Raw genomic sequence first — 117,896 nt, forward strand, 5'->3', positions numbered from 1 at the left:
TTCCATCAATTATACAAGTTGTCATAATAACTACATTGTAGAATATATATGATTAAGTGTACAATACAATCATCTACGTGCTATTTGTATGGTTTACGGTAACAGTAATGACTGGTTTCTTATTGTCGAAAAAACAAACAACAATTCACTGCTATACTTCTGTTTTTTAAAATACATGTTTGTTATTTGTTATACATTATTTTGGATCTTTAAGTATATATAATATTTATTTTAACATAACATAACGTAAGATACTGTACCTTGTGAAGAAAATAGCTTTTTTTATTCTGCATTTTGGTTGGTTGAGTGTTTCTGAGAATGGAATTGAAGCTTGCCAGTTCATGTGAAATTTTAAATGGCAGAATTGCACTGAGATGTTGATCGTAGTGGTTCAAACTGAACTTAGTTCTCTTTGTTGGAGTGTAGAGTGAGTGTTGGCTGAGTGTTATTTAACTGAGGAAAGTGGCCACTGGGTGCGTGTTTGATCCAGTTTGGACTTACCATAGAGCAGCTGGCACTATACTAATTTCTTCATCCCGTGATTGCCAGTTTTGCCCGTGTTGTGACAAATGGGCACTTTGCAGCCCACCTTTCCTGTACACCTGCTGCTGGGGATGTGAGAGGAAATCAGTTGTGAGTTTTTCCCATAGAGATAGTAGAGAGCCAATCTCCAATCTATACAATGGACTCTTCTGTAACGGCATGTGGGGTGCCTATGTGGCACAAGAGCCCTCTATCCATCTTTATGGTTTTCCCCCAGCATCAGCTCTAATGTCCTGGGTCAAGCTTGTTCACAGTTGTCTTCTGGGTTCTCAGGGTGGCCTTCTTCATCCTGGAAAGTACTTTCAGTGCGCCTGTAGAGAGAACTCCTGTCTGGGTGATGTAACTCACGCTGGCAGACACTCTCCTTGGACCATTGTTACCCCACTTGTGGCACACACTGATTGAGCCGGTCTCTTGGAAAACAAGAGCGTCTCATTGGATGAGAATAGAATCCTGGAGAAAGACAGACATATGTATGAAGCTGAAGTTCTGTATCTAAGAAAGTCTGTCTGAGATAAAAAAAAAAAAGTGTGTTGTAGACCAGGCCTGTAAGTAGATTTGCTCCGGGCTAAAACTAAGCATGATAATGAAAATCAAGAAAAGGGAAACACTTTCTTGTCCAAAGATTGTGGAGAAGAAGCAACAAGAAGTAAGCAAGACGAATCCTTCATATGGCCCTCCTGTCATGTCCTGATCTGTTCAGGAGAGAGCAGCGTAGAGGGAGTCAGATAAGCAACGCACACGAAGTGCCCAGCTTTATCTTGTATGCCCTGCCAAAGACTCTGTTGAGTACTATACCTAAAGGAACATTGTTCGAAGAATGATAGCCATGCACCAGTGGCCTAAATCCAGCTAATTTCCCTCTGAGGAGTCTTCCTTCCTCCTCTTATAGGTGAATGATGACACCAGTGTTGAGAGTGTGCCCTATAATATATACCAAGAGACCCCGCTGACCATCTGGCAAGGACCCCTGATAGTTAAGGCCAAACTTCCCCTGCAACTTGGGCCCATCAAACTTACCCTTGAGCTTTGAGGATTGGTGGTTGTTGCTGCTCTCTCTCTCTCTCTCTCTATCTCTGATTGGTTGTTGCTGCTATGTCAGTACTCTCTCTCTCTCTCTCTCTCTCTGATTGGTTGTTGCTGCTATGTCAGTACTCTCTCTCTCTCTCACTTTCTCATCAGGATTGGTTGTTGCTGCTATGTCAGTACTCTCTCTCTCTCTCTGATTGGTTGTTGCTGCTATGTCAGTACTCTCTCTTTCTCGTCAGGATTGGTTGTTGCTGCTATGTCAGTACTCTCTCTCTCTTTTCAGGATTGGTTGTTGCTGCTATGTCAGTACTCTCTCTCTCTCTCTTCAGAATTGGTTGTTGCTGCTATGTCAGTTCTCTGTCTCTCTCTTCAGGATTGGTTGTTGCTGCTATGTCAGTTCTTTCTCTCTCTCTTCAGGATTGGTTGTTGCTGCTATATCAGTTATTTCTCTCTCTCTTCAGGATTGGTTGTTGCTGCTATGTCAGTTCTTTCTCTCTCTCTTCAGGATTGGTTGTTGATGCTATGTCAGTTCTTTCTCTCTCTCTTCAGGATTGGTTGTTGCTGCTATGTCAGTACTCTCTCTCTTGTTCTATTTCTTGCTTCCTCTCTTTTGTCCACTGAAGAGCCCTTCTCGTTCTCTCGTCTCTTGCCGTGACGTCAATCGCCCACGTCACCAAGGCAACATTAACTTGCAACACAGGCATCACAGCCGAGTCTCGTCTCCTGCTCTCGCCACGGAGCACTTAACGCTGCAGTGCTTCCATCATTACACCCGTTTAGCAAAATTAACACATCACATCTGTGCTGTAAGCATTATAAAGCCTGAACAGAACCGACCATGATTTTTCTATTCTTAAATCTACCCATTCCACCTTTTTCCACAAAAACAAAGGATGTTGATGGTAGCTCTTGGTGGTGTATTTACCAAGTTGGTTATGTAAGAGTGGCTCTCGGTGGTGGCCCATTACAGCTTGGCTGAGTGCCTTAGAGCCAGAGAGAAAAAGCACTTTCCTCTCCTCCTCTTCCTTCACCTACACAAATACAACAAGGCTTACTATGCTAGTTCACCGTGGGTCGCTACAGGCCAATTCCGCCCTCAATGGAACACGATGACCTCACTCAGAAAAATCAGATAGAGATTACTATTCAGACCATAATACAAGGATTATTGAGCACACTACCTACCATATCAGTGGTCAGTTGTCATCACATCAATGACATGGGTCTGATGATACTTGGCTTCAATTAACCCCCTTTTAAGAAGTAGATGAGTGGCTGGAATCTGACAATGTGATGACAACATGTCCATTAGAATATGTTCAGGCTGGTTCTACATGGGAAATGTTAATAACAGCAGGGTCAGGGGTGAATTGGTGCTTGGAGAAATAGGCATTGGCCAGAAGATACATCCACCAGCTATAGGGTTAGAAGGTACCCAAAAATACTGTAATTACATGTTGGGAATCATTCATAAAGGCTGCCATCTTGTACAGGTCTCCCTTGTAAAAGTGCTTTATCTCAACGAGATTAACCTGTATAAATAAAGGTGAAATGAATGCATAAATTAAAGAAATCATCCCCTCAGTGGCTACTCTGACATGATAAGTAGGCTACTACGTGGTAGATCACTTCCCAACCTGGTGACCCTGCTTTATTCGGACGAGGGACGCATTCTATTCCCTATGCAGCGCAGGACCTTTCACCAGAGCCTGACCAAAAGTAGTGCACTATAAAGGGATTATGCCGCCATTTGGGACTCGTGATACACTGGCAACGTGATACACTGGCAAAAGAGACGAGAGACTGAACCCCGCTGTGAAGTGGGTAGAATATATCAACACATGGCCCTTGTGATTGGTCTCAAGTGCACCGAGTGGAACATCTTCCTTCCACTTGTTTGAGTTCCGCCGGGTTGCCATAATGAAACCCCTTCCTCCATATTCGTCTGGGACTCCCCAATGCGCCGCTTTGAGGCAATTTCACAGATACATTTACAGGCTGGGTGATGAAAAAGTCCTTTTTGAAGACCTGAAAATCACAGAGGGGAGAAGTGAGGATGAGAGAGGGAGAGAGAGGGAGGAAGATAATGTAGAGGAAATAATGACAGCTAGAAGGAGAGAGACATGGAGAGAGAGAGAGAGAGAAATAGTCCTGCATTCACACGCTTTTTAGGAGAGAAGTTTGAAAATAAATTGCGTCTCGGCACTCGAAAGGAGGTGTTGGGGTGTGAAATCACAATACGCCTCATTTAATTCCAATCAACTCTCTTGTCTCCTCTATCTCTCATCTCAGACTAAACTGACTCCTCTAAAGGAAACTAAATACCCACTTGATGATTACCTGTGCACAACCTGCCCTACATTGTCCGACAGCTTGATCACCTGTTGGGTTTTTTGATCAGCTCAGCTGTGCAATCACCTCCCGGTTGAGGACTCTCGCCACATTCACCAACAGGTGTCACCATTACTGGTTTGAGAAATTGAGAGAGACATTTCAACCTATTCTCTTTCCATAGTCCCTAGAAGATCTTTACAATAAGTGTATGCATTGTAACTGAAGTCGACTACCCAGATAACGTGCAGCGTTTAATACATGACAAGCATCACAGTGTCATGTGTTTCACCATCATACATGCCCTCCCATAAGGTACATCATAAACACACCATGCACTTACACACAATTGAAGAGAACAAATGAGCACACGTGTGTCAGAATCAAACATTTGCAAAAGTGTATTGTGTAATGTTTTGTTTATGTGGTGCTGCAGGTAGCCTCGAGGTTAGAGCGTTGGACTGCCTGAGCTGACAAGGTTAAAACTTTATTTTTTAAAAAATAAAAAACGATGTAATTTAAAAAAAAAATCTGTCGTTCTGCCCCTGAACAAGGCAGTTAACTCACTGTTCCCAGGCCGTCAATGAAAATAAGAATTTGTTCTTAACTGACTTGTCTAGTTAAATAAAGGTCAAATTAAAAAAAATTGCGCCGAATACAACAGTGAAATACTGTGAAATGCTTACTTACAAGCCCTTAACCAACAAGGCAGTTTTAAGAAAAATAAGTGTTAGGTAAAAAATAGATAAGTTAAAAATTTAAAAATTTTAGCATGCCCAATTTTTCAGTTTTTGATTTGTTAAAAAAAGTTTGAAATATCCAATAAATGTCGGTCCACTTCATGATTGTGTCCCACTTGGTGTTGATTCTTCACAAAAAAATACAGTTTTATATCTTTATGTTTGAAGCCTGAAATGTGGCAAGAGGTCGCAAAGTTCAAGGGGGCCGAATACTTTCGCAAGGCACTGTACAAATTGGTTTAATTATTTATTTACTAACTAACTAATCAAATCACAGAATTACATAAACACACACACAATTAGTTAAACATTGGGTACTAACATGACACAAGGAAAAGTCCTTAGTGGACAAAACCGATATGACAGCTTGGTAGACAAAGGAAAAGGGTGGAGACCGCTCAAGAGCAGGAAACTCATAGAGGATTACTACACTCGTAGATATGGCTAATCCTTTGAACATGAACAACCTGTCATTCGAAAAGAAATTGCAATTTACGGATGTATGTCTTGCTGTTTCTCTCTGTGGTCGCCGGTCTATCTGCTGAAGAGAGTCGACAGAAAAGTCTCTGGTTGCATTCCCCAGAAGTCACAGTCTGTCGTAGTTGTTATATTGGGTACTTCAGAGTACCATTTGAAAATCTTCTTCGATCGGCTGCGTTTACCAGACTAAAGTATTTAAACAGCTGCAGTCTGAATAATTGTTCTTTAGTTTATAGAGTTGTAACCATTTCAACGTGGGGACTCCGTCCCGATGTTCTCTGACTTGTCCTTTGGTAGAATCGTAGTCCCAAAAGGGCCACGTCGTGACAGTAAGTTATCAGGTATTTCACCTAAATACAGATACTTTTATGTTTGTTCTTTGTCAAAACACATATTTCCAACGTAAGATATTATTTATCCCCAGTAGGATTCAATTGCAGGGCAGTACCAAAAGAGTGATCCGCCATTGATAGTCCACATTCTCCCCAACAAGGGTGTTGGGAGTCGGTCTGTCTTCATTTCAGTTTAGGTGTTATGAAGAAACGTGTCAAATTCTTCCAACAAAACCTTGAGTTAGTAGTGCTTGAGTCATATGTTCAACCATGTTTCATCAGTTATTTCAATGTTAAGTTCCTCCTCCCATTTCTGTTTTATATAGTGTTTCTTCGAGGATAGAATACCCAGATTTGAAGTTTATTTCTATTATTTTGATACTCCCCAAGCTGTATGCGTTAGTTCATTCTTGGATCAATTTCTGAAGTCCTCGAGGGTCAATCACTTTTATTTATTTTAAAAAGTAGGGTCAAAAATCTTGTTCATCCAAGCCATGTTTTTACTTAGGTCCTGGAAACTCTCTAGATCCCCATTCCTTATAATTGTGCGTCCACTGTTTACATCTGTTATACTGAGTTGCAGGGATGAAGCTGACAATTCAGCAGTTTGACCACTCTGTCTAAATGAAGTAGCTTAACTATCCTAAAAATCCACTGTTATATTATATTGTATATTTTTATTAGCATGTCCTTATTACCCAAAACTGGTTGTATGGGGTCTCTCTGTCAAAGTAGTCTCAATGGCTTTCCATTTAGATTTGGATTCTGAATTGCGTCAACACAGCAGAGGACTCAATTGGGCTGACAAAAAAAAAATGTTAGGCTTGGTAAATCCATACCACCCCCTCTTGTCTTTTGGTAACTGTAGTGTTGTATATCTAGTTCTTGGTCTCTTACTCTTCCAGATGAACCTTGATGTCTGTTTGTCCCTAAACTGTTGGGACTTCTATGGGCAGTGATTGGAACAAATACAGTAACCTCAGCAGTATATGCATCTGGATTACATCAATTCTACTACTAAGATCAAAAGGAGGTGAATTCCACCTGTCCAGGTCATCATATATTTTCTTGTTGATGTAATTCATGTCATAAAGTTTGGGCGTATCTTTTGATAGATTTACGACAATATATTTCATGGATAAAGAGGTCCAGGTGAAGTTATAACTCCTCTTCAGCTCTTCCTGTTGGATATGATTCTATACTAGGGCTTGGGTCTTGTGTACGTTAAGCACCTACCCTGAATATCTTTCAAATGTTGGTAAAACATTCATCAAAACATCCTTGTCTTGCCCCTCGTTATAAACGTATTGTTTGTGACAAATGACCATCCATCTTTATTCTGGCAGTCGGACGTGAATACAGTATTGTGATGCACTGTATCACTTCTTTGTTGAAACCAAATCCATCCATCTTTTGGAATGCATAATCCCATCCCACTGAATCAAATGCTTTTTCTGCATCTAGACTGATTAATATAGAGCCTGTCTTCTCCAGAATGATATGGTCCATGTAGTGTTCTCCTTATGTTGTCCCGTGTCTGTCTATTTCCTATGAAACCAGTTTGATCCCCGTCAATCAATTATGGGAATATGTCCTCCATTCTTTTGGCCATTATGGATGCACACAGTTAATCATCCATGGTAAGAATTGGTCTATAGGAACTGCTTTCATTCTTATCTTTACCCTCTTTTGGAATTACAGATATTATGGCTTCTCGCCATGATGGTGCTAGACCCCCCACCCCCTCCTCCTTCAAGGTCCAGTTAAAAAAAGGCCTGTTCTCTGAAGGCGTTGACCATTTCTGAAAGGAAGACATCAGTTCCTGGAGATTTGTTTACTTTTAGATTACCTACTGCATAAACCTTTTTTTTGTTTTTGATAACTTGAGGTTACCTAAAATATATGGTGGTAACCCACGGAGTCGCAAGACTGGTGATGGCACGTCTATTTAGGCTAGTTTGAATGAAGCATTAACACAGTACCAGCATTTTATTCCACCTGCCCGGGAGATTGAAAACAGGGGGAGACTACACGTTCGCCTCGTAGGGGACTGTTCCGGATACTACCAAGGTGTGGTAGCCTTTTCTGGAGCTTTTACAGACGCCAGAGCACCACCCAGGTGGGTGCTACACGTTCGGGAGTTGACGATCCAGCCTACCTACAGAGAGGAGCTGAATAGTACAGACGTCAAAGTGCCTGATGAAGAGCTCGTGGCCCTATTGACATTTATCCCCGGCTGTACTATGCCCCCCCGCTCAAGCGACTGCCTAGATCCAAACGGTCTATACGCCCTATCATCTAAAGCTGCAGAAACAAATCGCCCAACAATCTGCCAGATACTTAAAATAGTTTTTTTGTGTTTGTTTTTAAAGCTATTGAGATTGTTTGTAATTAAAAAGCGCTATATAAAATACATGTATTATTATTAATACATGTTTAATGATGAGTATTTGTGAGGACATTTGGTTCTAATAAACAGCAAGGCAAAAATATTTGTGAATTGTTAAGACTGCAGGGACAGCCACAAACCAACTACCCATTTCCTTTCCAATGTGAAACACGAGTTGGGGAGTGCCGGGAGCTAAGCAGAACTAACGTTGGAGGATTTTAGGAAGTAAATAGACAAAAAAGAAGAGCCACAGGTAGAAAATAGGTGTTCACACGGAAATCAGCTTTTTATGTATAGCTGTACATTTCTGTCCAACGTCTTTGCCAAGTCGGACATGCGTGGAGCCGAATATTCACATCTCAGTTTGAGATTTACAATATTATTACCATAGATGGAGTGAGTGTACAAAACATTAGGAACACCTTTACCTGATATTGAGTTGCACCCCTGTTCAACCTCAGAATAGCCTCAATTTGTCGGGGCATGGACTCCACAAGGTGTCAAAAGCGTTCCACAGAGATGCCGGACGTTACGAACCCCTTTGGCCCTGCAGTCTAGGGGGGATGGAAACAAGACCCGTAACATATCTCGTGCAAATCATAACAGTGAAAAGAAGCAGTGAGAACGAATGACAACTTAAATCCACCGTCAAACACTAATGGTTTATATTTGTTAAACACACGATAAAGGGGGGGGGGGGGGGGCTGAGCTGGACCCAAGGAAAGAAGTAATAAATATCCAAAAACCCCTAAGCTAGCCTTACTTGCTTCAATAACCGCTAGCTAACTAACCAATAAAACCCTAGTTCTAACTAGGGTTGTTAGACAATGTTTTCCTACGGGTAGTATATGCCCATGGGCGACTTGTCTTGGTACCCCCTTTTCCCACCAACAAACAAACATTAATACACCACAACAATACATATTCACACACTAAAGATCACCTGTGCCATGTAGCTGCAAAAAAAAACAAAAGAGAGATCTGTAGCAACAACTGATGGGGATTCTTTTAAACCAAGGGAAAGGGGCTGTGATTGGGTAAGGGGAAAGGAGCAGGTGTGTCTTCTGATTGGCGACTGATGAGTGACACCTGTGACTAGGGCAGAAGGAAAGAAAACAAATACACACACAGGATACTTGTATCCGTAACACCGGCCCAATGCTTCCCACTGTTGGCTGGATGTCCTTTGGGTGGCGGACACTTCTTGATACACACAGGAAACTGTTGAGTGTGAAAAACCCAGCAGCATTGCAGTGCTTGACACACTCAAACCAGAGTGCTTGACACCTACTATCATACCCGTTCAAAGGCACTTAAATCTTTTGTCTTGCCCATTCACCCTTCTGAATGGCACACATACACAATCCATGTCTCAAGGCTTAAAAATCCTCCTTTAACCTGTCTCCTACCCTTCATCTACACTGATTGAATTCCACAGGTGACATCAATAAGGGATCATAGACTTCACCTGGATTCACCTGGTCAGTCTATATCAGAAAAAAGTCCCAAGAAGGCAACACCCTTGGACAGCTCTTCATCCAAAGCCATAGACTACAGCCATGTAAGCACGAACATCCCACATGAAAAAATACTATAGTATACTATGGTATACAGTGTCTTCATGGCTGTAAGAGGGTTGTAGAACTACCTTGGACAGCTCCTCATCCCGAGTCATAGACTACAGCCATGTTAGCACCAACATCCCACATGAAAAAATACTATAGTATACTATGGTATATAGTGCCTTCAGAAAGTATTCACACCCATTGACTTACTTTACATTTTGTTGCATTACAATCTGAATTCAAAATTCACTGCAAATATCCATATACACACAGTACTCATAATGACAAAGTGGAAAATATGTTTTTAGAAATGTTTGCACATTTATTGAAAATGAAATACAGAAATACCTCATTTACGTAAGTATTCACACCCCTGGGTCAATACTTTGTAGAAGCACCTTTGACAGTGATTACAGCTTTCTGGGTAAGTCTCCAAGAGCTTTATTCACCTGGATTGTGCAACATTGCCCATTCTTCTTGTCAAAAGTCTTACTCCTGAACTCATAGGCTTGCCATAACAAAGCGGTTGAATAGTTATTGACTCAAGTCATTTCAGCTTTTCATTTGAATTCATTTGTAAAAAATTTGAGAAACATAATTCCCCTTTGACATTTTTTTTTTTTTTACAAACATTCTATAGTAAGTACTACACATGATCCCGGGATACTACAGTGTGTAGTGTAGTATTCTACAGTGTACTACATTTTACAATAGAATTCTATGGTAAGTATTGTAGTATTCTATCGTAAACTGGACTATTTTTCCATGTGGGATAGAGAATATGACACTACTACCACTCTCATTTGCATTATAACTTCTTAATTCTGCCTGGTTGATTCAACACCAAAGATCAAAGAAACCAAACAAAAAGGCCAGCAGGCTAGATCTATTTCCAGCACAACATGGGTCTCCGGCCTCCACATCAGTCCAAGGGAACAGCGTGCCGGTGCCTTTCACAATCAAAGAGACCTTCCAGCAAAGACCAATGTGTGGGTTTGTCATAGAACGTCTAGATAGAAAATCAAAGGCTGTGCGAAGGCCAGGGCCGAGGGACCATTTTGGTGAGAATGTGGGGGGCGAGAGCGTTGTAGCAGAGTCATAGAGTTTGGACAACAGAGTTCGATGCCATGTTGTTGGCACTGAGCATGGCAGGGGTTCTAGCGCATTTAGAGCATTGTGCTAGCAACTGGAAGGTTGCTGGTTTAAATGCCCCAGCCGACTCGGTGAAAAATCTATTGATGTGCCGTTGAGCAAGGCACTTAACCCTAGTTGCTCTGGGTAAGAGCAACTGCTAAATGACTTACATGTTGCAGTCATTCATTCATAATGTGTCATAGATGAACCAAGGCACTCGTTTTGTTCTTACATTCCTTCCTAAAATACATACAAAGTGTAGTGCAGAAATAATTATACAGACACACATACAGAAACAACCTTACCCCCACAGGTGCTCCATTTCATCCCTCTTCACTCCTATCTCTCCTTTGGGTGTACATTTTTTGCACCAGTGCCGGAAGCCCCTCTGGCGTGATGTGTGTGTGTGTCTGACCCATGGGATGAGAACACACACACTGAGTCAAAGTTCACCAGGCTCCCCTGCCAGGCTGGCAGCTGTCACACAGGGGTAGCGGCTGATATTTGCAGTGAAAATGTCAGACTCAGTGGTTTCTGCCAGCTGAGCACAGACCAAGATGGGTCACTGTCTGTAGCTTATGGAGGGAGCTGGGGCCTATGTATAGCTTCTGCAGCAAGTGTGTTCAGGTGTTCTTACATTGGAGCTGTGTGTGTGTGTGTGTGTGTGTGTGTGTGTGTGTGTGTGTGTGTGTGTGTGTGTGTGTGTGTGTGTGTGTGTGTGTGTGTGTGTGTGTGTGTGTGTGTGTGTGTGTGTGTGTGTGTGTGTGTGTGTGAGCTGTGGTATATGTGAGTATCTGTGTTTTGTGTGTGTGACTTCTCCATCATGTATAGCAGGAGATTGGGCCAAATATGGGTCAGTACTGGTGACCTTTTAAAGCAGCAGGCAGCCCACGGTCCAAAACTGGCCCGCAAGTGATTTTTTTGGTCCCCTAAAAGTTTTTTCTATTTCTATTGTAGTTTTTGACTGTAAAATCACCAGGCATTCAGCCCCCCCCCCCCCCCCCCACAAATGTGTCTTTTGAAAATCTGTTCCCAAGTATTTCCACGACTAAAGAAAATATATACTGTATGTGATCAAGGTATTACATGTTATTTTAAATCACAATCTCTTTATGGGCTTAGTTGTGGTCAATTTGCAGTGTACAAATGGTTATAATTAGTTCCGTCCCCCCGATCATCCAGTCAACATGTCTCCCTGTGGCACTCACAACATGAATGAGTCTCGACAGGAATATTTATTTCTCACATAGAACGCACAACAGCAAGCTAAAAGGGTAAATAACTAGGTAAACCATGGGGTTGTCGGATTTTGCTCTTCATCACTCTTCTTGTTGGCAGAGGTAAAGTAAATGTGGACATTTCTAGCATCTTAAAAGTGCGCCTCAGTAGAAATATTTTTTCCTGTTGCATATTTTTTGGGGTGTGGCAGAAACAATTTAGAAATGGTAGTGCGCCACAGCTGAATGAAAACAGGGGAAACACTGAAAGTATATCCCTTCCCAGTCATAAGACAATATTTAACCTGAGCCACCACACAAAATCATAAATGAGTTTACAGTTTACTCAACCCTGACTAGTAAGGTGCCCCTGTGTGCGTGAGGTGTTTTGAACTATAACTCTATCTCAATGTTGCAGTAATTTCAAAGAAATTATTGGAATCAATCAATCAATCATTCCAGAAGAGAACGACACGTCATAACATGGATTAATTGGAATCTTTCTGGTAACACTTTATTTGGATTCTCTACAGATTATCTACAGTAACATTTGAACTAACCCTAACTCTAACCCTAACCTTAACCTTAATCTTAACCATAGACTTAATCTAAACTTAGTCTAAACTTGACCCTAACCTTTATTCTAAACCAAACCTAAAGATGGCACCGTACTGGATGGCCACTGTTTTACAAACTCTGACCCAATTTTGCCATTTTGTCGTTTATATTTACTTCCTTTTCACCAAATGTATCCATTATAATTTCTTACAACCAACAAGGACTTCTGAACATCAGATCGGTAGTTACTGACAGTATCTCAATTCTGGCTTCGATACTCCCCGGCTCTTTCTGTGATTCCAACCCATTTTTGGGCCATCCAAGAGGAAACGACAGTGTTACAGAGGCAAGAGAAGGGGGATCCTGGCGAGATTAAGGTGAAGGGAAAACTGGCCACCTCTTCCCTCCATTTTACTCACCAATCACTTAAAAACAAGATGGATGACCTCTTATCGTGGATTTGCAACCAACGGGACACTCGAAATTGCAATATTCTCTGCTTTCTGAAACATTGCTCTCAGACAAGATACCCCAACTTGATGGATTCTCCATTCACCGTACAAACAGGACAGTGGAGTCAGGGAAATTGAGAGGGGGAGGGGTTTGCCGCTTCATCAACAACAACTGGTGTGCTGATTCTAGCGGTGGATGTGTCGACCCATTGCTAACCTGTTATGGAATACCTGATGGTCAAATGCGGACCCTTCTTCCTCCCGAGGGATTTCTCAGCTGTTATTGTCACTGTTGTAAACATTCCACCTCAGGACAAGGAAAACTGTCACTTAATTAACCATACGAGGCTATAAACAAGCAGGTCCTCAATGATGTTAATATTTCCCTTGATTCTAAGCAATGTTGTGTTGCTATTTTTATTGACTTGGCCAAAGCTTTTGATACGGTGGACCATTCTATTCTTGTGGGCTGGCTAAGGAATATTGGTGTCTCTGAGGGGTCTTTGGCCTGGTTCGCAAACTACCTCTCTCTCAAAGAATGCAGTGTATAAAGTCAGAAAATCTGCTGTCTCAGCCACTGCCTGTCACCAAGGGAATATACCAAGGCTCAGTCCTAGGCCCCACACTCTTCTCAATTTACATCAACAACATAGCTCAGGCAGTAGGAAGCACTCTCATCCATTTATATGCAGATGATACAGTCTTACACTCAGCTGGCCCCTCCCTGAATTTTGTGTTAGAAAGCTCTACAACAAATCTTTCTTAGTGTCTAACAAGCTTTCTCTACCCTTAACCTTGTTCTGAACACCTCCAAAACAAAGGTCATGTGATTTGGTAAGAAGAATGCCCCTCTACCCACAGGTGTGATTACTAACTCTGAGGGTTTCGAGCATGAGGTAGTCAGTCACCTTATACAAGTACTTGGGAGGATGGCTAGACAGTACACTGTCTTTCTCTCAGCACATATCAAAGCTGCAGGCTAAAGTTAAATCTAGACTTGGTTTCCTCTTTCATAATTGCTCCTCTTTCACCCCAGATGCCAATGCACTCTATACTCCTCTGTAAACTGGTCATCTCTGAATATCCGTCGCAAGACCCATTGGTTGATGTTTATTCATAAAACCCTCTTAGGCCTAACTCCCGCTTATCTGAGATATCTACTGGAGCCCTCATCCTCCACATACAACACTTGTTCTGCCAGTCACATACTGTTAAAAGTCCCCAAAGCACACACATCCCTGGGTCGCTCGTCTTTTCAGTTAGCTGCAGCTAGCGACTGGAACGAGCTGCAACAAATTCATTCATTCAAAGACTCAATCATGGACACTCTTACTGACAGGTGTGGCTGCTTTGCATGATGTATTGTTGTCTCTACCTTTTTGCCCTTTGTGCTGTTGTCTGTGTCCAATAATGTTTGTACTATGTTTTGTGCTGCTACCATGTTGTGTTTCTACCATGTTGTTGTCATGTTGTGTTTCTACCATGCTGTGTTGTCATGTGCTGCTGCCTTGCCATGTTGTTGTCTTAGGTCTCTATTTATGTAATGTTGTGTTGTCTCTCTTGTTGTGATGTGTGTTTTGTCCTATATTTTTTTAAATAAAATATAAAAAATAAATCCCAGCCCCCGTCCACGCAGGAGGCCTTTTGGTAGGTCGTCATTGTAAATAAGAATTTGTTCTTAACTGACTTGCCTAGTTAAATAAAGATTAAATTAAATAAAAAATATTACACAGGCTCCGACGTCGCATGTGGCAGGGGACTACAGTCCATTACGGATTACAGATGAAAAACAGAGCAGTGATCTGCCCAACGATGCCTCTCTACCAGATGAACAGGATACATTTTATACAATAACAACATCGTGCCGGGGTGTGACGGCCGGGGTGTGACGGCCTTCACCGACCCAGATGACCTGGGTTATATCTCTCTCCAAAGCCAACTTGAGTTAGGTCTTTAATCAGGTCAACACCCGCAAGGCCGCGTGGCCTGACAGTATTTCAGGGCCCGTTCACAAAGCATGAGCATAACAGCTAGCAGGTATATTCACGGTAATTTTCAATCTCTCCTTGTCCCAATCTGTAATCCCCCTGTTTTAAGATGACCATCAACCTTCCTGTTCCCAATAACTCTAAGCTTCATGACGCAATGTCTACCACCCTGTAGCACTCACATCTATAATCACGAAGTGCTTTGAGAGGCTGGTTACGGCACACATCAACTCCATCATCCCAGACACCCTAGACCCACTCCAATTTGCATACCGGCCCAACAGATCAATAGATGACACAATCTCAAATCCACTTCACACAACCCTCACCCACGGTACAAGAGGAATACCTACGTGAGAATGCTGTTCATTGACTACAGCTCAGTGTTCAACACCATTGTCCCATCCAAGCTCGTCACTAAGCTTAGGACCCTGGGACTAAACACCTCCCTTTGCAACTGGATACTGGACAATCTGACGGGCTGACGACAGGTGGTGAGGGCAGGCAACATCACCTCCACGACGCTGACCCTCAACACAGGGGTGTGTGCTTAGTCCCCTCTGGTACTCCCTGTTCACCCACGACTGCGCGGCCACGCATGACTCCAACACCGTCATCAAGTTTGCTGATGACACAACAGTGGTAGGCCTGGTCACCGGCGATGATGACACCCTACAGGGAGGAGGTTAGTGACCTGGCAGTGTGGTGCCGGAACTACAACCTCTCCCTCAACGTCAGTAAGACCAAGCAGTACCGGTGCATCAAGTCTGACACCAACAGGCTCCTGAATAGCTTCTATCCCCAAACCATATGACTGCTAAATAGCTAACTAAATAGCTAACAGATAGGCTACACTGACTATCTGAGTTGACCCTCATGTATTACTTTATGCACACTCACAGGGCCTTACACACTAATGCACACTGACATTTCAACACACACACAAACAGTCACTTCTAGACTATGGTGGTCTGTTTGAAACATGTGACTACTACAGACTGGGTCGGAGAGAGGTTGAAAATGTCAGTATGAGTCCTGGTAATCCGTCTGGCACTGTGGCCTTGTGAATATGAACCTATTTAAAGATCTTACTCACATCGGCTATGGAGAGCGGGATCACACAGTCGTCCGGAACAGCTAGTGCTTTCATGCATGGTTCAGTGTTGCTAGCCTCAAAAAGGGAATAGAAGGCATTTAGCTCCTCTGGAAGTCTTGCATCATTGGGCAGCTCATGGCTGGGTTTCTCTTTGTAATCCGTGATAGTTTGCAAGCCCTGCCACATCCGACGAGTGTCAGAGCTGGTGTAATATTGCAGCTTTGCCTGTATGTACGGTCACTTTTGGGACTACGTCATTGATGCACTTATTAATAAAGCCAGTGCCTGATGTGGTAAACTCTTCAATACCATCGAATGAATCCCGGAACGTATTACAATCTGTGCTAGCGAAACAGTCCTGTAGCTTAGAGTTTGCTTCATCGGACCACAACTGTATTGAGTGCATCACTGGTACTTCCTGTTTGAGTTTTCACTTGTAATCAGGAATTAAGAGGATGGAGTTATGGTCAGATTTGCCAAATGAAGGGCGAGGGAGAGCTTTGTATGTGTCTCTGCGTGTGGGGTAAAGGTGACCTAGAGTTTCTCTGCCTGTAAATGCACAGGTGACATGCTGGTAGAAATGTGGTAAAACGGATTTAAGTTTGCCTGCATTAAAGTCTCTGGCCACTAGGAGCGCCACTTCTGGATGAGTGCGGTGCCAGCATCGGTTTGTGGTGGTAAGTAGACGTCTATGAAAACTCTCTTGATAAACAGTATGGTCTGCAGTTTATCATGAGGTATTCTAACTCAGACGAGCATAATGACAACAAAGAGACACACTCCAGTCTCTTCAGCTTGCCAGACGCAGATCCACTTCCCTGCAGATGTACAGAATTTTTTTTGCAAAATTTGCAAATAAATTCATAAAAATCCTACAATGTGATTTTCTGGATTTTTTTTCTCATTTTGTCTGTCATAGTTGAAGTGTACCTATGATGAAACTTACAGGCCTCTCTCATCTTTTTAAGTGGGAGAACTTGCACAATTGGTGGCTGACTAAATACTATTTTGCCCCACTGTAGTATGTTTACTTACTTTATCATGTTCTTCTGATTTCTTATTTTTATATCTCCTGTGTTTTTCTTCTACCTTATGTTATTTTTTGTTGTTGTTTTACAATATTATTGATTACTGTATTGTTGGGTTTAGAGCTTGCAAAAAAAAAGGCATTTCACTTTACTTGTGTGCCCATGTGTCCAAATAAAAGTGTGATCGCCTTTCCTGATGTCACAGTTAAAATGTCTGATTAACGTCACAACAATGTGACCCCATATTGGCATGAAACTTGAACGTAACCTTCTCATTCTCTCGTCTTCAGTCTTTTCGACCATTCGCCACACGCTGTCCAGATAGCTCATCCCTTAATAATACAAAACCGGAGCTCCGTCTCGTCCCCTCGGCACCATGAATATTTCAACACCCATGTGTCTTATTCACACTATCGTCATCTTTCTCTTGATCCCCAGGTGCAGGAAGGAAGATGAGCCGGGGAGCTATTTATGACCCACTAACGGCCCATCAAAGGCCCCTGTTGCCATAGATGCCAGCCAGACTTTATTGTGTGGCTGCGTGTCCCCTATAGTACCCTAACCCCTATATAGTGCACGACCATTGGGTGCCATTTAGGACGCACACTGTCTGCATGAGTGACAGGCGAGGTAAAGTGTCTGCACTTTTCCCTTCCCATAATCCCATAAGCCTCCGCTCCCCACCACCCCAGGGGCTTATTGGGGTTGGTGGCGGGCGCTGCTGCGTGGCAAACAGCAGGAAGCGCCCTCCTAAAAAAAAAACGCCTCACCCATCCTGATGCCAGGGGAGAGAGAAAGACACAATGGGGGACAGGGACAAGGGGGGTCCAGCTGTGCCAGCAGACACACACAAGCATGTACGAGTAGGCTGCGAGTACGTCTCAACCGCACCAACGGTGGTGGTGCACACGCACCTGTGCACAAATGGGTGTGTGCTCATGTAGGTGCCTATGGTATAATGTAGGGTACATACTACTGATGTAAATTAGCCACTTTTAGCCAATCACACTTCAGGATGTTTTAGAGGCAGTCAGTTTAATCGTACGTGACAGGCAGGTTCAGGCAGAGATATTTATATGGTTGGCTTCTCCTTTCAGACTGACTCTATTCTCCAGTTTGTGTTGGCAGTAGAGACTTGTTCCATCCAAATGTAATTGGATTCTGGATCATAGTGTTTGTGTGTGTGTTCAAGGTGTCTTATTTCCTAAGTGGGCAAACCCACACACTCTACAGATAGTGTAGTGTTTGGAAAAGATGGTTCACTTTATTATAATGTAGAGCTGAATGCTGAATCCACCGCTGGCTAATGTAGTCCATTTCCATTAGCTTCATGCTCCTACAAAAATGCCAGCAGATGTTGAACGTTGCTAAATAACCAGCTAACAAACTTCAAACTGTCTGGGTGAAACAGCCTAGGTACACCCTACATATGCATTTGGACAGTGATGCTACAATTTAAAAAATTGGTTTTATACTCCAGCATTTTGGATTTGAGATTAAATGTTTCATACGTGGTGACAATACAGAATATTTTAGGGTATTTCATTTTTTATATATATAGTATCAGTCAAAACTTTGGACACACGACTCATTCAAAGGGTTTTCTTTATTTTTACGATTTTTTACATTGTACAATAATAGTGAAGACATCAAACCTATGAAATAACCCATATGGAATCATGTAGTAACCAAAAAAGTGTTAAACAAATCAAAATATATTTTAGATTTTAGATTCTTCAAAGTAGCTTGAACACGCTTGGCATTCTCTCAACCAGCTTCACCTGGAATGCTTTTCCAACAGTCTTGAAGGAGTTCCCACATATGCTGAGCACTTGTTGGCTGCTTTTCCTTCACTCTACGGTCCAACTCATCCCAAACCATCTCAATTGGTTTGAGGTCAGGTGATTTCTGGAGGCAAGGTCATCTGATGCAACACATCATTTTCACAGCCTGGAGGTGTGTTGGGTCATTGTCCAGTTTAAAAACAAATGATAGTCCCACAAAGCGCAAACCAGATGAGATGGCATATCGCTGCAGAATGCAGTGGTAGCCATGCTGGTTACAGTAAGTGTGCCTTGAATTCTAAATAAATCACTGACAGTGTCACCAGCAAAACATACACACACCATCAAATCAAATCAAATCAAATTTATTTATATAGCCCTTCGTACATCAGCTGATATCTCAAAGTGCTGTACAGAAACCCAGCCTAAAACCCCAAACAGCAAGCAGTGCAGGTGTAGAAGCACCATCACACCTTCTCCTCCATGCTTCACGGTGGGAACCACACATGCAGAGATATATATATATATTTTACATTTATTTAACCTTTATTTAACCAGGAAGGGCTCATTGAGATTTAAAATCATCCATTCACCTACTCTGCATTTTCACAAACACACGACGGATGGAACCAAAAATCTCAAATTTGGACAGATTTCCACTGGTCTAATGTTGCTTAGCGTGTGTTTCTTGGCCCAAGCAAGTCTCTTATTCTCATTGGTGTCCTTTAGTAGTGGTTTCTTTGTAGCAATTCGACCATGAAGGCCTGATTCACGCAGTCTCCTCTAAACAGTCAATGTTGAGATGTGCCTGTCACTTGAACACTGTGAATTATTTATTTGTTCATTAGACTGGTAACTCTAATGAACTTATCCTCTGTAGCAGAGGTAACTCTGGGTGTTCCTTTCCTGTGGCGGTCCTCATGAGAGCCAGTTTCATCATAGCGCTTGATGGTTTTTGCGACTGCACACAAAGAAACTTTCAAAGTTCTTGAATTTTTCCGGATTGACTGACCTTCACGTCTTAAAGTAATGATGGTCTGTTGTTTCTCTTTCCTTATTTGTTCTTGCCATAATGTGAACTTGGTACTTTACCAAATACCGCTATCTTCTGTATACCACACCTACCTTGTCACAACACAAGCACATTAAGAAGGAAAGAAATTACACAAATTAACTTTTAACAAGGCACACCTGTTAATTGAAACGCATTCCAGGTGACTACCTCATGAAGAAGCTGGTTGAGAGAATGCCAAGAGTGTGTAATGCTGAATCTCAAATTTGTTTAACACTTTTTTGCTTACTACATGATGTGTTATGTGTTATTTCATAGTTTTGATGTCTTCACTATTATTCTACACTGTAGAAAATAGTACAAATAAAGAAAAACCCTGGAATGAGTAGGTGTGTCCAAACTTTTGACTGGCACTGTATATATTGCACCAGTAATATGCGTCATGTCTTTTGAACTGCTAGAAACAAGCCATTTTCTCTGTAGTAATGGTGAAAACATAATGGTCATGAATCTGCGCTCAGTTTATTCTCTATGGCACTCGGAGGCTGCGGTACAGCGAAGTCTATTATCACAACAATTATTATCTGGGGGATTTTTTTCTCGGCCACACAGCAAGGTATTTACAAGCAATTTATAGCAGACCGAAATGGCTTGTGTCAACTTGAGTTAGCTAACTAGCTACGTTAGCTAAGAAAACATACAGTAATTCAACCTTGGCTAACAATAAAGTTACTTATAAGTAAGTCAAGGTATCTACCAAGCAGCTGCTGAAAATATTATTCCACTTCACAACCCTTTCAAGAAGATATTTACTAAATCAGTCTCACCCTACAGCATGAGGTTCGCGCCTGAAACTGATCATTTGAATTTAGTAAGCATGAGATATTTCTGTAAAGAAATACAGTGTTAGGTTACTTTTTGCCCATAATGCAGTACAATCTACAGCATTAATGCTCTAAAACAGATTTATGGTATTTTACTGAGCATTCTACAGTGTTTAACTGTTGAAGTGACAGAAAAGTGTTACTGTGTAACAGAAAACTTTCATTAGCGTCATCGCTAAGGGCTACAAAAAGTGGTAGACACGCGCACTGCACACACACAGACAGGCGGAATTCTCCTGGCCTCTTCAGAAAGTTGCAGGAGATATAAATCACTGAGGCATTCCGTTCATGTCTTTTGGTAAACTTCGGAAAATGTATTATTTTTTGATACATTTAGTTGATTCCATACTAAGTTCAATTCATTTTGTTATGCTTTTGAATTCTGCTTTAATGTGTGGATTCCGTGATTCCGTCCGTGTTCTCTGCATCACAGATTTTATAGCGCCCTATACTACCAACGCATCAAGGCCATTTATGTACAGAGCGCATAGGAGGAGACTACCGTGACTCAACCGTCACATGGAATTTCCCTGCCGTCATGACTGCTGGTTGGTTGGCAACAAGGCCTCCCCAACAGCCCTAGTCTTATTCCGAAAGAAGTGATGCAGCACTGGCAAACCCAAGAGGAAATCAGGGACCTTGCTTCACACGTGACTTAAGGAGACAAAGGGCGCTTTCATTGATATAGGCACCCTATAAATATAATTGTATACATTATTGTATTGAAACTACACATTACAATTGTGCGTCTTAGGGTGTCAATTGGATCAATCGGAATCTCAATGCTTCAGAGGTGAGTCGGCAGCCTTAGAAGTCATCAGGACTCGGTCAAAGTTAAATAATGCAGAGTTAAGGACCAAGAGACTTCCATCCTTGAAGATGACTTGGAAGAATAAGTCTATGACAGCAGCCACTATAGCTTCATGGTTTTAAACGATTCCGCAGGTGAAGAAGACGGATGTGGATGTCCTGGGCTGGCGTGGTTACACATGGTCTGCGGTTGTCAGGCCAGTTGGACATACTCACAAATTGTCGTTGGTGGCTTATGGTAGAGAAAGGTGGCTTATGGTAGAGAAATTAACATTAAATTCTCTGGCAACAGCTCTGGTGGACATTCCTGCAGTCAGCCTGCCAAATGCATGCTCCCTCAAAACTTAAGCCATCTGTGGCATTGTGTTGTGTGACAAAACTCATGTTTTAGAGTCGCCTTTTATTGTCCCCAGCACAAGGTGCACCTGTGTAATGATCATGCTGTTTAATCAGCTTCTTGATATGCCACACCTGTCAGAGGGATGGAGTATCTTGGCAAAGGAGAAAAGCTCATTTTAGAGAAATACCTTTCTGCAATCTTTAATTTCAGGTCATGAAACATGGGACCAACACTTTACATGTTGCACAACAAGATCCCACAAACAATCATGGACATGTCAATCCTTAGGTTAGATGTTGGCATGGTAGCAAGTTCTGTACATGAAAGACTGCTTTATTGTCTGTCTGTCACACTGAAAAATGGAAATGGAATTAAAAAGAGCTGCATTTTAAGTGACTTACTTGTAAGGTAGGTGGACCAATCAAACATGTTAATGTGTATTAGGCATTCTACTTTAGGTTGAGTTCAACGTATGAACAGAACAGGTAAAAGTCAAAGTACTAAACCACTGGGCAAGGCAGCCTAACATATGCAGAAAACAAATGTTCACCTTTATTATAAGATAGCCTTATTGTTTAGTATAGTATAAGTATGGTGTTATAGTCCAGAGTGTTTAAAGATGCCTGTCTGCTCCACCTGTTACTGAGGAAACGGCAACCGGGTCAACCTCACCCCAGGGTGAGACATGAGAGCGGCATCCGTCAGTCGATGAATATGCATGACCAATCATCTCCATTACAACCTCATCAGGGAACAGAGAAATAGAGGGATCGAGAGCAGGCCCAAGAGATAGACGAGTCCACCCAATCCCGCTAAAATAAGCTCTCTCTCTCTCTCTCTCTCTCTCTCTCGGCCGTTCTTATCATTATTATCCTCAAGCACTTTTAATATACAGATAAGCAGAGAAAGAGAGAGTAAGGAAGAGATGGAGCTAAAGAGTGGGGAGAAAGAGGTTGAGAGAAGCACAGTGGAGAAAGATATGGAATGTGTGAGAAAGACAAAGAGGAGGAGAGAAATAGAAAGAGAGAAGGCATAAGGAGATGGTGAGGTTTCATCCGAAGAGCCGGATTAAAATGAATACATTCTAATCAGCCGCTAGCCTATATTTAACCTGCTGGACACCAGCCCACACACACACTCATCTGCCTATGAACAATGAACAAATGGGGCGGGATAGGGTAAATGGACGTATTAAGCCAATGTACCTATTAAGCCCACTCCCGTTTTTTGGATGAAAATAAAACATACTTTTTTTTTGTGCTGTCTAATGTCACAAACCTGTCAACTCTGGTGAATAAATTTGGAGTGGACAGAAGTCACTGAGGTGGAGAGTGCAAGGTCAGCGTGGAGAGGGAGCTCAAGTGTCTTCAGGTAGTCTGTAGTAATACAAGTTGAACTAACAGCGTAGGTATGAATAAGAGATGGGAGACAGCATAAAAGTGCACTAACAGGAATTAATTGAGCATCTTTAATACAATCTAAAAAAGATCTAAGGCACTGCATATCAATGCAAGAGGTGTCACTACAGTCTCTGGTTCAAATCCAGGCTGTAACACATCTGGATGTGATTGGGAGTCCTGTAGGGTGGTGTGCAGTGTTAGCTCAGTGTTGTCTTGGTTTGGCAAGGGTAGGTGGTTGTTGTTTATAAGAATGTGTTCTTAACTAACTTGCCGAGTTAAAGAAAAACATACAATATCTGTCCTCATACAGAACAAATGGGTTGGAGACTCCTTTCATTATCTGCGGCCCTGGACATCTGACCTCTATTAAATAAAGGCAGAAAGATTTAGATTTGGGGAGAAAGTGTGACAAATGACAGACAGATATTTTGTGGTAACATCATATTCAGTAATAATATTTTGACACTACATGCAATTTTACATAACACCTCTTGTAATGACACCATTTGTAATCTGATATCTCATGCATAAGGCAATAGTAATTTTCTTTCCGGTTATTTTAATTCGGCGTCACTAAGACACGTGACGCCCAACTTCCATCAACACGCCTCCAACGCCACTAGGGGCGATAAAGTCCTAGACCACAGCTATTCTACCCACAAGCAAGCATACAAGGCCCTCCTTCGTCTCCCATTTGGCCAATCAGATCATGACTATGCTCCTGCTTCCTGTTTACAAGCAGAAACTCAAACAGGAGGTACCAGTGACTCGCTCCGCTGAGAAATGGTCATCAGAATTAGAGATGATGCTACAGGACTGCTTTGCGCTGATTGGAATATGTTCCGAGACTCCGCCGATAACGTCGGCGAGCTAAATCAGTGATGTTGTCCCCACAGTGAGGGTTGAACTCAAGGCATTTTTACCAGATGAACTCAATGCATTTTATTCACCCTTCAACAATAACAACAACGTGCCGGGCATGAGGGCTCCCATCGACTTAGAGGACTGAGTGATCTCGCACTCTGAGGCCGACCTGAGTAAGGTCTTTAATCAGGTCAACAATCACAATGCCAGACAGTATTCCAGGGCGCGGTCTCAGAGCATGCGCAGAACAGTTTACATATTCACTGTAATTTTCTTATTTTTTTCTCCTCAATTGGTAGTCAAAGTTTTGTCCCATCGCTGCTATGCATCCTCTGAAACACGACCCTGCCAAGCTGCACTGCTTCTTGACACACTGCCCGCTTAACCCAGAAGCCAGCCGCACCAATGTGTCAGAGGAAACACCGAACAGCTGGCGACTGAAGTCAGGGTGCATGCGCCTGGCACGCCACAAGGAGTTGCTAGAGCGCGATGGGACAAGGACAAACCCTCCCCTAACCCGGACGACGCTGGGCCAATTGTGTGCCGCCTCATGGGTCTACCGGTCATGGCCGGCTGCGACACAGCCTGGGATCAAACCCAGGTCAGTAGTGACGTCTTTAGTGCTGCGATACAGTGCCACAGATCGCTGCGCCACTCGGATGCCGAGTCACAGTCATTTTCAACCTCTCCTTGTCCCAGTCTGTAATTCCCGAAGTTGACCACCATCATTCCTGTTCCCAAGAACTCTATGGCTTCATGTCACAATGGCTACCACCCTATAGCACTCATATCTGTAATCATGAAGTGCTTTGAGAGGCTGGTTATGGCACACATCAACTCCATTATCCCAGACACCCTAGACCCACCCCAATTTGCATACCGCCCCAATAGATCCATAGACGGCGCAATCTCAATTACACCCCCCTCTGCCATTACCCACCTAGATAAGAGGAAGACCTATGTGAGATTGCTGTTCATTGCCTACAGCTCAATGCTCAACACCATAGTGCCTTCCAAGCTCATCACCAAGCTTAGGACCCTGGGACTGAACACCTCCCACTGCAACTGGATCTTGGACTTCCTGACGGGCCTGCCCCAGGTAGTGAGGGTAGGTATGGTTAGTCCCCTCCTGTACTTCCTGTTCATCCACGGCGTCATGGCAACGGAAGACTCCAACCAAATCAAGTTTGCTGACGACACGACGGTGGTAGGCCTGATCACTGGCGATGATGAGACAGCCTACAGGGAGGGTTAAATTGGTCCACACACGAGCACAGTCGTGAAGAAGGCTCAACAATGCCTCTTCCCCCTCAAGAGGCTGAAAAGGTTTGGCAAGGTCCCTAAGATCCTCAAAAAGTTCTACAGCTGCATCATTGAGAGAATCTTGACTGGCTGCATCAACGCTTGGTATGGCAACAGCTACGCCCTCGGTCACATGGTGCTGAGTTCCCTGCCATCCAGAACCTCTATATCAGGCGGTGTGAAAGGAAGGCCCGGACAATCTTTAGTCTGACACCAACAGGCTATATGTATACAGTACCTCTATACATATCTACCTCCATCACTCCAGTATCCCTGCACATTGTAAATATGGTATTGGAGCTGACTTACCCTGTAAACTATATGAACCTTTTTAACTTACTTGTTATTCTTGTTGTTATTTATTCTACCTTCTGTTATTTTTTTGTATTAGACTGATATTGATTACTGCATTGTTGGGTTTAAGAGCTTGCAAAAGAAAGGCATTTCATTGTACTTGTGCACGTGATATTAAAACTTGAAGTAAGCAAGCTATACCAAAGGCTTCAAGATCTGCTGCGAACTTCATAAAACTCAATATCTTGTTTGGACCAGAAGTAATCAGATGATTTATGATGATTTGTTTGCAACTCGTTTGGAAGCAGGTACCATATTTTTGGTTCCATTTACCAAAACAGCCGTATGGTTTTCATTGAGACTGGTACAAACAAACAAAAGCTCAGTGGAAAACCTGCTCTAGTACTCTTGTCTAACATTACCATTGTACTTTATGTTCCACAGGGATTTCATATCTTGCTGATTTATCTCTCTGTTGGTTTCCAGAGCTTCACAGAAAGTAAAGGTGTAACGAAATCAAATCTTGTAAACTAGAAAGGTTAGTCTTTGGTATGAAATGAAGCGTATGAGACGATGACAGGGCAAAACCTTTGATCATAATCTGAGTGCATTTTCACAAATTGGATTATGCAGATGTGTGTCTTTTGCCATTTAATCAGGGCACAAAAATATGAAGATAGTAACCATGTAGTTTACATGCAAATGCAAATCTTGAACATCCTGGCCTTTATCATAAAGGGCACTTCCTGCCACAGGAAGTCTTGCTTATGGAGCAACAGAAATATCCACTATTCCTCTCGAGGCTCCTCCCAAAGCCAGACTTACCGATGCTTATCTCTAAACATTTGACACTATGGACCTTTGATCTTTCTCCCCATCGAAGTAAATACAAAACAGAACAGTGAATTGTTTACTAGGGAAGGGATTTACCTGCTAAAACCCCAACATTCTGTCCTATAGCCAAAACCTCACAGACACTAATTTACACACAACACACGCAGAAAGAGAGAGAACTCGCAGTCACACATCAGCTAAAGCTGCTATAAGCTGCAATGCCATTTTAACCAATGGGGAAGAGTGGATGAGGCCCTTCAGATGGGAGAGATAATAATGAGTACATTTACATTTGGACAAGGCAGGCTTTCAAATGAGGGTACACACACAGGGGGGGGGGGGGGGGGGGGCTGATTAGGGGACTGCCCTCTGGTTACCAGGGTGATTATCATCCTGTGTCCCTGCTCACTGAGCGAGCGACGGGGGACAGAGTGGGGCATCTGAATCCACCCCCTAGCATTCACATCCCTCTCCCCCCAGCTGACTGCCACGTCTGGACAATGACAGTGCCCCCAGCAGACATCAGGAATTTGATCTAAATTCAGATTTACTTTCTACAGCATACAATTTATTAAAACTAGTCTCTGGGCCTAAAACTTCAACTACAAAAGGGCTGTTAACACCAAGGCTGATAACTATAAAGATAACGATAACAAAATATATATTGTTCTAATTCAAGTAAACATTAAAACCTAGGTAAATTAGTTTTATATTGGATATTCAGTTTGGATATTGGATATTCGGTTTGGATATTGGATATTCGGTTTTCTATAGCTATTGAACCAAGCGCGCCATGTCTATGAAAATTTTATATTCTGAATCAGGGGAGCATGTAAGACAATCCATATTCATTTACATTAATATTTTCACCTGTTATCTTTGAATTAGATTCAATTGCTTCCCAACCTTATGACATAGAGGTTTAAAACATACAGTATTCTGATCACCGACATCTCATCTCACTTTTTGGAGCAAGTAAGACAAAATGTTATTCCCATCATGCAATAGGTATTGAAAAGTACTGATCAACAACTGCTCAAAATGAACGCTCTCAAATGAGCCCAGTGACAGGAGGCAAAAGAGGCCAATAGCAAGCAGGCTTACTCATGCTGACGCGCTTTTCAAACGTTTGACAAATCCTGCATATTATCAGTATTTGTATTATGACATGGCATGTAAACAATATTGTGCTGCCATCATTGCAATGGCCTCGATGTCTATGTCAGAACGCTGGGAAGCTTTTGAATTTAATTATAAAACATTTGAAATATAAATGGCAAAATATTGAAATATTCAGATTGGCTAAACTAATTGACAGAAATTAGTTTGATCTTTTAATTGCACTTAATAAAAATATAACCCCAAATCAAATCAAACAAATTTTATTTGTCACATACACATGGAAAAAAACAAAAAACGGCATAGTTTCCTAGGAACGCGAAGCGAGTCGGCCATCTCTGTCGGCGCCGGAAGTTCCCACAACAATTTCAAAGATTTTACATAGAAGTATATCAGGGGTGTGGATCAGTATCTGTTGTGACCACCATTTGCCTCACACATCTCCTTTGCATAGAGTTGATCAGGCTGTTGGTTGTGGCCTGTGGAATGTTGTCCAACTCCTCTTCAATGGCTGTGCGAAGATGCTGGATATTGGAGTGAAGTGGAACACGCTGTCATACGCTTCAATCCAGAGCATCCCAAACATGCTCAATAGGTGACATGTCTGGTGAGGATGCAGGCCATGGAAGAACTGTGACATTTTCAGCTTCCAGGAATTGTGTACAGATCCTTGTGACATGGGGCAGAGCATTATCATGCTGAAACATGAGGTGATGGCGGCAGATGAATAGCACGACAATGGGCCCCAGGATCTCGTCACGGTATCTCTATGCATTCAAATTGCCATTGATAAAATGCAATTGTGTTTGTTGTCCGTAGCTTATGCCTGCCCATACCATAACCCCACCGTCACCATGGGGCACTCTTGTTCATAACGTAGACATCAGCAAACCACTCGCCCACACGACGCCATACACACTGTTTTACTTCAGCTTGTGAAACATGGGACCAGCTTGTGAAACATGGGACCAGCTTGTGAAACATGGGACCAGCTTGTGAAACATGGGACCAGCTTGTGAAACATGGGACCAGCTTGTGAAACATGGGACCAGCTTGTGAAACATGGGACCAGCTTGTGAAACATGGGACCAACACTTTACATGCGACGCGTATACTTTTGTTCAGTGTAGATTTCCGCGGGGGCACGGACATTGACTCTAGGGGGGTAAAAACCTTGCCTTAATGAGAGTAGTGCGACAGAGGCAGAGGCAATCTGCAATGCAGGAGGAGGCAGAGACCAAGAGGAAGCAAGCAGAGAGAGAGGCTTTCTGAGCATTTGGAGAGTAAAAACCACCAATACTTGAAAAAAGATAAACTGTGGCTTCTAGTCAATGGGGACTACCCCTCAGAGCCTGGTTCCTCTCTAGGTTTCTTCCAAGGTTCTGGTCTTTCTAGGGAGTTTTTCCTAGCCACCGTGCTTCTACATCTACATTGCTTGCTGTTTGGGGTTTTAGGCTGGGTTTCTGTACAGCACTTTGTGACATCGGCTGATGTAAAAAGTTGCAAATGATGTAACGTACAGCGTCAGAGGGGTCCGTTTTTTCATCTTTTCTCCAATACTGTTAGGCTATTACCATGTCAATCAACGCTGAATCGAAACGTAGTTCACACCCCGGATTTTGATGCCAACAAAGTTACTACAGTTCCATTCGTTTTCATTGCAGCCTCGTTTGAATGTTGCGGTTACGCACATTTCTACAGAATGGGGTGAGTTTACAATTATGCTGACGGATTTTTTTTGGCCTGCAGCAGCTAATGTTCCGTAGGAATGTTAGCTGTGAAGAAGTTTTGCGACCTAGCTAGCAATCTGGCTTTGTTCACGCCACCTTAAATAGCTAGACTGAAGTTGACATAGTCATGTTTGCTGAAAGAGAAATGTCACTCCCTGTATTTTCTCTGCTGTGTGTGTGTGTGTGTGTGTGTGTGTGTGTGTGTGTGTGTGTGTGTGTGTGTGTGTGTGTGTGTGTGTGTGTGTGTGTGTGTGTGTGTGTGTGTGTGTGTGTGTGTGTGTGTGTGTGTGTGTGTGTGTGAGCTGTGGTATATGTGAGTATTTGTGTTTTGTGTGTGTGACTTCTCCATCATGTATAGCAGGAGATTGGGCCAAATATAGGTCAGTACTGGTGACCTTTTAAAGCAGCAGTGTGTGTGTGTAGATTAGATAGTTTGGTATATTATGTGTGCGTTTGTGTGCATGCGTAACACATTTACAACCAACTGATATATTTGGGTTATGTAGATGTTTGTTTTTTCAAGATGACATCATTATCTCTGAAAACGTTTTTCACCATGGAGACAGGAGTCAGAAGAAGTACATGTAAACACATGCTATTTCTAAGCTATTTTTAATTTCAAGCCACAATAATCATTCCTGAAGCCATTTTGGATATAAAATTGAGAATATAGTGATTATTGAAGAATATACTATAACTATAGCTTAATAGCTTTAGTACAACTGCCTTCCTATTCTTTCTACCAACAGGAAATAATGGTTGGTACTGTTTTCCAAACTGACCCTTGGGTCTCAGTGTCCTTGTGCTGCGGTGGATAAAAGGTCCACCTGTCACGTTCTGACCTTAGTTCTTTTATTATGTCTTTGTTTTAGTATGGTCAGGGCGTGAGTTGGGTGGGTTGTCTATGTTAGTTTTCTATGATTTGCTATTTCTGTGTTTGGCCTGGTATGGTTCTCAATCAGAGGCAGCTGTCAATTGTTGTCCCTATTGTGTTTCGTGGGTGATTATTTTCTGTGTTTGTGTATGTTACCAGACAGGACTGTTTCATTCTCGTTTATCGTTTTGTTGTTTTGTTCGAATATTTGTTTTAATTAAAAGGCATAATGAATACTTACCACGCTGCACCTTGGTCCTCCTCTCTTTCTCCCACAGACGAACGTTACACCACCGGGACCGTGAAGGAGCTGTGCTATGAGCCAGGATGTGGAGCAGGTGTCATCAGTTCATCCCAAAACGAAAGTGATTTTTTTTCTCACCATCAAATCAAATCAAACTGTATTTGTCACATGCGCCAAATACAATACAGTGAAATGCTTACTTACAATCCCTTAACACAACAATGAGTTTTAAGAAAATACCAACAAAAAAAAGTGAGAGATAAGAATAACTAATAATTAAAGAGCAGCAGTAAATAACAATTGCGGGGCTTTATACAGGGGGTACCGGTACAGAGTCTGGGGCACCGGTGTCGAGGTAATTGAGGCAATATGTACATGTAGGTAGAGTTATTAAAGTGACTATGCATAGATAATAACAGAGTAGCAGCAGCGTAGAAGTCTGTGTGCGGGGGGGGGGGGGGGGGGGGGGGGGGTAGGGGGGGAATACAAATATTCTGGGTAGCCATTTGATTAGCTGTTCAGGAGTCTTATGGCTTGGGGGTAGAAGCTGTTTAGAAGCCATCACCATGGAAACAGTGTGTTGTGAGCCAATGGGGGAAGTGGGAGTCCCAGACCAGTGGGAATGTTGTTCGGAGGGAATATTTTGGTACCATCAGCAGTTTTCCTTACTGGCTGCTCCCACGGCACATTTGTGGAAACTTGTCACCTCCTCAGCCTGGTGTCCATGTCGTGGTGACAGTTCACCAACATACAGCTCCTCTACTTTGTGTCAGAGGTTAACCACATGTGGACCCTGCAGACGGAGGCTATTCTGGCTTCAATTGGTGACAGTCCACTGATTGTATCCGGAGACGCACGCTGAGATGCGCGAGGCCACTGTGCCTCCTTCAGCTCTCACACCATCCTGGACTGCTTCTCACCTGATCCTCACCCAGGAGACAGTGGATGGGGCCGATGTGAAGAACAGCTACTGGTTGGAGACGGAGGGTTTAGAGAGATGCCTGCAACATATTGAGGTAAGCTATAAGCATTTTCTTTATTTTTAAACAATTAATATCGTTATGCAATGTGTAGGCCTACATTAGGTACCTTTAGTAACAATGCTTTTTATTATCATCCTAACAGGCCCATGGATGCGTAGTCGAAACTCTGACCACCGACAGGCATCCAAGTGTGAGGGTGTTCTTGAGGGACTCCAATCCTCATTTCTGGCATGAGTACTACCTGTGGAACAATGCCAAAGGTGTGAGGAAACAGCTGTTGGCCATCGCGAAGCAAGAGGTACTATTAAATATTTTATAGTAAGCTCAGAACCCCCCAACTTGTCACAATATACTGTAGGAATTAATTTGGTTCTATTTGTTTTTTACAAATTCATTTTCAGACAGAGGCGATAATTCAAGTCAATGACTCGGGTGTCTCATTTGTTCCTGGTCTGTCTCAGGTACTGCCATGGGTGAGGACAATCACACACCACTTGGGATACTGTGCCACCACTGCTAGTGGAAGAGTCCAGCTGGCGAAGGAAAAGAGGATCACTGCAGTTCACCACATCACAAATGAGCACCCGCAACAGACCTCTCCCCCTACACACCCGAAGAGGAAGAAACACGACCCTGGCTGATCACAGCATCAACAGCTTTTGAGAAAGTGAGAAACATCATCCCCAACTTGAGATTGCTAAAGGATCTCTGTAAATACACTACATGTCCAAGAGTATGTGGACACCTGCTTGTCGAACATCTCGTTCCAAAGACATGGGCATCAATATAGAGTTGGTCCCCCTTTTGCTGCTATAACAGCCTCCACTCTTCTGGGAAGACTTTCCACTAGATGTTGGAACATTGCTGCTATTATAGCCTCCACTCTTCTGGGAAGGCTTTCCACTAGATGTTGGAACATTGCTGCGAGGGACTTGCTTCCATTCAGCCACAAGAACATTAGTGAGGTCGGGCAATGATGTTGGGCGATTAGGTCTGGCTCGCAGTCGCGGTACCATTTCATACCAAAGGTGTTCGATGGGGTTGAGGTCAGGGCTCTGTACAGGCCAGTCAAGTTCTTACACACCAATCTCGGCAAACTATTTCTGTATGGACCTCACTTTGTGCACGGGGGCATTATCATGCTGAATCAGGAAAGGGCCTTCCCAAAACTGTTTCCACAAAGTCGCAAGCACAGAATCGTCTAGAATGTCATTGTATGCTGTAGCGTTAAGATTTCCCTTCACTGGAACTAAGGGGCACGAACCATGAAAAACAACCCCAGACCGTTATACCAAACTTTACAGTTGGCACGACGCATTCGGGCAGGTAGCATTCTCCTGGCATCCGCTAAACCCAGATTCATCAGATGGTGACGCATGATTCATCATTCCAAAGAACATGTTTCCAATGCTCCAGAGTCCAATGGAGGCGAGCTTTCGGCACTACGCATGGTGATCTTTGGCTGGTGTGCGTCTGCTCAGCCATTTAAACCCATTTCATGAAGCTCCCGACGAACAGTTCTTGTGCTGACATTCCTTCCAGAGGCAGTTTGGATCTCGGTAGTAAGTGTTGCAACTGAGGACAGATGATTTTTATGCGCTTCAGCACCTTGAGCTTGTGTGGCCGACCACTTCATGGCTGAGCCATTGTTACTCCTAGAAGTATCCACTTCACAATAACAGCACCTACAGTTGACCTGGGCAGCTCTAGCGGGGCAGAAATTTGACAAACCTATGATGATGCCACATTGAAAGTCACTGAGCTGTTCAGTAAGACCGTTCTACTGCCAATTGTTTGTCTATGGAGATTGCATGACGGTGTGCTCATTTTTATACACCTGTCAGCCACGGGTGCGGCTGAAATGGCTGAATCCACTCATCTGAAGCGGTGTCCACATACTTTTGTATATTTTTATTTAACCTTTATTTAACTAGGCAAGTCAGTTAATAACAAATTCTTATTTACAATGACGGCCTAGGAACAGTGGGTTAACTGCCTTGTTCAGGGGCAGAACTAGCAAGCTTTCGGTCACTAGGCTACCTGCCGCCCCATATAAAGTATATCACAACATTTTAAATAAATTAATAACCACAAACTTAAAAAAAATGTTTTTGTTTATTTCTCATCTGAGTAACGGTATAATCATAGTAGACTATTTATTAATCTCTAGTTATATTTAATATATATTTTCATTCATAGGTGAACATGAGTGTTCATGCCCTGTACACTAAATAAGTGCCCAAGAGGAACAAGTTTGACCAGCAAGGGGATGGTTGTAAGACTCCAAGGGGCTGCCTTGGACCACAATCATTCAGGGAAAAGACATCAGGCTACAACAAAGGAGGGAGTGCTCAGATTCAATCAATAATTCTCCAAGGCTGCAAAGGCATTCGTGGTGAAATCCATCAAGGAGGAAAAGATGTGAGCTGTTTTCAAATACCAATACTAACATACTGTATACCACATACTTAATGAGTATATACTATATTTAATTAACCTTTATTTAACTAGGCAAAATGTAACTACATACTATAAACATTTCCTTTATTTTAGTATACTATAAACGAACGGTATCATTTCAGTTGAGCATACTAGCGCTTTGCCTGTCTACCGGAAGTTAATGCTGTTGCTATGCAACCTCTTGCTAGCTTGTTAGCATACCAAATGACTAGCTAGACATTTAACAATTTTGAGTGTGTAAATACAATCTGGAGTTGTTTCATGATTAACCACTCATGGTGTGATTGTGGTAATGTACAGAAACTCACCCGACCTAGAATACAGCACAATCAAATGCAGACAGTATTACCTCCCAAGAAAATGCTATTCTTGTCACATCAGCCTTTGCTTTGGCTCCACCTCCTATACAGCTCAGACATTCGGCATCGCCGTCCTTCTAGCTGTTGCCGAACCTACTGCTGGCAAACGCCCTTCACTCTTCACTACACACACCTAGTTCCAATCCCCACTGTATATATATACTCCCTCTGCCATTTGTATTTATCGGTCATTGCAAATGTTACTTGTTTTCCTGAGGAATTTCTCCTATTTCCTGAGTACTTTATATTTTGCACTTTGGGTTCGCCCTGGGCCTTTTTGTTTATGAAGACATGTTTTCATCACAACTGCGTTTGGGTGTTGTCCCGCTTTGATCTATGGTGCTTAAATAAACTCGGTAGTTATAAACCTGCGACTGCCTACTCCTCTCTACACCAGTGTTATAGTCACAGCCGTGTATATTCCCCCTCAAGCCGATACCACGGCGGCCCTCACGGAACTACACTGGACTTTATGCAAACTGGAAACCACATATCCCGAGGCAGCATTTATTATAGCTGGGAATTTAAAAAAAGCAAATTTAAGGAAAACACTTCCGAAGTTCTACCTACACATTGACTGTAGTTCTCGCGCTGGGAAACCACTCGACCACTGCTATTCTCTTTTACGGGATGCCTATAAGGCCCTACCCCGGCCTCCCTTTGGCAAATCAGATCACGACTCTATTTTGCTCCTTCCTTCCTATAGGCAGAAACTTATACAGGAAGTATGCTAAGGTCTATTCAACGTTGGTCTGACCAATCAGAATCCATGCTTCCAGATTGTTTTGATCACGTGGACTGGGATATGTTCTGGGTAACCTCTGATAATAACATTGATGTATAAACGGACACTGTGAATGAGTTCATCAGGAAGTGTATAGAGGATGTTGTTCCCAGTGTGACTATTAAAACCTACCCAAACCAAAAACTATGGATAAATGGCAGCATTCACTCTAAACTGAAAGCGTGAACCACCGCATTTAACCACGGCAAGGTGACTGGGAATAGGCCTTCCTTCTGTAAGGGCAATCAAACAGGCAAAACGTCAGTACAGAGACAAAGTGAAGTTGCAATTCAACGGCTCAGATATGAGACATATGTGGCAGGGTCTACAGACAATCACATGTTACAAAGGGAAAACCAGCCACGTCGCAGACAACGACATCTTGCTCCTAGACAAGCTAAACACCTTCTTCGCCCGATTTGAGGATAACACAGTGCCATTGACGCGGTCCGCTCCCAAGGATTGTGGCCTCTCATTCTTCGTGGCTGACGTGAGTAAGATATTTAAGCGTGTTAACCCTCACAAGGCTGCTGGCCCAGGAGGCATCCCTAGCCGTGACCTCAACCCATCACAGTCTGCTGTCCCCACTTACTTCAAGATGTCCACCATTGTTCCTGTACCCATGAAGCAAAGGTAACTGAACTAAATGACTATCGCCCCGTAGCACTCACTTCAGTCATCATGAAGTGCTTTGAGAGGCTAGTTATTAACTTCTTGCTCCTACTTGAGACGCAGATGTCTCAAGTAGACACCTGGAAATGCAAATGTGCTACGCTAAATGCTAAATGTACTCGTTAAAACTCAAACGTTCATCAAAATGCACATGCAGGGTATTGAATTAAAGCTACACTTGTGAACCTAGCCAACAAGTCAGATTTTTAAAATGCTTTTCGGCGAAAGCATGAGAAGCTATTATCTGATAGCATGCAACACCCCAAAATGCCTGAATGCGACGTAAACAAAGATTTAGCGTAGCCGGCACTACACAAAACGCAGAAATAAAATATAAAACATTCATTACCTTTGACGAGCTTCTTTCTTGGCACTCCTATATGCCCCATAAACATCACTATTGGGTCTTTTTTTCGTTTTAAATCGGTCCATATATACCCAAAATAGCTTTCTATGGAAGCTGTGTAATTCAGAAAAAAACATTGTTTTAAAACGCTGCGTAATTTTTTTAAATTAAAAAAGTCGACGATAAACTTTCACAAAACACTTCGAAATACTTTTGTAATCCAACTTTAGGTATTAGTAAACGTTTATAATCTATCAAAATGATTACAGGGCGATGTATATTCAATAGCTCCTCGTCTTCAAATCAATGGCTGCCAATGTGCACATCACAACATCCTGGCGGAGACCGGAAGAAATGGAATCCAGTTAGTTGGATTTACCAACAAAAAAGTCCCTGGAAAATGACGACAATGGCGACATCGTGTGGAATCTGTAGGAATTGCATGCAGGTCCATAATTAATTTTGTGCCCTTTTAACAACCCATGAAAGTGACGCATGGAAATTATTTTTAGCTTTCAGAGAGCAGTTTTTCTTGCGCTTTTCGATGAAACACACGATCTGTTATAGTCACAGCCGTGATTTAACCAGTTTTAGAAACTTCAGAGTGTTTTCTATCCACACATACTAATCATATGCATATACTATATTCCTGGCATGAGTAGCAGAACGCTGAAAAGTTGCGCGATTTTTAACAGAATGTTCGAAAAAGGAGGGGGTAGACTTAAGAGGTAAAAGGACCATTTCACTTCTACCTTTACTGACACCCTAGACCCACTTCAATTTGCTTACCGCCCCAATAGATACATAGACGATGCAATCGACATTACACTGCACACTGCCCTATCCCACTTGGACAAGAGGAATACCTACAGTATGTAAGAACGCTGATCATTGACTACAGCTCAGCCTTCAACACCATAGTACCCTCCAAGCTCATCATCAATCAACCATAGTAGGCCTGATTACCAACAACAACGAGACAGTCTACAGGGAGGGGGTGAGGGCCCTCTCCGTCAATGTCAACAAAATGAAGGAGCTGATCGTGGACTTCAGGAAAAAGCAGATGGAGCACCCCCCTATCCACATTGACGGGACAGCAGTGGAGAAGGTGGAACGCTTGAAGTACCTCGACATCACTGACGATCTGAAATGGTCCACCCATTCAGACAGTGTGGAGCTTCTATCTCAAGGACATCAGACTTTGAGGCCATCTCAAGGCCATCAGACTGTTAAATGGCCATTAGCCGGCTACCACCCGGTTACTCAACCCCGCACCTTTGAGGCTGCTGCCCTATATACATAGACATGGAATCACTGGTCACTTTAATAATGGAACACTGGTCACTTTAATAATGGAACACTGGTCACTTTAATAATGGAACACTAGTCACTTTAATAATGGAACACTGGTCACTTTAATAATGGAACACTAGTCACTTTAATAATGGAACACTAGTCACTTTAATAATGGAACACTAGTCACTTTATTAATGTTTACATACTGCTTCACTCATTTCATATGTATATACGGTATTCTATTCTACTGTATTTTAGTCAATGCCATTCCGACATTGCTCGTCCTATAATTTATATATTAATTCCATTATTTTACTTTTAGATTTGTGTGTATTGTTGTGAATTGTTTGATATTACTGCACTGTTGGAGCTAGGAACACAAGCATTTCGCTACAACCGCAACAACATCTGCTAAATATGTGTATGTGACCAATAAAATATGATTTGATCTGAGCATTCAATGGCAGTCAAGCACCCAAGCTAACTGGCTAAAGTTGACTAGCTACTTCCAGACACAAATGACAGAACACCCCACTCTGACCATTTTATTCACCCAAGCAGAGCATGTTAGGCTGTTTTCATGTTATCCAGAGCATTGGAGACTGTAATTGTGCTGCTGGCAACAATTTAATTACACTTTTTTTGGCCGAGCTCTGGCACACAGACGAGAGTGCTCTGAAATGGGAGTAGATAGCCAGAATTAACAATGTTCATTTAAAAGCACAATGACTATACCACTTAGCTAAGAATGATGTGAATAATCAAGTCAATTAACGTTGGGTAGTTAGTTAGGTAGCAGATAGTTAATATACTGCCTGGCAAGTTCGATGTATTAGTAGCCAACTAACGTTAGGTAACTAGCTAACATACCAGTACATACTGCTCTATTGCTATGCGGATCGTAAGGATAGCGTAGCTAACAAATTGTCAGTCAACATAACGTGTAACGCAACTGATTTGAAAAGTCATTACTTTATTACATTGCTCAACATTTTCTTAACATTTGTCATAAGAATTTTGCATCCGCTCTCGTCAGACTTCGGCTGCATATTTTCCGCCATTTTCTTCAAAACTGAAAACGGTGTGAAGCCACACCCATTTTCTGTATAATTGCATTATGGGCCCTAAGAGCACGAAAATAGTGTCCACTGCTTGTATACTTCGTATTTTGGCTAATTTAGTACGACATCTGGGAACTTTTGACATACTAACTATATCCATACTATGACCAATAAGCATACTATATACTCAATTCATGTCACAAATAGTATGGTTAGTATGAATATTTGAACAGCGCTGTGGTGTTTCTGATCTAAGCTCCTACATGGCAGCGTTGACCACTTTGCCAATCAATGGTACGTAGGTGTTATTTAAAATATATATATATATTTCACCTTTATTTAACCAGGTAGGCCAGTTGAGAATAAGTTGTTATTTACAACTGCAACCTGGCCAAGACAAAGCAAAGCAGTGCGACAAAAACAACAGATATAGACACAGATAGTTGACAATATGGCGTGAAGATAAGTGCAACACTTGTCTGCTTCGAAATAAATGGGTTATGCATCTTAATGACCGACAAACATAAAAAGTGGAAGTGTTAAACGTAGCTCTCATGCTGGAAAAGGTTAGAGACTGGTTAGAGACTAGTGCAGACTCTAACTTGACAATGTATTTCAAATGTAAGTATAAGTGTAAGTATATGTTTTTACATGTGCTTAACAAATAGATAACCAAGTTTGGTTGAACGATCTGAGGAAATTGTTTCTGACATGTGATCAATGACTCAGTCAATTCCAAATATACAATACTGTTAAATTGTGTTAATACTGATTATCACACTAATAAGTTGCTCTTGTGTATCATGTGCTTTATCTGTTTCAGAGTTTTTGAGCAAATTCCATCTGGGAGGGAAGCTGACTGCTGCCTGGGTAAAGGAAAACAATGGGAAAATGTAAATAAAAAGTACAAGGTATGGATTTAGCTATTGCTTATATGATGCCTGAGCTCTACATACTACGTGTTCAAAGGATATCAAATTTCATGAAATATGGACAGGGATAAAAGTGTAGTGTATCTTAACACTACTGGTGTGTGTTTTTAGACATTGAAAATCCCACCGACTGGGACAGGAACTTCTAAGGGGGAGCTTTATATATAAATGGATGAGACTATTGGGAGAGGCCCTCTATTGCACCTCCCGTTCTAGTCGCCTCAACCATTAATTCAGAGGTGGTGTGGTGGTCTCCCCTTGGGCTCAGGAGGCTAGGGAGAAAGCTAGCCCTGTGCCGAAGAAGAGGAACAATGACCTTCTGCATTTCCTCAGAGAGACAGGAGAGGAGGGACAATGAGGCTTGGGAGAAAGAGGAGAAGAGGGAGGAAGAGGCTGCCAAGAGAGGGGACAAGTTCCTCTCTCTTTTTGGGAAATGTGTAGATAAGGTGTGAGAGTTTTGAGAGAGATGTGAGTTAGGGTTTTAAAGTTAAATTTTAAAGTTTAAATGGTTAAATTGTAATTAAGCAAGGGTTAACATGATCCACTGTTCCCTGTGTCTCTATATAGTTAGATATTGATAACACCATAACAACCATGTAGCAATTCAAGTGAATTGACTTATTATGGTGAATTTTGATGCTGAACTATATTTGATGTTACAAGGGCAAAACAGGAACATGGTAAATTCAGAGAATTGTTGTTTACGTGTTTTACATCTCATGTACCCCTGCAGGGACACGTGGGGGGAGGGGGGGGGGGGGGTATGCACTCACGACTGTTAGTTGCTCTGGATTTGAGCGTCTCGTAAATGACTCAAATGTAAAATCACTACATAATCAGTGGGCCTCTTTAATGTGCTCCCAGCTGACCCTCTCTTGTGTGTGGTAATGAATCTCAATTGTAATTTTCTTGGTATCTCCCCTCCTTATCTCCTTCTCAAAGCACATTGGAGCAGACTATCTGAGCTTCCTCCAATGCGTTTTGTGAGAAGGAGGAGAGAGGAAGCGAGTAATCAAGGAAATACGATTGAGATACAGCTGTTGTTCCCTCTGTTCTTACTCTTACATTACAGGTGATGGGCTGCACTTGTCTGTGTGAAGATTGTGGGGTGCTGTTTTTTGAGCGCAAGAACTAGAATAAATTAAACTGACACATTCCATAATTCTACATGAGACACTCGTCTGTTCTACATGATGCAGCATTGTGCCCACACTAAACACAACTCAGGGCTCTTTCTCAACCTTTTTATCCCTGTTTTTTTCACGGTCCTTCTCATCCAATAGGTTTAAGAAAGGGGTGAGGAGAGAGCATGTAAGGAAACAAGGATATCCAATTGATGTTTGTGATTGTTCCAGAATGTATCAGAGAAGATCCAAAGTCCCTCCCCTCCGTCTCTTGGTTTAAATAAGAATCAGAACAGAGTCTAAGGACCTTGGGCCACCTGTACAATCACGTATACAGGAAACAAATGAAAGACAATTGACAAAGTTTAGGACATAAGTTGTATTGTGTAGAACAGATCTGAACGTCTCTGCATATGTTCAGCACTATTGATGATAATAAAAATGTTATACAACACCTGTTATACACCACCACCAGGCCTGTCGGCTAGTCCACCACCACCAGGCCTGTCGGCTAGTCCACCACCACCAGGCCTGTCGGCTAGTCCACCACCACCACCAGGCCTGTCGGCTAGTCCACCACCACCACCAGGCCTGTCGGCTAGTCCACCACCACCACCAGGCCTGTCGGCTAGTCCTCCACCACCAGGCCTGTCGACTAGTCCACCACCACCACCAGGCCTGTCGGCTAGTCCACCACCACCACCAGGCCTGTCGGCTAGTCCACCACCACCAGGCCTGTCGGCTAGTCCACCACCACCAGGCCTGTCGGCTAGTCCACCACCACCACCAGGCCTGTCGGCTAGTCCACCACCACCAGGCCTGTCGGCTAGTCCACCACCACCAGGCCTGTCGGCTAGTCCACCACCACCACCAGGCCTGTCGGCTAGTCCACCACCACCAGGCCTGTCGGCTAGTCCACCACCACCACCAGGCCTGTCGGCTAGTCCACCACCACCACCAGGCCTGTCAGTCCACCACCACCAGGCCTGTCGGCTAGTCCACCACCACCACCAGGCCTGTCGGCTAGTCCACCACCACCACCAGGCCTGTCGGCTAGTCCACCACCACCACCAGGCCTGTCGGCTAGTCCACCACCACCACCAGGCCTGTCGGCTAGTCCACCACCACCACCAGGCCTGTCGGCTAGTCCACCACCACCAGGCCTGTCGGCTAGTCCACCACCACCACCAGGCCTGTCGGCTAGTCCACCACCAGGCCTGTCGGCTAGTCCACCACCACCACCAGGCCTGTCGGCTAGTCCACCACCACCAGGCCTGTCGGCTAGTCCACCACCACCACCAGGCCTGTCGGCTAGTCCACCACCACCACCAGGCCTGTCGGCTAGTCCACCACCACCACCAGGCCTGTCGGCTAGTCCACCACCACCACCAGGCCTGTCGGCTAGTCCTCCACCACCAGGCCTGTCGGCTAGTCCACCACCACCACCAGGCCTGTCGGCTAGTCCACCACCACCACCAGGCCTGTCGGCTAGTCCACCACCACCAGGCCTGTCGGCTAGTCCACCACCACCACCAGGCCTGTCGGCTAGTCCACCACCACCACCAGGCCTGTCGGCTAGTCCTCCACCACCACCAGGCCTGTCGGCTAGTCCACCACCACCACCAGGCCTGTCGGCTAGTCCACCACCACCAGGCCTGTCGGCTAGTCCACCACCACCACCAGGCCTGTCGGCTAGTCCACCACCACCACCAGGCCTGTCGGCTAGTCCACCACCACCAGGCCTGTCGGCTAGTCCTCCACCACCACCACCAGGCCTGTCGGCTAGTCCACCACCACCAGGCCTGTCGGCTAGTCCACCACCACCACCAGGCCTGTCGGCTAGTCCACCACCACCACCAGGCCTGTCGGCTAGTCCACCACCACCACCAGGCCTGTCGGCTAGTCCACCACCACCACCAGGCCTGTCGGCTAGTCCACCACCACCAGGCCTGTCGGCTAGTCCACCACCACCACCAGGCCTGTCGGCTAGTCCACCACCACCACCAGGCCTGTCGGCTAGTCCACCACCACCACCAGGCCTGTCGGCTAGTCCTCCACCACCAGGCCTGTCGACTAGTCCACCACCACCACCAGGCCTGTCGGCTAGTCCACCACCACCACCAGGCCTGTCGGCTAGTCCACCACCACCAGGCCTGTCGGCTAGTCCACCACCACCACCAGGCCTGTCGGCTAGTCCACCACCACCAGGCCTGTCGGCTAGTCCACCACCACCAGGCCTGTCGGCTAGTCCATCACCACCACCAGGCCTGTCGGCTAGTCCACCACCACCAGGCCTGTCGGCTAGTCCACCACCACCACCAGGCCTGTCGGCTAGTCCACCACCACCACCAGGCCTGTCGGCTAGTCCACCACCACCACCAGGCCTGTCGGCTAGTCCACCACCACCAGGCCTGTCGGCTAGTCCACCACCACCACCAGGCCTGTCGGCTAGTCCACCACCACCACCAGGCCTGTCGGCTAGTCCACCACCACCACCAGGCCTGTCGGCTAGTCCACCACCACCACCAGGCCTGTCGGCTAGTCCACCACCACCAGGCCTGTCGGCTAGTCCACCACCACCACCAGGCCTGTCGGCTAGTCCACCACCACCACCAGGCCTGTCGGCTAGTCCACCACCACCAGGCCTGTCGGCTAGTCCACCACCACCACCAGGCCTGTCGGCTAGTCCACCACCACCACCAGGCCTGTCGGCTAGTCCTCCACCACCACCAGGCCTGTCGGCTAGTCCACCACCACCACCAGGCCTGTCGGCTAGTCCACCACCACCAGGCCTGTCGGCTAGTCCACCACCACCACCAGGCCTGTCGGCTAGTCCACCACCACCACCAGGCCTGTCGGCTAGTCCACCACCACCAGGCCTGTCGGCTAGTCCTCCACCACCACCACCAGGCCTGTCGGCTAGTCCACCACCACCAGGCCTGTCGGCTAGTCCACCACCACCACCAGGCCTGTCGGCTAGTCCACCACCACCACCAGGCCTGTCGGCTAGTCCACCACCACCACCAGGCCTGTCGGCTAGTCCACCACCACCAGGCCTGTCGGCTAGTCCACCACCACCACCAGGCCTGTCGGCTAGTCCACCACCACCACCAGGCCTGTCGGCTAGTCCACCACCACCACCAGGCCTGTCGGCTAGTCCTCCACCACCACCAGGCATGTCGGCTAGTCCACCACCACCACCAGGCCTGTCGGCTAGTCCTCCACCACCACCAGGCCTGTCGGCTAGTCCTCCACCACCACCAGGCCTGTCGACTAGTCCTCCACCACCAGGCCTGTCGACTAGTCCACCACCACCACCAGGCCTGTCGGCTAGTCCACCCCCACCAGGCCTGTCGACTAGTCCTCCACCACCAGGCCTGTCGGCTAGTCCTCCACCACCAGGCCTATCGGCTAGTCCACCCCCACCAGGCCTATCGGCTAGTCCTCCACCACCACCAGGCCTGTCGGCTAGTCCTCCACCACCAGGCCTGTCGACTAGTCCTCCACCACCAGGCCTGTCGACTAGTCCACCACCACCACCAGGCCTGTCGGCTAGTCCACCCCCACCAGGCCTGTCGACTAGTCCTCCACCACCAGGCCTGTCGGCTAGTCCTCCACCACCAGGCCTATCGACTAGTCCACCCCCACCAGGCCTGTCGACTAGTCCTCCACCACCAGGCCTGTCGGCTAGTCCTCCACCACCAGGCCTATCGGCTAGTCCACCACCACCAGGCCTGTCGGCTAGTCCACCATCACCCAGGCCGGTCAGCTTACTTAAATACACATCCATATATAGCTCTTCATTTTCTGGTTAAAGCACAATGAAAGTAATTAATTAAACCAAAACAATATTGGTAGATGGTTGTTGAATCAATTATCTTGAGAATTTCTATACTGAACAGAAATATCAATGCAACATGTAAAGGGTTGGTTCCATGTTTCATGAGCTGAAATAAAAGATCCCAGAAATGTTCCACACGCATAAAAAGCTTATTTCTCTCAAATTTTGTGCAGAAATTAGTTTACATCTCTTTTACAGAGCATTTCTCCTTTACCAAGATAATCCATGCACCTGACAGGTGTGGCATATCAAGACCCTGATTAATAAACAACATGGCATACCAGTGGAGGAATACCAAACTTTTTTTTATATACTCAGAGGACTATTATTAGCATGTTTTAACCACTCCTATGTTGTCACGACTTCCGTTGGTGCCTCTCCTTGCTTGGGCGGCATTCGGCGGTCGACGTCAACCGGCTTTCTAGCCACCGCCGATCTACGTTTCTTTTTCTGTGTGTTTTGTCTTGATTGCACACACCTGGTTTCCATTATGTCATAATTTAATTCCCTAGTTAACCCTTTGGTTCCCACATGGTTTTGTGCGTGTTTGTTCTTTGTTATGTGGTCGCTCTTTTGTGTTGAGCTGGATTATTATTCCCTGTATGGAATTAGTTTGTGATTATTTGCGAGTAAAGTAGGGTTTTACTCAGTTCTGTGTCCTGCGCCTGACTCCGTCACACCCGCTGCACACTGACACATGACATATATAAATGGTAGATTATCGGACATAGTGTTCGATTTCATTATTACTGAAACAGGATCCAAGTGGTATTGTTAAAGGGATTTATCTGTTAACTGAATGATTAGAATATTCCACCCTGAAACCATATAACTGTATGGAATTGATTAGAATGTATAAAATTATAACCAATGAATGCGTAGTTCTAGTCAGAATTAGGGTAAAACAATATAGCTAATGTTTATGTCTTTATAGTGTCTTAAAAACAGACTGAGCAGAATTCGGTGCCGACCGTGGCTAGGGGCCACTGAGAGATTTGGGAAAGAACATGGAGTGATTCTCACGATCCCTAATCTTTGTCGGCTGGGTAGCAGGACATTGTGTGCTAATGTTAGTGTGAATGTGTGTGCGTGAGAAGCCAGTATAAAATTAATTGTTTTGTACAACAGAGGAGCGCTCTCGTAAATAAACTTTCTGACTATTGTAGCTGGGCCTCCGTCTGATTCATTTCAACCAGTTTCTTACTAATTCTGGGTTTCAGGCTGAGTAGTTAACTGAATGAACATTGAGAACATAATTCTTGTGAGAGGTACAGTGCCTTGCGAAAGTATTTGGCCCCCTTGAACTTTGCGACCTTTTGCCACATTTCAGGCTTCAAACATAAAGATATAAAACTGTATTTTTTTGTGAAGAATCAACAACAAGTGGGACACAATCATGAAGTGGAACGACATTTATTGGATATTTCAAACTTTTTTAACAAATCAAAAACTGAAAAATTGGGCGTGCAAAATGATTCAGCCCCTTTACTTTCAGTGCAGCAAACTCTCTCCAGAAGTTCAGTGAGGATCTCTGAATGATCCAATGTTGACCTAAATGACTAATGATGATAAATACAATCCACCTGTGTGTAATCAAGTCTCTGTATAAATGCACCTGCACTGTGATAGTCTCAGAGGTCCGTTAAAAGCGCAGAGAGCATCATGAAGAACAAGGAACACACCAGGCAGGTCCGAGATACTGTTGTGAAGAAGTTTAAAGCCAGATTTGGATGCAAAAATATTTCCCAAGCTTTAAACATCCCAAGGAGCACTGTGCAAGCAATAATATTGAAATGGAAGGAGTATCAGACCACTGCAAATCTACCAAGACCTGGCCGTCCCTCTAAACTTTCAGCTCATACAAGGAGAAGACTGATCAGAGATGCAGCCAAGAGGCCCATGATCACTCTGGATGAACTGCAGAGATCTACAGCTGAGGTGGGAGACTCTGTCCATAGGACAACAATCAGTCGTATATTGCACAAATATAGTGGCAAGAAGAGTGGCAAGAAGAAAGCCATTTCTTAAAGATATCCATAAAAAGTGTCGTTTAAAGTTTGCCACAAGCCACCTGGGAGACACACCAAACATGTGGAAGAAGGTGCTCTGGTCAGATGAAACCAAAATTGAACTTTTTGGCAACAATGCAAAACGTTATGTTTGGCATAAAAGCAACACAGCTGAACACACCATCCCCACTGTCAAACATGGTGGTGGCAGCATCATGGTTTGGGCCTGCTTTTCTTCAGCAGGGACAGGGAAGATGGTTAAAATTGATGGGAAGATGGATGGAGCCAAATACAGGACCATTCTGGAAGAAAACCTGATGGAGTCTGCAAAAGACCTGAGACTGGGACAGAGATTTGTCTTCCAACAAGACAATGATCCAAAACATAAAGCAAAATCTACAATGGAATGGTTCAAAAATAAACATATCCAGGTGTTAGAATGGCCAAGTCAAAGTCCAGACCTTGTCTTATTTTCTATTTCTCAGATGTAGCCATTATTTACTATTTTACATCTAGGGTTACTATACATAACTTTAACCCATTTTATAAGAGATTCTCCAAAATGGAAATATTCTAGGCATTTATATATAAACTCCAGTCGTACTTTATCAAAAGCCTTTTCAAAGTCATCTATGAAAACTGGGACTGGTTTCTCTGATATTTCATAGTGTTCCAATACTTGTCTTATCTCCAGTGTATCGTCCATGTAAAAAGCCTGTCTGAATAGGATGAATAATATCTGACTAAATGTGACGTAGACACACTCATGTGGCAGGTTAAATTTGTAGTTGGCAATGAACATTTTTTTAAATAATGTTTTAAAATTGTTGACTATTGGCCCCTGACCACTACCTGATGCGTGGCCGTGCGTATTGTTGACCGCTATAGTTGACAAATAGCCTCTTTTCCTCGGATCTTTTCAGTTTGATCATTTAGATTGCTACTATGATAAATGCTATCAATGTGCATAATATCTAACACGTGTGGCAAGGGTAGGAAAAAAAAGGTGAAACGCTAATGCGCATTCTGACTGAGTGACAGCACACTTGGCTGCCTGCATGTTGAGGACACATACACAGCCACCCCTTTGGACGTTGCTCCTAATCTGCAGCTTTTTTTAGAGTGAGAATGAGAACGTGCAGGGAGGTATTTAGGCATATTAAAACACTTTGAACATTTGCAGTACTTCATTACAGGTCACGTGAATGTGTTCTCTGTAGGAGTAACTAGCTGTCTCTGGCTAATAATAATCACAACGTGAAATATCTCTGACCAGGTTTAATAATGCTTTAGAAAGTTGTTTAGCTCTCCTAGTAGCTGTCAGCTAACTAGCTAGCTAGCCCTTCCTGTCCGGTTGTAAACACTAACGTTATCTACTTCTGTTACAATGAATATATGTAGATATTCAGTCAGGTTCTCTATAATATTTTCAGATTGTGGGTTGCTATAACAGACCGTTCTAATTATCCATCATTCCCTACAGTTTGCACCTGAACTATTATTTTCCTCTCTTACTATCAGTTCGAAGTAACAAAAGTGTATTACAAAAACGGGGCAGGCAAACGACAGGTCAAGGGCAGGCAGAGGTCAGTAATCCAGGGCAGTGTCACAGGGTACAGAACGGCAGGCAGAATGGTCAAAACCGGCAAAACTAGAAAACAGGGACTAGAGGGAAAAATGCTGGTAGGCTTAACAAGATGAACTGGCAACAGACAAACAGAAACACAGGTATAAATGCACAGGGGATAACGGGGGGAAATGGGCGTCACCTGGAGGGGGTAGAGACAAGCAGAAGGCAGGTGAAACAGACACTTATTTTTGTATATACGTATTTAGGAAATGGAGTTTGTGGACACCCCTTCAAAATAGTGGATTCGGCTATTTCAGCCACACCGATTGCTGACAAGTGTATAAAATCGAGCAAACAGCCATGCAATCTCCATAGACAAACATTGGCAGTAGAATGGCCTTACTGAAGAGCTCAGTGACTTTCAACGCGGCACTGTCATAGGATGCTGCTAGACATCTAGGAGCAACAACGGCTCAGCCGCGAAGTGGTAGGTTACACAAGCTCACAGAACGAGACCATGAGTGCTGAAGCATTGCAACACTCACTACCGAGTTCCATACTGCCTCTGGAAGCAACGTCAGCACAATAACTGTTTGTGGAATGGGTTTCCATGAAATGGGTTTCCATGGCCGAGAAGGCGCACACAAGCCTAAGATCACCATGCGCAATGCCAAGCGTCGGCTGGAGAGGTGTAAAGCTCACCACAATTGGACTCTAGAGCAGTGAAAACGCGTTCTCTGGAATGATGAATCACGCTTCTCAATCTGGCAGTCCGACGGACAAATTTGGGTTTAGCGGATGCCAGGAGGAAAGCTGCCTGCCCCAATGCATATAGTGCCAACTGCAAAGTTTGGTGGAGGAGGAATAATGGCTGGGGGCAGACGGGCAGAGTACCGAGAGAAAAGTCAAGATAGTCAGATGTACAAATAACTCATCCAAAGGGCTTTGACTTCACAAATACGTCAGAAAGCTTACACAATACGATGCTCCATCACCTTATTAATTCAGCCACTTACTTAGATAGCAAGTTAAACTTAGGGGTCATGTTAAAGCAGAATTCTATGTTTTTCACGCAGGAAAAAAATATAAAACACACACGAAATATCTTGCTGCGTTTTGTGAACGCAGATCTAAAATGCTTCTTGTTGTCATTTCCGCTTGGGATCAGAGCAATTTTGTGCTTCAGTTGCACATGTAAACTTGGATGAGACGACAGCACTTTGACTGATGCGTAGCTACTTTTCTCTGGTACGTTCCTCAGTGTAGCCAGCCTATTTTTCTCCAGTAAATTGCAAGATTAACTTTAAGATAAATATTAGGAAATGTAGCTAGCTACGTTATTTATACGATGATAAACATTAGAATAATCAATATAAAACACGACCTCTGTCAATACACAGCTGGACTCACCTGCTCCCGCTTTCTCCTGTTGTGATGTTGACAAACAAACACGTGACTTACTCAACTGTTCTGGGGAACTACGGTGAGCTTCATAATGTAAAATAATGTGACTGACTCAACTGTTCTGGAGAACTACGGTGAGCTTCATAATGTAAAATAATGTGACTGACTCAACTGTTCTGGAGAACTACGGTGAGCCTCATAATGTAAAATAATGTGACTGGTGAAATTAAGAGCGCAATCTGCTTTATCTCCTAACCTATTTCACAAGTTACTGCTGGTATTTACTTAAAGAATAGCTACAAATTATTACAAAGTATTGACGGTTGAAAAACCATCCCGTGGCTATTTCCAAATACCCCGGTATACAGTATACAGCCCAAGCCTGCTGGATGCACTTCACATGCCGCCTCTGGACAGATGTTCTCCAGCCTAACCCTGTCCAGCAGGGGAACGGCGAGAAAGTCTTTACCCTTCTCCAACATCACCTCCTTCAACAGGTGTTCGATGCACCGGATGGTGGATTCCTCTGTCTAGTATAAAGGGACTACTCCCTCTTCGCTCGGCGCAGCAGGGCAACATACTCTATACTGTATTCTATACCATCTACTGAACTTTGCTTATGCCGCATGGCCATCGCTCATCCATGTATTTATATGTACATATTCTTTTCCATTCCTTTACACTTGTGTGTAAAGTAGTAGTTGTTGTGAAATTGTTAGATTACTTGTTAGATATTACTGCACGGTCGGAACTAGAAGCACAAGCATTTCGCTACACTCACATTAACATCTGTTAACCATGTGTATATTTCCAAATAATTTTATTGATTTGATTTGACATCTACTGCTTGAAGATGCACCCTGACAGACTGCCCATGAAGGTAGGATGACAGTAGGGTATTTTTGTTTTTTTTATTTTTTATTTCACCTTTATTTAACCAGGTAGGCTAGTTGAGAACAAGTTCTCATTTGCAACTGCGACCTGGCCAAGATAAGGCATAGCAGTGTGAACAGACAACACAGAGTTACACATGGAGTAAACAATTAACAAGTCAATAACACAGTAGAAAAAAGGGGAGTCTATATATACATATGCAAATAATTACAATTATGCAGATTAACACTGGAGTGATAAATGATCAGATGGTTATGTACAGGTAGAGATATTGGTGTGCAAAAGAGCAGAAAAATAAATAAATAAAAACAGTATGGGGATGAGGTAGGTGAAAATGGGTGGGCTATTTACCAATAGACTATGTACAGCTGCAGCGATCGGTTAGCTGCTCAGATAGCAGATGTTTGAAGTTGGTGAGGGAGATAAAAGTCTCCAACTTCAGCGATTTTTGCAATTCGTTCCAGTCACAGGCAGCAGAGAACTGGAACGAAAGGCGGCCAAATGAGGTGTTGGCTTTAGGGATGATCAGTGAGATACACCTGCTGGAGCGCGTGCTACGGATGGGTGTTGCCATCGTAACCAGTGAACTGAGATAAGGCGGAGCTTTACCTAGCATGGACTTGTAGATGACCTGGAGCCAGTGGGTCTGGCGACGAATATGTAGCGAGGGCCAGCCGACTAGAGCATACAAGTCGCAGTGGTGGGTGGTATAAGGTGCTTTAGTGACAAAACGGATGGCACTGTGATAAACTGCATCCAGTTTGCTGAGTAGAGTGTTGGAAGCAATTTTGTATGAAGGTAGGGTGACAGTAGGGTATGAAGGTAGGGTAGAAGGAAGGGTGACAGTAGGGTACGAAGGAAGGGTGACAGTAGGGTGTAAAGGTAGGGTAGAAGGTAGGGTGACAGTAGGGTATGAAGGTAGGGTGACAGTAGGGTATGAAGGTAGGGTAGAAGGTAGGGTGTGAAGGTAGGGTGACAGTAGGGTATGAAGGTAGGGTGACAGTAGGGTAGAAGGAAGGGTGACAGTAGGGTATGAAGGAAGGGTGACAGTAGGGTAGAAGGTAGGGTGACAGTAGGGTATGAAGGTAGGGTGACAGTAGTGTAGAATGTAGGGTGACAGTAGGGTATGAAGGTAGGGTGACAGTAGGGTAGAAGGTACTGTAGGGTGACAGTGGGGTATGAAGGTAGGGTGACAGCAGGGTATGAAGGTAGGGTGACAGTGGGGTAGAAATTACTATAGGGTGACAGTAGGGTATGAAGGTAGGGTGACAGCAGGGTATGAAGGTAGGGTGACAGTGGGGTAGAAGTTACTATAGGGTGACAGTAGGGTATGAAGGTAGGGTGACAGCAGGGTATGAAGGTAGGGTGACAGTAGGGTAGAAGTTACTATAGGGTGACAGTAGGGTATGAAGGTAGGGTGACAGTAGGGCAGAAGGTAGGATAGAAGGAAGGGTGACAGTAGGGCAGAAGGTAGGGTAGAAGGAAGGGTGACAGTAGGGCAGAAGGTAGGGTGACAGTAGGGCAGAAGGTAGGGTAGAAGGAAGGGTGACAGTAGGGCAGAAGGTAGGGTGACAGTAGGGCAGAAGGTAGGGTAGAAGGAAGGGTGACAGTAGGACAGAAGGTAGGGTGACCGTAGGGTAGAAGGTACTGTAAGGAAACAATAGGGTAGAAGGAAGGGTGACAGTAGGGTGGAAGGTAGGGTGACAGCAGGGTGACAGCAGGGTGACAGTAGGGTACAAGGTAGGGTGACAGTAGGGTATGAAGGTAAGGTGACAGTAGGGTAGAAGGAAGGGTGACAGTAGGGTAGAAGGTAGGGTGACAGTAGGGCAGAAGGTAGGGTAGAAGGAAGGGTGACAGTAGGGCAGAAGGTAGGGTGACCGTAGGGTAGAAGGTACTGTAAGGAAACAATAGGGTAGAAGGAAGGGTGACAGTACGGTGGAAGGTAGGGTGACAGCAGGGTGACAGCAGGGTGACAGTAGGGTACAAGGTAGGGTGACAGTAGGGTACAAGGTAGGGTGACAGTAGGTATGAAGGTAGGGTGACAGTAGGGTACAAGGTAGGGTGACAGTAGGGTAGAAGGAAGGGTTACAGTAGGGTACAAGGTAGGGTGATAGCAGGGTGACAGCAGGGTGACAGTAGGGTACAAGGTAGGGTGATAGTAGGGTACAAGGTAGGGTGACAGTAGGTATGAAGGTAGGGTGACAGTCGGTATGAAGGTAGGGTGACAGTAGGGTATGGAGGTAGGGTGACAGTAGGGTAGAAAGTAGGGTGACAGTAGGGTATGAAGGTAGGGTGATAGTAGGGTACAAGGTAGGGTGACAGTAGGGTATGTAGGTAGGGTGGCAGTAGCGTATGAAGGTAGGGTGACAGTAGGGTATGAAGGTAGGGTGACAGTGGGGTATGAAGGTAGGGTAACAGTAGGGTACAAGGACGGGTGACAGTGGGGTATGAAGGAAGGGTGACTGTAGGGTAGAAGGTACTGTAGAATGATGGTAGGGTATGAAGGCAGGGTAACAGTAGGGTATGAAGGCAGGGTAACAGTAGGGTATGAAGGTAGGGTAACAGTAGGGTACAAGGACGGGTGACAGTGGGGTATGAAGGAAGGGTGACAGTTGGTTATGAAGGTAGGATGACAGTTGGGCATGAAGGTAGGGTGACAGTTGGGCATGAAGGTAGGGTGACAGTAGGGTGGAAGGTAGGGTGACAGTAGGGTAGAAGGAAGGGTGACAGTTGGTTATGAAGGTAGGGTGACAGTTGGGCATGAAGGTAGGGTGACAGTGGGGTATGAAGGTATGGCGACAGTAGGGTAGAAGGTACTGTCAGGTGACAGTAGAGTATGAAGGTAGGGTGACAGTAGGGTTGAGGAAGGGTGACAGTAGGGTAGAAGGTAGAGTACAGGGGATGGGAGTCTGTGGTGCACCCTTCTGCCATATGCTGCATGAAGTGCCAGATGTCCAGCCTGATGTTCAGGCCTGTCTACCCACCGAACCTACCTGGGCTGCCGCTTGCTCTCAACCTCCTCCACACAGCAGCACAGGGAGGGTTTACTACAATTGTGCACCGATTTTCTTAATTTTATGCTAAAAATAAGTATGTAGAGCAGTATGCTCTGCGCTGTCATTGGTTGTTGATCATTGCTAGACAACCGTTTTCAGGTCTTGCCATAGATTTTCAAGTAGGTTTAAGTCAAAACTGTAACTCAGCCACTCAGAACATTCACTGTCTTCTTGGTAAGCAATTCCAGTGTAGATTTGGTGTTTTAGGTTACGGTCCTGCTGAAAGGTGAATTCATCTCCCAGTGTCTGGAGGAAAGCAGAGTGAACTAGGTTTTCCTCTAGAATTTAGCCCGTGCATACATTATTCATTTATTTTTATCCTGAAAACCAGTGGTGTAAAGTACTTAAGTAAAAATACTTTAAAGTACTACTTAAGTTGTTTTTTGGGGTATCTGTACTTTACTTTACTATTTATATTTTTAACAACTTTTACTTCACTACATTCCTTAAGGAAATAATTCTACTTATTACTCCATACATTTGCCCTGACACCCCAAATTACTTGTTACATTGTGACTGCTTAGCAGGACAGGACAATGGTCCAATTCACACACTTATCAACGGAATATCCCTGATCATCTACTGCCTCTGATCTGACTCATTAAACACACATGCTTCGTTTATAAATTATGTCTATATGATGCAGCCACCATTATACTTGAAAATCTGCAGAGTGGTACTCAGTAATGGGTTGTATTGGATTTTCCCCAAACATAACACTTTGTATTGCCACATTTTTTGCAATATTTCCTTAGTGCCTTGTTGCAAACAGTATGCATGTTTTGGAATGTTTGTATTCTGTGCAGGCTTCCTTCTTTTCACTCTGTCAATTAGGTTAGTATTGTGGAGTAACTACAATGTTGTTGATTCATCCTCAGTTTTCTCCCATCACAGCCATTAAACTGTAATTGTTTTAAAGTCACCATTGGCCTCGTAGTGTAATCCCTGAGTGGTTTCCTTCCTCTCCGGCAACTGAGTTAAGAAGGACGCCTGTATCTTTGTTGTGACTGGGTGTATTGATAAACCATCCAAAGTGTAATTAATAACTTCACCATGCTCAAAAGGATATTCAATGTCAATGTTATGTGTATGTTTTACCCATTTACCAATAGGTGCCCTTCTTTGTGAGGCATTGGAAAACATCCCTGGTCTGTGTGGTTGAATCTGTGTTTGAAATTCACTGCTCGACTCAGGGACCTCACAGATAATTGTATGTGTGGGTTACAGAAAGGAGGTAGTCCTTCAAATATCATGTTAAACACTATTATTGCACACAGAGTGAGTCCATGCAACTTAAGCACATTTTTACTCCTCCTGAACTAATGTAGGCTAGCCATGACAAATGGGTTGAATTGTTATTGACTCAAGACATTTCAGCTTTTAATTTTTTATTAATTTGTAAAAATGTTATGGGATAGGCCAGTGATAAATGCAGGATGTAACACAACAAAATGTGTAAAATGCAGAGGAGCGTGACTACTTTCTGAAGGCACTGTGTATTGTTTTTGTAATCCCACATTGTTTAGGGCAGGCTCATAACTTTTGCAACCTAAGGATTATAGCTGTGTTCAGTCACAAAGACATTTATGGTGACAAAATGTGCCACCTGTGGATTCAAAATGAGTAGCCCAATTATAGCCACAATTGAATTTAGTAATTTTGCATGAAAAAATAAATAGAGGGTAATTCCACTCTCACATATTTTCAAGGTGTAATTTTTACCTTTTTATTTAACTAGGCAAGTCAGTTATTGAGGCAAAACAGGAGAAAGTTGGAAGGATAGGGGAACACCAATCTCTGTCTGGAAGTCCCTTGACCCTTGACCTTTTCCACATTTTGTTACGTTACAGCCTTATTCTAAAATGGATCAAATTGTTTTTTTTCCCTTTCAATCTACCCACAATACCCCATAACGACAAAAAACGGAATTATCACATTTACATAAGTATTCAGACCCTTTACTCAATACTTTGTTGAAGCACCTTTGGCAGCCATTACAGCCTTGAGTCTTGGGTAAAATGCAACAATGTAAAATGCAACAAGCTTGGCACACCTGTATTTGGGGAGTTTCTCAGATTATTCTCAGCATTGCTGCACAGCTATTTTCAGGTCTCTTCAGAGATGTTCGATCGTGTTCAAGTTCGGGCTCTGGCTGGGCCCGTGTAGAATTGCAGGAAATCTGTGGTAAAACTAAAGAAAAAAATAACATATGTTTACCATATGTTAATAAAATACTTTTTCTGCTATCAGATCCCTCAGAATGTATTTAATTACAGTTTTTAAACCCGATGCTGAGTTACTGTGTAGCGGCTAATTGTACAGCTAATAGAGCAGCTATTATCTACAGCAGCCAAGAGGATAATGGCTTACATGCCTTACACCACTATAAAACCACTGTCCAACCAGGTAGACGGTACACAACAAAGCCATCACAACCATTCTAAATCAGTGTCATGACGTTGGCCCGGGGGTTAGGTTTATGACAGTCATAAATACCTCTTCCCGCCTTTTTCCTCTCTCTCTACCCTACTGAGGTTACAGTTGCAAAACCCTTGGTTAACATAGAGATTCTGGGAACGTCAGAATGTGGGGGGAAATGAACTATATTCTGGTAATCCGAACAATTGAACATATGCGGTGGTACTTAATGAATATGATGTCAGTTCGGTTGTCATCTGAGACATTCTCATCAATGATAAGATGACATAAACTCTACAGTGGAAAGTCTACACATTAGAGTTATCGGATTCACATAGAATTGTTGTTCAATTTAAATGTTTGAATATGAAATTATTTGTGATGGGATGAAATGTGATTTTAGCTTCTAAAATGTGAGATGTGGGTTTTCATAAGATATTGCTGCTCACTCAGTGGCCCGCCCACGTGAAGAGACAGAGGTTGTAAACTATGAAACACACCCCTTTTCTCCCTTCCTATATAAAACGTTGACGACAACATAACTTCCTGTTCCGTTGAGGTAGGATGACGGTCCTATGGCAGAATGGTTCAGATAATAACTACAGAACGAAGCCAAAATCAGCATGAGCTTTTGTTGCGAATTGTATGCACTTTGAACTCTTATTCACGACAGAAGTGATACTGTACCTCCTAGCCGTTGAGTTAGCGACCGCAGCTGCAAACGCAGGTTATGAAGGAACAGACAGAGTATCCCATCTACAAATGGGATGCAAATACACAACAACGTTACTACAACTTATCCAAGTGACCACCAGAGACATTCTTCAAAGGACAGAGGACTTGGTTTGGCAACACGGTCTTCCATCTACCACCAACCTACTGAAGCGCAGCTCAGAGTAAATATTTATTGCATTTTCCTTTTCCAAATGGGCGGTAATTTAGAATGCATAAGATACTGTATTTACGATAGCCCAGCTTCTTCCCTTTGTTCCTCAGTCTTCCCGCTCCTTCACTCAAACCCAGCCACTTTTCTTTGTGTAACAAGCTGTCATATCTGTTCTGCCCGCTAGGGACGTTTTCCTTTATGACGTAATTTGTAATCAAGTTATGATTAATTGTGTGTATGTGAATTCTGTGTGATTAGTTAGGTATTTAGTAAATAAATAATTTAACCCAATTGTGTATTGCTGATTCAAATTGTTAGCCAGGGTTCTTGCAGATAACCAAGAATTTACAACTTTCAGATAATGTGACTGAAGTAAGATGAAGATTAATGTTGACTGCTATTGATGTAAAATATTACTAGGTCATTAAGAGTTTATTCGGAAGATAACAGCTCTATAAATATTATTTTGTGGTGCCCGACTCTCTAGTTAATTACATTTACATGTACATCAATCAGGTGATATTAATTACGGAGAAATTATTTTATAGAATAGCATGTCATATCACTTAATCCGGCATAGCCAAAGACACAACATCAGTATGAGTCAGTGTTGGTTGTATTTGAGGGCTCAAGTAATATTTGCGGGGCTTTTTCAAAGACATCTGTTTTTGTCTTTTAAATTCTGATAAAAGTAAAAATGTTCTTCCTCATGACATCTCAGGGCTTGCCCATCTTGCTAAATACTTAACTGAACTGACTATTTTTCCTAGACAGTGGCTATTCTCCCCCAGTTGTCTTGCCCTAGCACTTCATAACTGTGCCTCCACAGAGTTACATTCATGCACACTCACAGTGACTGAGTGGCAGTGGGTATGACTCCAATTTCTGAAGCCAGTACTGATAAATGCATAGTCTGCTTTCACTGTGAAGGATTTGACAGACGACAGAAGTCACAGCACAGAGCCTTATCAGCCACACCCCAGGTTTATAGAGACCCAAGTGCTGTCAAACAAAGCTTAATCTTTCCCTGCGAAGTGGTTTAATGACTTTCTCTGGCTACATTGCAGTCCATTGCTAAAAGGGGTTTTATGTTTCTATTGCATGAAAGCATTTTGAGGAAAAACCTCTAAATGCTTTCATGCAATAGACACGTAAAACCCCTTTATCACAGTGATATCACAGGCTGCTGCCTACATTGAGATTCAATCACTGGCCACTTTATACAATGCACTCTAAATAATGCCACTTTAATAATGTTTACATATCTTTCATTACTCATATCACATGTATATACTGTATTTTATACCATCTATTGCACCTTCGCCATCGCTCATCCATATACTTACATGTACATATTCTCCTTCACCCCTTTAGACTTGTGTGTATTTGGTAGTTGTTGGGGAACTGTTAGATTGCTTAGATATTACTCTTAGATATTATTGTTAGATATTACTGCAGTGTCGGAACTAGAAGCACAATAATTTTGCTGCACTAGCATTAACATCTGCTAACCATGTGTATGTGACAAATACAATTTGATTTGATTTGAGAGGGCATCAGGTCTTGAATTTATATGGTGGATTGCTTCTTCTCAATTCCCTTTTGGCTCTCTCACACTCACTCAACAGTCTAGGCAGGCTATCCTGAAAACTACTGTAGAGTGAGTGCCATCAGTAGAGCAAAACTGTTCCTGGAGCCCTGTTCCTGGAGAGCTACCATCCAGTAGGTTTCAACTCCATCCCTGTTCCAGGAGAGCTACCATCCAGTAGGTTTCAACTCCATCCCTGTTCCTGGAGAGCTACCATCCAGTAGGTTTCAACTCCATCCCTGTTCCTGGAGAGCTACCATCCAGTAGGTTTCAACTCCATCCCTGTTCCTGGAGAGCTACCATCCAGTAGGTTTCAACTCAATCCCTGTTCCTGGAGAGCTACCATCCAGTAGCTTTCAACTCCATCCCTGTTCCTGGAGAGATACCATCCAGTAGGTTTTCACTCCAACCCTAATCTAGCCCACCTGATTCTAATAATTAGCTGGTTGATAAGCTGAATCAGGTTAGTTTCAACTGGGGTTAGAGCGAAAACCTACAGGAGGGTAGCTCTTCAGGAACAGGGTTGGAATGCCCTGTACTAAAGCGAGTGGCCCCCTCATCTGGCCGAAACAAGCACAACATGAATGGCAAGCCAATACCGGTAATAACAGCTCAAAACGATTCACTCAAGCCACAGTCCTTTTTTACGTTCTGAGGGGAAGTCAGGGACATTTCCGGCGATAGATCTAGCCGGGGACAGGCCACCAAAATCGTGGACTGTCCCTGAAAACCGGGGATGTCTAGTCACTTTCCCATGTTTTTATTTTTTTATTTTTATTTTTTATATCCTCCGGAGTTGAGAATGTTGGTAGCCTTTCCAGAGACCAAGATGGTTAGTTAACAAGCCAATGCTAACTAGTGTTAGCACAATGACTGGAAGTTTACAGATATGCCAGATAGAGCAGGGGTTTAAAAAAAAGTGGGGTCTCCAGGGGTCTGCGGAGGTACTTCCGGTGGTCCATGGTGAGATCTCAAAATATAATTTATTTTTTTCTTCCTAATTGTACATTTGAATGAATATTTCAAACAAATTAAATTAATTTTGGCCAAGGGATCCGTGGAATAAGTTTAGAGGGTGCAATACAATACAATGTAATAATATTAATCTACAGTTTATGTTCTTAACCCTGGGCAACATGGGCCTGGGACACTCACAGTGATATTGGTATCCACAGTGTTCCACCAATTATCAATTTTTCAGCTGAGTAAGCCTACTTCTTCTATAGAGTTCTTGTATTGTGCAAAACGCACTGTAATTTAAAGTAAAAACCCTTAGTTGCTACATCCATTTTTGGTATGGAATTCATGATATATATACCTATTGATTCATGAGAAATATAACTTCTAAATGCCTCATGAGCTTAGTTCAACTGTCGTGCCCCAAAATAACTTGTTTTACTCCAATGTTTGTCATGAATGTATATGTAAACAAACACCGTATAGCTTCAAAGCATTGGTAAAACAGTCATTTTGATATCATGGCTGGTCAGTACCTGTATCCATAGCTCTGTCTATGATTTTGAGAGTGGTTACATTTCACCAGGCCCATCCCTCAGCTTTTTACCAAAACAGTTCACGCTTTGTTATTGTTTCAATTAAGGACTCTAGCTTTTGGCTTTAAAACTGCACATTTTTCTCTCTGCCTCGTGGCAAAATGTGTAGAATTGCAGGAAATGAACTTGCAAAATGTTCTCTTCAATGCAAAGATGTGGAACTTTTAAATGTTCCTTCCCAGGGCCCGATACTTGGCTCATGCACTGCAGAAGTCATAGTAAAACTCCTTGTATGCTATCTTTTATCTCACTCGAGGGGGGTCCCTGATGAATTTGCTATCACAAAATGTTTGTGAACGCCTTCCCTAGCGAATTCTAAATAGAGCATTCTGAATAATGCTTTTCTATTCCTGATTGTCGGTATTTCCTTGGAAATCATTTGAACATTTCTGAATAATAAGCATTCCTTTGTATTAGCATAATGCATATATATAAACGCAAAGGGATCATTGACATTTTGGGAACTATGTTCTCTTGTAAGCAGCTCACTGTAACTGTGCTTCAGTCGCCATCTAGTGTTTAAAGAAGGCAGACACAGCTTTTCATCACAAGATAGGGGTCAATTGCGTTTCAATTCAGGAAGTGAACAAAAAAATGAAAGAAGGAAAATCAACTAATTGAAAATATAGAGCTAATTTCAATTGTTGTATTGGAAATTCAATTAAAGGTACATTTTTTGTTGGGATCCCCATTTGCTGACGCCATGACACAGAACTAAAAATACATTACAAACAATTACAATTTACGTTAAGACATAAGAAACTTTTAACATGTAGACATTACATACAATTAAAATACCTGCCAGGTAATACATTTAACATTTAGTAGATGCTCTCTAGTACGGTTTCAGTCTAATGTAAAGATAAGTCCACATCTAACACAATCGGTTGTAAAGGTACATACAAGTCTCAACCCCAAGTGATTGGAAAAGACAAGCACTACAAATTACACAGCGATGAACTTTTCCATTCAATTTGGATTGTGGCAAAGAGCTGACTCCTTTTGAAAGATCTAAAACATCTGAGGAGAGGGGAGGGGGGGGACTACTGACTACTGACTACGGACTACTGACACCCAGTGCCACTGTTTGGTTCCTGTAGAAGATATGCAATGCATAACACGAATGGAGGGTGTTGACAAACAAAAAACGTCCTAGTTACTTGTAGTTCGGCTTCAGTCATGCTTCACTACACACATATGAAAAACATGACGGCAATGGCAAGGAATCCACCACAGTTTTTTATTTTATTTTTGGACGGCGATAAATGCTTCTCTTGGTAGTTGCCTTATTGTGTCTCATAACTGTGTACTTATTCTTCAAATAATATATAATATATAATAATATAACAACAAAACAATACACACATAAACTCAGAAGAAGAAAAAAAAGACAAATGTAGAAATTCCAGAACAAGCAATGTCAGAGACTGGAAAATAAATACATATACTGTATATATATATATACTGTATATATACTGTATATGTTTCTTATATGTATATGTATATATGTCGAAAGCATTGAGAGGGAAATGTTATGTTTTATGTATCAAATCAATGCTACGAAGTATCGAATCAATGCTACGAAGTCTCGAATCAATGCTACGAAGTATCGAATCAATGCTACGAAGTATTGAATCAATGCTACGAAGTATCGAATCAATGCTACGAAGTATCGAATCAATGCTACGAAGTATCGAATCAATGCTACGAAGTCTCGAATCAATGCTACGAAGTATCGAATCAATGCTACGAAGTATCGAATCAATGCTACGAAGTATCGAATCAATGCTACGAAGTATCGAATCAATGCTACGAAGTATCGAATCAATGCTACGAAGTATCGAATCAATGCTACTTTCTAATAACTGATTGGGAAGGTTCATGCAGGTGACTGACTGATTGTGCATGGAGGAATCCACACTATCACCGTCCAGAATGTTGCTATGGGAACAACCACGGTATCTCAGTTTAAAGGTCTCAACTTGGAGGAAGAGAAAGCCTAGTGAGGTATTAGTCAGTCACATGTGCGAGCCACCGGTAGTGATTAATTAATTATGCTAAATCATGCAAATATAACTCATCTGCGTATACCCGTACATAAGACAACTGCTGGGCCCGCCCGAAGGGAGCTTCTGATAGACTTATACGGTGTGCAGAGTTTGTTGTAACCCATCCAGCTTGCTGATAATAAAGAGTGATTCATTTTAAGATTGACTTCAGGTGTCCCTGGTGTTGAATTTCCACAACAGCTTTCCAAAAGGGATGCTGGCCCTTGTTGACTCCAATGCTTCCCATCGTTGTGTCATGTTGGCTGGATGTCCTGTGGGCGGTCGACCATTCTTGATACACACGGAGAATGAAAAACTCAGCAGCGGTGCAGTTCTTGACACACTCAAACCGGTGAGCCTGGCACCTACTACCACACCCACACTTAAACCATTTGTCTTGCCCATTCACCCTTTGAATGGCACACATACACATTCCATGTCTCAATCGTCTCAAGGCTTAAAGATAATGTTTTTACCTGTCTCTTTCCTTTCATTGACACTGATTGAAGTGGATTTAATAGATGACATCAACAAGTCATCACAGATTTGACCTGGATTCACTTGGTCGGTCTATGTCATGGAACGAGCATGTGTTCCTAATGTTTTGTACACTAAATAAATGTACCCTCAGTCGCCAGTTGGTTGGGTACACCCATCTAGTACCGGGTCAGACCTCCCCTTTGCCTCCAGAACAGCCTGAATTATTTGGGGCATAGATTCTACAAGGTGTGATGTTCAAACATTGCTCAATTGGTATCAAAGGACCTAACCAGGAAAACCTTCCCCACACCATTACACGACCTCCACCAGTCTGTACCTTTTACACAAGGCAGGATGGGGCCATGGACTCATGCTGTTGCCACCAAATCCTGACTCTGTCATCAGCATGACACAACATAAAACGGGATTCATCGGACCAGGTGGTGTTTACCACTCCTCAATTGTCATGGGTTGGTGATTTGGCGCCCCCTGGAGCCGCTTCTTGTCTGCTGCAGTAGGCCATCCGTGACGCAGACTGACGAGTTGAAATAAACACATTAGTTCAAGTGTTTCCCCCGACTGCCCATTTACCCTCCAAGCGATAAGAAGAAGGGGAATAACGTCAAAATGTATTTTCTCAAACTGGGGAAACATTATTAATCTTAACCGAACCACACTTCCTCATAAGTGTTGCTTTCCATCACATGCGTGAAAATAGTGTTTCCCTTTGGAGTACATTGTGGCTAATGGGAACGTTGCACAATGAACATTGTTTTCATACTTTACAATGGGGCCCCTGAATCAGAAAAACATATTTTTTCAGTCAAGATAAAAATAGACAAAGACGAATTGAATACAATGAATCCGCTAACTAGAGTGGACAAAGTACACTACTTCACATTCACATTTAACTAGTGGACAAAGTACACTAATTCACAGTTACAAATGTTCTCTGATGTTTTTTTCAACTCTCTTTGCATATCTGAATAAAAATTCAAAAGTTGCATAGTATTACATAAATAACAATTAATTGCAAAAAATACTAATTAAAAAACATCTGTCAACATGCCTGGAGTACTACATGGTCCTGAGAGCTGACACCCTGCTGTAAAAACATCTGTCAACATGCCTGGAGTACTACATGGTCCTGAGAGCTGACACCCTGCTGTAAAAACATCTGTCAACATGCCTGGAGTACTACATGGTCCTGAGAGCTGACACCCTGCTGTAAAAACATCTGTCAACATGCCTGGAGTACTACATGGTCCTGAGAGCTGACACCCTGCTGTAAAAACATCTGTCAACATGCCTGGAGTACTACATGGTCCTGAGAGCTGACACCCTGCTGTAAAAACATCTGTCAACATGCCTGGAGTACTACATGGTCCTGAGAGCTGACACCCTGCTGTAAAAACATCTGTCAACATGCCTGGAGTACTACATGGTCCTGAGAGCTGACACCCTGCTGTAAAAACATCTGTCAACATGCCTGGAGTACTACATGGTCCTGAGAGCTGACACCCTGCTGTAAAAACATCTGTCAACATGCCTGGAGTACTACATGGTCCTGAGAGCTGACACCCTGCTGTAAAAACATCTGTCAACGTGCCTGGAGTACTACATGGTCCTGAGAGCTGACACCCTGCTGTAAAAACATCTGTCAACATGCCTGGAGTACTACATGGTCCTGAGAGCTGACACCCTGCTGTAAAAACATCTGTCAACATGCCTGGAGTACTACATGGTCCTGAGAGCTGACACCCTGCTGTAAAAACATCTGTCAACATGCCTGGAGTACTACATGGTCCTGAGAGCTGACACCCTGCTGTAAAAACATCTGTCAACATGCCTGGAGTACTACATGGTCCTGAGAGCTGACACCCTGCTGTAAAAACATCTGTCAACATGCCTGGAGTACTACATGGCTCTGAGAGCTGACACCCTGCTGTAAAAACATCTGTCAACATGCCTGGAGTACTACATGGTCCTGAGAGCTGACACCCTGCTGTAAAAACATCTGTCAACATGCCTGGAGTACTACATGGTCCTGAGAGCTGACACCCTGCTGTAAAAACATCCGTCAACGTCCCTGGAGTACTACATGGTCCTGAGAGCTGACACCCTGCTGTAAAAACATCCGTCAACGTGCCTGGAGTACTACATGGTCCTGAGAGCTGACACCCTGCTGTAAAAACATCTGTCAACATGCCTGGAGTACTACATGGCTCTGAGAGCTGACACCCTGCTGTAAAAACATCTGTCAACATGCCTGGAATACTACATGGCTCTGAGAGCTGACACCCTGCTGTAAAAACATCTGTCAACATACCTGGAGTACTACATGGCTCTGAGAGCTGACACCCTGCTGTAAAAACATCTGTCAACATGCCTGGAATACTAAATGGCTCTGAGAGCTGACACCCTGCTGTAAAAACATCTGTCAACATGCCTGGAGTACTACATGGCTCTGAGAGCTGACACCCTGCTGTAAAAACATCTGTCAACATGCCTGGAGTACTACATGGCTCTGAGAGCTGACACCCTGCTGTAAAAACATCTGTCAACATGCCTGGAGTACTACATGGTCCTGAGAGCTGACACCCTGCTGTAAAAACATCTGTCAACATGCCTGGAGTACTACATGGTCCTGAGAGCTGACACCCTGCTGTAAAAACATCTGTCAACATGCCTGGAGTACTACATGGTCCTGAGAGCTGACACCCTGCTGTAAAAACATCTGTCAACGTGCCTGGAGTACTACATGGTCCTGAGAGCTGACACCCTGCTGTAAAAACATCCGTCAACGTGCCTGGAGTACTACATGGTCCTGAGAGCTGACACCCTGCTGTAAAAACATCCGTCAACATGCCTGGAGTACTACATGGTCCTGAGAGCTGACACCCTGCTGTTAAAACATCCGTCAACATGCCTGGAGTACTACATGGTCCTGAGAGCTGACACCCTGCTGTTAAAACATCCGTCAACATGCCTGGAGTACTACATGGTCCTGAGAGCTGACACCCTGCTGTTAAAACATCCGTCAACATGCCTGGAGTACTACATGGTCCTGAGAGCTGACACCCTGCTGTAAAAACATCTGTCAACATGCCTGGAGTACTACATGGTCCTGAGAGCTGACACCCTGCTGTAAAAACATCTGTCAACATGCCTGGAGTACTACATGGTCCTGAGAGCTGACACCCTGCTGTAAAAACATCTGTCAACATGCCTGGAGTACTACATGGTCCTGAGAGCTGACACCCTGCTGTAAAAACATCCGTCAACATGCCTGGAGTACTACATGGTCCTGAGAGCTGACACCCTGCTGTAAAAACATCTGTCAACGTGCCTGGAGTACTACATGGTCCTGAGAGCTGACACCCTGCTGTAAAAACATCTGTCAACGTGCCTGGAGTACTACATGGTCCTGAGAGCTGACACCCTGCTGTAAAAACATCTGTCAACGTGCCTGGAGTACTACATGGTCCTGAGAGCTGACACCCTGCTGTAAAAACATCTGTCAACGTGCCTGGAGTACTACATGGTCCTGAGAGCTGACACCCTGCTGTAAAAACATCTGTCAACGTGCCTGGAGTACTACATGGTCCTGAGAGCTGACACCCTGCTGTAAAAACATCCGTCAACATGCCTGGAGTACTACATGGATCTGAGAGCTGACACCCTGCTGTAAAAACATCTGTCAACATGCCTGGAATACTACATGGCCCTGAGAGCTGACACCCTGCTGTAAAAACATCTGTCAACATGCCTGGAGTACTACATGGCTCTGAGAGCTGACACCCTGCTGTAAAAACATCCGTCAACATGCCTGGAGTACTACATGGCTCTGAGAGCTGACACCCTGCTGTAAAAACATCTGTCAACATGCCTGGAGTACTACATGGCTCTGAGAGCTGACACCCTGCTGAAAAACATCCGTCAACATGCCTGGAGTACTACATGGTCCTGAGAGCTGACACCCTGCTGTAAAAACATCCGTCAACGTGCCTGGAGTACTACATGGTCCTGAGAGCTGACACCCTGCTGTAAAAACATCTGTCAACGTGCCTGGAGTACTACATGGTCCTGAGAGCTGACACCCTGCTGTAAAAACATCTGTCAACGTGCCTGGAGTACTACATGGTCCTGAGAGCTGACACCCTGCTGTAAAAACATCTGTCAACGTGCCTGGAGTACTACATGGTCCTGAGAGCTGACACCCTGCTGTAAAAACATCTGTCAACGTGCCTGGAGTACTACATGGTCCTGAGAGCTGACACCCTGCTGTAAAAACATCTGTCAACTTGCCTGGAGTACTACATGGTCCTGAGAGCTGACACCCTGCTGTAAAAACATCCGTCAACATGCCTGGAGTACTACATGGCTCTGAGAGCTGACACCCTGCTGTAAAAACATCTGTCAACATGCCTGGAATACTACATGGCCCTGAGAGCTGACACCCTGCTGTAAAAACATCTGTCAACATGCCTGGAGTACTACATGGCTCTGAGAGCTGACACCCTGCTGTAAAAACATCCGTCAACATGCCTGGAGTACTACATGGCTCTGAGAGCTGACACCCTGCTGTAAAATCATCTGTCAACATGCCTGGAGTACTACATGGCTCTGAGAGCTGACACCCTGCTGTAAAAACATCTGTCAACATGCCTGGAGTACTACATGGCTCTGAGAGCTGACACCCTGCTGTAAAAACATCCGTCAACGTGCCTGGAGTACTACATGGTCCTGAGAGCTGACACCCTGCTGTAAAAACATCCGTCAACGTGCCTGGAGTACTACATGGTCCTGAGAGCTGACACCCTGCTGTAAAAACATCTGTCAACGTGCCTGGAGTACTACATGGTCCTGAGAGCTGACACCCTGCTGTAAAAACATCTGTCAACATGCCTGGAGTACTACATGGTCCTGAGAGCTGACACCCTGCTGTAAAAACATCTGTCAACATGCCTGGAGTACTACATGGCCCTGAGAGCTGACACCCTGCTGTAAAAACATCCGTCAACATGCCTGGAGTACTACATGGTCCTGAGAGCTGACACCCTGCTGTAAAAACATCTGTCAACATGCCTGGAGTACTACATGGTCCTGAGAGCTGACACCCTGCTGTAAAAACATCTGTCAACGTGCCTGGAGTACTACATGGTCCTGAGAGCTGACACCCTGCTGTAAAAACATCTGTCAACATGCCTGGAGTACTACATGGCTCTGAGAGCTGACACCCTGCTGTAAAAACATCTGTCAACATGCCTGGAGTACTACATGGCTCTGAGAGCTGACACCCTGCTGTAAAAACATCTGTCAACATGCCTGGAGTACTACATGGTCCTGAGAGCTGACACCCTGCTGTAAAAACATCTGTCAACATGCCTGGAGTACTACATGGCCCTGAGAGCTGACACCCTGCTGTAAAAACATCTGTCAACATGCCTGGAGTACTACATGGTCCTGAGAGCTGACACCCTGCTGTAAAAACATCTGTCAACATGCCTGGAGTACTACATGGCTCTGAGAGCTGACACCCTGCTGTAAAAACATCTGTCAACATGCCTGGAGTACTACATGGTCCTGAGAGCTGACACCCTGCTGCAAAAACATCCGTCAACATGCCTGGAGTACTACATGGTCCTGAGAGCTGACACCCTGCTGTAAAAACATCTGTCAACATGCCTGGAGTACTACATGGTCCTGAGAGCTGACACCCTGCTGTAAAAACATCCGTCAACATGCCTGGAGTACTACATGGCTCTGAGAGCTGACACCCTGCTGTAAAAACATCTGTCAACATGCCTGGAGTACTACATGGTCCTGAGAGCTGACACCCTGCTGTAAAAACATCTGTCAACATGCCTGGAGTACTACATGGTCCTGAGAGCTGACACCCTGCTGTAAAAACATCTGTCAACATGCCTGGAGTACTACATGGTCCTGAGAGCTGACACCCTGCTGTAAAAACATCTGTCAACATGCCTGGAGTACTACATGGTCCTGAGAGCTGACACCCTGCTGTAAAAACATCTGTCAACATGCCTGGAGTACTACATGGCTCTGAGAGCTGACACCCTGCTGCAAAAACATCTGTCAACATGCCTGGAGTACTACATGGCTCTGAGAGCTGACACCCTGCTGCAAAAACATCCGTCAACGTGCCTGAAGTACTACATGGCTCTGAGAGCTGACACCCTGCTGCAAAAACATCTGTCAACATGCCTGGAGTACTACATGGCTCTGAGAGCTGACACCCTGCTGTAAAAACATCTGTCAACATGCCTGGAGTACTACATGGCTCTGAGAGCTGACACCCTGCTGTAAAAACATCTGTCAACATGCCTGGAGTACTACATGGCTCTGAGAGCTGACACCCTGCTGTAAAAACATCTGTCAACATGCCTGGAGTACTACATGGCTCTGAGAGCTGACACCCTGCTGTAAAAACATCTGTCAACGTGCCTGGAGTACTACATGGCTCTGAGAGCTGACACCCTGCTGCAAAAACATCTGTCAACATGCCTGGAGTACTACATGGCTCTGAGAGCTGACACCCTGCTGTAAAAACATCTGTCAACATGCCTGGAGTACTACATGGCTCTGAGAGCTGACACCCTGCTGTAAAAACATCTGTCAACATGCCTGGAGTACTACATGGCTCTGAGAGCTGACACCCTGCTGTAAAAACATCTGTCAACGTGCCTGGAGTACTACATGGCTCTGAGAGCTGACACCCTGCTGCAAAAACATCTGTCAACATGCTTGGAGTACTACATGGCTCTGAGAGCTGACACCCTGCTGTAAAAACATCTGTCAACATGCCTGGAGTACTACATGGCTCTGAGAGCTGACACCCTGCTGTAAAAACATCTGTCAACATGCCTGGAGTACTACATGGCTCTGAGAGCTGACACCCTGCTGTAAAAACATCTGTCAACGTGCCTGGAGTACTACATGGCTCTGAGAGCTGACACCCTGCTGTAAAAACATCTGTCAACATTCCTGGAGTACTACATGGCTCTGAGAGCTGACACCCTGCTGTAAAAACATCTGTCAACATGCCTGGAGTACTACATGGCTCTGAGAGCTGACACCCTGCTGTAAAAACATCTGTCAACATGCCTGGAGTACTACATGGCTCTGAGAGCTGACACCCTGCTGTAAAAACATCTGTCAACATGCCTGGAATACTACATGGTCCTGAGAGCTGACACCCTGCTGCAAAAACATCTGTCAACATGCCTGGAGTACTACATGGTCCTGAGAGCTGACACCCTGCTGCAAAAACATCTGTCAACATGCCTGGAATACTACATGGTCCTGAGAGCTGACACCCTGCTGTAAAAACATCTGTCAACATGCCTGGAATACTACATGGTCCTGAGAGCTGACACCCTGCTGCAAAAACATCCGTCAACATGCCTGGAGTACTACATGGCCCTGAGAGCTGACACCCTGCTGCAAATGGCAGAAGGACACTTTTAGTCAAAAGAGGTAATGAAAGAAACAAAACAATGCTCCATTCTTACCATCTGACTAGGCCGTATGCACCAAGGTAATTTACCATCTGACTGGGCCGTATGCACCAAGGTACTTTACCATCTGACTAGGCCGTATGCACCAAGGTACTTTACCATCTGACTAGGCCTTATGTACCAAGGTACTTTACCATCTGACTAGGCCGTATGTACCAAGGTACTTTACCATCTGACTGGGCCCATTGCACCAAGGTACTTTACCATCTGACTAGGCCTTATGCACCAAGGTACTTTACCATCTGACTAGGCCGTATGTACCAAGGTACTTTACCATCTGACTAGGCCGTATGTACCAAGGTACTTACAGTTGAAGTCGGAAGTTTACATACACTTTAGCCAAATACATTAAACTCAGTTTTTCACAATTCCTGACATTTAACCCTAGTAAAAATTCCCTGTCTTAGGTCAGTTAGGATCACTACTTTGTTTTAAGAATGTGAAATGTCAGAATGATAGTAGAGAGAATGATTCATTTCAGCTTTCATTTCTTTAATCACATTCCCAGTGGTTCAGAAGTTTACATACATTCAATTAGTATATGGTAGCATTGCCTTTAAATTGTTTAACTTGGGGCAAACGTTTCGGGTAGCCTTCCACAAGCTTCCCACAATAAGTTAGGTGAATGTTGGCCCATTCCTCCTGACAGAGCTGAGTCAGGTTTGTCGGCCTCCTTGCTTGCGCAAGCTTTTTCAGTTCTGCCCACAACTTTTCTATAGGACTGAGGTCAGGGCTTTGTGATGGACACTCCAATACCTTGACTTTGTTGTCCTTAAGCCATTTTGCCACAACTTTGGAAGTATGCTTGGGGTCATTGGCCATTTGGAAGACCCATTTGCGACCGAGCTTCAACTTCCTGACTGATGTCTTGAGATGTTGCTTCAATATATCCACATAATTTTCCTCCTCATGAATGCCATCTATTTTGTGAAGTGCACCAGTCCCTCCTGCAGGAAAGCACCCCCACAATATGATGCTGCAACCCCGTGCTTCACGGTTGGGATGGTGTTCTTCGGCTTTCAAGAATCCCCATTTTTCCTCCAAACATGACGATGGTCATTATGGCCAAACAGTTCTATTTTTGTTTCATCAGACCAGAGGTCATTTCTCCAAAAAGTATGATCTTTGTTCCCATGTGCAGTTGTAAACCGTAGTCTGGCTTTTTTATGGCCGTTTTGGAGCAATGGCTTCTTCCTTGCTGAGAGGCCTTTCAGGTTATATCGATATAGGACTTGTTTTACTGTGAAAATAGATACTTTTGTACTTGTTTCCCAGCATCTTCACAAGGTCATTTGCTGTTGTTCTGGGATTGATTTGCACTTTTCGCACCAAAGTAAGTTAATCTCTAGGAGACAGAACGCGTCTCCTTCCTGAGCGGTATGACGGCTGCGTGGTCCCATGGTGTTTACACTTGCGTACTATTGTTTGTACAGATGAATGTGGTACCTTCAGGCATTTGGAAATTGCTCCCAAGGATAAATCAGACTTGTGGAGGTCTACAATTCTTTTTCTGAGGTGTTGGCTGATTTATTTTGATTTTCTCATGATGTCAAGGAAAGAGGCACTGAGTTTGAAGGTAGGCCTTGAAATACATCCACAGATACACCTCCAATTGACTCAAATGATGTCAATTAGCCTTTCAGAAGCTTCTAAAGCCATGACATCATTTTCTGGTATTTTTCAAGCTGTTTAAAGGCGCAGTCAACTTAGTGTCGTAAACTTCTGACCCACTGGAATTGTGATACAGTGAATTATAAGTTAAATAATCTGTCTGTAAACAATTGTTGGAAAAATTACTTGTGTCATGCACAAAGTAGATGTCCTAACCGACTTGCCAAAACTATAGTTTGTTAAGAAATTTGTGGAGTGGTTGAAAAACTAGTTTTTAATGACTCCATAAGTGTATGCATTTCCATATGTCTGTGTTAGCTGCATGTGTGACATAACTTCACCAGTCCTATTTATGATATAATTTACAAAAATTATACTTTTTCTAAAAAAAATATCGAAAAAATAAGGTTTTTATCAAATAGTATATTTTAGATTAACCACAATATTTGTTGTATTATTTGTTCTGTCTTTTCTGGTGGATTAAACTTGCTTAAAAAATAACTTTGGAGACAATTTTGTTTTCAAATAACCGATATGAAAACAGAGTTCCTCTTTCAAAATATAATTTGGTGAATCATGCATCTTTTGTAACAGGTCCAACCCGGAAGCCAGCCTCACCAATGTGTCGGAGGCCGTGCACCCGGCAACCTGGTGCGCGATGAGACAAGGACAAGGACATCCCTAACATCGCCCCACGGACCTCCCGGTCGCAGCCGGTTACGACAGAGCCTGGGCGTGAACCCAGGGACTCTGATGGCACAGCAGGCTCTGCAGTACAGTGCCCTTAACCACTGCGCCACCCGGGAGGACCATAATTATATTATTTCACTAGTGAAGTGAAGACTATCCATGTGAACCGATCCTCCTAACTGTACAGTCATATTGAGTTTGTGGGAAGATGCTCTAATATACATATGTTATGGTAATTGTTTATAATTAGTAGGTTATTAATTGACCTGGGTCAAATATTGAATTTTGCTCAAGGTATTTTTATATTGAAACCAATAGGCCATTTATTGTTTTGAATTGTGAATTAATACTTTTGTATTGATGTGCATACAGTATTTCTTTATTGTTATTTATCTTCGTATTCTTACTAAAGCTGGTTATATTCTATGACATTTATCCCTAGTGTCCTGCTCATTATTTTAACAGCATTTACTCTCGCATGCAATGCGAGCAAGAAAGGAGAAATTGTGAAATGCATAAACGGTAAATCTGTTAGCATTTATATTGTGCAATTCTAAGAGCTTGGTGCTTATACATGTTTTGAAATGTGGCTTATTTCAAGGAAAACCAAAGGGCCTCCAAATGTTCTGCAATGACTCACCCAATTGAATGCATGAACATCAAAAAAATCATTTACTTTCATTTGGCAGTGACCCCTTAGAGAAAAGAGAAGTGAAACCACTGCATTGGATACGGCATTAGAGAGTGCAGTAACTTGACAAGGAATGCCCACACACATTTCTTTTGGGCTTTCCTTTATTTTCAACCTGGGAAATAAAAGGTGTACAGCCAATGTACAAACCGTACAAAATACAGCAAAGCGATACAGCCCACTCAACATGTGGCCTTGTACAGATCTGACTCTGGATGATGACCTCATCAAAGGGGAAAGGTCACGGTCAATGCCAATGCCAATAATAACCATGCACACATGAATAGCAATTAAACTACACTGCAGGTAAGTACAATACATATTCAATGTAATTATTTATACAGTGTCCAACACTATAAGCACTTTTCCACTGAGGCTGCTTTTCACAAACAAAATGGATGTTGTTGATTTGCTCTTTATAATAACACTACTGGCCCTATTCAATCACAACTAATATCAGATATAAATGTATAGAAAAGGCCCCAATTATTTCCCTGGGTATAAATAAGTTTGTCATGTTCTCTATCTAGTACAATGAACCAAGTGGAATACACTTACATGAGTCTCCCTTATAACTGTATGATATTGTTCATATTGATGCAGATAAGGGTACTGCTACTGCAACTACTCTGTTACTCTGTCTCTGCCTGGCCGGTTCCCCTCTCTCCACTGGGATTTTCTGCCTCTAACCCTATTACAGGGTCTGAGTCACTGGCTTACTGGTGCTCTTCCATGCCGTCCCTAGGAGGGGTGCGTCACTTGAGTGGGTTGAATCACTGAAAATGGTCTTCCTGTCTGGGTTGGTGCCCCCCCCCTTGGGTTGTACCATGGAGGAGATCTTTGTGGGCTATACTCAGCCTTGTCTCAGGATGGTAAGTTGGTGGTTGAAGATGTCCCTCTAGTGGTGTGGGGGCTGTGCTTTGGCAAAGTGGGTGGGGTTATATCCTGCCTTCTCACTATCTTTCTTTCTTTCTTTCTCTCTCTCTCTCGGGGACCTGAGTCCTAGGACCATGCCTCTGGACTACCTGGCATGATGACTCCTTGTTGTCCCCAGTCCACCTGGTCGTGCTGCTGCTCCAGTTTCAACTGTTCTGCCTGCGGCTATGGAACCCTGACCTGTTCACTGTGATTACTATTATTTGACCATGCTGGTAATTTATGAACATTTGAACATTTTTGGCCATGTTCTGTTATAATCTCCACCCGGCACACCCAGAAGAGGACTGGCCACCCCTCAAAGCCTGGTTCCTCTCTAGGTTTCTTCCTAGGTTTTGGATGTTGAACATTTCAGTGAAGACACTTGCCAGTTGGTCAGTGCATACTCTGAGTACACGTGCTGGTAATCCATCTGGCCCAGCGGCCTTGTAAATGTTGACCTGTTTTAAAGGTCTTACTCACATAGGCTGCGGAGAGCGTGATCACAGTCATCTGGACCAGCTGATGCTCTCATGCATGTTTCATGCATCTACAACAGAGGTTCAAACCATAGTTCTAGAGAGCTACGGGGTGTGCAGGTTCTTGTTCTAGCCGAGCCCTTCAGCTTATCAGGATCTTGAGTAATGGGTTGTCACCACAATGTGTACACATAGCTTTACAGCCTCAGGGGTTGTGATCCAATAGAAGATGTTCTCAAGAAATGAGGATCCGCGTAGTCACCCAGCGAGCACATAACGTTCTGAGAACCATATGTTTCTTAGAGCATGGTGAGAGTGTGGTTGTCATGGTTATTTTGCATACAACCTTCCCACAACGTTCTGGGAATGTTGCAGGATAGTTGCTTGGCTTTGGGAACGTTCTCAGCACATTTAAGGAACTTGACAAAATAATGTTATTTTCGTGGTATTTCATTACTTTAACAGAATGTTTCACAAAAGGTCAAACATGGTTACATTTAATTACATTTTTGGTAATGTTCTAGTAAAGATCTCCAACTGGTTTGACATTAGAAATGTTCTCAAATAGTTCAGAAAGTGTTAAGAAACAATGTTCTTCTGTGATAATCTAAATGCTTCAACATAACGTTTCCTACATGTTTCCTATTTAAAGTAATGTTTTCTGAACGTTCAGAAAATGTTAAGAAACAACGTTCTTCTGAGAGAATTTCAGTACTTCAGAATAATGTTTTCTTCGGGTTCCTCCTTGATCTATTGAAAGTTATGTTCTCAGAACATTAAGAAAAGTTTCATAAAAACCACAAGAAAACATGAATGTTCAAAGACCATTCTAAGAATGTTACCCCCTGTCTAATTGGCCAACCTGATCTTAATGAGTGCTTCTGTTTGTCCTATCTGTGCTTGGAGTTCCAAACAGTTCATCCAAGCTAACAGTGTTATTAAAAGTCTTGCAACATTTTTAAAGTTGCACTAATAGTACACAAATCGCTCTGGCATTTCCTTGTTGCTAAAACTCTAATAGTTAGCCTAATTTCAGTTTGTGACAAAATTAGCTAGCATAGTGTAGAGAATCATTTAACCACCTTAGCTGCTGTGAAATATATTTTCCATAACCAAAATTATTGTTGTTTAAGCTGTTTAAAGCTGGTGCACGAAACCAAAAGTAAAATAAGCAAAAACAAATCTCGAACCACAGTAGGACCCAAAAGTTATCAGTGAGTCCCGACCTACCATTGGGAAAACCCAACCTTTGCGAAACGCTGCATTAGGACATGCAGTCACCAGTTGTTCACACTCTCTCATATCCATACTGCTGAATACTGTCCGGTAGTGTCCACTCAACTAGGGTCCTTAGTTTACAGCTCGCCATGTATCATTCTCTTTAGGGAAAGTATTTTTATAGCACTGAGTGTGATGATAAACTGTTGGGTGATGACACTAGAAGCCTTGGTCGAGTGAGTCATGGATTCTTGGCACCCACTCTACTCTTCTCTATACAAAGAGGGATGAACAAAAACTGACCTTGTGATGTGGGTAACATTTAGACTGTCCCACATACAGTGCCTAGTGGAACGTCTACATACCCCTGGAACAGTGTTCACATTATTCTGTCTTGAAATTAAATCTAACAAGGGATTGAATTGAAGATGTATTGATTGTGTATATCTTCACACCCCATATTTAATACTTGGTTTAAGTGCCTTTGGCAGCTATTACTGATGTGAAAAATGTTGAATACGATTCTTCCAACCTTGCACAGCTCGTAGAGAAACATACAGTATATCCAAAATGAATTGCTCAAGCTCAGTAAATTTGGTTGGGTATCATTGATGGACAGCAATATTCAAACCTTGTCTTTGATTTTAAAGCAGATTTAAGTCAGGACTGAGACTAGACCATTCAGGAACACCCACCGCCTCTTGGATAGACATTCTGATGTGTCTTTGTCATTAAAATGTGTGCAATTGTCCCGCTGAAAAATAAAATTCTATCCTAGGGTTAGGTTTTCAGAAGACTAAGGAGAGTTTTCCTCTAAAATTTTAGCTGGGCTTTGCTCCTTCCATATTTATTTTGATCCTGACAAACTCTTCAGTCCCTGCCGATGACAAGCATTACCCATAACATAATGCTGCAACCACAATACTTGAAAATAATTATAATTTGTAACATTTTCTATAATTTTCTTTCACTTTGAAAATGAGTAGGTTCTGAAGATCTACTTGAATCCATTTTTTAATTCAACTTTAAAAATGCAGTCAGGGATTTTAAGCACAACACATTCGTAACATATTGTACGAATTGGGTTCGTAACATACTGCATCATACGAATTGCTCCCCCATACATTTTAGGGTCAGGAAGTAACATCGTAATATGAAAGGAATGATGTAGTACAGAACTGAATAACATACAGTAGTAGTACACTAAAAACCGGGACCTGTTTTGGTTTGTGAGCACCGTTTTCAAAACAACTGGCTGAAATTATACAGAAGTTTCGGAGCGTCACTTTAAGGCAGCAAAACGTGAATACAGTGTGTGCAGATTTTCACTAGGTCACTGTATAATAGTGTCACTGTCCCTAGAGCAGCCATAGTCAATATGTGGACCACGGTCTGGATCCAGACCGAGAACAGAGTCAATATGGACCCCGTACTTACTGCTGTTGACATTTGTGATAGTAGAATGCACAAGGTGCAGTTTTTTTAAGCTGGTAGTGCATAGGCAATGTTCCTCTTTATAAACTGTCAGAAATGTCCAGTTGATCTACTACTAGCCCATGTTAGTTAGATAAGTTAGGCTAGTCAGCTATCTACATCTTGTAGTTATAATGGCTATATTGCGTGCCCAGGGGCCTCGACCCTCAGGGGGCCCCCATTGATTTAGTTGAGTCACTAGGGTATCATATGAACATCATCATATGTGTAAAATATTAAAGAATGTAAAAATAAAATACAAATTCACAGAGGAAGTGGGTGCGGTTGGACATGACCCGGTGGCAGTGTAACAGTATAGCTTCTGTCCCTCTCCTCTCCTCGAACCAGGGACCCTCTGCACACATAGACAACAGCCACCCTTGAAGCAATTCATTACCCATTGCTCCACAAAAGTCGCGGCCTGTGCAGAGCAAGGGGAACAACTACTTCAAGGTCTCAGAGAGAGTGACATCACCGATTGAAACGCTATTAGTGCGCACCCCGCTAACTAGCTAGCCATTTCACATCGGTTACAGAAGCGATGTCAATTCATCGCCTGCAATGCTGGAAAGTCACAAAACAGTACATGGGAGGTTTAGGTAGTAACTAAAAATACCCAACATACCAGGCTTTGTGCAATGTCAACGGAGCCCCAAACCCAGCACCACCTGCAGAGTAGAGACCAATCCTCCTCCAACAGGCATATTTAGCTACAGTATTAATTGGTCTCAAGTTCCGCCCTAAAGTCTAGAGACTACCCCCTCTGAACTCCTACTGTAGCATTCACAGGGTTAAGTACACTACACCTCTAACAATTATATTTTCCCTTGGAACAGTTTCACTGGGGCTATATACAGCCTTGACAGGATGGGTCGCAGGTATTGATGGTGAAAACATGTATGCAGTTGTACGGTATTGCAATATTATTTATGATGATATTATAACGATACTATGACACCAAATATCAATTGCTAGGTAATTAACGTTAGCTAGCACTAGTCAGCTGTACCTGCACCAAAACTATTTCTCTTTCTATAGGTTGTTCTCCATTTTCTTTTTAAAATAGTGAGCTAACATGTTTTAAGCATTTTTATTTTCATGACTGATTAAAACTTTTCTCATGGCTCTCTCTTGTCCCTCTGCAGCAGACAAATATAGTCAGCAATACGTTTGAAACATCGAATTTCATTTTTTTTTTAAAGCAGTATTGTATCGCAGTACATGTAGAATGACGATGCATATAGAATACATATCGTATCGGCTCCTTAGTATCAGAGTGAGTGACGTCACCAATTGACACGCTATTAGCGAGCACCCCGCTAACTAGCTAGCCATTTCACATCGGTTACACTCACCCCTAAGGTCCCTGCCAATTCCTAGCCCTAGCTACAGGTTCAATACCGGCTAGGGGCATAACTGTCCTCCATATTTTGTAGCACTCCACACAGAACATATGCAGTTGTGGAGTTCTCACTGCATCTATTGGAAGATGTCATGCTCTAATTTATACTTATAATGAAGCCATATGTGATTGGTACATCCTTTTTGGGACTTTTTAATGAATGATATATAGCCATTGATTATTGAATGATATAACTTATAAATGCCTCACCAGCTTAGTTCAACTTAGTCTTATTCTTTCACAACCCAAAATATAAGCTTGATTTTTACTCCAATGTTAGTCAACTGTAAACAAACATTGTGTATCTTGAAAACATGGTTCAAAACTATCATTTTGATCTCATGTTGAGCTATGTCAATGAATCTGAGAATGGTAACGTTTCTCCAGCACCAACTGTTTACCAAAAAGTGGCAGGGTGGCCGCTTTCTGGTTGTTTGAATCCCAGATGGCCTCTTTAAGGTATACATTATTTTCCTTTTGGCAAAAGGTGAGGCAATTGCAGTGAGTGGAAAGCAGGGAAGCAAATTTAAGATAAATAGAAACTGAAGGGGGAAATGACTTCCTCCAGAAAGACCCATGGTATCCCCCTACCATGCGCACAAAGAGAAACGCTCAGATATGTGGGCAATCAATATAAACAGCTGACACAGTGGAGTTCTTCAGTCTTGAGTAGAGTGTGATATTGAAGAGCTGCTGCAAGCATTGTTCATTCGGCTATTCACAATGAAGTTTTCTGTTCTCCACATACTGCCCAGAAGACCGAGGAAGACCAAAGGTAAGATAAATACATATAGCATAACACATAGAAATAGCCTACAATATACAAAGGTTGTAATGTATTCATTGATATGAATAGCCTTTTGTTGATGCCCACTACTACTATGATATACAGCACATTCTAAATAATAGGATTTCATTTTTAGTGGTTGCAATATACAGCATGTGATCATTTGACATTTGTCCAGTGATTTTGTAAGAGGTTGACTTTCATCACATTGGAAGATGAGATTGAAGAGTGGAGTGGGAAATGATGAGGGGAATATCAAACGTGTTTTTTTTCAATATTTGATGCAACTTATGTGGGAGGGACAGTCCGAACAATAACAACAATGTTGTTAGTTTTAATAATGATTTAAATTTTATCTGCAAGTGTCAACATAAGAATGACATTCAAATGTATGTTTTCCTAAAGATACATTACGTTTTGTAAAGTATTCATGATGAATAGCAGTCGTCTGTCAAATGTAGGCTATCTACGCCAATGTCTCCGCCCTCTGGCCAGCAATTGTTTATACCAAAGCCTAGTCTACAGGTCTATCTGTCACTATTAGGTTACGAGTAGGTACCGAATGTTCTGAGAGCATGAAAGGTAGGGACATTTTTATTGGTCTTTGTGCACCTTTTTGGGCACGTTATTAAATATTAAATAACATAAAATATGTGTCTGCCTGTGTGGTTTTATTTTGGCTAAGCAAGCTTCACTTAACTTCGGCTATAAGAGAGAGAACGGCAAAGATATTTTGCGCAAAATGCGCTTGCGGTGAAATAGTTTTAATAGAAACCGTGAGTTCAGTTATGCCTATGTTATAACGGGAACCCACTATTGTAGCCTATAACGCGAACCCACTATTGTAGCCTTTAACATCGTATCCAGTTTGTTTGCCTGATTTTACACGTGCCACAATGAAAAGTAAGGTGTGGTTTGATAATAAGTGCTATAAAAAAATTGTGCAATGCCATGATAGGTTTTATGAAGAGAAAATAATTACGACTGTATAACGTCACATTTTTTTTCACAGAGGAAATGGGTGCGGTCGGACACGACCCGGTGGCAGCGACTGTTCTATCACCTGTAATGGAGGGCAGTGCCAAAACAGTACATGGGAGGTTTAGGCATAAACTGAAGATGCCCCAAATACTAGGCTTTGTGCCAAGACCACGGAGCCCCAAACCCATAGTGGAGAGCAATCCACTTCAAACAGGTATATTTAGCTACAGTATTAAGTGGTCAGAAGTTGTATTCGGCGTTCTCTCTGGTGTTAGAATGTGTGCATAATTTATATAGGCTATATCCTACTTTAAGGTTAATCAATGTTTTGGATGTTTTGGACACACCTACTTATTCAAGGGTTTTTCTTCATTTTTATTATTTTCTACATTGTGGAATAATAGTGAAGACATCAAAACTATGAAATAACACATATGGAATCATGTATTAACTAAAAAAAAGTGTTAAACAAATCAAAATATAAATCAAATCAAAATGTATTTGTCACATACACATGGTTAGCAGATGTTAATGCGAGTGTAGCGAAATGCTTGTGCTTCTAGTTCCGACAATGCGGTAATAACCAACGAGTAAACTAACCTAACAATTCCACAACTACTACCTTATACACACAAGTGTAAAGGGATAAAGAATATGTACATAAAGATATATGAATGAGTGATGGTACAGAACGGCATAGGCAAGATGCAGTAGATGGTATCGAGTACAGTATATACATATGAGATGAGTAATGTATGTTATGTAAACAAAGTGGCATAGTTTAAACTGGCTAGTGATACATGTATTACATAAAGATGCAGTAGATGATATAGAGTACAGTACATACATATACATATGAGATGAGTAATGTAGGGTATGTAAACATAATATTAAGTGACATAGTTTAAAGTGGCTAGTGATACATTTTTTACATCAATTCCCATTATTAAAGTGGCTGGAGTTGAGTCAGTATGTTGGCAGCAGCCACTCAATGTTAGTGGTGGCTGTTTAACAGTCTGATGGCCTTGAGATGGAAGCTGTTTTTCAGTCTCTCGGTCCCTGCTTTGATGCACCTGTACTGACCTCGCCTTCTGGATGATAGCGGGGTGAACAGACAGTGGCTCGGTGGTTGTTGTCCTTGATGATCTTTATGGCCTTCCTGTGACATCGGGTGGTGTAGGTGTCCTGGAGGGCAGGTAGTTTGCCACCTCACTACCCTCTGGAGAGCCTTACGGTTGTGGGCGGAGCAGTTGCCGTACCAGGCGGTGATACAGCCCGACAGGATGCTCTCGATTGTGCATCTGTAGAAGTTTGTGAGTGCGTTTGGTGACAAGCCAAATTCCTTCAGCCTCCTGAGGTTGAAGAGGCGCTGCTGCGCCTTCTTCACAACGCTGTCTGTGTGGGTGGACCAATTCAGTTTGTCCGTGATGTGTACGCCGAGGAACTTAAAACTTACTACCCTCTCCACTACTGTCCCGTCGATGTCGATGTGGATAGGGGGGTGCTCCCTCTGCTGTTTCCTGAAGTCCACAATCATCTTAATGCATTTGAGACAGTCAGTTGTGTTGTGACAAGATATGGATGGTATACAGAAGATAGCCCTATTTGGTAAAAGTCTATATTATGCCAAGAACAGCTTAAATAAGCAAAGAGAAACAACAGTCATTACTTTAAGACATGAAGGTCAGTCAATCCGGAAAATGTCAAGAACTTTGAAAGATTCTTCAAATGCAGTCACAAAAACCATCAAGCGCTATGATGAAACTGGCTCTCATGAGGACCTCCATAGGAATGGAAGACCCAAAATTACTCTCCTGCAGTGGATAAGTTCATTAGAGTTACCAGCCTCAGAAATTGCAGCCCAAATAAATGCTTCACAGAATTCAAGTAACAGACACATCTCAACATCATCTGTTCTGAGGAGACTGCGTGAATCAAGCTTTCATGGTCAAATTACTGCAAAGAAACCACTACTAAAGGACATCAATAATAAGACGAGACTGGGCCAAGAAACAAGAGCAATGGACATTAGACTGGTGGAAATGTTTCCTTTGGTCTGATGAGTCCAAATTTTAGATTTTTGGTTCCAACCAGCACGTCTTTGTGAGACGTAGGTGAACAGATGACCTCTGCATGTGTGGTTCCCACCGTGAAGCAGGGAGGAGGAAGTGTGACGTGTGGGGGTGCTTTGCTGTCAGTGATTTATTTAGAATTCAAGGCACACTGCAAAAGCATTCTGCAGCGATATGCCATCCCATCTGGTTTGCGCTTAGTGGGACTATAATTTCTTTTTCAACAGGATAATGACCTAACACAACTTCAGGCTGTGTAAGGGCTATTTGACCAAGAAGGAGAGTGATGGAGTGCTGCATCAGATGACCTGGCCTACACAATCACCCGACCTCAACCCAACTGAGATGGTGTTGGGATGAGTTGGAACGCAGAGTGAAGGAAAGGCAGTCAACACGTGCTCAGCATATGTGAGAACTCCTTCAAGACTGTTGGAAAAGCATTCCAGGTGAAGCTGGTTGAGAGAATGCCAAGAGTGTGCAAAGCTGTCATCAAGGCAAAGGGTGGCTACTTTGAAAAATCTAAAATCTAAAATATATTTTGATTTGTTGAACAATTGTAACATTTTTGGTAACTACATGATTACATATGTGTTATTTCATAGTTTTGATGTCTTCACTATTCTACAATGTTGAAAATAGTAAAAATAAAGAAAAACCCTTGAATGAGTAGGTGTGTTCAAACTTTAGCCGGATACGATACATGCGCTATGATGTAGCCTGTATGAAGTACTAGCCTACTACCTCAATATATTGATTTGTCAGATTTATCATCCTTAAAGAGGAACTCTAAATGAAAGAAATCAGTCATATTATATTTTCCTTCAACATGAGAAATGATTGCCACAATATATTTATGTCACCGTTCATTGTCACGTACAGACTGCACTAAAATAACTATTCAATTACTTCGTGGTCTGTGATTTGTAGTAACCATTCACCTGAATTCTACTTGTTTATTTTCAGAGGTGGTTATGGACTTTATGGAGAACCTGAAGGAAAATCGCTTGGTGGAGGCTTGCCAGCAGTTGCTTTTGCGAGAGGATCAGCTCTTTGGCCAAGAAACCATGACGATAGAGGGGTTGGTTCAGGTTTGCAACGAGGACGATAAAGACACGCTCCAAAAAGACTATGAAACCCTGCTGCTCCACTTATGGATGGCAGTTCACACCACCTTTAGTTCCACACCCTCAGGAGAACACCTAGAGATACTTCGGAGTGCGGTGGAAACCATAACGCTGCTGGAAGAGAAGGACCAGCAATGGGAAGGGCGGCCCGAGGGCAGCAGCGAGGCCCCCGTGTGGCGGCCACACCAGTGCCGGCACACCCACGACAACCTGCTTGAAAAAATTGTGGATTCTCAAATGAGGAATGCGAAAGTGGAGGAGGACAATATTAGCATTAGCAGTGTGGACAACCTGTCAACGTCCATGAAAAGGGAGGTATGTAGGATGGGCAAGCGTCTGAAGGAGGACGTTCTCAGGGTGGCCAGGGACATAAGGGACTGCTACCCCCCAGACTTTGACGTGTGCAACTTGTATGTGAGACTTTACCATCAGAAGTTCTCAGCAAGGTTAACAGAACTGGCCCGCTCTGGGCTCGATGTGGATGACTGTAACTACCTCCTCTGCTGGGTGAACAATTACTATCCAAAGTAAGTGGGAAATGGGAGGGCAGTTGCCCTGGATTCTTGAAGGGCTTGTTAACAATCAGTGGAAGTGATATGGGCAATTTGCTTTTTAAAATGTCCAAATCACATTTAAGTGATGTCAAACTGCATATGTAGTTGATTTGAGTTGATTGGGCCATTACATTTAGAAAATTGAACGCTTTCGCCTATCATTTCCATTGATTGTTAGCTAGCAGTGGCTAAAGTTAGCTGAAGTTTGTAGTGGCTGGAACCATCCCACTGGGCAAACACTGATTGAATCAACATGAAAAACTATTTGGATTTCCAAAAAGTCTTCAACTTAATGGAATTTTGTTTTCACCCAAATGTATACAAAATCCAATGACAGAGTGACATTTTTGGTTGATTTCACATTCAATTGACGGGTGGTTGACAACTCAACCAAATGTAAATCAAAACCAGATGTTGAACTAACGTCTGTGCCCAGTGGGAAGCCACTACTGTTTGTGGCAGATGCTAAGATGCTCACTATTTTCAGGGTGAGGGAACATTTAAATTAAAATCCTGAACATCCTGAAAAAAAGGCTAGTTCCCCCCCCCTTTTTTAAAATGTCTGCAAACTAAAATTCTGCATATTTGGCATAGCTGATTGCTCAAGGTTGCCTACATTATTGTCCTGCCTTGTACAGTCTTTGAGTGTTTCTGAGATGTCTCGTATGGTTTCTATCAATGACATGATGTCATTTACAACATGTTTATATCTGTTTCAGTGACATCTTAAAACACAAAGACCTTGAGGGGCACATCAACATGGAGTCTTTGGGAACTATTTTATCTGAGAAGGATCTCACAACATTGGAGGAGCAGTATCTACTACAAAAAGAGGTAAACATGATGCCAGAAACAGCTATATCTAATGAACAGGCTAAATCCATGTGTATACGTCTAGACCATCCTTTCAGAGTAGCCTGACCCAGATCTATTTGTGCTGTCTTGCCAACTGCTATGGTGTGTTAATGACCATAGGGCTTGGCAAGATAGCACAAACATATCTGGGACCAGGCTACTTTCAGAGTGCTTTAGAATTGGAAATAATGTATTCTTTTATAATGTTGTATACAATGTCTTTCAGAACTATAGTGTCAAACTTACAGACTTGTGATGACCTGTGCTATGTCGTTTTCAGAGTAGAGTCAGGACCTGGTTCTCCAAGGCTCTCAGTAAGGAGGAGGAGGGTTGGCTCAGTGGAAAGAGTCCAGAACTCATTGATGGGTACTGCTTCTGTCCTCTGGCCATTGACATCATACAGGTTGAAACCTATTGGATTACTACTACTTCTTCTAGTACTTGTCTGTGTTCAGCCCTACTCTTTCTTTGACCTGAACATGTTCTTCTTCATTTTCATACTACATATATGTAGCTTTTTCTCCCGCATGGTTTTATATAAACTTCATATTAACATGTCAACCTTGACATAATTATATTTAAACTGACATTACCCTCCAAAACCAAAGTTTGTCTGATATTTTCAGACCTCAAAACAATGAGCACCATAAATCAGAAATATTTAATAAATGCACTGAATGTCATACGTTGCTACACTGAATTCAGTTGACATGGAATTAATCCCATCCCTGCTCTAAGCTATTTTGACTGTACAGGGTCAGGTTTTATGTGCTAATACTGTATGTTGTTCTGTTTACTAGGCTGTTGATGGGGCCATGAGAGAGGCCAGGACTATTCTGGGCAGTGAGGCTAAAGCCCAAAGAATCCTTTGTCAGCTGGACAGCTTCTTGATAAGGTAGTATACCCATTTCTTATTGCTCCGGCCACTGGGTTGTGTTCCTTACACACCAAATGGAATAAAACAGACTGAAACAGAGAGAGACTACCTGGACTTGTCCAATAAGTAACACTGATTTTCCTTTTCCATTGCAAAACATTTTGGTTATGTGCCTTAATGAACACATCCTGTCATATTTGAACATTTACTTTTCCATTGCTCATCTGAACTTAATCACAAGTTTCTTTTGAAAAACAAATACATTTTTCCATTAAGTTTGAATGCTTTGGCTTAGGGCTGTCCAATCTAATATTTTACTGATGAACATGCACGTTGATATCCAGCATCATGCTCAAAGCCCTTCAATTAGCTTACTATGTTCTGGTTTCACAGCCACACAGACAAATTGCGTAATTCTACATGGCCTTTTTTCCTGGGAAAAGTTGGTAATTCAACCTTGGTGTTCTATCTACACTGTCTTGTTGCAGACGGTCTTTGACCTTGTTTAGTATGCTACAATTAAGTGATAATGTCAGAGAATATGGAACGCCGTTTTGGGTCTTTGCATGTCCAAAAAGATACACGTCAAATAACAGTATTGGACGTGTAAAATAAGCTTGTTGACCAATCAGAACCTGAATATGACTGACATCACATAATAATTTAACATGTTCATACATTTTTTACGTAGTTATTACACATTGATTACACTATCACTCGTATTTCATATGTCATAACGATTCACAGACACGTATGCTATGATGCTGGTATAGTTTTGTCTCGCACACCCGCCACTGCTGCACGAGCGCAGACACACTTCCCCAAACTCTGGACAGTGCTGGTCATAAAGAGAGCTAGCTAGCTGATGGATGCCAACAAAGTTCTTCCCCAAAAACATAGCAAAACTACATAATCTGTTTCAGTAGCTATAGTTAGCCGACTAACTGTCTAGCTGGGTTTCATCATCTAAAATACCCCTCATTTATAATTTTTGTATTTTATTAGGATCCCCATTAGCTGTTGCAAAATATAGGTCTTATTTGATCAATGGTGGTCGGACCCACCTATATGAAGCTAGCCACAATAAGGATTAGCCACAATAGTGGAATTAGCAGTTCGCTAGTCTGTCATTGACAGTGATGCAAATGAATACAGATAGTAGAATTATTCCATAATTGAATAAACCATGCTAAACAAGGTTTAAATGTTGTTATATAAATTCAAAAAAATACAATAATTAGTTAATTTGACAAATCTGTTGAAATCACACTGGATGTATTATACTTTAGAATTGCATTGGGGGCATACTTATTTCACTGTACAGCCTTACCGGTGCATTGTGGATCAATGACATGGGGTATCAGACTACTCAGTGACACCCAGAGAACATTAGCATCGTAGCTCTTATTGCAGGACTCTGAATTGAGCCACATTCATTGTACCAGTCAAGCTAGCTACCACAGAAGTTGTCAAAGATATTAGCAAAATCAGTTTGATCCTGATCAATTTGATCCTGATCGTATTTCAAATGCTCACACAGACGTTTTCCCCATTCGGTTGAAAAAATAATGCCTTATTACCAACACGGTATTGTAAACTCATCGTTCTTGGCAGGTATGTCACTCTGTGTGCTTGTTTGCAGACTTATTTTTTTGTACAGCTTTGACAGTGCTACTGATCGTAGTGGTGGAGCTTGGCTTGCACGTGACAGTTCAGCACACACAACATTCTATAATAGAACTGTGTTATTTGACGTGTTTTGTTTTTGACACGCAAAGACCCAAACGGCGTTCCATATGAGAAGCCAGTGTTTGGAGGGTATATTGACAAGGGTGTTGTTAGGCCTGAGATGTCGGCTTCGAAGGCATTATCACTTTTATACAACGGGTTACCAACATATTCAAATAACTTTCTTTTTATTCATCTATTCATACCATTTCATCCTTCCACAAGATATAGTCCCAAAACAAATCTAGGGTTGCTACCCAAGCCGGCTGGTTGTTCATTCAATCGGTTTGGTTGCCAGAGACCCAGTTGTTCAGTCTTTTTGTTCTGTATCTATGGACGCGGCCCAGTTGCTCAGTCTTTTTGTTCTGTATCTATGGACGCGACCCAGTTGCTCAGTCTTTTTGTTCTGTATCTATGGACGCGACCCAGTTGCTCAGTCTTTTTGTTCTGTATCTATGGACGCGACCCAGTTGCTCAGTCTTTTTGTTCTGTATCTATGGACGCGACCCAGTTGCTCAGTCTTTTTGTTCTGTATCTATGGACGCGGCCCAGTTGCTCAGTCTTTTTGTTCTGTATCTAAGGACGCGGCCCAGTTGCTCAGTCTTTTTGTTCTGTATCTATGGACGCGGCCCAGTTGCTCAGTCTTTTTGTTCTGTATCTATGGACGCGACCCAGTTGCTCAGTCTTTTTGTTCTGTATCTATGGACGCGACCCAGTTGCTCAGTCTTTTTGTTCTGTATCTATGGACGCGGCCCAGTTGCTCAGTCTTTTTGTTCTGTATCTAAGTACGCGGCCCAGTTGCTCAGTCTTTTTGTTCTGTATCTATGGACGCGACCCAGTTGCTCAGTCTTTTTGTTCTGTATCTATGGACGCGACCCAGTTGCTCAGTCTTTTTGTTCTGTATCTAAGGACGCGGCCCAGTTGCTCAGTCTTTTTGTTCTGTATCTATGGACGCGACCCAGTTGCTCAGTCTTTTTGTTCTGTATCTATGGACGCGACCCAGTTGCTCAGTCTTTTTGTTCTGTATCTATGGACGCGGCCCAGTTGCTCAGTCTTTTTGTTCTGTATCTATGGACGCGGCCCAGTTGCTCAGTCTTTTTGTTCTGTATCTAAGGACGCGGCCCAGTTGCTCAGTCTTTTTGTTCTGTATCTATGGACGCGGCCCAGTTGCTCAGTCTTTTTGTTCTGTATCTATGGACGCGACCCAGTTGCTCATTCTAAATGTTCCACTGCCATACCTGCTGGCAACGTTCTTATCCCTTGCTTGCTAGCTAGTCAACTACGGCTCACTTACAGTCACATCAAAAAGCCAGAATAACAGCAAAGTATCTATATTTGCATTTGTTTAAGCTGTTTTCTAGTGACATTTATTTGGATACGTCCATAACAATTAGCTAATGAGGCGCGATTTCGGCTGGCATAAAAAAATTTGTTCACTTGTCAGGACACTGTTGTTCAGAGGAGCTAGCCAACAACACAGCTAACACAATCACTTCAAACAGAAGCTGGAAGGACAGCAAACTAGCTGCACTTCGTTTCGTTTTACCTTTTTTTCAATTGACATGATTTTTCGACTGGCTAAGAAACGTTGCCTGCCTGTCTGTCTCGTTCTGACAGACAAGATCAAATTTGAATATCGAAACAATATTGCAAATGTCGGCGAGACAGACTGCAAGGTTTATACAAATCTCCGCTGTTGAAAACTAAATGTTAGTCTAAAAGAAATGTGACATAATGTTTGCTTTTTATAGTTGCTTGGCTGGGCTGATGAGACAGTGGATTGCGCAGTCAGATGGAACAGAGTAAATAGGCATTTTAACGTCATAGATTTCGCCGGTGGTAACTTGTGGAATAGACACCGGCTTGAATGCAGTTTTAACCAATCAGCATTCAGGATTAGACCCAGCCGTTGCATAAATGAGGAATATGAACTGCAGTGTTACTATTCAACATTTTACTGACATAATGAAATAGAACCTGGAGAAACATGATGACATTTTGTACAATGTATATTTGCAGCTATAAGAGATCTCTTGAAGAATTTGTGAAGGCAAGACGGGAGAACACTCAGGCAGTCGTGAAAGCTAACCTGGTTAACATTGAACAATTCAGGTAGGCCAAAAACTGTTGTTCATTTCACCAAGTCATTTGTTTCATAAAAATCACATTTTCTGTGTTCATTTCCTTGGAATTTGAAGGGTAGCTAGCTACACACGAGCTTCATAACACATGTATAATCCTTACATAAAGCATTCATAAGCACTAAATAAGCATTTTATAAATGCTTTTTGTTTCTACTAATCCCCGATCTCATGAAACAGTTTTGATCTATATGCATGTCGTCTCTTAATCTGAAGTTGTATCATTTGTTCTACTTATCTAGCTACTTTTAGACATTCTAGGAAAGGGAAAGGTCAGTTGTAGAACTGAATGCATTCAACTGGAAATGTGTCTTCCTCATTTAACCCAACCCCTCTGAATCAGAGAGCTGCGAGGGGCTGCCTTAATCAAAATCCACGTCATTGGCACCCGGGGGAACAGTGGGTTAACTGCCTTGCTCAGGGGCAGAACGACAGATTTTTACCTTGTCAGCTCGATGGTTGAAAGTACCTTTGAACTGTCCATTGTCATTCTATCCCTCCAATCCTCCCAACCTCTTATTTGACTTCATAAATCCAACATTGATGTCATGACATTGGTTCCTCCTTTACAGAGACTTCATAGTGAGAAGAGAGGAGTCAATCCCAGAAGAGATCAGGACAAGCTGTATGTCCACATTGGCAGACCTGAGAGACTGTGGCTACGGATACTTCACCGGCCCCATACATGAGGAGCTCAGGGTAGGCTACATGTGACAGCAGAGACACCAAGCATAATAGTCTAGCAATACTCCAATGTACAACGTTACATCTGCACTGTTAATTTGGTTGACTTTTGGCATCTAGTTCAAAATCCCAGACAACCTTTCTCAAATTAGATGATTTTTCCTTACCCAGGAGTTACTTGAGAGACTTGTCCCGAAGCCACCAAAGTACTTTGCTCTGTTCATCTTTCCCTCGATCCTGACTAGTCTCCCAGTCCCTGCCGCTGAAAAACATCCCCACGGCATGATGCTGCTGCCACCATCATGCGTCACTGTAGGGATGGTGCCAGGTTTCCTCCAGATGTGATGCTTGGCATTCAGGCCAAAGAGTTCAATCTTGGTTTCATCAGACCAGATAATCTTGCTTCTCATGGTCTGAGTCCTTAGGTGCATTTTGGCAAACTCCAAGAGTGCTGCCATGTGCCTTTAACTGAGAATTGTCTTCCGTCTGGTCACTCTACCATGAAGGCCTGATCGGTGGGAGTGCTGCAGAGAAGGTTATCCTTCTGGAAGATTCTCCAAACTCCACATAGCAACTCTGGCGCTCTGTCAGAGTAACTATCGTGTTCTGGTCAGCTCTCTGACCATGGCCCTTCTCCCCCGATTGCTCAGTTTGGCCGGGCGGCCAGCTCTAGGAAGATTCTTGGTGGTTCCAAACTTGCTCCATTTAAGATGAAGGAGGTCATTGTGTTTTCCTGGGGGCCGTCAATGCTGCAGAAATATTTTGGTACCCTTCCCCAGATCTGTGCCTCGACACAATTCTGTCTCGAAGCTCCACGGACTTATTTCCGCACGTGTAATAGTTCCAATGTAGTTTCCTTTTGGTTTTGGACTCGTCAATCAAGCCAGGTTATTTTATCCGCTATCCTCTTTTGACCGTAAACAAACTCTGTTTTGACATCAAGGCCGATTCCACTGTGGGCAAACTGATAGCATATCCTACAATCAATAAGAGAGTATGTGTGTGTTGCAGAGGTGTGTGTGTGTTGCAGAGGTGTGTGTGTGTTGCAGAGGTGTGTGTGTGTTGCAGAGGTGGTTCGTTGAACTGCGCTCCTTTTGACCTTTGCATAAAACCCCAAAAAAACAAACTCTGCTGTTTCCTGAAGTCCATGATCAGCTCCTTTGCTTTGTTGAGTGAGAGATTATTTTCCTGGCACCACTCTCCCAGGGCGCTTACCTCCTCTCTGTAGGCTGTCTCATCATTGTTGATAATCAGGCCTACTACTGTTCTGTCGTCTGCAAACTTGATGATTGAGTTGGAGGCGCGCGTGGCCATGCAGTCATTAATGAACAGGGAGTACAGGAGGGGGCTGATCACGCACTGTGTTGAGGATCAGCGAAGGAGAGATGTTGTTTCCTACCTTCACCAGCTGGGGGTTGCCCGTCAGGACCCAGTTGCAAAGGGTTGGGTTCAAAGCCAGGGCCCCGAGCTTAATGATGAGCTTGAAGGGTACAATAGTGTTGAATACTGAGCTATAGTCAATGAACATCATTCTTACATAGGCATTCCTATTGTCCAGATGGGATAGAGCAGTGTGCAGTGCGATGGCGATTGCATTGTCTGTGGATCTATTGGGGCAATAAGCAAGAGGTAGAGGTGATATGATCCTTAAATCTTCTTCAGGATAGGGGGCAGCATTTTCACTTTTGGATAAATAGCGTGCCCAAATTCAACTGCCTGCTGCTCATCTGTAGAATATAAGATATGCATATTATTAGTAGATTTGGATAGAAAACACTCTGACGTTTCTAAAACTGTTTGAATCATGTCTGTGAGTATAACATAACTTATGTAGCAGGCAAAACCCTGAGGACAAACCATTCAGACTTTTTCATTTTTGAGGTCACTGTCTTTTCAATGGGTTTTCATTGGGAAACCAGATTTCTAAGGGACTTGTTTGCAGTACCGCTTCCACTGGATGTCACCAGTCTTTAGAAATTGGTTGAGGTTTTTCCTTTGTGTAATGAAGAAGTACGGCCATCTTGAATGACAGTCACTTCATGTGGACTGTTTGAGAGAGGCGCGTGACCAGAAAAGCGTCAGTTTGTTTTCTTTTTGTATTGAACACAGATCATCGCTTCTTCAATTTGATCGATTATTAACGTTTAAAAAATACCTAAAGTTGTATTACGAAAGTAGTTTTTTGGCAAAGTTTACAGGTAATTTTTTTGATATTTTGTAGTGACGTTGCGCAAGTTGGAAGCTGTGTTTTTCTGGATCAAACGCGCCAAATAAATGGACATTTTGGATATATATCGACGGAATTAATCGAACAAAAGGACCATTTGTGATGTTATGGGACATATTGGAGTACCAACAAAAGAAGTTTGTCAAAGGTAAGGCATGAATTATATTTTTATTTCTGCATTTTGTGTCGTGCCTGCAGGGTTGAAATATGCTACTCTCTTTGTTTACTGTTGTGCTATCATCAGATAATAGCATCTTATGCTTTCGCTGAAAGCATAAGATTTTTTTTAAATCTGGCATGTTGGCTGGATTCACAAGGAGTGTAGCTTTAATTTGGTATCTTACATGTGTGATTTAATGAAAGATTGATTTTTATAGTAATTTATTTTATTTTGGTGCTCTGCATTTTCCCTGGCTATTGGCCAGGTGGGACGATTGCGTCCCACCTATCCCAGAGAGGTTAATTAACTAGCCTCTCAAAGCACTTCACGATGACAGAAGTGAGTGCTACAGGACAATAGTCATTTAGTTCAGTTACCTTGACTTTCTTGGGTACAAGTGGGGACAGCAGACTGGGATAGGAAGAGATTGAATAAACACTGTAAACACTCCAGCCAGGTGGTCTGCGCATGCTCTGAGGATGCGGCTTGGGATGCCGTCTGGGCTGGCAGCCTTGCGAGGGTTAACATGCTTAAATGTCTTATTCACGTCGGCCACGGAGAAGGAGAGCCCACAGTCCTTGGTAGCGGGTCGTGTCGGTGGCACTATGTTGTCCCCAAAGCAGGCGAGAAAGGTGTTTTGCTTGTCCCGAAGCAAGACATCAGTGTCCGCGATGTGATTGGTTTTCCCTTTGTAGTCCGTGATTGTCTGTAGTCTGAGACGTTGAATTGCGACTGCACTTTGTCTCTGTTCTGGTGTTTTGCCTGTTTGTTTGCCTTACGGAGGGAATAACACTGTTTGTTTTCGGCCATATTCCCAGTCACCCTGCCATGGTTAAATTTGGTGGTTTGCACTTTCAGTTTTGCACGAATGCTGCTATCTATCCAGGGTTTCTGGTTTGGGCAGGTTTTAATAGTCACAGTGGGTACAACAGCTCCTATACACTTCCTGATGAACTCACTCACTGTATACGTGTATTCATCGATGTTATTCTCAGAGGCTACCCGGAACATATCCCAGTCCGTGTGATCAAAACAATTTTGAAGCATGGATTTCAATTGGTCAGACCAGCGTTGAATTGACCTTAGCACGGGTACTTCCTGTTTGAGTTTCTGCTTATAGGACGGGAGGAGCCAAATAGTCGTGATCAGATTTGTAGGCCTTGTAGGCATTTCAAAAAGTTGAATAGCAGTGGTCCAATGTTTTTCCAGAGCGAGTACTACAGTCAATGTGTTGGTAGCACTTCAGTAGCGTTTTCCTCAAATTTGCTTTGTTATCATTCCCAGCGACAATAAATGTGGCCTCAGGGTGTGGTTTCCAGTTTGCATAAAGTCCAGTGTTTTTCTTTGAGGGCCGTTATGGTATCGGCTTGAGGGGGGAATATACACGGCTGTGACTATAACCAAAGATAATTATCTTGGGAGTTGATACGGTAGGCATTTGATTGTGAGGTATTCTAGGTCAGGTGAATAAAAGGACTTGAGAATACCGTGAGAGCCATGTCTACGTGAAACAGAGTATGTTACAATCCCTGATGTCTCTCTGGAAGGAGATCCTCGCCCTGAGTTCATCTACTATATTAGCCAGAAACTGAACATTAGCGAGTAATATACTCGGAAGCGGTGGATGGTGTGCACACTTCCTGAGTCTGACTGACTACCTTTTCTCTGCCGGTGGTGTTTCGGAGCTGCCTCTGGAATAAGTTAAATTGCCCTGGAGGGTACGGCTGCAACACAAAAACAATTCAGGGCTAATAATGTAATAAATATCACACAAAAAACGAAATACTGCAAAGTTGCTTAGGAGCTAGAAGCAGAGCTGCCATATCTGTCGGCGCCATCCAATCAAATTTTAGATACATCTCAAGCATGATCAATGGGAACAAGATGCACCTGAGCTCAATTTCGAATCTCCTAGCAAAATGTCTCAATACTTATGTAAATAAGGTATTTCAGTTTTACATTTTTAATACATTTGCAAAAAAGTTTAAAACCTATTTTCATTTTGTCATTGTGGGGTATTGTGTGTAGATTGATGAGGGTTTTTCTTTATGAATTTATTTTAGAATAAGATGAAGTATGTCATATGCCCTTAACATAAAGTTGCGTTTAAATGAGGTGTTATTGAATGTGCAGAATTGTAGCACAGATTTACTTTATATATATATATTTTTAAAGGACATATTATAATACCAACAGCTTGCCAAAAATACAACAACATTGAAACAAAATGGAAGAAAATAGAATGTGCCTTTATAACATCTGTTTACGAAGAGGAAAACAACAGAACAGGTATTTCTAGTCTGATCACTGGAATGTTTCCACTTCCTTTGATTGGTTTGATTTTGACTCATCAGGGTCCCTATTAGCCGACGCCAACGGCGACAGCTAGTCTTACTGGGGTCCGACATATAATGAAAAATACATTGTAGACTAAATACTTTACAATTTACATACACACACTACATGTTCATGTTTTTAAATGTATCTATCAGTTACACGTACAGTGAAATGTGAAAGTATCCAGAGCTCTTGTCATTTTCTACATTTTGTTACGTTACAGCCTTATTCTAAAATTGATTCAATTACATTTTCCCTCATCAATCTACACACAATTCCCCTTTGTGAAAAAGTGAAAAGAGGTTTTTAGAAATGTGTGCAAACTTATAAAAACAGAAATACCTTATTGACATATATTTTCAGAACCTTTGCTATGAGACTCGAGATTGAGCTCAGGTGCATCCTGTTTTCATTGATCATCCTTGAGATGTTTCAACAACTTGATTGGAGTCCACCTGTGGTAAATTCAATTGATTGGACATGATTTGGAAAGGCACACAAATGTCTACATGAGGTCCCAGAGTTGACAATCCAAAAACCAAGCCACGAGGTCAAAGGAATGATCTGTAGAGCTCCGAGACAGGATTGTGTCAAGGCACAGATCTGGGGAAGGGTACCAATACATTTCTGCAGCATTGAAGGTCCCCGAGAACACATTGGCCTCCATAATTCTTAAATGGAAGAAGTTTAGAACCACAAAGAATCTTCCTAGAGCTGGCCGCCCGGCCAAACTGAGCAATCGGGGGAGAAGGGCCTTGGTCAGAGAGATGTCAGAATGGTCACTCTGACAGAGCTCCAGAGTTCCTCTGTGGATATGGGAGAATCTTCCAGAAGGATAACCATCTCTGCAGCACTCCACCAATCAGGCCTTTATGGTAGTGGCCAGACGGTAGCCACTCCTCAGTAAAAGGCATATGACAGCGCTCTTGGAGTTGCCAAAAAGCACCTAAAGACTCAAGATTTTCACCTAAAGACTAAACAAGATTCTCTGGTCTGATGAATCCAAGGTTGAGCTCTTTGGCCTGAATGCCAAGCGTCACGTCTGGAGGAAACCTGGCACCATCCCTACGCTGAAGCATGGTGGTGGCAGCAACATGTTGTAGGGATGTTTTTCCAGTGGCAGGGACTGGGAGACTAGTCAGAATCGAGAGAAAGATTAACGGTGCAAAGTACTATGAGCTCCTTGATGAAAACCTGCTCCAGAGTGCTCAGGACCTCCAACTGGGGTGAAGATTCAGGAGCCAACAGGACAACGACCCTAAGCACACAGCCAAGACAATGCAGGAGTGGCTTCGGGACAATTCTCTGAATGAATATAAGCCTTCAGGAGAATTCCCTCCTAAATGGTTTCCGACCAACATTATCAAGGCCACAATGTTTGAAGTGCAAAGTGTGACTGTAGGTTACAATGGTACAATGTGGTCATCCAAGTGACCACTCAAATCAAATGGCCTGGACCATCTTTGTGGGTTACAGATTGTCCATGTTATTCTCCATAATGTTTTTACTTTGCACTTCAGCTGTGATGAAACAGTTGATGCATATTAGTAATAAAACACATTTGTTGTATTATTATAATTATTTATACATTTATATTTATACACAAATTAGTGGAATAGAGAGGGAATTGATTTTAACTTGAACTATGAAGTTGTTATGGCAGTACAACTGCAACGTTTTCTCATCCGGGTCACCGATCATGTTCTGACCCACTGGTGTCAACTGCTTCAAGGTCAGATATTGACCTCTGCATGACTTCCTGTATCCTCAGGTGCAGTACCATAGGCTGTGGACGCAGGCCTGGTTTACTGGGGGTCATATGGTACTGGATGAAGTTCTGGGGACACTGGACAGACACATGCAGCAATTCACAGACCTCAAACCCATCTGTGTGGAGGTAAGTTTACACTCACACACACGCCAACAGATGTGTGAAAACAAAGACACGTGTACACACAAACACACACACACAAACACACAGTGATATTTGTGTGTCTGTGTGTGTGTAGGAGCTGCTGGGCCGGCTCCACATGGAGATGATGGTGGAGTATGTGAAGAGGATGATGAAGAGGAAGATGAGGCTGAAGGACAAGGAGCAGCAGGAGACAGCAGCCAAATTACTGGCTGAAGACAGCAGCAAACTGAGCACCTACTTTACTGAAGCGGTAAGCACCGAAGACGCACACACACACCTCATATTGCAGTTAATATAGCTTGAGCGTGTGTCTACACAAACACATGAAAGTAATAGCATGATACACACAAAACCAACTCAAACACACACTTCAAAACATTTATCCTAAGAATTGTTTTATTTTAAATGTTTATGATGCATAAAGAATAACAAAGAAATAAAGAATTTAAACAACAAATTAACCCCCTAGAGTAACATAATTTAAAAAAATCCCCATCAAAATGTCAATTTAAGCTAGAGATGTACAGTACCAGTCAAGAGTTTGGATACACCTACTCATTCCAGGGTTTGTCAACCTTTGAATAAGTAGGTGTGTCCAAACCTTTGACTGGTACTGTATACATAGCGTTCTTTTGGTTGTTAAGTTGTTCTCCCAAGTTAGACTAAGCCCACTGGAATGCATGAGAGCCTTTTCTGTAGCCCATCATGGAAAGATGTTGAAAACCACCACCACCTGGGTCATGTTATGACTTGGCAGACTCCAGGCCGAGTCTCTAGATAAAATCGCCCATGTATCATAAACTGCAGCTGTGGTCTGATTCCCCTAAACTTCTATTTATTTAGACACTCAATAGATATTAGTATCAAATCAAATCCAACTTTATTTAAAGTGAATGTAAACATCTCAATATAGTAAAGTAGCCGTAACACAGTACATGGAAGACATTAAATACTGTACATGAAGGTATGCATGATTTGACCTATCCACTGTCCACAGGGGTCCAAAATATGCTGGCTGAGTGAGGTCCTCCCTAAAATGGCGGAGGTGGTCAGACTGCAGGACCCAGGAAGCATCCAGCTGGAGATCGTCACCCTGGCTAGGGACTTCCCAGACCTTAGGTGAGACAGACAGACAGATCCTCCACACAAGGCTAACGACATAGATGGAGAGTTTGCCTACAGTACATTCACATAATCACATAACCTGGTACTATATTTACAGTATCCCAGTGACATAACCTGGTACTACTTTCACAGTACCTCAGTCACATGACGCAGGACTAACATAAAATGGGTCCCTCAGATTAAATGTGGGGTTGGCCAGGTGTAAAAGTCATGTCTGCCTGTATATCTTTCATATTTCACATAAGCAGCAACGCCATTATAAAAGTTGTGTGGTCAAAGATCAACTTGGCCTTAATCCTGCTGAACAGCTGTTTGGGCCAAATTTGATCTCAACATCTCTGCTTGCACTTTCTTTGTCTAAACTCGTCCTTGCATGATGTTGTTCCCACTCAAAAGAACACATAGGATTTAAATAGAACACATATAATGAAACTAGAACACAGAGAATGGAAATAGAAGACAGAATGGAAATAGAACACAGAGAATGGAAATAGAACACAGAGAATGGAAATAGAACACAGAGAATGGAAATAGAAGACAGAATGGAAATAGAAGACAGAGAATGGAAATAGAAGACAGAATGGAAATAGAAGACAGAATGGAAATAGAACACAGAGAATGGAAATAGAAGACAGAATGGAAATAGAATACAGAGAATGGAAATAGAAGACAGAATGGAAATAGAAGACAGAATGGAAATAGAACACAGAGAATGGAAATAGAATACAGAATGGAAATAGAAGACAGAGAATGACTCCCTGGTAGCTGAGCCACACCTTTATATTTGTGAATATAAGCCGAATTGAAACAAAGGCTTTTTGATTTCTATTTGACAATGAATGCCTTGCTGATTTATAAATACAAGCCATAGCTGATCCTTAGTTATTTTGAGTCCCTTGAATCCAATTATCTCTTTATCTTCCCTCTAATCCTCTCACAATATCTTAAAATGAAACCCTATTGGGGGGGGGGGGGGGTTGTTGCAGTGAGGTAACTCTGGGTAAGTCAGGTATCACCGGGCGGTAACCTAGGTAACAAGGGCCTTCACTGCGGATCTCAGGTGTCTGGCTGACTACACAATATGAGGCATCTCTTCTGTCATGTACTAGTACAGAGATGGAGGGAGGGAGGGAGGGAGGGAGGGAGGGAGGGAGGGAGGGAGGGAGGGAGGGAGGGAGGGAGGGAGGGAGGGAGGGGTGTAATATGACTCCTGTCTGATGTCTAGAACCGGCCAGCGATCCCCGCTATCCCCAGTACTGTGCAGTGGAAAAATACAGGCCAGGGCTAGAGCATCCCAAATGGCACCCTATTCCCATTATAGTGCAACATTAGTGCACGATGTAGAGAATAGGGTGCCGTTTGAGACTATTCTACCCCTTTTTGGTTCCAGGTAGAACCAAAATGGTTCCACATGGAACCAAAATGTTTCTACATGGAACCAAAAAGGGTTCTACATGGAACCAAAAAGGGTTCTACCTGGAACCAAAAAGGGTTCTACCTGGAACCAAAAAGGGTTCCACATGGAACCAAAAAGGGTTCTACCTGGAACCAAAATGTTTCTACATGGAACCAAAAAGGGTTCTACCTGGAACCAAAAAGGGTTATCCTATTTTTATTTGGATTGTAAAACTGGCATGGTCAAAACATGTTGATGCAACATTACACATTTTTTATTATATTTAACCTTTATTTAACTAGGCAAATCAGTTAAGAACACATTTTTATTTACAATGAAGGCCTACCCCAGACCAAACCCGGACGATGCTGGGCTAATTGTGCACCGCCCTATGGGACTCCCAATCACGGCCGGTTATGATACAGCCTGGAAACAAACCAGGGTCTGTAGTGACGTCTCTAGCACTGAGATCCAGTGCCTTAGACCGCTGCGCCACTTTGGAGCCCAGTTGATTAATATAATGGACAAAAAATGACAGTTTTGAACTTTGTTGATGAACTTTTATTTTTTGCTCTTCCACCTTTCTCAGTTGGAGACATATTTCGGCTCTACTTTCCCTCAAAGCCAACCTATCCACTGCTGATGTCCGCGGCATCAAAGAGAGCCTGGAAGTGAACCGTCCTTCAGTCACCTCCTCCAGTACCAACCCACCATTCTTTTCCAAGGTTCCAGCAGGCAAATTTTGGCACATGCCATCTTAATTGTGTTATTTTCTTGTTGTAAACTGTTTTTCTGGTTGAGAAGACGTCATATATCCAGATTATAACCAACTGGTCTCTGTTATCAATTCAAATGTTATTGGTCACACACATATTTAGCAGATGTTATTGCAGGTGTAGCAAAGACTAAAATACAGTAGAATAGAATACAGTATATATATATATATATATGAGATGAGTAAAGCATGTAAACATTATTAAAGGGACTATTGATTCGCAGTCTGTAGGGCAGTAAGTAGCCTCTTCAGTCCATGGTTAAGTAGCCAGAAGGTAGCCGGCTAGTGATGGCTATTTAACAGTCTGATGTCCTTTTTTGGTTATGTTGGTTGTTATCTTATCATCTAACCAGATGATAAAGATGTCCTTTGCTTTTCATAAAAGATGTCATATTTAACATTGTTTAAGAAAATGGTGATTCACCTTAAAGGGAATGGGTCATGACATTTATAAAGCATGTAACAAATAAAGTTTGATTTGAAATACATTGGTCCAATACTTGTTTTATTTGTGATTATGCTGCTTTCCAATGCTTCATAAATTTATGTGCTCAGCAAATGTGGGAACTCCTTCAAGACTGTTAGAAAAGCATTCCTCGTGAATCTGGTTGATGGAATGCCAAGAGTGTGCAAAGCTGTCATCAAGGCAACAGGGGGCTACTTTGAAGAATTTAAAATGTAAAATATGTTGATTTATTTAACATATTTTTGGTTACTACATGATTCCATATGTGTTATTTCATAGTTTTGATGTCTTCACTATTATTCGATAATGTAGAAAATAGTACAAATACAGTGCCTTGCAAAAGTATTCACCCCCCTTGATATTTTTTGCATTCCAACCTGTAATTTAAATGGATTTTTATTTGGATTTCATGTAATGGACATACACAAAATAGTCCAAATTGGTGAAGTGGAATGAAAAAAATTACTTGTTTCAACAACAACAAAATATATTTTTTAAAACAACAACAGAAAAGTGGTGCGTGCATGTGTATTGACCCCCTTTGATATGAAGCCCCTAAATAAGAGCTGGTGCAACCAACTACAGTGCCTTGCAATAGTATTTGGCCCCCTTGAACTTTGCAACCTTTTGCCACATTTTAGGCTTCAAACATAAAGATATAAAATTGTATTTTTTTGTGAAGAATCAACAACAAGTGGGACACAATCATGAAGTGGAACGACATTTATTGGATATTTCAAACTTTTTTAACAAATCAAAAACTGAAAAATTGGGCGTGCAAAATTATTCAGCCCCTTTACTTTCAGTGCAGCAAACTCTCTCCAGAAGTTCAGTGAGGATCTCTGAATGATCCAATGTTGACCTAAATGACTAATGATGATAAATACAATCCACCTGTGTGTAATCAAGTCTCCGTAAAAATGCACCTGCACTGTGATAGTCTCAGAGGTCCGTTAAAAGCGCAGAGAGCATCATGAAGAACAAGGAACACACCAGGCAGGTCCAAGATACTGTTGTGAAGAAGTTTAAAGCCGGATTTGGATACAAAAAGATTTCCCAAGCTTTAAACATCCCAAGGAGCACTGTGCAAGCGATAATATTGAAATGGAAGGAGTATCAGACCACTGCAAATCTACCAAGACCTGGCCGTCCCTCTAAACTTTCAGCTCATACAAGGAGAAGACTGATCAGAGATGCAGCCAAGAGGCCCATGATCACTCTGGATGAACTGCAGAGATCTACAGCTGAGGTGGGAGACTCTGTCCATAGGACAACAATCAGTTGTATATTGCACAAATCTGGCCTTTATGGAAGAGTGGCAAGAAGAAAGCCATTTCTTAAAGATATCCATAAAAAGTGTTGTTTAAAGTTTGCCACAAGCCACCTGGGAGACACACCAAACATGTGGAAGAAGGTGCTCTGGTCAGATGAAACCAAAATTGAACTTTTTGGCAACAATGCAAAACGTTATGTTTGGCGTAAAAGCAACACAGCTCATCACCCTGAACACACCATCCCCACTGTGGTGGTGGCAGCATCATGGTTTGGGCCTGCTTTTCTTCAGCAGGGACAGGGAAGATGGTTAAAATTGATGGGAAGATGGATGGAGCCAAATACAGGACCATTCTGGAAGAAAACCTGATGGAGTCTGCAAAAGACCTGAGACTGGGACGGAGATTTGTCTTCCAACAAGACAATGATCCAAAACATAAAGCAAAATCTACAATGGAATGGTTCAAAAATAAACATATCCAGGTGTTAGAATGGCCAAGTCAAAGTCCAGACCTGAATCCAATCGAGAATCTGTGGAAAGAACTGAAAACTGCTGTTCACAAATGCTCTCCATCCAACCTCACTGAGCTCGAGCTGTTTTGCAAGGAGGAATGGGAAAACATTTCAGTCTCTCGATGTGCAAAACTGATAGAGACATACCCCAAGCGACTTACAGCTGTAATCGCAGCAAAAGGTGGCGCTACAAAGTATTAACTTAAGGGGGCTGAATAATTTTGCATGCCCAATTTTTCAGTTTTTGATTTGTTAAAAAAGTTTGAAATATCCAATAAATGTCGTTCCACTTCATGATTGTGTCCCACTTGTTGTTGATTCTTCACAAAAAAATACAGTTTTATATCTTTATGTTTGAAGCCTGAAATGTGGCAAAAGGTCGCAAAGTTCAAGGGGGCCGAATACTTTCGCAAGGCACTTTACCTTCAGAAGTCACATAATTAGTTAAATAAAGTCCACCTGTGTGCAATCTAAGTGTCACATGATCTATCACATGATCTCAGTATATTTTCACCTGTTCTGAAAGGCCCCAGGGTCTGCAACACCACTAAGCAAGGGGCACCACCAAGCAAGCGGCACCATGAAGACCAAGGAGCTCTCCAAACAGGTCAGAGAAGTACAGATTAGGGTTGGGTTATAAAGAAATATCAGAAACTTTGAACATCCCACGGGGCACCAATAAATCCATCATAAAATAATTGAAAGAATATGGCACCACAACAAACCTGCCAAGAGAGGGCCGCCCACCAAAACTCACGGACCAGGCAAGGTAGGCATAAATCAGAGGCAAAAAAGAGACCCAAGATAACCCTGAAGGTGCTGCAAAGCTCCACAGCTGAAATTGGAGTATCTGTCCATAGGACCACTTTAAGCCGAACATTCCACAGAGCTGGGCTTTAAGGAAGAGTGGCCAGAAAAAAGCCATTTCTTAAAGAAAAAATTAGCAAACACGTTTGGTGTTCACCGAAAGGCAGCTGGGAGACTCCCCAAACATTGAAGAAGATACTCTGGTCAGATGAGACTAAAATTGATATTTTTGGCCATCAAGGAAAACCCGATGTCTGGCGCGAACCCACCACCTCTCATCACCCTGAGAACACCATCCCCACAGTGATGCATGGTGGTGGCAGCATCTTGGGGTGAACAGTTATGCACGCTCAATTTTTCAGTTTTTTTGTCTTATTTCTTGTTTGTTTCACAATAAAACATATTTTGCATTTTCAGAGTGGTAGGCATATTGTGTAAATCAAATGATACAAACCCCCCCCCAAAAAATCTATTTTAATTCCAGGTAGTAAAGCAACAAAATAGGAAAAATGCCAAGAGGGGGTGAATACTTTCGCAAGCCACTGTAAATACAAGCCCTGGAATGAGTAGGTGTTTGCAAACTATTGACTGGTACTGTATATCAAATGTGGAATAAATTAAATTGTTTCAATGGATGACTCAGTCTGTCTCAGTTTGACTCATAACTCACATGTTTTCTAGTAAAACGAAACAACAAAAACCCTGATGACATCATCTTAATTTAGAGTGTCAGCCCCTGGACATGTAAAATGAGAGGGTCCATTGTCATAGTACGTATGTGTGAATGCGTTGCACCCTGTCCACGACACTTTCTCAAAATGACCTTATTGTTGTCTGAAGCAACAAGTATCTCCTCACACAACCCTCACATTAATCGATGCCTCAGCCAATCAACAGCGAATATGTCACCAGGGCACTGACAATAGCTACTCCCCCATGCTTCTTTATTACTCTAAATCTGCATCCCAAAATGGCACCCTATTCCCTACATAGTGCACTACTTGTGACCCTTTGAGCCCTGGTCAAATGTAGTGCACTAAATAGATAATAGTGGGCCATTTGAGATGCAACCCATATGATTTCCTCCCATACTCCCTTACAAAAGGCACTTTGTTAATGGACTCCCATGTTACACAACCACTCTCTGTCCTCCTCTCAGTTCTGTAAGTGACGTGGTGAATATCCCTCAAGTGTGAATTCATGAAAGGGCAAAACACATGTTGGGTGGGGGAGGGGTACAAGGAGAGGGGGTGGTGGCTGTGGGATTTTGAAGAGGTTAGGGGGTTTCAGATGTTTTCAGAAGATGGACGGGGACTCTACTGTCCTAGCTTCAGGGGGAAGCTGGTTCCTCCATTGGGGTGCCAGGACAGAGAAGAGTTTTGACTGGGCTGAGAGGAACTGTCCTCCCGTAGGGGTGGGAGAGCCAAGAGACCTGAGTTGGCATAACAGAGTACTTGGTGTGTAGGGTTTGAGCATAGCCTGAAGATTGGGAGGGACTGTTCCTGTTGCTGCCCTGTAGGCAAGTACCATGGTCTTGTAGTGGATGCGAGCTTCGACTGGAAGCCAGTGGAGTGTGCGGAGGAGAGGGGTAACATGAGAGAACTTGGGAAGGTTGAGCGGCTGCGGTGTTCTGGATACGTTGCAGTGGTTTGATGGCAGAAGTGGGGAGTCCAGCCAACAGCGAGTGGTTGGGTGTCATCCACATACCAATGATATGATAGATTTTTATAAGTTACTCAATCTGGAAGTGTAGCAAAGGAATCCGAGTAGGTTGCTTGGAATGTTCTGCTACAGAAATGAGTGGATTCCTGGACTGGTATCTTGCAGATGTTTGAAGTGTGTGTGTGTGTGTGTGTGTGTGTGTGTGTGTGTGTGTGTGTGTGTGTGTGTGTGTGTGTGTGTGTGTGTGTGTGTGTGTACGTGCGTGTGTGTGTGTGTGTGTGTGTGTGTGTACGTGCGTGTGTGTGTGTGTACGTGCGTGCGTGCGTGTGTGTGTGTATGTACGTGCGTGTGTGTGTGTGTTTGTAGGTTATATTGTACAAGTGAGCTATTTTGTTGCTGAAGAAGATTGTCAAACAAAACTACACCCTGAAAACATTGAGATCCAGATAAACATTTTGCTGAAACGAGAAAATTCAGAGAAGCATGAAACTGATTTACATCAAACTGAAGTGAGAACATGTCTGTTTACGTCATGCATTTCGACACTCTTATCCAGATCGAGTGCATTTTCATACTAGTCCCCAGTGGGAATCAAACCCATAACCCCACAAACGCCATGCTCTACCAATTGAGCAACAGGAAAAATGGTTCCACTGGAATTCATAAAATTGATTAACAGATTCATCCCGCAACATTTTTTTATTCTAGTTTCTATCGTAGAATTGTTGTCTATTCTCCTGAATGTTGTCTCTGACTAAAATATTTGCATATGAATGTAATCTGTTATGAGCAATAGCAGCTGGTCTCTCTGAGTCACATTTTAATGTTGCAAATCCAACGAGGCAATTTTGTTCCGCATAAATTACTGTGTCATTTGGTTTTGAGCCTGGTCATGTCTGCCTGCTAAACTCACGCCTATTTGATGTATTGGTTTATGTGCAAATTCAGTGAAAATGCACCTTATTGTCACTACTAGCCATTGTGCAGAGTGGAAAATGTGTCATCACCCACATTCCATTGTACAGGATTTAACTGCTCAGCTGTGGATTTGAACCCTGTCCCTGTCTGGATCCAAAGAACAAGAGAAGCACGTGCTCTCACAACAGTTTTGATATTCCAGTGACTATGGGAGCATCAGTCCTACCTGCCACAAACAACCCAACCATGCTGGTGTAAGGGGTAACAGCCACTGCTGTCTCCTGGGATATTTTGTATCACAGGAAATACGATGACAGTAGCGTTCTATGGTACAGGAGTGCTGAGACAAATGTTGCTTTGAGATAACTAGCCTGTAGTATCAGACAAAGGCAATCTGATAGTGCTGGAGACTTTTTGACATCAAGACACAACTAACATCTGCAATGCTCCAGCTGTGATCCTTGGAGATTTTTTGACCACAATCCTCCATACTGTGCGTGGGGGGTTCAAAATAGGACACGTCCTCTTCCAAGCCAATTGATAACATCTCCAGTTGTTTTAAACTTCTTAATTATTGCCCTGATCGTGGAAATGGGAATTTTCAACCGTTGAGATATTTTCTTGTAGCCATTTCCTGATTTGTGAACCTCAACAACCTTCTGTTGTACATCATTACTGTATTCTCGGGTCTTTCCCATAGTGATGGATGACTAAGGAAACTTGGCCTGTGTGTCTCCTCACATTTAGACCCCAGTGAAACAGGAAGTCATGGCTTACCACTTAAGTGTTCCTAATCTCTCAGGTGAACTTAAAACATTAAATATGAATGGGAACATACTTCAGCTAGATTTTACTCGTAAGAATTTCTAGGGGCGCCAATAATTGTGGCGCACAAGTTTCGGAGAAAAATATTTCATAATTTTTTTTATTAAAAGGCTCGATTTATGTGAATATTTTTGAATGAAGGACCAAGAGGATAAACAGCAAATAAAAAAACAGCCCGTTTTGCTCGTATTTACCAAAGGTGTGAATATTAGTTGGAGGGCAATGTAGTCGTGCACTAAAAAACATGTTTAATGGAGAATGTCCTTTTAGAATGATTTTTAGTTCAGGACTAGAATTAATCTGTGTGTGAAACCAGCCCAAAATATTTATGTCTGTATTCTTACTTAACACATTTGTATTCTTTCCAGAAATGGCCAAAAGAGGTTTTCAAGCGGACAAGGCTATGATGAAATTGAAAAAAAGTGTGTTGAAAGTACATTCCATAAACCTTTCGCACTCATCATACTTACATCTCCCTCCAGCGTGAGTGATTACCATTATATAGACAATAACAAGGACAGGGGAAACTGATAAGGGTGTGACACTAACATTAGATTGAGACCATAGGTCTCTAAACATAGGTGCCAATGATCTGTTCTCACTGTGTCACACCTCAGGAAGAGGGTGGTGGTGTTTTGTGGTCAAGTCAAAATGCCATAGTGGCTTTGTATCACAATATTTCAATACAATACATACCATTAGAATAAGGGGAAACACAGTACAGACCAATAGAAGAAATCTCCTTCCTCTGTGAAGTTGTTGGTCAATTCTGGGGATAAAAAGTATTTGTCTACTTATTTGATTTAATCAAAACTAGGAAATAGAAATGACAATAGCCCTATAAAGAGAACTCACTCAACAGAATGGTTTCTCAGATGAGACTCTGGGGGGGGGGGGAATTAACATATTGTGAAAAAGGAAATGTGTTCTTGTAGTTGATGATGTTGAGGGAAATGCGTTCTTATGACTGTGATGATTGCTTATAGAGGAGAAAGGACTGGCAGAATTATTTATGTGATTTTGTAGAACAATGCTGACATTTCCATTACCTCAGCTCAAGCATTTCCAGACTAACCCTAATGAATAACAACATGTCAAGTTAGTATTTCTCTAAATGTTCATTGAAGGCTTTTTCTTGATAGATGGATTTAGCAACAGCAGATGATGGATTGTGACAGATATGTATAGAACATGACTATATGAAAAAGAAATGTCAAATTATGTTTCATTTACATTGCCTGCTTCCAGTGTGTCCTTGGTGAGCAGACCATTCCTAGACACATTCATAAATGTAATATTTGAAACTATGCTGCCGCCTAGTGGATATTACTTGAAAAGGAGTAAGATTATATATATTTCATGTAATCATTTTACATTTCTTGTAGAATTATACTACAAATAGCCTTCAATTCTATTGTGAACATGTCATGTATTTTCTGTTGTTCTTTTGGCATTTATTGGAACTATGATAAAAATGTATATCTACATTTGGGGCGGCAGGGTAGCCTAGTGGTTAGAGCGTTGGACTAGTAACCGGAAGGTTGCGAGTTCAAACCCCCGAGCTGACAAGGTACAAATCTGTCGTTCTGCCCCTGAACAGGCAGTTAACCCACTGTTCCCAGGCCGTCATTGAAAATAAGAATTTGTTCTTAACTGACTTGCCTGGTTAAATAAAGGTAAAATAAATAAATAAAAAAATTATAATGATATAACATCCGAATGTCATCAAATTGTTTTGAGGGGCTTTTATGAATCGATATAGACAGTGTTGCACTGTCATCGGTCTTTGTATTCCACTCTGCAGCTAAGCCACTGTATGTTGTCACCATGTTGTTTAGATTTCAGTCATTTTGGCAGACAGTCTTATCCAGAGTGTCTTACAGTGCATTCATCTTAAGATAGCTGGGTGAGACAACCACATATCAAGTGCATTTTGCCTCAATAAAGTAGTTATCAGCAAATGTGTGAAGTTCACTACATTTTTGTTCAGACCTACAGTACGAAATAGCTAAAAAATAAAACGCTCACACTCCTGGTGTCACAGAGCTGGACTGTATACAGTCCTCTGTGGCTCACCACAGTGAAGGCTCTGCTTTCACACCCAGAACTTAACACGGATTGGAACAGCACACTTCCTTTGATTACGTTCCCTCTCTGTATTCTACTACCACAGCTTCATTGTGTATAGGGTCTGTCTCCTTCAGAGGACCAGGGTTTGGGGTGTCCCTGAAGACTTGAAGATCCAGCGTATTGCAGCCCAATGGAATAAGTTGCCAAAACAATAATTCTCTCCCTTGAAAACCCCAATATAACACAGATACTTACACTGACTAAATCAAACTGGATTTTGAACATTGTTTTGGGTATTACAATGCAGAGACAAAGATAATAGAGAAATAATAGAAGAATAAAAACACAGAATAATAAAAGTGATACATGATTAACCATAACTTGGCTACATAGACAGGGTATCAGTACCGAGTCGATAGGCAGAGTACGAGGTGATTGAGGTAGGAATGTACAAATAACTAGAAATAAAGTGACTTGGAAACAGGATAGATAATAAACAGTTGCAGCAGCATTTGTGATGAGTCCAAAAAAAGTGCAATAGTACTGCTTGCCGTGCGGTAGCAGAGAGAACAGTCTATGACAGGTGACTTTAGACAATTTATAAGGCCTTCCTCTGACACCGCCTGGTATAGAGGTCCTGGATGGCAGGGAGCACGGCCCCAGTGATGCACTGGGACGTCGGCAGTACCCTCTATATGGGCCTTGAGGTCGGATGCCAAGCTGTGATGCAGCCAGTCAAGATGTTCTCAATGATGCAGATGTAGAACATTGTGAGGATCTGAGGGCCCATGCCAAATCTTTTCAGCCTACTGAGGGGGAAGAGGTAATGTCGTGCCCGTTGTTAGATTCTGGGTTAAACTTGGAACATTGTTATACTCAGAAGTATAGTATCTGAGGAGTTATAAAGACTGTTTTTTATTTTTTTTTGTAAAAAAAAATGTAACCCATTTTTTTCTCCCCAATTTCGTGTATCCAATTGTTTTAGTAGCTTGTCTCATCGCTATAACTCCCGTACGGGCTCGGGAGAGACGAAGGTTGAAAGTCATGCGTCCTCCGATACACAACCCAACCAAGCCGCAATGCTTCTTAACACAGCGCTTATCCAACCCGGAAGCCAGCCGCACCAATGTGTCGGAGGAAACACCGTGCACCTGGCAACCTTGGTTAGCGCGCACTGCGCCTCTAACCCGGACGAGGCTAGGCCAATTGTGCTCGGATGGCACAGCTAGCGCTGCAGTACAGCGCCCTTAACCACTGCGCCACCCGGGAGGCCCTAAAGACTGTTTTTTACATCAGAAGTTAATGGTTATCCGTAGGAGCCAGATGACTTTGGAATGTGTTGGGTGGACGGGAGGAAGTCACAGGATTGCTATAGGGGATACAGGTGGACATCTGTGTATTGATCCTCTGGGCAGAATAAACGTGGTTAAGCTTTTCATAGTGACTTGGTTAAGCTTTTTTACTCTGAGAATTAAAACCTAACACTTCTTCATGACTGTATCAGTGTGTGTGGACCATGATAGATCCTAAGTGATGTAGACACCGAGGTACTTGAAGCTCTCAACCTGCTCCACTACAGCCCCGTCGATGTGAATGGGGCGTGCTCGGCCCTCTGTTTCCTGTAGTCCACAATCAGCTGACGTTGAGGGAGTGGTTGTTTGTCCTGGCACCACTCTGACCTCCTCCCTATAGGCTGTCTCATTATCGTCTGTGATCAGGCCTACCACCGCCATTAGCTAACTTCTTGTTATTGAGACTAGGGTCTCTTTCACAGATGAGCCCTGTATCAACACAATCAAACAAATATAAACAATATACAAAATATATGAAGAAAAACAGACACATTTATCAACATAGAGGTCTTCAGTCATTACTCTGAACTGACCAAGGGGCCCAGAACATCTCATTTCAGAGAGAGCTCTCTCTGTTAGTTATTCCACATAAAGGGCTCAAAAACAAATTAAAGCAGCTCTACGGAGTTGTGTGGACAGGTGTTTTTGGAGATCCCTGAGTTAACTATGTGTGTACAGGTGTCCCCTATTTTTTTTCTAGATTTGAACACGATATCTCAGAAACCCCAGCTCTCATTGGTGGTCGCCACTGTGATGACTTGGCATCAACATCCGCTCTGAGACTTTGTGGCTGTGTTATCTACTGTAAACCCAGTGTAGCAAATGTTGACTTTGTGTTTGTGGTAACGAGTAACAACCGAACATTGTCAGGAAATGTGAGACTGTGGATGCTGATGCGATAACAGTTACAGACAAGATTGAAGATACACTGAACAAAAATATGAATGCAACATGTAAAGTGTTGGTCGCATGAGCTGAAATAAAAGATCCCAGAAATGTTAAATAAAGGTTAAATCATTTATCTCAAATTTTTGGCACAAATTGATGTGCACACATTTGTTTACATCCCTGTTAGTGAGCATTTCTCCTTTGCCAAGATAGTCCATCCACCAGAAAGGTGTGGCATATCAAAAAGATTGAACAGCATGATCGTTACACAGGTGCACCTTGTGCTTGGGGAAATAAAAGGGCACTCAAATGTGCAGTTTTGTGACATAACACAATGCCACAGATGTCTGACGTTTTGAGGGAGCGTGCAATTGGCATGCTGAATGCAGAACATTCAACAGCTCTGGTGCACCTACATTGCAGGGAGACTCCAGCACCTTACAACACAACTGCTGCCATTTCACCACTGCAATATTCTATTCATGTATGTTTACATAACAGGTTAACACACTCCATGACAACACTGTACTTTATTCTTCATTTTGGATGCCAATTAGGAAAAAATACTTAATTTGGTGATATCTTTGAAAGTCATTTTTGTTTTGTGAATTTGTCCTTGGTCTAGGTGATATCAGTTCAGTACTTTATCAAAATGTTTCCTTTACACTGTGCTTTTGTTATTTTGAAGAAAGTTACAGAGACTACCTTCCATTCTTGTTTATCGCCCTAATAAAAACTATTTGACCTGATCCGGGGCGGCAGGGTAGCCTAGTGGTTAGAGCATTGGACTAGTAACCGGAAGGTTGCAAGTTCAAACCCCCTGAGCTGACAAGGTACAAATCTGTCGTTCTGCCCCTGAACAGGCAGTTAACCCACTAGGCTGTCATTGAAAATAAGAATTTGTTCTTAACTGACTTGCCTAGTTAAATAAAGGTAAAATAAATAAATCTGTGTAATCGGACTTGTTTTCTACTGTATTTTACACCGTTGGTCTTTTCTACCCAACTGTCGGTATGCTAATGTGACATGTAAACCGTTAAGAGCCAGGAAAAAAACATTCCAAAAGTACAACCATGACTATATGCTAGATAAAAAGTATTGTTTCTCACAAGTTTATTGTTTCCCATGTTATCCTTCCTATGAGCTTATAATGTAAACTCCAACACGAAAGATGCTGTTTGCTTTACTTTTTAATCATGTCAGAACGATGTAACAGCGGTTTACAGCATTTTTGTTAGTTTTCATCCTTAAAACACACTTATTTTTGTTATTTCCAATGGGCTTCACCTGAGTAGCTGGAATACCACTGTATTAAGCCCCTCACACCCTTCCCACAATAAATAAATATTGTCCCAAATGTTTCACTCGTGTCATAACGAGGACATAAGTTCTGATCGTGTTGATGGATTTTTTACACAAAGCCAAACTTTGGGGAAAAAGTCCTCAAAGCTTTTTTTGTTGTAGTTTCCCCTGACTTTTCTCTGGTGAGGTAGGCTTGCGCAAATGTTGTAAAGTGACCTAAAATAACTCAAATGTACTCATAGCCCCCCTCTGCTTTTCTTTAAATGCACAGTCATTTGAAATCATCTGGAAAGGAGGTGCACTAGTCACCACACTAGGTTTATTTTGTTTGTGTACCTACAGTAGACGGGCCACTTCAGTGTGTAAGGACAGTACTTGTAAATCAGTGTTCTGTACTGACCTGGTACCACAACTTGTGTCCTTTTTTTATGTTTCCTTTGTGGTAATCCCTCTGGTGAGACATGGAACCTGTACCACTCATGCAGTAACTATTTGACTTCACAGGACTACTGGGCTCACAGCTCTGCTTACTGCTTCTATGATGTCTAATTCACTGTATCCTTTTTCAATTTGGTATTCTGAAGCTAAGCTTATCTTTCTGATTTTGATCTGTCCATGCTGGGCATACTCACTCCACTCTCTCTCTCTGTGGTGCGTGCCTTTCTGGAGCTGGGCCCACCTCTCGGCTGGGTTGAGGAGACCCTCTCTCCTCTTTTTGTGTCCTGTCGCCGCTCCTGCCTCTCCTATGGGTTCCCTGTCCACTTGCGACAATGGCGCAGAGTGGCTGGGACACGTAGGTAGACTTTTCACAGCAACTTCCGATATTCCTTTGATTTCAGTTGAAGCAGCCATCCCTCGTCCTCTGATTCCATTACATGTTTCTTCTCAGAGTAAATCTCAATCAGTTTGCGCCACGATGGCTCTTTTCTTTTACTTCAGAGTCGTCTACAGTCGTGGCCAAAAGTTTTGAGAATGACACAAATATTAATTTCCACAAAGTTTGCTGCCTCAGTGTCTTTAGATAATGTTGTCAGATGTTACTATGGAATACTGAAGTATAATTACAAGCATTTCATAAGTGTCAAAGGCTTTTATTGACAATTGCATGAAGTTGATGCAAAGAGTCAATATTTGCAGTGTTGACCCTTCTTTTTCAAGACCTCTGCAATCCGCCCTGGCATGCTGTCAATTAACTTCTGGGCCACATCCTGACTGATGGCAGCCTATTCTTGCATAATCAATGCTTGGAGTCAGAATTTGTGGGTTTTTGTTTGTTCACCCGCCTCTTGAGGAGTTCTCAATAGGATTAAGGTCTGGGGAGTTTCCTGGCCATGGACCCAAAATATTGATGTTTTGTTCCCGGAGCCACTTAGTTATCACATTTGCCTTATGGCAAGGTGCTCCATCATTCTGGAAAAGGCATTGATCGTCATCAAACTGCTCCTGGATGGTTGGGAGAAGTTGCTCTCAGAGGATGTGCCTATCACTCCATTAGGTTGAATGTGATAGTCTGACTATAACCAGCCTGAGTAGGCCCATAACTCCATTAGGTTGAATGTGATAGTCTGACAATAACCAGCCTGAGTAGGCCTATCACTCCATTCCTATTCTATTCAGAGTTTAGAGAAACTAATCTAATTGGAAATGAGCTGGTATCAGGCTAGTCAATGTGTATTTGGGATGTTAAATGAGCTTTTATCAGGCTGGTTAATGTGTATTTGGGATGTTGAATTTGGGAAAATCCACCCACGCTCAGCCCCGCCCCACCTACTCAGCCTGACAGAAGCTGCTACTGTTTTGTAGTCGTGGCATACTACATACTTTTTACTAAACGTTACGTGCTTAATAGTATGTGACGATGAGTATATAGTATGCAGTTGTAGTACGCTAGTATGGGTATTCGGACATGACCCATGGTTCTAAAGAACATTATGTGCTAGCTGGATTCCTTCTTCTCAAGTCTGAATAGAAAGCTGGACCAGGAAATGGCAATGATTTATCTGCTGTGACAGGGTAGTACTATGAAAGGCTCCAGCTATAACCAAGCCTAGGTTTCCAGAATATTCCTTGTATTGGCTAAAATAGCATTTTCCGAACGTTTATTTTGTCCAGTTTTGAGGAAATTCTGAATATGTTACATGCGACTTCTGCTATCAGCCTACGAAGATGGCATTGAAAAGACAGGAGATGCCTGACCACCTCAGAAGGCAATCAGGGATGCATTGTGTGCGCATTTCTCCTCAGTCTGGACGCAATCAGGCTACCGAAAGTGCATACAGTGGGCAACATCATCAGCACTAATCCCACATGTCTCCAGAAAACCTGTGTTTTGAGACCTGGAGGCACATTTTCATTATAATGTTGAAGGAAATATGTTCCTAGCATGTGATAAACGTGTTTGCTGGCTTCATAAATGCTAGCAAGCTAGCTAGTATTTAGAAAAACTATTTTTTGGTTTGGCTAGAGTTATGCTAACCCATTTGCAATTCATTTAGCATTGCTTGCTAGCTTGCTGGCTAGTTACAGAGGTTAGCTGGCTAGTTAGCTACTGGCATCAGTTGTTGTTGTGTTACTATCATATTTGGCCTATTCCGCCATTTGTAGAATGCATACTGACATTTGAATATAGCACTGGAAAAGAGAATTCAGACACACTGTGGACCCGGTAGACGCATCTAAATGTCGGTGTAGATGCATGATGCGTTCGGAATACCATGATCAGAATCCTAAAGCTGCATGAACTGTCAAGCCTAGACGTGGCCTGTTAGAGCGGAAACAGGCAGCACATTACACTGCCTGCGGTGTGTAAAACAGGACTGTGGTGATAAGGACTGAATAGAGGAGGCCTGTGTGCTGCAAGGGACAGTTAGGCTAGGGAGGTGAACACATCACGGATTAGCAGACAACACAATAGGACACAGGAATAGGATGGAGGGTGTGTGTATGTACCACCCCCCATCACACACACATACGCGCTTCCACCTCCAATGAATAATTCAGAGGCCTGCAGCGAAAAGTGCACAGTCACTGATGGGGGCCCCTCACCTCACACAACCCCTCCCCCACCGCCCCCCATAATAACCCAGCACTTAATCTCTACTGAGAAAACACACATCTAATCTGAATTGAGAAACATGCAAACAATCATATACAGTCACCCAGAAATACACATATACAGTCACCCAGAAATACACATATAGTCACCCAGAAATACACATATACAGTCACCCAGAAATACACATATACAGTCACCCAGAAATACACATATACAGTCACCCAGAAATACACATATAGTCACCCAGAAATACACATATACAGTCACCCAGAAATACACATATACAGTCACCCAGAAATACACATATACAGTCACCCAGAAACACACATATAGAGTTACCCAGAAATACACATATAGAGTCACCCAGAAATACACATATAGAGTCACCCAGAAATACATATATAGTCACCCAGAAATACACATATACAGTCACACACACTTAAATACAGAAACACAAGCAAAGACATACAAACAAGAATACTGGGTAGTTGATATATGGAAAGCTCTCTCGGCTCTCTGATGGCTGCGGCTGCAAAAACAAGACCCAATCAGTGAGCATCTTAGAATCTGACAAACAGTAGTGGCTTATGTGTACAGGCTTCAACAACAACAGCAGCACCAACCAAGGGATTAGGAGAGATCAAATAAGGCATTTTCTAATTATACTGAACAAATATATAAACGCAAACATGCAACAATTTCAACGATTTTACTGAGTTAGAATTCATATAAGGAAATCTGTCAATTGAAATAAATTCATTAGGACGTAATCTATGGATTTCACATGACTGGGAAGTGGCGTAGCCATGGGTGGGCCTGGGGGGGGGGCATAGGCCCACCCAGCTGGGAGCCAGGCCCCACCAATCAGAATGAGTTTTTCCTCACAAAAGGGCTTTATTACAGACAGAAATACTCCTCAGTTTCATCTGCAGGTGAAGTGGTCCTGGGGCGGCGTGGTTGGCGTGGTTACTCGTGGCCTGTGGTTGTGACTGCCAAATTCTCTAAAATGGCGTTGGAGGCAGTTTATGGTAGAGAAATCAACATCAATTCTCTGGCAACAGCTCTGGTGGATATCCATGCAGTCAGCATGACAAATGCATGCTCCCTCAAAACTTAAGACAAAACTGTGTTTTGTGTGACAAAACTGAACATTCTAGAGTGGCTTTTTATTTTCCCCAGCTCAAGGTGCACCTGTGTAATGATCATGGAGTTTTATCAGCTTCTGTCAGGTGGGTGGATTATCTTGGCAAAGGAGAAATGCTCACTAACAGGGATGTAAACAAATGTGTGCACAACATTTTAGAGAAGTAAGCTTTCTCTGCCTATAGGATCTTTCATTTCACCTCGTAAAACCTGGGACCAACACTTTACATGCTGTGTTTATATTGTTGTCCATTATATATCAATAGGGCTTCCTCCGTTCCGTTAGCTTTGTTTAAGCTGACAGGTAAACACAGATGTGCTCACGTCAGCATTATAGTATTGTAGTCAGTTGAATGATGCAAAACAACAGCAACCATTATGGAACTACTGATGTGTATACACTGTATTCTACTGTATTTCAGTCTATATCACTCCTACATTGCTTGTCCTAACATTTATATGTTTTTTAATTCCCTTCCTTTAAATGTATGTGTATTGTTGTGAATTGTTTTTTAATTTGACCTTTATTTAACCAGGCAAGTCAGTTAAGAACAAATTCTTATTTTCAATGACGGTGCCTGTTCAGGGGCAGAATGACAGATTTGTACCTTGTCAGCTCAGGGGTTTGAACTTGCAACCTCCCGGTTACTAGTCCAACGCTCTAACCACTAGGCTGCCAATACTAATGCACTGTTGTAGCTAGGAACACAAGCATTTTGCTACACGCGCAATAACAAATCTGCTAAATATGTGTATGTGACCAATAAAATTTGATTTGGTTCATCTGTTTGGCCATTTAGTTGGCCATTTAGTTGGACATGCTATTCCAGGCTAGCACATTTGGTTCCGTGGAAGTTGTGGGGAACGTATGTTTTTGTTTCCCATTGGTTCTGGGAACTAAGCCATAGGTTTCCCAGTGGAGGCTTCTGAGTGGCGGACGACTCATAAGAATGTCAGGGACGGTGTAAATGGAATGGCATCAAACACATGGAAAGCAGATCTTTTCCCGTCAGATCCTTTTCAGAGCTGATTTGATTGGTCAAAAGATCAATTAGTAAAAAAAAATATCACAATTGGGATGACATGTAAATTCATATGATTATGCATTAATCATGCAAACACATTTATTTTTAATTGCGGCATGGCGTCAATGAGATTCAAACTTATGATCATCTGATCTGTATCCTTGGAATTAGTCCAATGGGCCACCAGGATGGCGTTACAATGCCATGTTTTTTTTTGTTAATTTTAGTCTATTCAAACAGACCCTATTTCAAAGGAAACAAGCACTCATTAAGATGAAGTGTGGCTAATTAGTGGGCGTGGCCAACACAACCTGACCACTTAACAAGAAAGAGGATAGAGAGTTCTTTGTTTATGCTGAGAACAGAATGTATATGTTTTTAAATAATATTCTTTGAACGTTAATGTTTTCTTGTGGTTTTTATGGAGAGTTTTCTTAATGTTCTGAGAACATAACTTTAAATAGAACCATGAGGAAACCTGCAGAAAATGTCATGCTGATGTACTGAAATTTCCACAGAAGAACGTTGTTTCTTAACATTCTCTGAACATTCTGAGAATGCTATTATTATTTTATTACATAGAATTAGGCTTAATGATGACTTGTTAGGTCAAATGCAACCATTTTTTTATCTCCATGTCTAATTATTTCTGGCTAACAATTAAGTACCTTACTTTGATTGTTGTCAATAGCTTCTTAGCTAA

At 42.7% G+C, this 117,896-nt stretch overlaps 4 protein-coding genes across 5 annotated transcripts; all 4 read left to right on the forward strand.

The window, feature by feature from the left end:
- Nucleotides 1-37,004: 37,004 nt before the first annotated feature.
- LOC139415692 (uncharacterized) lies at nt 37,005-42,150 on the forward strand (the record flags this gene model as incomplete). Its single annotated transcript, XM_071163810.1, has 4 exons — nt 37,005-37,146; nt 39,158-39,204; nt 41,383-41,468; nt 41,766-42,150. Coding segments are annotated over exons 1-4 (660 nt in total), but the record flags the coding sequence as incomplete, so codon positions are not given.
- A 225-nt stretch (nt 42,151-42,375) lies between these two features.
- On the forward strand, nt 42,376-42,882 carry LOC139415674 (uncharacterized; the record flags this gene model as incomplete). Its single annotated transcript, XM_071163794.1, has 1 exon — nt 42,376-42,882. A coding segment is annotated over one exon (507 nt), but the record flags the coding sequence as incomplete, so codon positions are not given.
- A 516-nt stretch (nt 42,883-43,398) lies between these two features.
- LOC139415693 (uncharacterized) lies at nt 43,399-68,407 on the forward strand (the record flags this gene model as incomplete). The annotated part of the gene is made up of 2 exons (XM_071163812.1): nt 43,399-44,154; nt 68,192-68,407. Coding segments are annotated over 2 exons (972 nt in total), but the record flags the coding sequence as incomplete, so codon positions are not given.
- A 10,312-nt stretch (nt 68,408-78,719) lies between these two features.
- Nucleotides 78,720-100,383, forward strand: LOC139414923 (tumor necrosis factor alpha-induced protein 2-like). 2 transcript variants are annotated; one of them, XM_071162553.1, is made up of 12 exons: nt 78,720-78,932; nt 79,957-80,139; nt 82,961-83,648; nt 84,395-84,509; nt 84,811-84,933; nt 85,331-85,425; nt 89,155-89,247; nt 89,849-89,975; nt 96,456-96,581; nt 96,694-96,849; nt 97,597-97,718; nt 99,710-100,383. In XM_071162553.1, the coding sequence occupies exons 1-12, from the start codon at nt 78,881-78,883 to the stop codon at nt 99,879-99,881; spliced, it is 2,052 nt and encodes a 683-aa protein (XP_071018654.1). In that variant the 5' UTR covers nt 78,720-78,880; the 3' UTR covers nt 99,882-100,383. The 2 variants fall into 2 exon arrangements, with proteins under 2 accessions (XP_071018654.1, XP_071018655.1); XM_071162554.1 differs by lacking the exon at nt 78,720-78,932 and adding an exon at nt 79,411-79,526.
- Nucleotides 100,384-117,896: the final 17,513 nt, after the last annotated feature.

Source organism: Oncorhynchus clarkii, chromosome 8 (genome assembly GCF_045791955.1).
Source record: "Oncorhynchus clarkii lewisi isolate Uvic-CL-2024 chromosome 8, UVic_Ocla_1.0, whole genome shotgun sequence".
Classification (NCBI taxonomy): Eukaryota; Metazoa; Chordata; class Actinopteri; order Salmoniformes; family Salmonidae; genus Oncorhynchus; species Oncorhynchus clarkii.

What these genes read in the sequence shown, in the direction of transcription:
- LOC139414923 (XM_071162553.1), top strand. Translation starts at nt 78,881, where the DNA reads ATGAAGTTTTCTGTTCTCCACATACTGCCCAGAAGACCGAGGAAGACC. An exon ending in GTTAACATTGAACAATTCAG is followed by an intron (nt 89,248 to 89,848) that starts GTAGGCCAAAAA and finishes CCTCCTTTACAG; the next exon opens with AGACTTCATAGTGAGAAGAG. An exon ending in AGGGACTTCCCAGACCTTAG is followed by an intron (nt 97,719 to 99,709) that starts GTGAGACAGACA and finishes CACCTTTCTCAG; the next exon opens with TTGGAGACATATTTCGGCTC.